The sequence below is a fragment of the Lemur catta genome, chromosome 12 (assembly GCF_020740605.2).
Source record: "Lemur catta isolate mLemCat1 chromosome 12, mLemCat1.pri, whole genome shotgun sequence".
In the NCBI taxonomy this organism is placed as follows: domain Eukaryota; kingdom Metazoa; phylum Chordata; class Mammalia; order Primates; family Lemuridae; genus Lemur; species Lemur catta.
This window is the reverse complement of record NC_059139.1, coordinates 51695423-51827453: the sequence shown is the minus strand read 5'-3', so window position 1 is coordinate 51827453 and position 132031 is coordinate 51695423. Positions and strand designations below refer to the sequence as shown.

General features: G+C 37.5%; 3 protein-coding genes and 2 non-coding genes across 7 annotated transcripts; 2 read left to right on the top strand and 3 right to left on the bottom strand.

The window, feature by feature from the left end:
• Positions 1-13560: 13560 nt before the first annotated feature.
• Positions 13561-15138, top strand: ANKRD34B (ankyrin repeat domain 34B). Its single transcript, XM_045566039.1, has one exon. It carries the CDS (start codon positions 13594-13596, stop codon positions 15136-15138), a length of 1545 nt encoding a protein of 514 aa, XP_045421995.1. The 5' UTR covers positions 13561-13593.
• Positions 15139-25730: 10592 nt separating this feature from the next.
• Positions 25731-49399, bottom strand: FAM151B (family with sequence similarity 151 member B). The gene is made up of 6 exons (XM_045565718.1): positions 49240-49399; positions 45198-45323; positions 38698-38863; positions 32878-33095; positions 30009-30144; positions 25731-26214 (listed from the first exon to the last, which is right to left on the bottom strand). The coding sequence occupies exons 1-6, from the start codon at positions 49262-49264 to the stop codon at positions 26055-26057; spliced, it is 831 nt and encodes a 276-aa protein (XP_045421674.1). The 5' UTR covers positions 49265-49399; the 3' UTR covers positions 25731-26054.
• LOC123648690 lies at positions 41949-42055 on the bottom strand. Its single transcript, XR_006738716.1, has one exon. It is a non-coding gene; the product is annotated as a U6 spliceosomal RNA (small nuclear RNA).
• An 8797-nt stretch (positions 49400-58196) lies between the features above and the next one.
• On the bottom strand, positions 58197-100536 carry ZFYVE16 (zinc finger FYVE-type containing 16). 3 transcript variants are annotated; one of them, XM_045566102.1, is made up of 18 exons: positions 100393-100536; positions 91390-91498; positions 88462-90728; positions 86661-86757; positions 83393-83554; positions 81010-81152; positions 79030-79408; positions 77666-77788; positions 76786-76941; positions 75719-75943; positions 71773-71855; positions 70520-70624; positions 70013-70160; positions 67077-67157; positions 65625-65787; positions 64581-64686; positions 62849-63016; positions 58197-60268 (listed from the first exon to the last, which is right to left on the bottom strand). In XM_045566102.1, the coding sequence occupies exons 2-18, from the start codon at positions 91457-91459 to the stop codon at positions 60110-60112; spliced, it is 4635 nt and encodes a 1544-aa protein (XP_045422058.1). In that variant the 5' UTR covers positions 91460-91498; positions 100393-100536; the 3' UTR covers positions 58197-60109. The 3 variants fall into 3 exon arrangements, with proteins under 3 accessions (XP_045422058.1, XP_045422059.1, XP_045422060.1); XM_045566103.1 differs by lacking the exon at positions 100393-100536 and adding an exon at positions 100120-100257; XM_045566104.1 differs by lacking the exon at positions 100393-100536 and having other exon boundaries at positions 91390-91500.
• LOC123648729 lies at positions 98052-98110 on the top strand. The gene has a single exon (XR_006738749.1). It is a non-coding gene; the product is annotated as a U7 small nuclear RNA (small nuclear RNA).
• Positions 100537-132031: the final 31495 nt, after the last annotated feature.

The following is a 132031-nucleotide window of genomic DNA, read 5'->3' as shown; positions in this document are numbered from 1 at the left end:
CGCCTTCGCCAAAGCGCGGTGGGCGCAGGAGGGGACGGGGGGTGGCGCTTGTGGTGACAGAAGGCGGAGCTTCGGGAAACAGCTTCTGGCCCCTGGAGTCCGGCCGGGCCCGCCGCCCTCACCTGCAGCGCAGCGGGGAGCCGGCGCGTCACTCCCAGCGGAAGCGCCTCGCGGCCGGGGCGGCCGGCGAGGTGGGTGCGCGCCTCCCGGCCCCGCTCCGGCGCTTCGCCGCCCGCCGCCCGCCTCTCTCCGCCGAGCAGGGCGGGGACAGGGCGGCATTTACCGAGATCTGCGACTCGAGCCACCGAGGCGCTGAAGATCACAACCCAGCTCGGACGGGGCCCTGGGGCCACCGCACGAAGAGTCGGGGCGGCCCCGGGGAGGCAATCGGTGCCGCCGCCAACTCGACAGCGCGTCCCAGGTCAGTGTGCGGCGCCGTCTTTGCCGGCTGCACTTGGGGAAACTTTGGTTTGCGGTGGCGGCCGCCGGGAGGAGGGCAGCGAGGGCGCAGCCCGGGGCCCCGCGGCCGCGCGACCTCCGTGCGCCCCGCCCGGTGGCGCACAGGCCCTGGGAGCCCGCACCTCCCGCGCACCCTGACACCGCAGTGCCCTGAGCGGGGTTCGAGACCCAGCGCCGACCGAGGACCACCGGGCTGCAGGGGCCTCTCCAGAGACTTTGTCCCACCACCCCGGGGCGCGCTCCACCCGAGTTCACCCTCGCGCCTCCCGCAGTCCCCGCCCGTGGTCGGCTCCAGCTTTGCGGCGGCTTGGGCTTGGACCCCGCCAGGGTGCGGGTTCCGCCTCCTTCTCGGCCCAGCCGCGCGGCGGGGACAAACTCGGGCTGCCTGGCCGCGGGATGTAGAGGATCCTGGGCAGGGTCTTCGGGGGCGCAGGTCGGCGCCGCAGCCGAAGCGGCGCGCGGGTCGGAGGGTCCGACCTGGGCGCGTCTCCGCAGATGCCACGGGCCGCGGGGCAGCGGGAGGTGCGGGCTGGGCGCGGAGGGCGGGCCGGGGGCTGCGGAGCCGTTTGCGGCGCTGGCTCGGGAAGCTGCAGCCACGCAGGGGTGGACAGCCGGGTCCCGGCGCCTCTCCAGTGCGCACAGCCTTGGCACCAGGATGCCGGACCCCTGTAGCGGAGAGCCAGGGTGCAGAGGTGCGCCTGCTCCGGGATGGGGGCCGTGGCTGCTCCCCTCGGACGCGCCATTGTCCAAGAGAGGGCCGCGTCCTCCGGACGGGTCGGCGGGCGGCACAGGGACCGCCCCGCAGCCGCTCTGGGCACAGCCCGTTTGCGCGGATGGCGATCGCCTCAGCCCGCCAGCTGCCCGCCCTGGCTTAGAGATGAGGCGACGAAACGCGCACCCCGCCCCCATCGGTGCCCTGGCGCTGTCGCCCCAGTCACCTTCCTTTGCCCTTCTCCGACAGCACCTTGGGCTCACTTCCTCCCGCTCTCGGGAAAAATTGAGGAACTGCGCTGGGTTCCAGGAGCCGGCGGTGACCGTGGAGACGCTGCCAGCATCCTCAACAGCTTGGACATCCTTGGTTCCCCAGTCTTCCCTGAGACTTGGAGGTGTAGGTTGGTCTCTCTCTCTCTCTCTCTCTCTCTCTCTCTCTCTCTCTCTCTGTGTGTGTGTGTGTGTGTGTGTTGGGGGGTAGGAAAATCTACTGTCAGAGGTTACTGACAGAGGTTGGGGTGTGGGTGCCCCAGGGCCCAGCCCTAGAGGCCTGGGAGAAGACAGCCAGTCCTTTGGGGGTATGTGAGGGAAACACAGCAGACCTGACCAGCTACTCCTCTCCTTGGGCAGTTTCTAAATATTTCTTATAAGACGGGGCCAGAGAAGAGCCCTTTTCCTGGTCAGTCCTTACACTTCCTGGGACAATCTCAGATGCAGTCTCTTTTATTCTGGCTCTGCCCCTCTCCTTGTGGGGAGCAGACATATTTTGCGTGTGGCAGGCAGGCTTGCCTCATTCCCAGTGCAGCTGGCCTCTGCATCCTGGCCTTGGGCTGCCCACTGGGACTCTGGATGTTTTCAGACCTGTCTGGGAAAGGCAGGGCAGCATACCTCCAGTCCCTGCCCGGTTCTAACTCAAGGCTGTCCTCTTCTCTGGGACCTGTGGGCTCCCTTTACCCCTGTCTCTGCTGTGGCAGCCATCCCTGCCCTTGGCTCCTGCAGGGAGCTGAGCTAGAACCACTGGGAAGTGATGGTGGAGACAGCCTGTGACTCTGAGGCAGAGGTGGATGGCACACAGGAAGGGGGCCTGGAATGAGAAATGAAGAGTTTGCCTCAGATTTTCTCCAAGTGTGCATGGGAAGCACCTCCGATTGAATATCTGGGAGTGGAGCCTGGAATTTTATTTTTAACAGGCTCTTCATGTGATTCTGTGCCTACAAAAGGCGGAGAACCCACTGGGTTAGTGAACTTGGCCTCCCATCTTTAGACCCCACCAGCCCGGAAGATGCACATATGCAGCACCTGTATTTGGTGATGCATGTTTAGAAACGGACATTTATTGAATGCCTAAGTGGCAAGTGCATTAGGAGCTTCAAAAATCCTCACAATCTACTGTAAAGGAGATATTATCCCCATTTTAGGGATGAGGTAACTAAGGCTCAAATGAGTGACTTTTCAGAGGCTGGTAACTTGGAGAGAGACAGACCCCATGTCCCTGATATACACCCTGCTGCCTCGTCCGAGCACGCTCCAGTCTGCTTGTGGGGGACTAGCACAAAGGCAGGGACTGGGGCCAGGGTGAGGGGCTGAATTTTGAGCTTCAAACCCATTTGTTAAGTTCTAACCCTTTTCTCCCACCCTGACAATGAACTTTATAGGAGGGAGTATGGATCCCATTTGGAGTAGAGTGAGAAGCGCAAAAGAAAGTAACTTTCTGGTCCTAATGAAAGGAAAACGGGGGAGGGGGTGGCATAGGGAGAAAAAGCCACAGGAAGGGCCCAGCCTGTCCTCCCCAAGATGGCTTGCCCCTGCGGTACTACCATGTGAGACGCCGCACAGATCAGGTACTCGGAACAGAACCCAGCTCCATGGAAAGCTCGTCGTCCCAGAGGCAGGGAGTAGTAAGATAAAGGACACACATGTGTAATTGAACCCTGGCAAGCAAATAAGTGAACTGAGTGACTTTGGGCGAGTTGCCTCCCCTTTCCTTCTCCAGCCGCCTCATCTGCGTGAAACGGGCCTGGCCAGGTGAGGCCTCTCCAGCCCCGGCAGGGCAGGCGCCATCTGGCAGACAGACGCGGACTGGCTTGCTGTACATAGGATCTACTCCAAACACTTGTACAGACTCATAATCAGTGAAATATGATGAACTGAGCAAACACTGTAGGGATTTCTTAACAAGGAATTAAAAAACTAGACACCAAATGGGAAAGATGCGTGTAACAAATTATCGGTGTTTATGTAACTCTGAATAGCTTTGATTTCCTTCAGTAGGCACTGACAGCTGGCTGGCAGAGAACTCATCCAGGGAGAGAAGAGACAAGAGTGAAGTATGAAATTCTGAATAATGTTTTCAGGTAACTTTCTATTTCCATGTAGAGTGGGTGTCTGGAAGGGTGAGTGAAGTCATGGTTTGAATTGCTTCATTTATCGCCATATATTTTTAATAGAGCTCAGAATTCTAAGATGCAGTGCTTTTTACCTCTTTTTCCTGGCTTCCAGTCCCCTGGTAGCAGGGCAGGGAGCTGGGGAAGCCACCATTCAGCCAGCAGACTCTCATTTCAACCCCCCGTTTTCAGCATGCTGCCTGTAAGTTTGGAGCTTTTCTGATCAATTTGTTCAGAGAAGAATCTTCATTTTCTTGCCTAGAAAAGTTATTGCCTGCTACTTGGGGTGACGTAAAATAGCTGGGGGCCCAGTTGTTCTGTCCACAGACTTTCAATCATCCTCTTGTTTTCGGCCGTATTACTCATTGCCACGTTCAGTGGTGCTTGGGACCTCCACGTCCTAAATTTCATGGTTCTCTTCCCACCAGGGCCCACCTCCCCTGGCTCTTTATATTGCAGACTCTTCTGCTATGCAAAGGCCATTTGCCACTTCACTATCCTCCTCTGTTCCCAAAGCTTGTTTGAAATCACTCATCTGATGATATTTCTCCATTTTTTTTCTTGAAAAAAAAATATATTAGAGATGGGGTCTCACTCTATTGCCCAGGCTAGAGTACAGTAGTGTGGTCATAGCTCACTGCAGCCTTAAACTTCTGGACTCAAATGACCCTCCTGCCTCCACTTCCCAAGTAGCTGGGACTACAGGCGTGCACCACCACACCCATTTAAAAAATTTTTTTTTTGGCTTAAACAATAGAAATTTATTTTCTCATAGTTCTGGAGGCCAAAAGTCCAGGATCCTTTAAATTTCTTTTGTAGAGATAAGGTCTTGCTATGTTCCCAGGCTGGTCTCAAACTCCTGGCCTCATGTGATCCTCCCACCTCAGCCTCCCAAGGTGCTGGGATTATAGGCATTCGCCACTGTGCCTGGCTGAAAATATATATTTTTAAAATCTTTTTTAAGATAACTAAATAACGGCCGGGCACGGTGGCTCACGCCTGTAATCTTAGGTCTGTGGGAGGATCATTTGAGCTCAGGAGTTCAAGACCAGCCTGAGCAAGAGCAAGACCCCCCATCTCTACTAAAAGTAGAAAGAAATTAGCCAGACAACTAAAAATATATATTAAAAAAAAAAGTTAGACGGGCATGGTGGGACATTCCTGTAGTCCCAGCCACTCAGGAGGCTGAGGCAGTAGGATGGCTTGAGCCCAGGAGTTTGAGGTTGCTGTGAGCTAGGCTGACACCATGGCACTGTAGCCTGGGCAACAGAGTGAGAGACTGTCTCAAAAAAAAAAAAAAGATAACTAAATAACTATAATTTTGGTGGGGTCTTGGGAGTACGGAGAGGCACTAAAGGAGCATGGTAAATACGCCATGATGAATTGCAAGTGGTATTAAAGACATTCTAATTTTAAAATAAAAAAGTTTATCCAGCTGCTTAATAATTAATATCTTATAATAATGTTGAAATTATGATATTTGGAAATAAGGAAAATATACTTAAAGGATATATTCTTTCTATATTTCATTTATTAGATTCCACTTATGTTTACAAAACATTATTTACAGATCCTAAAAAATACATTTTCAAGATTTTATCTGTTACTTAAATAGGCTGTGGATTAGAGACATGATAAAAATAAAAGAAGGCCAGGCGCAGTGACTCACATCTGTAATCCTAGCAATTTGGGAGGCCGGAGTGGAAGGATTGCTTGAGGCCAGGAGTTCAAGACCAGCCTATGCAACATAGCTAGACTCTGTCTCTACAAAAAAATTGAAAACCCAGGCAAGTCTGGTGGTGTGTGCCTATGGTCTCGGCTACTCAGGAGGCTGAGGCAGGAGGATTGCTTGAGCCCAGGCACTGGAGGTTACAGTGAGCTATGATGATGCCACTGCACTCTAGCCTGGGCAAAAGAGTGAGACCCTGTCTCAAAAAAATAAATAAATCCATAAATAAGTAAAGAAAGGCTGATCTTGAGATAAAATTTTTAAAAAGAAGAATGCAGTGAAGAGGAAGGCACAACAAAAACGTCTTTTTCTAGACATTGTCTGATTTAATTACCACAAACCTATGGAATGAATGTTATATGGTTGTCATTCCACAATGAGAAACCCAAGACTCTGAGAGGCCGAGAGACTTGACCAGGGCATACAGCTGATAAGTAGGAGAGCTGGAGAGTCAGGATCGAAACCTGGGTCTCTCTGATCCCTGAACTTTCTCCAGGTGAACTGTCATCTGCATAGAAGGTGTAACTGAATTTGGGGATTGCTTGTGAGCGGGCTAGAACAAAGGCTTTGACTGAATGTTAATGTGACAGATGTCAGCACCCGACCTTCAGTCAGGATGTTTCGCGGGAGGAAAGGACATTCTAGGCAAGAGAAATGTTCTTCATCAAAAGAGAGTTTAAGACTTAAATATTGGCATTTTTGATGTACAAATAGTTGGGCAAGATAAAAGAACCAACTGAAAAGGATGAAGGCCTAAAGACAGGGGATTATTCCATTAAGGTACTGATTGCAAAACAAGACCCCAAACATGTATTAGACATTTGGAGAAAAAAGTATTTCAAACTTTTTTCCCTGAAAAATGTAGTGTTTAAACAACTTCAAACTTGCTCTGCTAAATTGTAAAAAGCCAAGTGGCTTTAAAAGTCTTTATAATGAGGAAAGAGTAAACCTCATGGGGTCGTTTTCCTCTAGTCCTCAGGGGAGGGGTCCGCCTCCATCCACACACTGGGCAGATTAGGCAGCTCCTCAGAGATGCTGGAGCCCACAGCACCGTCCCTTCCCACAGGACCACCACGGGCCCACTGTCCTCCTCAGGCACGCCAGTCGCTAGGACATTGCCAGCTCCCCTCTCCTCCCAGAACTTCCTGATGCCAACCTTGGTGACAGAAAAGTTATGACAGAAAGTGCTCAGCTTTAGTGTTGTAGAGAAAGGCCTTTACTTGAGGTTGGGCAAAAAGTAGAAAGTCTTTCCCAAAAGATTCTTATAAGACTTTAAAAGAAAAAAAAAGATCGGTCCAAATACTAGACACTATATGGAGAGTATAATATTGAAATCTGGTATCTAGCAACTTGTTCTTCTTTGAATATGATTCTCAAATGCTAATTTTGGTCAAAGGTTTTTTTTTTTTTATGATTGATATTGTATAGTTTCTTGAATTGCCATTACAAGTGGTTTCTATATTTGATATTATGCTCTAGCTTGTTTCTCTAAGTTTCTTTGCTCTATTAAACTCATTTGTATATGAAAAATGCTAAAAAAGGGTTTCTTTTGTGATCACTGTCTCACATGAGCTCTTTTCAGATGCTTTGCATTCAGAATAGATCTCCAATTTGGGACCCAAGCTGTCAACTGATCCTACATTCCTAAATTCCTGAGTTGCAGGTATGTCTAGCTCTGGAATAGCTTTTATAGAATGTGGCACAGGGGACATAAAATCACAGCATTCACTTTCATTGTATTTATGTATATATATGTGGAGTAGCTGTTCTTGGCTTTGCATCATGAATAATACCAAAGTAGAGATGAACAAGTATGTTCTTTTGAATATTGCCTTTTGGAAGCTTACTACAGTTAGTTGAAACTCCAATTGAAAGTCTAGGCACAGGCCAGGTGCAGTGGCTCACACCTGTAATCCTAGCACTCTGGGAGGCCAAGGTGGGAGGATCACTCAAGGTCAGTAGTTCAAGACCAGCCTGAGCAAGAGTGAGACCCCCGTCTCTACTGAAAATAGAAAGAAATTAGGTGGACAACTAAAAATATATAGAAAAAATTAGCTGGGCATAGTGGCACATGGCTGTAGTCCCAGCTACTTGGGAGTCTGAGGCAGAAGGATTGCCTGAGCCCAGGAGTTTGAGGTTGCTATGAGCTAGGCTGACGCCACGGTACTCACTCTAGTCTGGGCAACAAAGCAAGACAAGACTCTGTCTCAAAAACAAAAAAAAGAAAGAAAGTCTAGGCACAAATATTATTGATAATACCATGAGAACAGAATTGTGTTGTAAAAAGTAAGACCTAATATGACTATTTGTAAATTTTAATATTGAAATGTATCTTACTTATACGCTCTGTGCTTTTCTGTGTACGTGTTCTGTTTTACAATAAATAGGTAAGAGTGGTATTATATAGAAGAGTGTGTGAAATTCAAACTGTTTAAAGAATAATAATAAAATGGACACCCCCCCCACACCATCAAGACTGAGAAATAGAGCATCACCTGAGCCTTAGAGACCTCTGCGTGTCCCTCCCAAATTGCATTATTCTCCTAGTCTCCACCAAGAGGGAGCTTTTTCTTGACTTTTGTATTAATCATTCCCTTTGCTCTTTTTTTTTTTTCAGTTTCTTGCTTATATATGATCCCTAAGTAGAATGCTTTTTTTTTTGTTTGTTTGTTTGTTTGTTTTTGAGACAGAGTCTCGCTCTGTTGCCCGGGCTAGAGTGAGTGCTGTGGCGTCAGCCTAGCTCACAGCAACCTCAAACTCCTGGGCTTAAGCGATCCTACTGCCTCAGCCTCCCGAGTAGCTGGGACTACAGGCATGAGCCACCATGCCCGGCTAATTTTTTCTATATATATTTTAGTTGGCCAGCTAATTTGTTTCTATTTTTAGTAGAGACGGGGGTCTCACTCTTGCTCAGGCTGGTCTCGAACTCCTGACCTCCAGTGATCCACCCGCCTCGGCCTCCCAGAGTGCTAGGATTACAGGCGTGAGCCACCGCGCCCAGCCTAGAATGCTTATTTTTAAAAAACTGGGTAGCAGGCACAAAATTAGATGAATAAAGAAAGGGCAGTAATGCCTGAACACAATGGAAGCTCTCAGGAGAAGACAAGCTGAGCTGTCTCCGGGTCTCAGTTGGCTCAAGGCTGTTCACACGAGCCCCTCCAGGCCAGGTCACGAGTGAGTCCTAGGACACGTGGCATCACCATTACAGGGCTTCAGTGTAGACCAGGGACTGGATATCCAAAGGGAATGTGCTGTTGAGTCTTTCTCCTCCTAAGCCCACCAGGTCTCCTCACCTGGTAGGCAGAGCAGAGCAATTCAACAGAGCTGATGTGAGTGCCTTTGGCTGCCTCAGGAAGCAGGACATGGAGGAGCGAGCAGAAATGTGACCAGGACAAAGCAAGTTAGAGACAAGAATTGAGGGCAGGCTCTGCTGGGCATTTGGTCCTCGGCTAACGAGGTAGTAAAATGGCAGCGTGATCTCAGAGAGGATGTCTGTGCACAGCCACCACCCCGGCATCTCCCTTCACATTTTCCCCGGGAGTTCGGAGCCTCTCCTCTAAGATGCTCTCCAGCATCTGGTATCTCGTGTTTTCTTTTTACTTATTCTACTATTTCATCTTTATAGATTACATCCTCCAGTAAATTCGTGAGCATATATCCCAATTCTTGCTTGATGATCTTGCTAAATATAGAATTCTAAGCTGAGAACAATTTTTCTTCAGATTTTTAAAGACATTCCTTCGATGTCTTTCATTGTTGTTGATTTATTGGAATCTATACTAATTCTGGATCCTTCAGTGCTGTGGTCCCCAACCCCTGGGCCTTGGACTGGTACTGGTCTGTGGCCTGGGAAGAACTGGGCTGCTGAGCTCTGTCTGTCTCCCTCCCTCCCCCTGACCCCTATCCCCGGAAAAATTGTCTTTCACGAAACTTAGGAACCGGGGGGCACACAACAGGAGGTGAGTGGCGGTGAGCGAGCAAAGCTTCATCTGTAGGTACAGCCGCTCCCCGTCACTGCTGACATCACCGCCTCAGCGCCACCTGCCCCGCCCCCCATCTGGGGAAAAATTGTCTTCCATGAAACCATCCCTGGTGCCAAAAAGGTTGGGGTCTCCTGGTTCAGTGTGTGACTTACTCCCCACCCCCCAGGCCACTACCCCTACCCCCAAGCCTGTGGAATGTTCTCTGTTCTCAGTGTTCTGGAAATTTACAAGCGTGCACCATGGTCAGGGGCTGTTCTCATTCATTTCGCTATGTTCTAATTGGTCCATTTCAGTTTGGCAACTCAAGTCCCTCAGGTGTAGAAATTTTTCTTGGTCTCATCGGTAATTTACTCTTCTGCTTGTCCCTTTCTCCTCCCACCCCCACTATTGTTGAAACTTCTATTATTTGGATGTTGGAGTTCCTGGTCTAGTCCTCTAATTGTCTTGGGTTTTTGTTGTTCTTGTTTTTACTATGATAGAGATTTTATTAACGTTATCATCCAACCCTTCTATTGAGTTTTCCAGGCTTGTATGATATTTTTACCTTTACCTTTTGGAAGCTCTCTTTATACTCCTTTATCATAAAATCTTATTCTTGTTTCACAGTTATGTCTTCTTATCCCTTTGAGGATAATGCATTTTTGAAGTTTTCATTTTCCTGGCTAATATCTGTTTCCTCCAAGTTGCTTTTTCCTATTTGTTCTAATCTTTAATGTAGGAGACATTTTTGTTGTTTTTTGATTTTTGTTTGGGCCATCCACTCATGATTAAAGGGTTGAGATTTTAAAAAATGATGAGCCCTCGACACAAGGGTTTGTAAAAAAAAAAAAAAAAAATGATGAGACGCCTTGAGCACACAGGTGAGGCTTGTCACCTGTAAGGATCACTGTGGGATGACGTGGGTGGCATGTAGGGGAATCCTGTGGTCAGTACTCTTGTTTTCTCTTAGGCAGGTCAGATTCTTGAGAGAAGGGGGCAGTGATTTTTGCCTGAGGGCTAAGTGTATAGCTGCCAGCCTTCTTGGAGCCGAGCTGGGGAAGTAGCCTGTCTCTACAGCAGTGGTCAATAAGCAAACAAACAAACAATCTCTTATTCCTCTATTTTCCTGTTCTCAAATATGCCTGGTGTCCCATCCATATACCCTCTGTTTCACAATTTCAGAGAATAAACCCCTGGACATCCTCTAGGGTGGGAGAGGGGTAGTCTCTATCTCTCAGTGGCTTGGAGTTGGAGGAATGACCTAAGACAGTGCTTCTCAAACTTTAATGTACAAACAAATCACCTGGCGTCTGGTCAAAATGTAAGCTCTGGGCCTGGCGCAGTGGCTCACACCTATAATCCTAGCACTCTGGGAGGCCGAGGCGGGAGGATTGCTTGAGGTCAGGAGTTCAAGACCAGCCTGAGCAAGAGCAAGACCCCGTCTCTACTAAAAATAGAAAGAAATTATATGGACAGCTAAAAATATATATAGAAAAATTAGCCGGGCAAGGTGGCACATGCCTGTAGTCCCAGCTACTCTGGAGGCTGAGGTAGGACGATTGTTTGAGCCCAGGAGTTTGAGGTTGCTGTGAGCTAGGCTGATGCCATGGCACTCTAGCCTGGGCAACAGAGTGAGAGACTGTCTCAAAAAAAAAAAAAAAAAAGTAGGCTCTGATTCAGCAGCTCTGGAATGGAGTCTGAGATTTTGCACATCTAATGACCTTTCTGATGATGGTGAGGCTCCCCTGGCTGCCGCTGCAGCTGCTGGTCCAGGGTAGGATCACACTTCTAGTAGCAAGGACGTAGGAATCTAACTGCTTCTCTAACAGCTTTTCACCTAGTCCTCCTTATTTTAGCTATATTCTTCACTCCTCGCTCCCGCCCCCAGTTCTAAAGGCTTTCTCACGTTGGCTGAGTCAGTTACTACTGGCCTATCTGCTTTCTGGTTTCCAAAATGTTGTTGCTGCCATCTTCCCTCCTTTTCCCTCTATTGGTATGAATTGATGTCAACATTTTTTTAGTTTTAGGGGGTTTCAAGAAGGAACAAGATTAAATATGTGTGTTCTGCCATATTAACCCTAACTCTAACCATCTGCTGAAATATTTTCCTGAAGTTTGGTTATATCTGTGTAAATAGAGCCTGTTTCATTCTATAAACAAACTGCTATTTTATGCCTCTAGGTCTTTGCACAAGGAGTGCTCTCACTTCTTCCTTCCTCCTTTGTCTGCCTGCCAAATTCTTATACAGTCTTCAAGACCCAGCTTTTGTGAAGTCCCTTTCAGTCTCTAGGTTGTTAAAGCTCTGTGTTCTCATGACTCTTACTGTAACCAGCTGCTTATACAATATCTCTTCGGAAAGACTGTGAGCGCCTCATGGGTAGGGCTTGTATCTTTGCAGCTCAGTGCCTAGCACATATCACGATCTTTTAAATGTCTAACAATGGAATTAATTCCTGCGTGCATGCCTACTTTTCTTTTTTTCTTCAATCTGCCCTCTCTTTCTGTTAAGAGGTTATTAGATTTGTTATCTATACTAGTACCAAATAGAAATTCATGTCCTATAATCTTAATTTAATAAGTTAATGGGTAGAATAAATATTTTTCAATTTCTAAAAACTACCAAATTAATTAAATAGATTTAAATATTTTAAATCTACATTTAAAATATTTGCATTTGTTTATCTGATTTTTCTCCTCCACTCTAAGGACTGTTAAAAGACAAAATTGTCCTTAGCCCTAGATAAAGACATAATTCTTACCACCTAATGGAATTATCCATTAAAGGACTTTGAATCTAAAATATTTAAATAAGTTAAACATAAATTTTTTCCATTCCAAAGATAAAAATTAAAATGTTTACAAAGTCTGCATGGCTCCTTTCTTGTTTCTTGCCTATAATACTCCTTTTGTAGAGCAAATGTACTGCTGTCAGAATTTAACCCAGTAGTTGTTGCTAACCCATAATCTAGTCAGTATATGATTTAAATAATGGAATCAAGAAAAATGCATAATCACATGCTCACCATTCCAATCTCAGTGTGAATTTCAGACATTGTGTCAGTCATTTTAACGTTTCATGGTCCAATTTTCCATCCTTTGAAAGAAACATAAAAATACCCCTCAAATTGAAAATCTAAATATCACTTGCTTTATCTAATTGAAGAGCATGTTTAAGTAATTTAATACTAAAATCTTTACATTAAGCTACCATGTTTGGTTTTTTGTTTGGTTGGTTTTTGAGACAGGGTCTCGCTCTGTCACCCAGGGCTAGATAGAGTGCAGTGGTATCATCATAGCTCACTAAAACTTCAAACTCCCGGGCTCAACGATCCTCCTTCCTTAGCCTTCTTAGTAGCTGAGATTACAGGTATGCACCACCACACTTGGCTAATTTTGGTAGAGTGGGGTCTCATTCCAGCTGGTCTCAAACTCCTGACCTCAAGAAATCCTCCTGCCTCGGCCTCCCAAAGTGCTAAGATTACAGGCATGAGCCACCTTGCCCAGCCAATATTAATTTTAAAAATATTTTTCACAATACGTAGAAAATAAGTGGGTTATTGTTTAATATGGGATTTAGGAAAGTACTATGTTGGTGGTGTTAAGGGCCAAAGCTTCAAGACTACTGACTGTTATAACTTTTGGCCATATAATGTTAAAAGCTGAAATTTTAACATTGTTAAAGCTATTTCTATAATGTCATAATGTGAGTTTTGTGCCCAAAAGTCATTAACCTGCTATCTCGCTTCTGTAAAACTGCTTGCTAAAGACAGTGCCCCAAGTGTGGGAATGCAGCACCCATGTTCTGCATGACCAAGCCCCAAACTCCCCAGATCCTGTTGCACCAGGACATGAGAGTGATGTAATGCTGCTTTTTGCCCCTGTAATCATGCTTGCTCTGCCCCAATGATTTTTCACTCATGATAAAAGCTTTCTGCTTCAAAAGTTCACTGCTGCTCTCTGTGCCACCGCCTTTGGGTGTGCCGCAGGGAGTAGTCGCTGGCCAGCTAATAAAGACTCCTAATTTGGCTCAATTCGGTCTTTAGGTGGTCATTTCTCACATCTCAGACCATAACAGTGTTACATCATAAATATTAAATGAAGATTTTGAACATAAATTTTAGTTTGTAACTCCCTAAAGGTCATTACTATGCTAAAGCTTCTTTTATTTTGCAATTCACTATTTTGTTCTGCATTTATCAATAGCATAATCCCATTTATGTCCTATTTGTACATATTTCAGAAATTAATTATGAGTAACAAAATGAATATAATTTGGGGTGTTGATTCTGGCTAATCATTTGGTCTTCATCTTCTCTGATAACTAGGTATTGATTTTTTATTTTTGAAAATGGATGAAGGCATAGAAGTTTCAAGTGATGGAAATTCCTTGATCAAAGCAGTCCATCAGAGCCGGCTCCGCCTCACAAGACTTTTGCTAGAAGGCGGTGCCTACATTAATGAGAGCAACGACCGTGGGGAAACACCTTTAATGATCGCTTGTAAGACCAAACATGTTGATCACCAGAGTGTCAGTAAAGCCAAAATGGTTAAATACCTGTTAGAGAACAATGCTGATCCCAACATACAGGACAAATCTGGGAAAACTGCTCTGATGCATGCTTGCTTAGAAAAAGCTGGTCCCGAAGTTGTTTCTTTGCTCCTCAAGAGCGGGGCTGACCTCAGCTTGCAAGACCATTCTAGTTACTCGGCTCTTGTTTATGCTATAAATTCAGAAGATAGAGAGACTCTGAAAGTTCTGCTTAGTGCTTGCAAAGCAAAAGGGAAAGAGGTCATCATCATCACGACAGCGAAATCACCCTCTGGGAAGCACACTACCAAACAGTACTTAAATATGCCGCCCGTGGACATAGATGGGAGTCATTCCCCAGCCTCCTGCACCACTCCTTCAGAAGTAGACATCAAAACAGCCTCACTGGCACGTTCACATTCTGCTGAAACTGAACTGACACTTTATGGCTTTAAGGATCGTGAGCTCTCTGGAAGCACTGATGATACCTGGGACCCAAGCTCCCCTGGGAGGAAGCCTGCTATGGCCCTTAATGGGTCCAAGCTACCCCAGGCTCCGTCCTGGCTCAAGAGTCCCCCATCATTAATGCACCAAAACAGAGTGGCCTCATTGCAAGAGGAGCTCCAGGATATTACTCCAGAAGAAGAATTATCCTATAAAACCAATGCACTGGCACTTTCCAAGCGATTCATCACTAGGCACCAAAGCATTGATGTAAAAGACACTGTACATTTGCTGAGAGCCTTTGATCAGGCCAGCTCAAGGAAGATGTCATATGATGAAATAAATTATCAGTCTCCTTTTTCAGAAGGAAATCAGCAATGCATTGAAATCCCTGTTGACCAGGACCCAGATTCTAACCAGACAGTATTTACTTCCACCTTAAGAAGTATAGTTCAAAAAAGAAACTCGGGGGCAAATCACTACAGCTCAGATTCCCAGCTCTCAGGGGGTCTTACCCCTCCAGCTTTAGAAGATGGCAAAGCACTTACAGGAAAGAAAAAGATCCTTTCGCCATCTCCTTCACAGGCGTCGGGCTCCAAAGAATTGCTGGAGAATATGCCTCCAGGTGTCCTGAGCAGGAGAAATCATGCAGTTCTAGAAAGGCGTGGTTCGGGAGCTTTCCCGTTAGATCACAATATTACTCAAACCAGACCAGGATTTCTGCCACCCTTAAATGTAAATCCTCACCCTCCTGTATCAGATATCAATGTCAACAACAAGATTTGCAGCCTTCTTTCTTGTGGTCAAAAAGTATTTGTTCCAACAGTTCCTATTTTCCCTAAAGAATTCAAAAGTAAAAAAATGTTGTTAAGGAGACAATCATTGCAAACAGAACAAATTAAGCAATTAGTAAATTTTTAAGAGATGGATAGAAAACACATTTTCTTCGAATGTCTCTATCAGAGAAATATAGAATTAGAGAAGAAATCATAAATATTCATCCCTTTAAATCTTGTAATTGGTTAGTCCATAATGGATAGGCAGTTCAAAATGTAATGTGTGTTGTACTAGTCACCATAAATACACAAATAATATATAGTTTCTGCTAAGGGAATTCTCTTAAACAAAATGAAAGCTATTTTTCTTAAAACCTCCAATATTTAACAACCTTCATGTGGTCCAAATTTGTCATTTAAACAAAAATCATGGTTGGGCAAGGTGGCTTATTCCTGTAATCCTAGCACTCTGGGAGCCCAAGGCAGGAGGATCACTTGAGTTCGGGAGTTTGAGACCAGCCTGAGCAAGAGCGAAAACCCTGCCTCTATTTAAAAAAAAAAATAAGTAAACAAAAATCAGCAAAGAAAGAAGGCCACATATGTTGGAGATAATTTTTCTTAAATTTCAGATTGGCTAAATATTCTATTAGGAACCAGTTTTCAAGTCAATAAATAAGATTGTGATTTATTATGATCCCAAAAGCATAACGGAAAACTCTAACAGCGATAAAATGTTCTAAGATCTATAAACCTAAGCTACAAAGAAAGAATGAACTAATTTTTTAAAAAATGTTGACTGCAGGTAGGTAAAAATCTAATTAAAATTTTTAAAGTTTAAACACTGTAGTAGAATGGGCAACTAAAATATTTGTGGTATCAGCTTAAACAGTGTCAAACTGGCAAGTCAGAGTTTTATAAGCTACTAAAAATCTATGCCTAGTCCTATTGTTTGTATGCTGTTTTTTGCTTTTTTTTTTGTTTCAAATAAGCTTACCTATAATGTTATCGTGTGCAATTATTATTATTTTTGGAAACCAATCCATAGGTTTCCAATAGCAAGGTAATATAATACAAAAGTTAAAAAGCATTCCTCTTTACTTATATCAAATTATTCTTGTCTTTCAAAAGAAACAACCAAACCAAAAAAAAGTTTGGGATTTATCACAAATAGAAACTAAGTGCTTGCTTTGCTTTTAAAAGTAAAACTGATTATTAGGTTAGCTAAAATTAAGAAAGCCAATAGAAACTTAATCACAAAATATTTTTTATTTTGGATATGTAGTTATTAGACATTTATATAATAAGAATATATAATGATAATTTCCTTAATGTGACATTCCAATCATCTAGTATTTTAGGACCTGCGAATAACTTCTAACAAAATAAATGAATACCATGCTATTATAAAATATAAAATAACTAAATTATCTATATAACTTAAAAGTATGGTGTTTATACAAAGAATCCTTATTCAACCGAGCAGTTTCTCAACAAAGAATAAATCAGACTATATAAATCCTGAGTGTATTAATTTGATGATTGTCATATATAATTTTTTTGCCTTCTGTGAGTAGAGGTGATCCTAATAATTGGTGTGATGCTTTTCCTGGTAATTTGATATAAGTAAGTTGTAATGTACATAGTAATTCTTTAATTATTTGTGGCTTTTATTTTAAAAAGTAACTGCAGTTTTTTTCCTTTTAATGTTTTGAGGAACATTAACATTAATTACATTGGAAATATTTTTTGATTCAGAACTTAGAATTGTACCTGATGTTTATATAGGTAGCTAAATGCTTTCTATATTTAATATTGAGAAAAATAGTTAATTTCAAGTTGTAAGGATGCAGTTTGGAAGAATATGTAAATAGATTAGTTCATAAACAAAATGGTACTAATAAAGACTTAAAATATCATTTTGATTATTGCTGATTTTTATTTATCTCTCAAATACTAAGAATATTTCAACATAATTTCAAGAGAAATTGTGCCAAAGGTTACTTTGAATAAATAGAAAGTGAGGAAAGAATAACTATCATTGCTGTTCTCACCCCAACATGAAAAAGATATTTTAACAGGATCAAAACTTTGGGGGCCATATTTGGAAGAATTTTTAACCTGCTAGCAATCCCAAGAACATTTTTGGTGTTGAGTATGGTTGTAAAGTCATCCCATGGGACTTTTCACTCCGTTAAGTAAAATGTATCATTGTGATCTCAATGATGAGTCACAGATGTTTGCAACAGGAATCAGATATGTATATATTTTAAAATGCATTTGGTTATACTTTAACTTCATGTAAGGGTATGACTTAACTTTTACTTAAAGGTATGATTAGACCATTTATTCATTTTACAGTTACTTGGGACTAGGATTTTCAGAGTGCAGCTAGTACTGATTCATGGCAGGAGTCATTTTGTGGACATAGGGCCACCCCAGTTACTGAGAGTGTGTTGACAGGGCCCATATAGGCGATGCCCCGGGGAAAGTGGTGAACACCTGCCTGGTATATTCTTTCGTAGAGACGCACCCATCAGGCATCTAATACTTGAATCTTTTAAAATTTCAAATGGTAAAACAACCCTTATTCTGATTAAATACTCATTGTGTAGCCTTTTAATAATTTGATTCCCATATAGTTTGCTTAAAGGAGAGAATACACATCAGGGTGATGAGAAATGAATTCATCATGTTTTTTGATTTTTATATTTGCAGATGCTTTGATACCCTGGGCCCTGGCTGACACTGGAGTGATAGCCCCTCCCAGGGTTAACTAATTTCTAGAGATAGAAAACAACTCCCCCAGGGAACACACCTTCCATATGCAAACAACCAATCCAGATCCCAGAGCCCAACCACCCCCTTTATGGGGCTCTCACCGGGCTCTCACACCCAGGGCCACTCTCTCCTGCCCTAATCTCCCCAGGCCAGGTAACAGGTAGAGACAGCTCCTACACCCCAGAGCCCACCTGCGTACCTGCCTGCCTACTTCTTCCCACGGACACCACAATAAAGGCTCTTGCCCACCTTTTCCCCTAGCTCTTTCTGCCTCCCAAAAGACCCTAGTCCTTCCCCATGTGGCGCTGCATAGTGTGGTGTGCCCCCCTCCCCTCCCCTTCCCCCCTACCCTCCCCTTCCCCCCACCCTCCCCTCCTCCTCTTCCCCCTACCCTCCTCTCCAGAGCTGAGAGTAACAAATGTCTTTTAAATATCAATTGTCTCCTGATCTGTTGGCCTCCCCATACCTGAATAATAATAAAACGTACATTTTAAAACAAGAAGACAGTCTAATTGGAAGTCATAATTCTTAGCAAATTAATATTGGAGTTTATATAGCCTTGTGCCAGTATTCCTTAGATCACATATCTAAGTCTCCAAAAGGCCCTGATCACAGACAATTATAAATCCACTAGATTTGTTGGAGCTGCCCACCGTCTCCAAGGTGACATCCTGTCTCTTTGTATACCATCTTTCAATGTCTACCATTCTTAAAGGGAAGGCCAGGAAAGGAAAAGCTGGAAAGAATAGTTAACATGAGTAACAAAAACAATTTAAAAGAATATAAACTAGCTGAAACAATGGATCAAAACCAATAACCTAAAGCTAAATGATCATGAATACTTATATTTAGGTTTTGAAATCTGTTGCATAACATTAGGATAATCAACAATTTATGTATATAGTGAATTATTATTTTATGTTGCCTTAGCATCCACTTTGAATATAGTAAGTTGGACTGTCTCCTACCAGAAGCAGGGCTCATCACCTCTGACACAGTTACCAGTTCTGCACCTCTCCCAGGTCCTCAGTGTGCTCAGTCCTGGTATCTGGCTTATACAGCTGCTTCCTGGTGACCACTTCCCTCTGGAACTGCCAGATGCAGCTCGCTTGACTGGCCCTGCTGACCCTCACACCCCAATTGGACTATGCATATGTGCCAAAGTGACCATCTCTCAGTCACTGTGTGACCTCCTGGAACTTGCACCTGCTTGCTTTAAACCCACAAATTAAAACTCCCTGTGGGAAACATGTTTAGATAATACCCTGGAGGCATCGGTCCAGGGGTCCCTTCCTCTCTCTCTCCATGCGCTCCATGACATTCTCGTGTGTCAGGCGTGCTGTGCACCCCCAGGACTTGTAAGTAATAAAATCTCTTTTTAAACATTTTATCTTTATTTTTCTCTTGTGCTCTCCATCCCCAAAGTCTCTATTTCCATCTTCTGTCTCTCATAATCACTGAAAGCATGCTCTCCATCTTAAAAATCCCAAATTACAACCATGTAGAGAAAAATGACAGTTAATTACTAACTTAATATAATCCAGGTTTATTGAGACTGTTAACAGGGCCAAGACCACATTATTAAAAGATTAATGAGCATCTACTACAGAATCTTAGCACTCATAGATCAGACCTGAAATAGTGTTCTTAATTCTAGATACCACATCTTAAACTGAAGAATATACAGAAGTTGAAAAAGATGATAGAGTCTGGAAAAAAATGTTTAAATAGGTGAGAGAATTGGTGTTGCTTAGCCTGGGGATAAAAAGACTCAATTGAGATTAGATGTCTGGCCTTAAATACTGAAAGGACTGATGCAATGACTCAGTCCAGAGTCCTCAAATAAAGATAAACTAGCACCGTAAAATTAAGTTACAGAAATATTTCATCACTCTTAGCTACTGGAGCTGTCTGTCTAAGAAAATGCCAGTCCCAGGAAGACGTGAATCACCATTTTTAGAAATAGGCAGAGAGGACTGATGTTGATCAGAGATTTAACAAAAGAGATTCTACTTATTGAATAACCTTTAAAAGTCTTTTCAACTGCAAAGTTCTTTGAGATATTTTTTACTTTTAAACAGCTCTAGATGTAGTGGGAAAAGCTGAAAACTGAGGATTGAAATTTGATTTTGGGGGCCTAATTATCCACATGACTTTTTAGCTTTGTTTCATGATAATGTTAATTAAGTGTTGGTTGTAGTGGCACAAATTTAAATTTTGATTGCCAGGCAAAACATTTCAAGAAGGATCTTCTTGTCAACTTCAAAAAACAAAATTGCCAGCTGGGCGAGGTGGCTCACACTTGTAATCCCAGCACTCTGGGAGGCCCAAGGCAAGAGGACTGCTTGAGGTCAGGAGTTCAAGACTAGCCTGAGCAAGAGCAAGACCTCATCTCTACTAAGAATAGAAAAATTAGCTGGGTGTTGTGGCACGTGCCTGTAGTCAGTCCTAGCTACTTGGGAGGCTGAGGCAGGAGAATGGCTTGAGTCTAGGAGTCTGAGATTGCAGTGAGCTATGATGACACCACTGCATTCTACCCAGGGTGACAGAGCAAGACTCTGTCTCCAAAAAAAAAAAAAAAAAAATGCCATCCTACTCCTGCAACTTTGGGTCCTATTGATATCAAGAATTTGGCATCCAAGGGAAGAACACTTCCACCAAGAGACACTATAGCATTCCCCCAAAGTAGGCGATGAGATGCTGAGATGACTACCTGGTCACTCCAGACTCCTTCACAGGAGAAAATGGAGTCATGATGTTGGCAAAAAACGATTCTCAGAACCACAAAACGGGAGCTAAAAGTAGCATGGGTAGAAACTGGGGAACTCACTGGGGCACCCCTGATATTATCATGGCAAGTAGTAAATGCAGATTATCACAGTTCCACACAGGCAGGACTATCAAGGCCTTAGAACTCCCAAGAATGAAGGGGTACACCACCAGCTACTCTTTTTTTTTTCTTTTAGTAATGGGGTCTTGCTATATTGGCCAGGCAGGTCTCAAACTACCAGGTTCAGCAATCCTCACACCTCAGCCTCCTATGTAGCTGGGACTACAGGCACACACCTGCACACCTGGGGTGATCTGATCCTGCCCACAGCCATCAGGAGAAAGCCCACAGGCCTGCCTTGAAGGAGCCCCAGCTTGGGGACGGAACTCAACAGGCTCTTTGAAGAGCTCACACGCTTCTATTCTAGTCCAGAGTTTTTCTATTAATGCTATCCCTTAGACTGACAAAATGGCAACAGTCTCACACCCAATATGTCAATTATTAATGAATTTTTCTACTTGATATTCACTCCAAGGAAGGGATAAAGAAGAAAGGGGTGATGACCAGCTCTAACGAAGATTCTCCAGCAGCGACCAAACCCAAACAGCGCAGTCTGCAGATTTAGTCAGACTGGTTCCTCCAGCCAGCAGCAGCACAGACACAAAAGGCAGGCTCCTTGAGAGGACAGGCGGCTGGGTGAGCCCCTTTCAAATTAAAACAGACTGCTGTCTCTTTGGGGCTCTCACCACAACCCACGCATATAGTTCCATCACAGGCATTTTGGCAAATATTCAGCTTGTCATTTGTCTCTCTCCCCCTACTAGACTGTAAGCTCCATTTCTGAACTCTACAGGAACAATGTCTGCGTCACTTGCATAGCCTCGGTGCAGCAGACACTGCTGGATGCCTGCGCCTTGCCCCAGAGTTCCCGCTGAGCCTTGCAGTCTTGTCATGAGATTCCCTCAGGAAAGACACAGGTGACTGGACACACTGTGGTCCCCAGGCCAAAGGCTGATGGGTATAAATAAGAGAGAAGAGGTTACGGTGCAGAGCAAGAGAGGCGCTGCTATGCAGCACTAGAACACTAGACCCTGGGCTCCTGCTGCTGAGGTCCGGGAGCTCCCTTGGACCCCACTCTCCATCTGCCAATACCTGTCAGTTCTTCTTGGGTTCATTTATTATACCCCAATTTTCTACAGAAAGAATTTCGTTAGCACTGCTGTCCTCATCTTTCCTTTTAACACTCAACTGTCTATCTTTCTTGCATTGATTCATGAATTTAAGATTGTAAGTAGTCTGTAGGTTCCTCCCAGGCAGGCTCATATCTTGAACAACAAAGTGAGAGACAGAGCATTTTTCTTTTCTTTTTTTTTTTTTTTTTAAGACAGAGTCTCACTCTGTTGCCCAAGCTAGAGTGCTATGGCGTCAGCCTAGCTCACAGCAACGTCAAACTCCTGGGCTCAAGCAATCCTTCTGCCTCAGCCTCCCGAGTAGCTGGGACTACAGGCATGTGCCACCATGCCCTGCTAATTTTTTTTCTATATATATTTTTAGCTGTCCAGATAATTTCTTTCCATTTTCTTTCCCAAGAGTGGGGTCTCACTGTTGCTCAGGCTGGTCTCGATCTCCTGACCTCGAGCAATCCTCCTACCTCGGCCTCTCAGAGTGCTAGGATTACAAGCGTGAGCCACCGTGACCGGCTCCAGTTTTTTTAATTACAGCAAAAAAAAAAAAAAAAAAAACCACAAAACACAAAACACCTCAAGACCCCAACTCCAACAAACAAGCAAACTATTACAAATTACTTTAAATAAATTTCCCACTGGATAAATGAGTACATATCTGTCTAATTAGCAATTATATCACTCTTACAGGATTATACGCTACTGTACTTATTAAAAGCCCTTGAATTTTTGAACAATCGGATCTCTAATAGAAGTCTCTTCTAGAGTTAGGATTGCTCTGCCAGTCTTGGGAACTGGCCTTCAGATGCTATAGCATATCCACATCCATATATTAGACCTGAATCTAGAGGGGACAAATAGGTGGTATTTAACCATTTACTTATTTTGTATGTTTGATCATCTTTCCAAAATTTTTCTATGCACATAAATGCATATAAAACATACAATTTTACATAAATATTACACTATTCATGCTTTTACAACCTGCAACAATATTCTGCAACATCTTTCCATGTCACTTTATCAGTGTCTGCATAGTACTCTATTGCATTTTTGTACAAGGCCTTTAAAAATATTATTGAAAATTGATGTATAATTTACATACAGTAAAATGCACAAATATTAAATGTACAACTCAATAATTTTTGCCTATGTACACATCAAAATAACTTCCTGCAGAACAAGATATAGAATATTTTCATCACCCAAAAAAGTTCCCACATGCTCCTTTCCAGAAAATACCCCACAGAACCTCACAGGTAATTATTATTCTGACTTCTAGCACCATATGTTAGTTTTGGCTACTCTTCAACTTCATATAAATGGATTCACATAATATCTGTGTCTGCTTCTTTTGCACAATGTTTTTAATATTCACCTATATTGTTATACGTATCAGTAGTTCAAACTGTTCTAAGTGCTGTGTAGTAATTTCATTGCATGAATCTACCATTATTTATCAGTTCTCTTATTGATGAAAATTTGGGTTGTTCTCAGTTTTCGGTTATTAAGAATAAAGTTGCTATGAACATTCTTGTATAAGTCTTTTTATGTGAACATATGAGCTCTTTTCTCTTGCCCTCTTTTCTCTTCTCTCTTCATTCTTCTATATGCCTATAGATAGAATGGCTGGGTCTTAAGGTAGAGATATACTTAACTTTATTAGAAACTGCCAGACTGCTTTCCCTTTTTCCCTAAAAGGTATCATCCATTTTTATAATATTAGCATTTCTGGTATTAATTATCATTTAAATTTTCCTTTCCTGGATGAATAATGCTGTTGAGTACCTTTTCTTATACTTTTGGCCATTTGAGTATCTTTTTTTTTTGTGAAGTATCTGTTCAAGTCTTTTGCCCATTTTAAATTAGGTGGGTTTTTTTTGGTTTTTTCTTTTCAGTTTAGAGTTCTTTACATATTGTGAATATAATATGTGTCAAGGGTTTCTTTTGATGAGAAGTTTTAAATTTAGATAAAGTCCATTTATCAACATTTTCTTTTATGGCTAGCGCTTTGTGGCTTATAAGAAAGCAATACCTACTCCAAAGTCATGAAAACATTCTCCTTATTCTCTTCTAAATGCTTTTAATTTTAGCATTCACATTTATGCCTAAGATCCATATCAAATTATTTGTGTATGGTGTGAGGTAGGTTATTTTTTCCATATGGATAGCCATTAAAAATTTACTTTTCAACAGAATACATTTTACAATTCTCTTATGTGTTTTTGTTCCTGGGAGCAGTTTAAAATATACCTTAAATCTTAATCTAAGTGACATTAGGCTTACAGATTTCTCAATATAAAATCATTTCACCATAATAACATTTAAAAAAATATTATCAAGGGTAAGATAAGCAGTAAAAATAATATTCTGGACAAATGAATTTTATTTCAAACTTCAACAAAAGGCAGGTCATTTATAAATTCAAATGTCTTTAGTAATGCATGTAATGCATGGTCATGTAGAAAATGTATAAGTTAAATATTTTTTACAATTAAAAAATTATTCTCTGTTGAAATTTTATAATAAAATTGCACCTTTTGCCTTTGGCAAGCCATAGGAAGTAAAGTTTTAGGTATTATTTGACAAATAGCACTCCATTCAACTAGAGCTGAAGCTTAAAGTGGAAATACTGTAACTGTTATCTTTAAGTATTTATATGTCTACAATGTTTCATGTTGCATCTCTTAGTGCTATCTGTCAATCTATAATGGACATGACCATATGGTAAGTCTAAAAGAAGAGAAACTAACCTTATCTGTTGACCATTTACTGTGTTATTGAGCTAGATGGTTTCTATCACATGAATTTCACATAATCCTCACACGTACCCTACAAGAGAATTATCATCTTTCTCTCATTTTACAGATGAGTAAGCCCAGAGTTAACAACATTAAAGACTTCCCAAAGTCTGTGGCTAGTAAGGGATAGAAGTGGGGCTGTGAGGGAAGTCTGTCTGAACTCAAAGTCCAAGCTCTTTTCTCTGTATAGAACTGCTTTCTTCTCTGGGAGAAAAACGGTTGATTAACAAAAGGCAAAATTACATATCTTATGGCATTCAGTGGTAAATTTCCTTTTAATAAATCAAGGAAGCAACATTTTTTTGTGAGTACTTTGCTCTGACTATGCCAGGCGCTGTAAAGGATACTTAAGTATGCACGTTTACCATGAAAGATTTACAATCTAGCTGAGGAGACATGCATGGCACAATTAGTGAACAGAATCAAATAGTCAAAATGAACTGTTAAGGTAAGATCTAAAGGCCACTGATGTTGAATGAATTTTTGAAATGAAGGGCTGTGCTAGAGCACATCAAATCAACTTTTAGGGTGGGACCACATTATCAAGGGTCTTGAAAGAGGAAAACTGAGTAAAATTGAATTTAAGCCTTTGAAGGTTTTTTATTTGCATAAAGAAAGAGGTATTCAAGAAAGTTTTGTTTTACAGAAAAACTTAGGAGTATCTCCGAATAGAGTGACAAACTTGGAAAACAAATGATATATTACAAGGCTTAAAACTGCTCTCCAACAGGATATTGTTCACTATAGATAAGATACTATAGAAACAAAAAATATACTTAGCTGCCAGTATGTTTCCCAATATGGAAATTCTAAATCCATCTAATTTAATCTATAGTTTCAGGATATGGATTAGTTCTTGGTATGAGACAGCTGCTCACCCCTGTGAAAGTCAAAAACATTTTTAAAGCCCTCCTACTTTTTTGTTATCTCCCAGTTTTCCAAGAAAAAGGCAAAGAGAGTGCCATATTTTTCGTAATCTCTATAATGTAAGTGGCAATAAAATGTGATTTATACCTGTTTTAGGACGTGTGGATTCTCCCATTAGTCTTCAGTATATCACACTTTTTTTTTTTGAGATAGGGTCTCCGTCTGTCACCTGGGTAGACTGCAGTGGCATCATCACAGATCACTGCAACCTCAAACTCCTGGGCTCAAGTGATCCTTTTGGCTCATCTCCCGAGTAGCTGGGATTACAGGCGCGTGCCACAACGCCTAGGTAATTTTTCTATTTTTAGTAGACGGGATCTTGCTCTCGCTCAGGCTCAAAGTTACTTTTTAAAGAGGTTCAGAGTATCATTTTCCTGAATTATTATTAGACTAGGCCACTGAAATCTCCTTTCCAAATCTTTTACATAAGTGCACTATTTTATAAGAACATATGCCCACAGAGTAAGCACACAGTAAACGTTTCCTGATTGGATGAATTGGAGCCTAAGCCTATAATCATAATATACATGATAATTAATTCAGACCAATGCAGAGAAGGGTTATGAAACTAAAGCACAGAAAATAATTTGGAAGACTCTTCTTAGAGATTAACTTTGATTCCAATGGCTTGTTTAAATTGAAGGTTTTGTGGTTCCAAGATGTCATAGAAAACTTGGTTTTTGCCAAAATGGTTTCTAATATAAAGTAAATCTTCAATGGAATAGTCATCATTTTTTCCAGTCCAAATAGTCAGGCTGTACCTGCATTAAAATAAAATAGAATTATACAGTTAAAAGTGAAAAGAAAGTGATGAGCAATTTCAATAAGCCTAAAAATACTCTCATTTGTCTCTAACCCAAATGCACACAGATGACAAAATTAATCAGCAGTGGTGTAACTGTACTTTCCTATTTAATCCTTCATCAACATCAGAGGGGCTAGAGACAAAAACAAATCCCACTGCTGTTGTCTAAATAACATAAATGCTCTGTCTGAATTACAGGAATGTTAAATGGACTTAGAAACCCAGACTGGTGGCAATGGAAATGGGTCTAATTTTGGAAAAAGGAAAAAAGAGACTATGTTGCTGATCAAGGAATCTGTTCCCCCACAAAAATTTCCAGCTGTAACCTGGGTTTGTTCAGTAGCCTGGTCAGAGCGAAAAGCACAGTGAGAGGAAAATGAGAAGAGACACAAATGTCACTGACATTCCCAACACTCATAGTCAGGTATGGTTATTTTCCTGTAAAGAATTGTCTAAGTAGTTTAAGTAGCTCTTTGCTATGGCCTATTACATGTGAAAAACCATAGATGAAAACAAATTATTTCTGTATAAACCAATATTTTTTAGTTTGAAAGACCTAACTCTAGATATTTAAGAAACACGTAATTTCTGCTCAGTGGAAAAAAATGTTCTAAAATTTCTTAGACTAACTTTGCTACATTGAACAGCCTAAAATATCCAGTTAGCAGTTGATAGTTTTCATCATGCCCACAACATAGTCTACATTAATTCAGTTTTCACAAGACCCATTTGGAGTATGTTTAAAAGACTTATTTCTGACTGAGGTCTCTTGGGTCACTAGGTGCCTCTGTGAGTTGAAAGTTCCAACAGAATTGAACATGACCATGTGAAAATCAATGTGACATCATTAAAAATAACTTAAAATAAATCCAAATGGAATTTAGCCTTGGGAGAATTTTCTCACAAATGTGGCCACAGGGCCGGGTACAGTGGCTCACACCTGTAATTCCAGCACTCTGGGAGGCCAAGGTGGGAGGATTGCTTGAGCTCAGGAGTTTGAGACCAGCCTGAGCAAGAGTGAGACCCATCTCTACTAAAAATGGAAAAAATTAGCTAGCATGGTGGCACATGCCTGTAGTCCTGCTACGTGGGAGGGTGAGGCAGGAAGATCCCTTGAGCCCAGGAGTTAGTTTGAGGTTGCTGTGAGCTACGCTGACGCCACAGCACTCTAGCTTGGGCAACAGAGTGAGACTCTGTCTCAAAAAAAAAAAAAAAACAAAACCAAATGTTGCCACAGTCTTACAGTACTTGTGCACATGATTATTTGAGTACTATGTCTCCAAGAAAATAGAGTCCATCTACATTGTAAATGTTTCTTAAATAGGGGTATGAGCATATACTCTCAAGGATTCTAGAGTTCTCCATGAGAATTTAAAATTTAATTAACTTAATTTAAAGCTTTAATTTCAATGATAATCTTTAAAAAATTAACACATTATGCTATTTGGTTTCAGTGCTCTTCTTTGATACTAAGGAAAACAAACAAAACTAGAAGAGTTAATAAATAAAGACATATTTGCAACAAGAGAATGGCAAATATTGCCACAGTATACTATAAGAATGAAGGTCTCCTCATAATTCAATAAATCTCTTTTCTGCTTAAGTTACTCCAAATTGGTTTCAGTTGGTTTAAACTAAGAAACTGACTGGTATAGTGCCTGGTACCATCTAATGTTTCTCTTTAAGCATAATGTTAGCAGCCACTGATTCAAATTACTCTAAGTTCAATACATCTATAAACATTTTTACACATCTATTTTTCCTCATGAAAATGAAATCATGCACCTATCATTCTGCATTTTAATTTACTTACTTAATGTATCTTAGAGATCATTCCATATTAACACATAAGGTCTACTGCATTATCTGTAACAGATATATAATATTCCATCATATGGGCATACCATAATTTATTCAACCAGTTCTGACTGGTAGATATTTAGAATGTTTCAAGTCTTTTTTTTTTTTTTTTTTGAGACAGAGTCTCACTCTGTTGCCCGGGCTAGATTGCAGTGGTGTCAGCCTAGCTCACAGCAACCTCAAACTCCTGAGCTCAAGCAATCCTTCTGCCTCAGGCTCCCGAGTAGCTGGGACTACAGGCATGTGCCACCATGCCTGGCTACATTTTTCTATATATTTTTAGTTGTCCACTAATTTCTTTCTATTTGACTAGAGACGGGGTCTTGCTCTTGCTCAGGCTGGTCTCGAACTCCTGAGTTCAAATGATCCTCCCGCCTCAGCCTCCCAGAGTGCTAGGATTACAGGCGTGAACCACTATGCCTGGCCTCAAGTCTTTTATTATTATAAACAATGCTTCAAGAATATCCTGTAGCTGTGTCTCTGTGCTTTTGTGAACTTCTGTAAGACAAGCTCTCATTAGTGAAATTATGAGTATATGCCAAATTTCTCTCCTAGGAAATTATTGGCCTGTTTACATTCCTGTCCATGTATTAGTGTCTGCTTCCTCTACTCTCTCCAACATAGTGAATTATCAAACTGGGCCTTTTTCTGGGTGATTTGTAAAAAATTATTTAATTGTTACAATTCTTTACATCTGTCTTACATATATACTGAATGTCTTTTTTTTTATTACCAGAATCTTTCTATTTTTATGTATCTGAATGTATCAAAATTTCCTTTTACAGTTTCTAGGTTTTGTGCCTTAGTACTAAGAAAAATCTCCATTCTGAAACTATATTAAAAAATCATCCCTTGTTTTTTTGTTTTTTTTTTTTTGAGACAGAGTCTCACTCTGTTGCCCGGGCTAGAGTGAGTGCCATGGCGTCAGCCTCGCTCACAGCAACCTCAAACTCCTGGGCTTAAGCGATCCTACTGCCTCAGCCTCCCGAGTAGCTAGGATTACAGGCATGTGCCACTATGCCCAGCTAATTTTTTCTATATATTTTTTTTTTAGCTGTCCATATAATTTCTTTCTATTTTTAGTAGAGACGGGGTCTCGCTCTTGCTCAGGCTGGTCTCGAACCCTGACCTCGAGCAATCCTCCCGCCTCGGCCTCCCAGAGTGCTAGGATTACAGGCGTGAGCCACCGCGCCCAGCCCCTTGTTTTTTCTTTATTCACTTACTGTTTCATGTTTAAGTCTTTACTTCATCTGGAAGTAAATTTATTTTGGAGGAAGGAATAAGAAAAGGTGTTAGCCTTGTTTTTCCTACATAGCCTGTTGTCCTAACACCAGTGATTTGAAATGTCAGCTTGTTTCTATACTAAACTACATGATAGATTTGGGTTTATTTTTTAGACTTTCTCTTTTGTTCTATTGATTAGTCTATTAAAAAAATAGTACCAAAATGGTTTTAATATCTATACTTTTATAATATATTTTAATAATCAATAGGTGGTCCAACTAATTCTTATTACATATTAAAATCATAAAATTTTTATATGGAAAAGAATTCTGAAATTTTGATGAAATTCAAAGAGAAACTATTTTATCTACTCATAACTTTGTGTCACTGTATAACATAATGAAAAAGACAACTAATATTTACTAGGCACCTACTATGTGCAAAAACTTTTGTGAGGAATAGGGATGAAAGACCCAACATCAAGTAAGTTAAACTTCATCAAGGAGCTTCAATGAAGTGAGGGAGTCTGTGCACATATATTATCAGTTTTAATTCTCTCTCTCTCTCACCCACACTGTCCTTACATAATTAATTTTCATGCCCTTCCTATCTCTGTCTTTCATACATGCTCCCATACATGCACCATATTGTTAAGCTAATACATACCTGTTTGATTTCTTCAACAGCCACAGTAACTGAGAACAAGACTGCCTGACTAATGCTGCTCTCACAGGGAATGTTACAGGCTGATTTAGTTCATTACATATATATTCCATCTCTTTCACCATTGTCCAACTGTATCCTTAAATGAAAACAAAGAAATTTAACTTTTCTGATTGAAATCCTCAAAGTCAATTAAATAAAAAACTAAATTACCTGTAAATAGGTAAATCCATGGATAATTCACAGGTGAATTCATAGGTAATTCATAATCCTTTCCCTTTAGATTCAGAGTGAATTAAAATACCATTTAATTCATGAAAATACTTTGAGTGGAAAAATGTAGATTAAAAAATCATGCCATAAGTGACCAAGAGCAAATTTAACAAAAAATTAAAATATTAAAAGGGTGTCACTAATCTCTCAAGTACAAAAAAAGCAAATCTGATGCTACTGTATTTTTATTTACTTTAAAAATTCTAAAGCTCTTCTCTTAGGTACATCTTCATCATTATTATTCTCTATAAACTGAGATTTTCTATTTGTGTTAAATTTTCTTTTTCAAGAAAAGATAGCTGCTAGGTATTTACTAGCTGTTTAAGTGATAATTAACTTCAAATCAATTTTCTTTTTGGCTAGTCCAAATTACTTACACATTTTACCTAAAGTGGAAATAGTGGTAAAATTGACTATATTTGTTTTGTTTGAGACAGAGTCTCGCTCTGTTGCCCAGGGTACAGTGCTGTGGCATCAGCCTAGCTCACAGCAACCTCAAACGCCTGGGCTCAAGGGATCCTCCTGCCTCAGCCTCCCAAGTAGCTAGGCCTGCAGGCTCACGCCACCATGCAAGGTTAATTTTTTCAATTTTTTGTAGAGACAAGGTCTCGCTCTTGCTCAGGCTGGTCTCGAACTCCTGACCTCAAGTAATCCTCCCTCCTCAGCCTCCCAGAGTGTTAGGATTATAGGCGTGAGCCACTACGCCCGGCCTATATATGTGTTTTAAATCATGTTAAGACATTGTTAAGACAGGAAAACACACTTGTCTGTTTATAAACAGCTTTGGACAAAAAATTTATATTTTTTAAATAACCCTAAACTCTATCAAAAGCAGGTTATAAAAGAAGTATTGGTCAGTAAAGGAAAATTTTATAGAAGTTCTAAGCTAAATTCCTGAGGAAACGAAGGGAAATTACCTACTTTCCTTTAAAATCTGGAAAATTATATTTTTTAATTAGAAAAAGGCATTGCTAATAGACGCTATACCTATATGACTATACCCTATGAACTTTCTTTTTTAAAATTGACAGCATAAGAAGTAAGGGAGGATAAAGCACATGTTGGTGGTGACAAGAGGATGCGGGGAGAGTGCTGGGGGTGGTGAACAGCCTGGATACATCCAACACCAGCATGACTTAAAGACCCAGACCTGGTTTGTCTCAGCTCATGCCTGAGGTTAAGGCCAAACTCATACTAAACATGACTAAATGGAGTTTAGAATCAGTAAGGAAGGTACTGGTTTCTGGTTTTCCTTCTTCAAACATTTCAAATTACATAGTATTTTCTTTAATGAAACTAATAAAATTTAAATGATTAGAAAATTAAAATAGACAAGTTAAAGCACATTATTTTTTTCTCTCAATTATATCAATTATTTGACCAGGGTGTCATAACCTAAATGTCACTTCACTATTCACTAGATGGCAGTTACTCTGACCTCAGGTTGGATGCTAAAACTTTATAGCTGAAAACAGTAAGAGCAAATGAGTAAAAAATGAATTCCCTGAACACAGTAGGATACAGGTTAACATCTTCAAAAGCTCTAAATACGTTTTTAGTTTATTATTTTTACCACGTGGTCAGATATCCCAGAGCCTTTCACTGTTTACTGGCTGGTTACCTGGAAATCACTAACTAAAGATACGTGAAAAAATAGAGGCAAATCCAGGCCAGGCGCGGTGGCTCACGCCTGTAATCCTAGCACTCTGGAAGGCCGAGGCGGGTGGATCGCTCAAGGTCAGGAGTTCGAGACCAGCCTGAGCAAGAGCGAGACTTCGTCTCTACTAAAAATAGAAAGAAATTATCTGGCCAACTAAAAATACATATATAGAAAAAATGAGCTGGGCATGGTGGTGCATGCCTGTAGTCCCAGCTACTGGGGAGGCTGAGGCAGTAGGATCGCTTAAGCCCAGGAGTTTGAGGTTGCTGTGAGCTAGGCTGACGCCACGGCACTCACTCTAGCCCGGGCAACAAAGCGAGACACTGTCTCCAAAAAAAAAAAGAAAACAAATAGAGGCAAATCCAGTAGTATAATAAGTTTCAACCAGGAAGAAGTTAAATGTCTGATTCATCTGTAGGAAAAGAAGGGATCCAGCCAAGAGGAGTGTCTCATGGCCTCCCACTCCCCTGTCCAGCCAAAGAGAGCATAACAGGGCACCAAGGTTTCAGCAACCTACATGTGGACCCCTACCAGTATCTAGAGAGCAGAACTGGTGTGCTTCAAGCATTTCTATTATTATCTTTCATTTGTTATAAGAAGCTTGCTCTAAGGTATGGCAAAAAGGAAAATAAAGGGAGTCTAGAATGTTTTACAAGTTCAAAGAGATCAACTAAGGATTTGTTCAAAGTATGTAAAGAGGCAGCTTGCAAATAACTCTTTCCCATGGAAGCTAGATGACAGATGTCATCAATGAACACAGTGTCTATCTGAAATAACAGAAAGAAGGGTCTACACATACCTGTAGGGTTAGGTGTTTCTCTCCATTAGGCTCTTAAGATTTTGTGGGATATGTTTTGGGCTTTGTATTAAACATGTTATTTTTGTATTTGTAGGATATTTTAATTTGACCAACAAGGAATACATTATTAGAATTATCACCTTCATTAACTTTCTCAGGATGCCATCCCGTTGTCCAGCCCAGGGATAATGTCACATCTGGAAAGAAGGATGTCACAGTATCTATAAATGGTTTTGCATCTATTACTTTGCTATTTCCATTTGGACCAGGAAGAATATCAGCATTAATCCATACGGGACACTTCAGATGCCTCTTCACATTTTCCAAGAGCACCATGGATGGTTCTACAGCTGCCAGACTAAAAACATAGTTTGTTGTCAATGAGACATATTCCTAAGTCAAAGTAAAAAGAAGTTCTTTTAACCTAGTGGTTTTAATGCTCTCAAATTCATAATAAAAATATAATATAACAATGTCTGAAATAAATAAAATCAAAGATAACATAGCACCATAGGGAAAAGCTAATAATATATGCCATATCTCAAAATGTTGATTTCTTATTATTCATGAAGGTACCTTAAAGATTCTATAAATATATGAATAATGTCACTACCTGTAGATAAAATAGAGGTTTCAAAACTCTATATTAGGAGGACTCAGTGTGAAAACAATTTCAGAAAAGACACAAATGTTCACTCATCACAGAAAGCATAAATAACAAAGGAAATTCACTTATAACCCGCAAAATCACATTTATGAAATACCCAAGTGCACCCAAGCACTGTATCTCTGATTCCAGCAAGCATATTTTAGTTTAAATTAAAAAGAAGCTTCACTCTTTTTACTTCCCTAGAGTTAGGTCCATCTTTAGAGCTTATTAATCCACTAAAACCTAGAGCCTTCATTTCAGGGGCAGAAGAGTGAAAAGAAAGAAATGTTCCACATGGGAGCACAGTGACACCAATAGACTTTGAAACACTAAGGTTTTAAGCAGCCTATATAATTTTTGCTTTTTAAAAATATATAGACAAACTTTGTTGGCAAACTATACTACTTATAACTGATTATCTTCTGAACCTTCAAAGCCTATGTTCATTTATAAGAAAATTAGCTTGTAGTGAATATTGTGATGAAAGGCTAAGAATTTTGGAGATGGATGGTGGGGGAGAGAACACTCAGTAACCCCTCCTCATGTTTCCATCTTTCTTCTTGAGGGATTGGAGTACTTCTATCTATGCTTTTACTTCTCTCTACTCCATTGGGCCTCCTACTTCAAGAGGAGAAATTAATAATGTTATTATTTATTGGGTTGTATTTACTAGTAAGCAAGGATACTATTCACGAAAACCATAGGAAACAGGCTCTAGCTCTCAGCCTCTAGCCTCTTTCATGCTGCTCCCATGTGGAACACCTCCTTCTTCTCACTCTTCTGCCCCTGAAATAAAGGCTCTAGATTTTAGTGGATTAAGAAACTCTAATGCTGGACCTTGCAAACTCTAATTTCAATGTTGTCACTTCTCTGTTTTAAATGCTTCCTGCCTCACACTGCATCAATGCCGTGTTATAATAAAACCACAATTCTGAGATCTGGCACTGTACTTCCTACAAAATTCCATTTTTGGTAGCAAGCAACTTGTACCTGCGACTCCAAAGCTTGCATCTCTTTAAGTCCTACAGCAGCAGCCAAGTCCCCATGGAGTTTTGCTCTTCATGGGTGGAGCAAGGGAAAACCTTGAACTAATCCACGCATGTCTGTTGCCAAGCTCCTCTCTTTTTCCAGAAAGGACTCTGATCTCTTAAGAAAACTGGCATCCGTGGAGGTAAGGTTAAACACTGATTTCCAGTTTACATTTCAGGAGGGAGCTTCGTAAGCATTCTCAATTTAATAAGTCGACATAGGGCTGTTTAACACTGATTTGCCATCTGAGAATATCCAGTCTCAAACAGCATATTCTCCCCAAAATAGAAATTCCACCAGTGCTTATTTAGTGCCTACTACATGCAGAGCACATAAAAAGCTATGACACAGAACGTAATGAAACAAGAATTTAATATACATATTCCATTTTATATATAAATATTTTAATTATCACTAATATAGATGAGGGTAATCACATTTTTCCTTACTAGAAGCTTAAATAAGAAAAACAAAATCTATATTTTTAAAAATTCTAAATGTTATTAAGAAACTTAAAACTTTTTGTTATTTTAGCTCTTATTTTCTGGAACTTGACAAAATAACATCTAAAATTCTTCTGGAAGAAAGCTGTAACATTTTTGATAAAAAAATTGAGCACAAACTTTTCCAAACAACAAAATACAACATACAGTGGTCCTCCCTTATCTGCAGGGAATATATTCCAAGACCCCCAGTGGATGACTGAAACCACAGATAGTATCAAACCCTATACATACTATGGTTTTTCCTATTAATGTATACCAATCATAAAGTTTAATTTATAAATTAGGCACAATAAAAGATTAACGATAACTAAAGAAGAACAATTGTAACAATATATTGTAATCAAAGTTAGGTGAACATCACGTGATCTCTCTTTCTCTCTCAAAGTAGCTTATTGTACTATACTCACCTTCTTTCTGTGATCTGTCAATCTGATGACCTACACGGCTACTAAGTGGTTAACAGGCAGGTAGCATAAACAGCGTGGATACACTGGATAAAGGGAAGGGATGATTCATGTCCCAGGCAGGATGGAGTGGGATGGTATAAGATTTCATTGTGCTATGCAGAATGGTGTGCAATTTAAAACTTATGAGTTGTTTATTTCTGGAATTTTTCATTTGATATTTTTAGACTGCAGGTAACAGAAACTGCAGATAACAGAGGACTACTGTATACTACAAAAAAAATAACATACCATGTTCCTAGCTGGAAGACTCAATATTGTACATGTCACAAAATGACATATCCTTCTAAATTAACCTACAAATTCCATGTAACTCTAATTTAAAATACTAAGGGCCAACACTGTCAACTCTTATATGTATTAGTATTAAGTTTCCCATAGGGAAGTGCCAAAAGGTCTTCCAGGATGATCGTTTGAAGAAGAAAGTACTGATTAGAAAACTACCTAAAATTGCTCTTTGGTAATATTTATTTAAATCCCTAGAAAATAATATAAACTTAGTTATTATAGATTTTTTTCCTAAAAAATTACTTGTAAATCAAGCTTGTGAATATTTTATCCTATTTTCCTATTAATTTCATTTAGAAACTAGAGATAACAAAATGAAAATCATACTTAAAATTGTAATAAACTATTTAAAATTACATTTTAAGGGGAAATAATTCTTTGCTAAAACACTGGAGAGTTTGCTAAAACTCTGGATAAAATTTTAAAATATATTACTTATTATTTGTGTACTAAACAGAATTACTTAGAAGCACAAGACAAGAACTAGTAAAATGTGACTCAGAGGTAACATTCAGCTACTCTTACAGAGGCAGTGCACACTCTGGTTAAGAGTGTGAACTCTCCGGCAAGGCTGGCAGCTCTCCCTCTCCATGACCCACTCTGCAACCACAAGCAGGCTACTTAGCTCTTTGCCTCCATTGCCTCATCTGGAAAATGAGAATGACAATAATAACCTACCTCTTGGGATTGTTATGAGAATTAAATGAAAAATACATGCGATGCTTTTAGAACAGTACCTGACATATAGTAGGTGTTCCTATAACTTAGTTTATATTTATTCCTCTCCAAGTATGTTATAATTTTAAAAACTTGCAAAATGTTTATTTTAGTGGCTCTGCCCTTTTGTGGTAGCTGCTAGCATTTAGGAATAAATGAGCTGATATGATTGGCGAGGAGCCAAAGAATACGTCACAAAGAACAATTCAGGCCGGGCGCGGTGGCTCACGCCTGTAATCCTAGCTCTGGGAGGCCGAGGCGGGTGGATCGCTCGAGGTCAGGAGTTCGAGACCAGCCTGAGCAAGAGTGAGACCCCGTCTCTACTAAAAATAGAAAGAAATTATCTGGCCAACTAAAAATATATATACAAAAAAAAAAAAATTAGCCGGGCATGGTGGCTCATGCCTGTAGTCCCAGCTACTCGGGAGGCTGAGGCAGTAGGATCGCTTAAGCCCAGGAGTCTGAGGTTGCTGTGAGCTAGGCTGATGCCACGGCACTCACTCTAGCCTGGGCAAGAAAGTGAGACTCTGTCTCAAAAAAAAAAAAAAAAAAAAAGAACAATTCAAGGGGCTACAATAAACAATGAAAAATTGAGCACATGACAAGGCAAGGAGATCTGAAAATTTAAGTCACTAGGTATTAAAGATCAAATGCTTTATTTCATGGTGCAGAAAACACTGGACTGGCTCCAGGAGACCTGGGATCTGGTTCTAGCTTGCCTGTCAAAGCTTAGCTGTTGTCCTTAAGTAAATCATTTAACCTCTCTGGGACTAAGTTTCTTTGTCAATAAAACAGAATTGAACTATTCATCACTTGAAAAGTTTATGATCTTAAGATAATTCTTTAATTACAAGTCCTTATCAACCCCAAACTCCTGTATATCAAGATTTTGTATATCCATTCATTTACCAACAGTTTAATGAGGTTTACTGGTACATTTTGCCCCACAACAAATGGTTAGAGTCATCTTAAAAATCCTACAATTAGGGAGGCTGAGGTGGGAGGATCGCTTGAGGCCGAGGAGTTCGACACCAGCCTGGGCAATATAACAAGACCTGGTCTCTACAAAAAAAAAAAAAATTAGCCAGGTGTGGTGGCATGCACCTGTAGTCCCAGCTACTCAGGAGGCTGAGGCAGGAGGATCGCTTTAGCCCAGGAGTTTGAGGTTGCAGTGAGCTATGATCATGTCACAGCATTCTAGCCTGGGCAATAGAGCAAGACCCTGTCTCAAAAAAAAAAAAAAATTCTACAAGATTCCAAATCCTTAATTCCTTGAGATAATTCAATTTTAAAATACTACTCAGAGAAGAGGTAGATTTACTGCCAATCCTAAATTTCAATAGCAGCTGCCTTCTATTAAGACCCATAATAGAGGCTTATGGTGTGCTTCTGTGGTGTCACAGTGTATTCCTGGCTTTATCTATAATACTTACAACTGTCAAAATGCTACAAAAGTAAAATTTACTGGGATGGCCACAGCAAAAGAAATGACACTTAATCTTTGCCGGGCGCGGTGGCTCACGCCTGTAATCCTAGCACTCTGGGAGGCTGAGGCGGGTGGATCGCTCGAGGTCAGGAGTTCGAGACCAGCCTGAGCAAGAGTGAGACCCCGTCTCTACTAAAAATAGAAAGAAATTATCTGGCCAACTAAAATATATATAGAAAAAATTAGCCGGGCATGGTGGCGCATGCCTGTAGTCCCAGCTACTCGGGAGGCTGAGGCAGTAGGATTGCTTAAGCCCAGGAGTTTGAGGTTGCTGTGAGCTAGGCTGACGCCACGGCACTCACTCTAGCCAGGGCAACAAAGTGACACTCTGTCTCAAAAAAAAAAAAAAAAAAAAAAAAATCTTGCTCTTCATTATTAATGCCTCCAAAATGTGGTTATTAAGGAACACTTTCATTATTAAAGACTTCTAAATAATCCCCTTTACAAACATAATACATAAATCAAATAGGATATGCATTAACAACCTTAAAAAATTTTTTCCAATTCTCATTCTCCATGACTACCTTTTAATAAAAGTAGCATTTTAAATTTACCTGTCACCACAATAGTCACTTATGATAAATTCCTTTATAAAAATTAACCTAACTTTAGCCTCTCAGGGTCCCCCAAAAATAATTTTAGTAAACAATTTATTGGATCTTAGATCCATTCCTGAAACATTAATTAGAGTGTACAAATCCATTTTCAGTTTGGATGAAGCACAAAAAGAGGTAGTCAGGCATGGACATATGCAGCTATTACTTTTTCTCTCTAAAGTTATTCTATAATAACCAGAAAATTGAACATGTTTGTATAAATACCTCTTGAAATCCAGCTTGATGCCTTTATTGCTTTTCATAACTTCAGCCAGCCACTCCTGTAGGGTATTATCACTGTTTGTTTCAGGAGGATGGGCCATAATTGGTTGGCCATGCTCTGATCCATCATTTGGCAGGAGGACATCAGCCTCTATCATGTGAGCAGTACCTGTCCAAATAAGTTAATGCTAATAAAAGGGGGGCAGAACTATAGGAAATGCCATGCTCAGTATCCTTTTGAGGAAGATAAAAGAAAGGAAAGAAAAGTAACACTTATTGAGTAACTACTACGTGCCAGGTACTATACTAGGCCCTTAGATATTGTCCTTATTTTTTAAAGATGAACAAACAGGTGCCAAGAAGTTAAATGACTTTCCCTGGGTCACTTAGAGCTTAAGCTGTTGTTATACTTGTGAATTTCCTCCCAGTACCTAGCAAAGGGAGTACATAATGAGAGGCTTAACAAGTATTTGTTGAAGTTTTCTGGGAATAAAAATAGTACTTTTATCTTCTCACTCCTCAAATTAGAAACTGTGGATATTTATTGCTTATATTTGAAACTCTACATTAAAAATTCATTTCTTTGACTTACAGCTTAGCTACTGTTTAAAAGCACATATCCTTTGAACAGATAAATGAGCCTGCTAACTTCTAACTGCCACAGTCACCCCCTAGTCCAAATTTTAGAATAGCCCCTTCAAAGCAATGTTCTGTCAAATACAAATACCCATCTGGGCTGCTTCTCACTGCCCAGGAGGAAGAGGAGAGAAGAACTTATTCTTTTGTATAGAACATTTGATAGATTAGCTCTACCCAGTGAAGAACTACATGCCAAAAGAAAAATCTCTTCACCCCTGTGAGAGGAATAAACAGTGAAGTAAGAGGCCAAAGCATCTGGGGAAAAATCTCTTCTCTTGGAAACTAGAGTGGTGGAACCAAATGGGTTTCCATCTAATGATTATGTTAAAAATTTTCAATGGAAAACCACTTGAGAAAAAAGAAGGACTGACTTATGTTTGAATATACCACTGTGGATGCTGGGTGGAAAAGGAACTAGGCAGGGACAAGGGTGGAAGCAGGGAAAATAATCTGTCAAAGTAGGGGTGACTCATAATCTATTGGATGCTTCCGGCTGCAAGTAAACAGAAATCAGATTCAAGCTAATAAAGAAATTTATCATCTTATATAACTAGAAGTCCAGAGGTCCAGTGAGCTCTTAGTGTGAGCCAATCAGCAACTCAGTGATCTTATCGGGGTCTTTATGGCTCTTTTCTTCACTCTCTTTGTTATATTCTTCATCTTAAGGCTAATTTCATCTCATGATTATAAGATAGCTATGAACAAACACTGGGGCCACATATATTCATAGCTACATTTTTAAGTTTTAAGATATAAAAGTTCTTCAATAATTATAATTACTTTACTTGGGTCTGATTGCACCTAGTTAGATGACTTGCCCACTATGGGAACAATATGAATCATCAGGAAAACTGCAGGTGCTAATTAACTTACTTATTTACTTTTACATTAATTCATTCATTCATTCATTTGACAGAGTCTCACTCTCTCACCCAGGCTAGACTGCAGTGGTGTCACCATAGCTCACCACAACCTCAACCTCCCAGGCTCAAGTGATCCTCCTGCCTCAGCCTCCCAAGTAGCTGGGACTATATGTGTGTGCCATGACACCAGGCTAACTTTTGTATTTTTAGTAGAGATGGCAGCTCACTCTTACTCAGGTTGGTCTTGAAGTCCTGAGCTCAAGCAATCCTCCCACCTCAGCCTCCCAGAATGCTAGGATTACAGGCGTGAGCCATCGTGCCTGGCCTATTTATTTTTTATTTCAAAATATTAAGAGGGTACAAATGTTTTTGGTTACATGGATTGCTTTTGTAATGCTTGAGTCATGGCAATAAGTGTGCCCATCACCCAAATTGTGTTCCTTGTACATGTTAGTTTCCTTCCCCCTCCCTCCTGCTTGATTTCCACTGAATTTTACTTCCCTCTGTACACATTTGTGCTCACTGGTGAGTTCCAGTTTAATAGCAAGTACATGTGGTGTTTGTTTTTCCATTCTTTAGATACTTCACTTAGGATAATGGTCTCTAGTTCTATCCAAATTTTTGCAAAAGGCATTAATTCATCCTTTTTTATGGCTGAGTAGAACTCCATGGTATACATATACCACATTTTGTTAATCCACTCATGAATTGATGGGCACTTAGGTTTATTCCACATCTTTGTGATTGTGCATTGTGCTGCAATAAACATTCGAGTGCAGGTGTCTTTTTGATAAAATGACTTCCTTTCCTTTGGGTAGATACCAGTAGTGGGACTGCTGGATTGAATGGTAGGTGTACTTTTAATTCTTTGAGGAATCTCCATACTGTTTTCCACAGAGGCTGTACTAACTTGCAGTCCCACCAACAATGTATAAGCGTTCCTTTCTCTCTGCATCCATGCCAGCATCTATTGTTTTGGGACTTTTTAATAAAATCCATTCTAACTGGGATAAGATGATATCTCATTATGGTTTTTTTTTTTTTTTTGAGACAGAGTCTCACTTTGTTGCCCAGGCTAGAGTGAGTGCCGTGGCGTCAGCCTAGCTCACAGCAACCTCACACTCCTGGGCTTAAGCGATCCTACTGCCTCAGCCTCCCGAGTAGCTGGGACTACAGGCATGTGCCACCATGCCCGGCTAATATTTTTTTTTGTTATATATATTTTTAGTTGGCCAGATAATTTCTTTCTATTTTTAGTAGAGACGGGGTCTCACTCAGGCTGGTCTCGAACTCCTGACCTCGAGCGATCCACCCGCCTCGGCCTCCCAGAGGGCTAGGATTACAGGCGTGAGCCACCACGCCCGGCCCCTCATTGTGGTTTTAACTTGTATTTCCCTGATGATTAGTGATGTTGAATATTTTTTCACATATTTACTGGCCATTTGTCTTTCTTTTGAAAAGCTTCTGTTCATGTTTTTTGCCCACGTTTTAATGGGGTTTGTTTTTTCTTGCTAATTTTCTTGAGTTCTTTGTAGATTCTGGATATTAGCCCTTTATTGGATGTATACTTTGTGAATATTTTCTCCCATTCTGTAGGTTGTCTATTTGCTCTGTTGATTGATTATTTCCTTAGTTGTGCAGAAGCTTTTTAATTTAATTAAATTCCATTTATTCATTTTTGTAGTTGCTGTAATTGCCCTTGGGGTCTTTGTCATAAATTCTTTGCCTAGGCTGCTATCTAGAACTGTTTTAAAAAATATGGAACACTTCATGAATTTGCGAGTCATCCTCGTGCAGGGGCCATGCTAATCTTCACTGTATCGTTCTAATTTTAGTATATGTGCTGCTGAAGCCGGCACTGATTAACTTATTTTAATCCACCCCTGGAGCTAGAAATGCAGTCAGCATCCATGTGCTTGTATGGAGCAGAAATGGATACCTTAATAAAAGTGAAGTTCTTTTAGGAAGGAAGAAAAGGGGAATAGTGATAAGGTAGGCAGCCAATGGGTATTTGCTATGTTTCTCTTCCCTAAGCTAGATCACATTTAGGTTCTTTTACAGTGGGGTAAAGTACAGAATAACAAAACATCAAGACCAATCAAAGAGTTTTAAACTCCCTTTATTCTCTATCAAATGCAATTCTAAGGACAGTCTAGGTACTATCCAAACCAGCTTCCAGCCCTTGGCCAAAGGTAGGATTCTTCAACCATGTATATAGGACCAAGCCCTGATGTTTGGGTGGCTCACCTGGCAATGGGGAGGGCAGATGCAGAGAATTCTGTGTTTTAGCCTATGGTCAAACTTCTATAAGAACAACAGGGCAGGCTGGGCATGGTGGCTCATCCCTGTAATCCTAGCACTGCAGGAGGATCACCTGAGCTTAGCAATTTGAGACCAGCCTGAGCAAGAGTGAGAGCCCCCCCCCCATCTTTATAAACAAAATAGAAAAATAAGCCAGGCATGGTGACATACTCCTATAAGTCCCAGGTATTTGGGAGGCTGAGGCAGGAGGCTCGTTTGAGTCCAGGAATTTGAGGTTGCAGTGAGCTATTATGATGCCACTGCACTCTCGCTGGGGCAACAGAGGAAGACTCTGTTTCCATACACACACAAAAAAGAAAAAGAGGGCAAATGGAATAACAAAAAGACAGATGATCTGATCTTTTATTGTTTTCCCAGGATGAGGTTGCAGAAGAGGGGTTGTGGGTCCACGGTATCATCCAACCCAATTTTCTACTGCCATATTTAAGATGTAATGGGTCAAGCTTCTAATTTTATTTTTTTAAAAAAAAGCAAGCATGATTTCTCGATAAAGTGGTGTTTAGCAAAAGATATGCAGGCATTCTATCTCCTACTCCATCAGTACAGTTATGAAGGGGCATGACAGCATGGACTCCTTTGTTTAAGAGCAGTAGTCATAGTCTATTAATTCCATTTGTTTCCCATAAATACAAAAAAAAATCAGTAAATAGCAAATTGAGGAGTCTTAGGCCCCATTTCAAGTATGTTCCTAAGGTCTCCTACAAGAAAAAGACTGGGAAACTATAGCAGTAAGGGCAAGAAATCCTGGTGGCTTCTAGGATAATGATGAGAAAGATGGAGAGATGAGGAATAATTCAAAATATATTTTGAAACAGAATCATAATGATTGGATGATAATCAGATATAAGAAATAAACAGATTGGATGACTCTTAGATTTCTGATTCAAACATCTAAGTAGATTGTGGTGCCATTTCCTGAGACAGGAAAGATTGTAGGAAGTGCAGGTTAGTAAATGTAATCAACAATTCCATATAGAATAACTTAAAGTTGAGATACATGTGAGATCTCTAAGCACAAACATCAATAAGCAGCGAGAGAGACTAACAGTAACAAGAGAGGTGGGCCTAGCCTGGAGACATATATATAGGAGTTGCCCAGCCTCTCTCCCAATTCTCCCATTCCTGGCCCTTGGGTAGAAGGCTTTTGAAGGTCAGGGAATACTTCTGTTTGTTAGACTGCCTAGTCACAATAGTCTCAAATAACAGGGAGAGCCAGAGGAGGAAGTGTGTACATCACGATAAATGTCAACCCAATCACAGGAGCTCCAGACTGTGTCCACAGCCAGACTTTGCTTTGCTTCACCTTGCCTCACCAGCTCCTGCTCACCAGAGCAAAAGCAACTTTTCACTATTCCTAACCTGCAATGTCAAAAGAGCTTTGTATATTCTACTAATATTATAAATTGTATAATTTTTGAAGTTCCATTTCTAAATTTTCAGTTGTTAGAGAGGCAATTGATTTTCTATTTTGACTTTGTATCCTGAGACTTTCTAAATTCACCTATTTATGACCATTTATCTACAGAATCTTAATTTGTTTTCTATATACACAATCATATTGTCTGTGAATAACAGTTATATTTCTTCCTTTCCTATTTTTTTATTTAAAAAATTGAGATATAATTCACATACTATAAAATTCACCATTTTAAAGTATACTAGTTAGTGGTTTTTAGTATATTCAGAAGGTTGTACTAATACAACAGTCACCACTATTAAATTCCAGAAAAGTTTTATAATCCAAAAAAGAAACCGTGTACCCCTTAGCATTTGCTCCCTCCAACTCCTAACAACCACTAATCAACTTTTTCCTGAAGCATAACTTTTGCTAAAATTCATTTATTAAATAATCACTATGTGGTTATTACATGCTAGGTACTGTTTTTAGGCATTAGAGATTCAATATTAAACAAAACAAAGTTCTTCCTTTTGAGGAGCAAAGAAAAACAAGTTAAAACAGTGTTTTTACAGTAAAAGAAGCCCAGATATATAATGGAGTGCAGAAAATGCATCAGGTTGTACAATAAAACATGAGACTTCAAGGCAGTTTCCTTGTTGGACCAGGATACTGTAAGCTGTGCCCCAGCCCTCTAGTGATATGCTTTCATTGCCCTTTCCTGCTGCAGCTAACATGTGCTTCACAGGAAAAGGCTGAGAAACACTGCTAAAGTGTTCATCTATATAATGAAGGGATATATATATTTGATTACAGGTTGAATTAGCAAACCAAAGGCTTGATTTCTAGCTTAGTCATAAATACTGCCCAAAGCAATTAATTATAAATTAGAATTCAATGGCTTCATCCATCCATTCTACAAATATTTATTGAGCCTCTCATTAGTATACTATGAAAGACACAAAAATATGTAAGATATAATGATCCTGATCTTAAAAGTTATATTCAAATCACTAGAATATGTAAGAAAGTGTAATAATATATGAGGGTTCCAGTAAGACATGTCAAGGCAAATCACTTCTAGAAAATAAGAAAATTCTTCAATTATGCAATTTGTTCCCATTTTGTAAACAAAATGAAACACTTCATAAAAACGTTTATGTTACCCTAGAACTTACATTTGGATCACCTAAGTCTCTTGTACCTATAAATAGGCCTAGATATCAAAAAAGTAGAATTAATCTATTATCCAAAGTAAATTCCAAGCAACTGTAGTGACTTACTTTTCACTGCTTCGTTCATTTGTGCCTTGTGGTTAGCTGCATGATACCAGACGATCTCAGCGCCATCTTCTGTTGTAATCTGGTTATTTCTCAGAAAATATTCCAGTATATTTTCACTCCAAGATCCTAAAATAACAGTATTTACATGAAAAAGGATATTGTTTTTTATGGGGTAAAATCTTTTAAAATAAATCTTATTGTACATATTTAAGGTATACACATGTTATGGGATAAATATAGATAGAAAAAAGGCTACTGCAGTAAAGCAAATCAACATATCCATCATCTCACACATGCTTTTTGTTTTTGTGTCAAGAGGAGCTAAAATCTATTAATTTAGCATGAATCTCATACACAGTACAATTTTATTACCTATGGTCCTCATGTTGCACATTAGATCTCTATAGACTTGTTTATCCTGTATATCTGCCACTTTGTATCTTCTGACTTACATATCCCCATTTCCAATACCTCCACCTACCCGCATCCCCACCCTTGACAACCACTGTTTTGTTCTTTATCTCTGCATATTTGAATTTTTTTTTCAGATTCTGCATAAAAGTGAGATCATGCAACAATATTTTTCTCTCAGGGTCTCGCATATTTCACTTAGCATAGTATCCTCCAGGCTTATGCGTATTGTGGCATATGGCAAGATCACTTTCTTTTTAGGGCTGAATAATATTCCATTGTATATATGTACCACAATTTCTTTGTCCATTTGTCCATCAACAAACACTTAGGTTGTTTCCGCACCTTGGCTACTGTGAATAATACTGCAATGAACATGGGAGAGCAGATATCTTTACAAAGCGGAGATTTTGTTTCCTTTGGGTATATGTCCAGAAAAGGGATTGCTGAGTTATGGTGTAAAAAAAATTTAACAAAAAAGGACAGAGGATATGTTGAGGGAGAATAACAAAATAATTAGACTGGGAAAAACACAAAATTTTAAAAATAGAGATCAAATATTATTATGTGGCAGGTATATGATATATATATAAAAGCATGTTAGATGTTATGTAAATAATAACTTGTAGACATATAGGCCAGCCTGAAAATCAGAAGCATAAGAAAGTATGCTTATGCTTCTGCATTTGCTTATGCAAATGATAAGTGTATGAAGTGATGGATATACTATAATAATTAGCCTGATTTATTCTACAATGTATACACATATTATAACACTGTGCCTCATAAATATATATATATAATTATTTATCAGTTAAAAATAAAATTAAATAGAAAGTTTGCTGACCCCTGGACTAGGCAAACATTAAGGTTCCTTCTGGTTTCCAAAAGTGACTACCAGCAGTAATTTATCATTAAAAATAATATATCATATGGCTACACAAAAACTTGTACACGAATGTTAACAGGAGCATTCCTCAGAACAGCCAAAGGATGAAAGAACTCAAATGTCCATCAACTAATGAATAAACAAGATATGGTATATGTATACAATGGAATATTATTCCGACATAAAAAGGAATGAAGAACCTTTAAAACACTATGCCAAGTGAAAGAAGAGGTCACACACTGTATGACTCCATTTACATGAAATGTCCAAAATAGGCAAATTGATAGACACAGAAAGTAGAATAGTGGTTGTGGGCTGATGATGTTAAAGGGTATATGTGGCAGGGGTGGTGTTTCTTTTTGTGAGATGAAAATGTTTTAAAATTGATTGTGGTAATGGTTGTACAAGTCTGTGAATAAGCTAAAACCCATGGAATTATATTATTTAAATGAGTGAATTGTATGGTATATAAATACACATCAATAAAGACTTTTTTAAAAGGGAAAAGTTTTAAAAAATACATCTATATATTTTCCACTTCTCTAAATTTACCCCAGAGGAAGATATGCTTACAAGTGGAAAACAACACATTTTATACAAGGATGTTTATTGCAGTATTACTTATAGTGGTAAAACAGTAAAAAGCTAAATGTCCATCAACAGTGGATTCAGTAAATTACTGTATATCCATACAATGGAACATCACCCAGCCATTAAAAGGAATAAAGAAAGAGGGAGGCAGGAGAGTCAGTGTCAGAGTTATACAGTGTGAGAAAGATTCAACCAGTCATTTCTGGCTTCGAAAACACAGGAAGAGAACATGAGCCAAAGAACACAAGCAGGCTCTAGAGGCTGGTAAAGGCAAGAACACTGATTCTCCCTTAGGCCTCCAGAAGGAAGGCAGCCCTGCTGACACTTTGCTTTTAGCCAAGTGAGATCTATCAGATTTCTGACCTTCAGAACTACAAGATAATAAATTTATGTTGCTCTACGCCTCTAAAAATTAATGTTATAAAAAAATAATTTATAGGTAAAAAAGTGGGAGAAAGACAAAAAAAGAAATACATAGTATATGGTGGCAGGTATACAAAAAAATCTCTGAATAGTAACAGTGGGGACCTATGTGGAGGGGAATTGATTGGTTGGGTCATGGGATGGAACTTTTCACTATAAATCCTACCGTGCCCTTTGAATCTTTTAATGTTGAGAATGTATTACTTATTTTTTAAAAAGTTAAGGGAAGAAAATCATTCATATAATGGAAGAATTAGCCTCACCAATAACTCAGTAATGAGAACATAACTTATTGTTTTAAAAATAGCATGTGTCAGGATCTGGAACATTTTTCATTTGAGTACACATTTTTTTCCAAGATTTTGTAAATGCTGCATCAATTTAGAAGAGAAACTGCATTTATACAGCCCGATAATGAGAACGGTGAAAGTCTAGAGTGTGAGCTTTGCCCCAGATTTGGATTTTTAGAAAAACTATGCATTAAAAGGATTTATACTGAAATGTAAAGAGCCCAAGGTTTAAAAAAGGAAAACCCTGGTCTGAATAAAATGTTCTGTAGAGGTTTCAGCACATGCCTTTGAAAAATGTTCAGATCCTTTGATTCAATAATTCCAGTTAAAAGAATCCTGTCCAGGGTAAAAAAAATCAGAATCAAGGAAGTCTAGAAAAATGTTCATTACAGAATTAGTTCTAACAATAACAACAACAACAACAACAACAACAAAACCCCACGACTTATTAATGCCCAACATTAGTAGATTGGGTAAGTAAATTAACAGTATAATTGAATGATAAAACAATTTTAGTCATTTAAATCTTTACAAAAAGCTAGTGTGACAGAGATATTATGAGAAGATACAAGATCTAAAAATTTCACGTTTACTATGATCTTAACCCTATTTTTAAAAGTCAAGATTGTTACAAAATACCAAAAAGTTACTAGTGGTGTCTCTAAGTATCAGTATTATGGGGATTTTTCCCCTTACTTCAGTATACTTTATAAATGTTCTATAATGAGCGTGTATTGTGTTTACAATTTTTAAAAACAACTAAATTTAATAAAAGAATGTTACTGAGGCTGTCTCATGCGACTACTTAAATGTATATAAAAGATACTGTTAGGCCGGGCGCGGTGGCTCACGCCTGTGGTCCCAGCTACTGGGGAGGCTGAGGCAGTAGGATTTCTTGAGCCCAGGAGTTTGAGGCTGCTGTGAGCTAGGCTGACGCCACGGCACTCACTCTAGCCCGGGCAACAAAGCGAGACTCTGTCTCAAAAGAAAAAAAAAGATACTGTAACCTTCTGGAGTGGAATTGTTCACCTGCAGTTTAAAACATCTCTAATTCTATGGGTCAAACAACCGAGACACACTTCCAGCTCTCTACGGCTGTGCGCTGCGCGGCTAGAATAACGCCCCGCCGCGTCCGTCCGCCTGATTCCCAAAGAGGAACCGGACTGACCACAAACTACTCTCCATGTGATCTGCTGAAATTAAGGATTATAAAGTGTCACACTCCTTTCTTTTCAACCAAGACCTTAAGAGGCAATAACCCTGCCATTCTTGGCTTTCCTAAACGCTTTTCCCTTAACGCCCACCCGAAAGCAAGGTTCTCGCCCGGTCATCTGGGCGCGCTGCGATAGAGCGGACCGGGTTCCACACTCGGGTCGCCGGGGCTGGCGGCCACCGCAGGGAAGCCGGGCCTGGCCGAAGCCGCGGGACCGGCGCTTACCCGGGCCCCCGGCGGGTGCTGTCATGGTGGCGGACGTCCGCCGTCTGCGCAGGCGCTGAGCGGCTGGCGCCCCGCAGGCCTCCCACCGGCGGCGTGGAAACCTGCCTCCACAGACCTCAGGGGCGAGGCCTCGGGAGCGGTCCCTGCGAAGTGGAGCCGAAACGAGGCTGGGGGGGTGGAGTCGGCGCGGCGCGCACGCGCAGAGGCGGGGATTCGCGGTTTCCGTGCGCGGTGTCCGCTGTGCCTGCGTCGCGCACTGCTCTGCTGAAAGGCGTTGGAGGACGCTGGTGGTGTGGTTCCTGGGAATGACGACGCTTTAGGGAGCGGATGACGTCCCGAGGTTGAAAGCAGTTGCTGGTGTGGTATACGGATTTCTTAAATTGGATATATCTTCTTTTTAATTTTAGTAACATCCTCAAAAGATGTGGAATCATTACTCCATGAAAATGAGTGCTTCCGCACAAGGACACTGAGCTGTTAACTTGGCAGTTTTCTCTCCCCGGCTTTGTCTGACAGTGCTCACTCAGAAAGTGCTCCCGACAACTCGGCTCTCCCACCCACCGCCTTTTGGCCTTAACTTTTTTTTTTTTTTTTGAAACAGAGTCTCGCTGTGTTGCCCGGGCTAGAGTGAGTGCTGTGGTGTCAGCCTAGCTCACAGCAACCTCAAACTCCTGGGCTTAAGCGATCCTCCTGCCTCAGCCTCCTATTTTTTTTTTTTTTTAGTAGAGACGGGGTCTCGCTCTTGCTCAGGCTGGTTTCGAACTCCTGAGCTCAAACAGTCCACCCGCCTCGGCCTCCTAGAGTGCTAGGATTACAGCGTGAGCCACCGCGCCCCGGCCTGGCCTTAACTTTTTTTTTTTCCCTCCTGCGGCCTTCCTTAACTCTTTACTTTCTGAATCCAACCTGGTGCAGGAAAGAGTTCCTTGGAATCAGACTGAAGCCATTTTTAGTTAGCTTCTGTGACTCTGACACAACTTCATTTGCCAGTTGTAAAATTAGGATAAGAATACATTACCTGACACATAACACATTATAATAGCTATTCTCGCCCAACATTTCAGATTTTATTTTTAAGTCTTTCTAGACTTCAGTTGTAATTATTTTAATCTGTTCTCAATCAGGCCACCATAGTCTCTGAATGTTCTCTAGCTCAGACTTCTTGAGTTTCAGAAATCACTAGTCTTAATGACGTCAGTTCTGAAGTCATTACATTTTTAATTTTAAAATTTTAAAAATTTCTAATTTGATTAAAACATTTTAATTAAAAATGGCTTTGAGATCTACAATTGATTTGCATTTGATTACATTCTCTAATGACTAATGTGAACTAAAATAAAATCTTAAGGCTCGGACCCCCCTCTTGGCCAAAGGAATATCCTAAAACTAAATTGCCTGCCAGGAGGAGGGTGGTCAGACATGCCTCATCATGCCCCCCTCCTTTCTTGGGGACATCCTTTGTAACCCATTAACAGGCCTAAGCGTATGCAAGACAAACCTGCAGCTCCTCAATTTAAACAACAAATATATGTCAGGTGGCTTATACTTTGATAAATACCTCCTTATGTTAAAACATGCCAAGCCTTTAGACAAAGCTTCATGTCTTTAGCCAATTACAAGTCAAAGAATCTTTAAACCCACCCATAACCTGTAACAACCCCCCCTTCAAAATGGCCCACCTTTTCTGCCCAAACCAATGTATGTTTCCCATGTATTAATTTATGACTTTACCTATAACCCCTGTTTCCCTGAAATGTATAAAACCAAACTGTAACCCAACCACAGTGAGTCCACTTGCTCAAGGCTTCTTGGGCCTGGCTCCAGGTCATGATCCTCAAATTTGGCTCAGAGTAAATCTCTTTAAAATTATTTTACAGTTTGGCTTTTTTTCCATTAACACTAATAATGTTGCATATTTAAAGTGTATAATTCAATATATTTATAGTGTATTCATAGAGTTGTGCAGCCATCACCACAATCCACCTTAGAACATTTTCATCACCCCAAAGCAATCACTCTCCATTTCCCTCCTCCTCAACCCTAGGCAACCACTAATCTTTCTGTTTCTATGAATTTGCCTATTCTGAAATTATACAATATATGATCTTTTGTGTCTGGCTGCTTTCTTTTCAAAGTTCATCCATGTTTTAACATGTATCAGTACTTCCTTCTTATGTTGGAATAAACTCTATTGTTTGCATATGCCACATTTTATTTGTCCATTTATCGGATGATGGACATTCAGGTTGTTTCTACTTTTTGGCTAATGTAAATAATGCTGCTATGAAGAATCGTGGACAAGTTTTGTGTGGACGTATATGGACATATTTCTCTTGTGTACATACCTAGGAGTGGAATTGCTTGTTCATAGGGCAACTCTATGTTTAACTTTCTGAGGAACCCCCAGTTTTGTAAAGCAGCTGTAACATTTTACATTCCACCAGTAGTGGATGAGGTTTCCAATTTCTCCACATCCCCACCAGTACCTGTTATATGTCTTTTTTAAATTATTGCCATCCCAGTGGATATGAAGTAGTACATCATTGTCTTGATGTGCATTTCTCTACTAATAATGTTGAGCATATTTTCAAGTGCTTATTGCCCATTTATATATTTTCTTTGGAGAAATGTCTATTCAAATCCTTTGCTTATTTTTTAATTGGATTCTGTTTTTATTGTTGAATTGTGAAAGTTCTTTATATAGTCTGAGTACAAGTCCCTTAACAGATACAAGATTTGCAAGTATTTTCTCCCATTTTGCTCAGAGTTGAGGTTGTAATTTCACTTTCATGATGGTATTCATTGCAATACAAAAGTTTTTATGACCTATTGGTCACAATATTGTCTCAATATTTTTATAGATTTTACAGTAACTAACTCGAAATTACTGTCCATTTTTTAGAGCTGCATACTGAAGTATATGGCATGAAATGATGATATCTGAGACTTGCTTTAAAATTCTCCAGCAAAGAAATTAAGGGATAGATGAAGCAAAAGAGGCAAATCTTGATGTGTTCATTCTCAGGATTGTTGTAGGATATGTATATAGAGTTTCATCGTATTATTTTACTTTTGAATGTTTGGAAATTTTATAGTAAATGGAAGTCTAATTACATTTTTTTCAGGGGGTGGGGCACGAAGGAAAGGTTTCATAGGCTAAGGGTATATGATGTGTTGGGGAAAGAACAGCAGATACACAGAGCTTTACCAGGACTAGAATGTGAAAGATGGGCATCAACCCGAGTCCGGGGCTGCTTTTTGTGACATTTATACAGGAATAGTGTAATATTATTCTGGTTGACTCAAACTGGGTAGAGGTGGTGAGATTATGTGTATTAGAGGAGTAGAATAAGAATAGGTAACCTTTGATTCAATGTATATAACTCACTCTTGAGTAAAGAAAGTAGCTGACCTTAGAATTTAGTTATTTTCCCTTCAGCATTTTACATATATATATTTTTTTCCCTCTCAATTATAGCACAATCATAGTTCACTACAGCCTTGAACTCCTGGGTACAAGCAATCTTTCCACCTCAGCCTTCTGAGTAGCTGGGACTATTCAGGTTTACACCACCATACCCAGCTTCTAATTATTTTAAAAAGTGCCTACATTGATGCTCAGCTTCCACTTATTTTGATCCTTGTCTCAGGTTAATTTTGCAGTTCAATGGACATTTTTCTATCAAAAGATGCTCAAAATTCATCTGCCAAATTTTTACTCATTGCAATATATTCTCTCCTGCACATAACCCTGGGCTAATCCCAGAGATCCTACTAATTATAAATTTCCTAAGTTGTGATTAAAAACAAAAACAAAACTAATGTAATTTAATGAATTTTAATGGCCTTCAGAGTAAAACTTAGTCAAAGAGTTTGGAAAATCTAAAGCTAAATACCTTTAGCTCCTTAAAATTTTTTTAAATTTGACATAAATCTGTCCATTATTGTTGCTACTGTGTCTTCTTACAATGTTGAGAGAAACATGAAAACATAGTATCATGTGGTTCAAAATGAATCTTAGACATCCTCTAGATTATGAGCAGTGGGTGTATCAAGAAGAGCATTGGTCAGGAGCTTTGGCTTCTAGTTTCAGCTATATGAACTCTACCTTTATAAATAGCCATTGTGACCTAGAACTAGGACTTCATTTTCTTTATTTGTAAAAGGAGGGACATTGGATTAGATGATCTTTTCCCTTCTTTCTGGCTCTGAAATTATAAGCAAAGCCATAAAAAATCTTCATAAGTATAGCTTATTTCATTTGTGAAGAGTCCTAATTGCTAGAAAGTTTCCTTTAAATTGCAATTCAGTTAGTTCCTAGCTGTTTGACTTTGAGCACATTACTCTCTCTGAGCTTATTATCCAGTCTATGAAATGCAATAATAAATCACAAGGGAGCCAGGTGTGACGGCACACACCTGTAGTCCCAGCTACTCAGGAGGCTGAGATGGAGAATCATTTGTGGCATAAGTTCCAGGCTGTGGTGCACTACGATTGTGCCTGTAAATAGCCACTGCACTCCAGCCTGGGCAACATAGCAAGACTCTGTCTCTAAAAAAAGAAAAAAAATTTAATTTAATTTTTGAATGAATAAATTACACGGTAATTTTCTTTGTTCTGAAGTTTGCCTTCTCTGATAGCAACATAGCCACTCCAGCTTTTTTTTTCTTTTTAGTGGTTGCATGGAATATCTCTTCCCATCTTTTTACTTTTTAACCTATATGTATCACTGTATTTTACAAGTGGTTCTTACAGATAGTGTATAATTTAGTTTTTTTAAAAAAATCTAATTTAAAAATAAGCACCACATGTACTCAACATCAAATTGGTTTCACTGATCATCACCTAAGAGCACATTTAGGAATAACATTAATCAGGTGTGATTACATACATAATGAGTGCGATGTGCACTGTCTAAGGGATGGACGCGCTTGAAGCTCTGATGGGGGAGAGGGGAGGCAAGGGCAATATGCGTAACCTAAACTTTTGTACCCCCATAATTGCTGAAATAAAAAAAAATTAAAAAATAAATAAAAAATGGAAAAAAAACAATCTATGTGTTTTAATTGTCATATTTAGACCATGTACACTTAATGTAATTTTTGATATGGCTGTATTTAGGTCTACCATTTTATCTTTAATTTTTTTTTGTCTCTTATTTTTTATTTTTTTCTTTGAATCAAAGTCTTGCTCTGTTGCCTTGGGTAGAGTGCAGTGGTGTCATCACAGCTCACTGCAACCTCAAACTTATGGGCTCCAGTGATCCTCTGCCTCAGCTTCCCGAGTAGCTGTTGATTACAGGCATGCACCACAATCCCTGGCTAATTTTTCTGTTTTTAGTAGTGATGGAGTCTCGTTCTTTCTCAGGCTGGTCTCAAACTCCTGAGCTTAAGCAATCCTCCCTCCTTGGCCTCTCAGAGTGCTAGGATTACAGGTGTGACCCACTGCACCTGGCCTATCCCTTATGTTTTTCACTCCTGTTTTCCTTTCTGATCTTATTTTGAATATTCTTCAAAATTCCATTTAAATTTATATATTGGCTTTTAAAACATATCTCCTTGCATAGTTTTAAAAAAGGTTGCTCTAGAGATTATTACATATAAAGCTTTCTGCAATCTACTTAGAATTTTTTTTTTTTACCGCTTCCAGTGAAATATAGAAATTTTTCCCACCACTTAGGTACCTTTACTGTCTCCCTGGTTGGAATTCAGTTCTCATATGTATTATGTCTATGCACATTGAAAATCCCACAGCTGATGTTTTAAATGTATTCCAGCAGTTATATGTATTTTAACAAACTTATAAGGTAAAAAACATAGTTTATATTTGCCATTGCTGTTGCTCTATCTTCTTTGCTATCATTTTCCTTACCCATAAACTTCTTTAGCATATCTTTTAAAGTAAGTGTGCTGGCAATGGATTCTGTTACTTTTCCTTCTCACAATGTCTTTATTTCACTTTTATCCCTGAAGGATATATTTGCTGGATAATAGATTCTGTGTTGACAGTTTTTGGGTTTTTTTATTTTTTTTTAAGTACTTGATAAATGTTGTTCCGCTGTCTCTGGCCTCCATGTTTTCTTGTGAGAAATCTGCCATCATTCATATCTTTGTTCTCCTATATGCAAAGTGTTATTTTCCTCTGGTGGCTTTCAAAATCTTTTCTTTATGCTTGGTTTCATCAACTTGCTTATTATGTGCCTGGGTGTGGTTTTCATTTTTTCCCTTCTGGGGTTTGCTGTGTCAGTAGACCTGCTTTAAATAGAATTGTCTGTAAATGTATGTAAATGTATCTTTGTCTTTCACCAAATGTTTGGAAAGTTTAAGCTATTATTTCTTCATATTTTTTTCTTCCAATCTTTTTCTTCTTCTTTTTGGGCTCTAAAACATGAATATTAGACTTTTTGATGTTGTCGCAAAGATCCCCAAAGGCAATTTTTTTTTTCACTTTTTTCTGTTTATTTAGAGTGGATAATTTCTGCTGATGTATCTTCAAGTTCACTGACTTTTCCCTCAGCCATCTCCATCCTGTTGTTGAGAGAGACCCTCCAGCAAATTCTCGTTATTGTATTTCCAGTTCTAAAATTTCCATTTGATTCTTTTTATAGCATCTATGCTGAGGACTTTTAGCTTTCCACTTTTTTTCAATAGTGTTTACCCTTACTTTGTGGAACATGATTAAAATAGCTAGTTTTAAGTCTTTTCCTGGTCAATTCTGACATTTGGATAACCTCAAAATTAGTTTTTGTTCATTGTCTTTTCCCTGAGAATTGTTTAGGTTTCACTAGTTCTTTGTATGTCAAGTAATTTTGGATTGTTTTCCTGGATATTTTGATTATGAGACTGTCTTGTTTAAATATTCCTAAGAATGTTTTTGTTTTGTTTTAGCAGACCATCAATCCAGTTAGTTTCAGACCACATATCCTGGCCAGTTTTCAGTGGGCTGTGGTTCCAATATTAATTTAATTTTCACTGCCTGTGTGAAGCTGTTCTAGGCTGCCCCAGTGGTGTACCATCAGACAGTAGTTTACACTGTAGTTCAGTGTTCAGAACCTTTGCTCAGCTGCTTCTGGTCAGTTTCACGTATACACAGCTTGGGGGTGATCCCAGGATTTTATACACAGCTTTGAAGGCTTTTTTTCTTCAGTTTCCTCCTATTTCTGATCTTACCTATACCCTCTGATTTCTAGATCCCCATTCTTGGTGTTATTACTTGAAAGTCAGGGCATTAGCCTCCTCTCACCATTGCCTGTGTTCTGCCCTGCAGTGTCTACCACCACTGCACCAGTGGGGCGAGAGAGGGGTGCTACCTCTTTACCTGTTGCTAGATTGATGTAGGGCAGTGGAAGTCCAGAAGGCTGCAGCTTGTTATACATGGTTCTGCTGGTAGGGAGGGAGGGGTACTGCTTCTTTTCTGAGGCTCTCCTGGTATAGTGCAAGTAAATTCAAAAGGCTTCTGTCCCATATCCTCCAAACCCTCTTCTGGTTCTCTGACTAGAGACAGCAAATTGTTCCTTGAACTCTTTTGCTCTCTGTCAGCTAGCAGTTCCAGTTTTACTGTTAAGTGTCTATTTGTGGATTTCATTATTCTGTTTAAGATTTGTCTGGCTTTTAGAATCTGTGGCATTATGTCTTTCATCAGTTTTTAAAATTCTGCATTATATCTAAAAATAATTGCTTTGTCCTATTCCTGCCTCTCCTTTGGCAACTAATTAAGCACATGCTGGAATTTCTCACTGTTTCCTCTGTAGGTCTTCTGTTTTTTCCATCTGGTTTTCCATGCTGCACTCTGGAAAATTTCTCCTGAGTTATCTTCCAGTTTATAAACTCCTCTCATTGGCTGTGTTCTATTCTGCCATGAAGCATATTTACTGAGTTTTAAAGTTCAGTTTTTATATTTTCTTGCAATGTTTGTGTTCACTTCTTTTCCAGATTGGCTCCATCACTTCTTATAGTTTCCCATTTTCTGCAGGTACCTTCACATCTGACTTTATTTCTTTAAGTACAGAAAACTAAATCTAACACCTAAGTCTACATGAGTTTATTTTCATTGTTTCAACTAATTCTTGATTCTGAAGTCTAGTTTCCTTATGTGTCTACTTATTTTTTACTATGCATTAGTGGACATTATATTTGGAAAGTAATTTGAGGCCTACAGTGAAATTACTTTTCTAATGGAAAGGATTTATGTTTTATTTTTCATGGAAGCATCACCAGTGTGTGAATACCTTAAAGCAAGTTCAATACTTAAGATTTTTTGGATTATTTAGGCAATTCTAAATGTGCCTATTATTTTGCATAGCTTCTTCCACTTCCGGTTCGTTGTCATCCTAAAGGTGAAACTATTTGGGGGTCTCAGCCTATTGTGGGGAGGGTGTCATGTTAGACTCACCACCTTATGTGGGACCTGAACTTTGATTCCCATCTCCCTCAGTCCATAAGGATGTCACAATAGGGCCCATGCTCACTTAACTTCTCTTTTTCGTTTTACTTTTCTACTGAAAATTCCTTATTGTCTTAAAATCTCTTTGATGTTTTAAGATGATTCTTGTATTTTAATCAGCTTTGGTTGTTCTCAACAGGAGCATGACGTCAATACCTTATAGCATGCAATTTTCAGACACAGGAAGTTTCCCAAAGTTTGCATCTGTATTCCTAAATGGCTAAATCCTACTCTTTTTTTTGGCATTCTCTGCACTTAGCACATACTACTTGTAGCATGGAATCCATAAATGCTGACAAGAACTATGTCTAATTTTGTCAGAACAATTAATCATTTTTAGAAACTTTTACTTAGAAATCTAATAAAGGATTCTGCACATAGCAAGTATATAGACACACACAGTTTGTTGGATAGCTGCACGAAACAAATAGTTCAGATTTTACTTTATATTTTGAAATTCAGAGAAAGAGAATAGTATTCGAAGGCATAAGACCAAAAATAGATCATTGCAGACTGAGTACAAAGAACCATTCTATTTCTTCACCCTTAAAAAACCAAAATTTCAAATTAAGTACCAATGTGAAGAACATGACCAAATAAATAACAAATGAATTTAAAAACATACATCGACAAGGAATACTTTAAAATGTGCCTCCAAACTGTAGGCACATAATTCCAATTTTTACTGAATACAGAGACATTTTGAAAACGAATCCTAAGCTATCCCATCAAGGAAGAGCCCTCCACCATTTGGTTATTTAAAGGAAGTTCAGCATTCACAGACTGTGCACCTACTTACACTACAAATACACGCACAATATAAAGAAAACAAATTGGATTGGATATGCAATTGTTTTCATCTCACTCCATTTCAACAAACTTCACAAGTTATCACATGTTGCTATTTTATTTAATATCTGCAACATTTTACGTTGTTCATAGAGTACTATTTCCAGAGGCTGATATTCTCCTCTAAACTGTGTCTTTGGCTAGTACTATGGATGTGATTCAGTCAGAACTATATGCTCAAACTTTTAAAGTTTTCAGTCTCTCCTAGCTTGAGACCTCAGGTCCTGAGTTATAACATTGACTTGATCTTCAAGTTGAGATGCTTCATAAATATTTTTCTTAAAACAGGGCTATTTAGTGTTGCTTCTTTTTCTTCAGATGTATGAGTGGTTTTTGATACAAAAACATATATATTTCACATAAGAATTTTAAAAATATCAAAATAATGATTAAATTTTATATAACTTAAATGACAGGACTAAAATATGCCCTTTACTTTTTTTTTTTTTGCTGTTTGAAGTTGAGGAGGAAAGCTCTGTAACAATTTCAAATACATAGAATTTAACGTATGTTAATATCCTGTTACAAAAAAATACCATATAAAGAATTTAAAATATGCAAAAGTAATTAGTTCATTAAAATTTACACTTAATACATTGGTGTCAATGAAAATATGCAGATTTGCCACGAAATTTCTAAGGATTAAAGTGGAAGTAAAAAAACCTGTTTCAGGCTTCATTTATTGCTACATAATGACTACTTCAAGGTCATCTGGACAGTCCTCAATCACTCTTAGAAGTGGTAAATACAGTGGTATAATTTGGAAGAAAAGGAGGAAAAATAATACACTATGATACAAAAATATTACTTATATATAAATTATTAAAGATTTATAAAACACATTCAGAATCATATGTTCTTGCTATAAAAACAATATACTTAAATATAGAAGCACAAAATCCTGAAGCACCCACAATTATTTTAAGAATATCCATTTAATCGGGAAAAACTATATATGTGTGTGTGTGTTTTATATATATATTATTAATAATTTGAGAAAAAAAAGGCAAAATTCTGATTTTAATCCAAATAATCAGTTTATCTAATCATAGAGATAGGTCTCTGATCCAATTATACAAATAAGTTATCAGCTTTATTCAAAGAATTATAAGTCTAAGATCTCAAAACTGGCCTGTGCCATCGAAATACATTTTTGACACTTTAGAAACCAGTATTCTAACCGGCATATACACAAAACAGATATTTCCTTCATAAGATTACATCTGAAAAGGGCCTTCATTAAAATCATTCTTGGCATAAAGAGGTATACCTAAGTGCAGATACTTTGGCTTAGCATTTAAATAACACAGTAAATGCTATAAATTTCTTAAAGATAGAAGAAATCTTTGTCTTTTTAGTACTTAAATTAATTGTAAAGCTTCAAAAACTGTGATCTCTTACATTTTTAGATATTTAAATATTGTGCTAATGATTTAAAAAGATCATTTCTGCCTAAAGAGCAAAGCTTATGTGTTTCAAACATCAGACGTATTTACTTTTAGTGTTTGTAGCATTTCAGCTTAAGGGCTAGAGTTAGTTTTAACAAATCAGTTTGCAGTATATAATATAGCACATTCTTTCACTAAAAAAGATTTTCTAGAATGAAAAATACCAATTCTATTTCTAATGGTAAACTAGAGTTGGAGGTCCCACCATGGATCACAGGTATCAGTGCACTGTCAAGATCATTTAGATAATGCTGAGGCAGAAGTTGGCCTTCAGATCCTGCCTGAAATTCAACCTGGAAAAAAAAAATCTTGATAAGACAACCCTAGAAAATGAGCAATCTTATTTAGCTAACAATATCAATATAAAATAATTAAAATATTTTAAAATATCAGTCTAAGCCTGTTAACAAAATACTTGATATATTATTTATAAAAAATATTCTATATTGTCTACTACATAAATTATAATTGTCCCTCCCATGGGTATCATAAAAATTAAATTGCCACTAAGTGAGACTTAGGTTTCCTCTCAGTGAATACATAAACACATTAGAGGGATTAGGCAATTTTAAAAACCTATGGTATTTAAAAACACTTAAAAATATTTCAAATTTAGGCCGGGTACGGTGGCTCATGCCTGTAATCCTAGCACTCTGGGAGGCCAAGGCAGGAGGATCACTCGAGGTCAGGAGTTCGAGACCAGCCTGAGCAAGAGCAAGACCCCGTCTCTACTAAAAATAGAAAGAAATTAGCTAGACAACTAAAAATATATTGAAAAAATTAGCTGGGCATGGTGGTGCATTCCTGTAGTCCCAGTTACCTGGGAGGCTGAGGCAGGAGGATCGCTTGAGCACAGGAGTTTGAGGTTGCCGTGAGCTAGGCTGATGTCACGGCACTCTATCCCGGGCAACAGAGCCAGACTCTGTCTCAAAAAAAAAAATTCAAATTTGCTACTGCAATGATATTTAATATTAGAATTTAATGTTGATGGTGGAAATTACATATTAATGCATTTGACTAAAGAAAACATTAACAATGCTTACTCAAATAACTATCAGGTGCTTCATTGAAAAGGGGACTTTTTTTTTTGAGACAGTGTCTCACTTTGTTGCCTGGGCTAGAGTGCCATGGCGTCAGCCTAGCTCACAGCAACCTCAAACTCCTGGGCTCAAGCAATCCTCCTGCCTCAGCCTCCCAGGTAGCTGGGACTACAGGCAAGCACCACCATGTCCGGCTAATTTTTTCTATTTTTAGTTGTTTGGCTAATTTCTTTCTATTTTTAGTAGAGACAGGGTCTCGCTCTTGCTCAGGCTGGTCTTGAACTCCTGAGCTCAAGTGATCCACTCACCTAGGCCTCCCAGAGTGCTAGGATTAAAGGCGTGAGCCACCACATCTGGCCGAAAAGGGGACTTTTAACAGTGAGATGAAAATAAAACTTCCTCTTTCCAACATGAGAACTATGAGTATAACACATCCTAGCTGAGAAAAACTTTCAGCATATGAACTTACCCATGTTTAGATTAACCATTCTAATAAAGAATCTGCTTTGATAATCTACTATATTGGTTGTTGGAAACAGTTACAAAATAAATACACATAATAGATATGAACTCAAAGTTCAAAGAAAAACAAATGTCTCTCACATGTGAGATGATCATCACTCATTGTTAAGAGAAATGCACATTAATACTTGGATATTATATTTCACCTATCAAATTGTCAAAGTTCAAAAATTAGATTACATACTTCTTTGATAAGGATGTGAGGGAAAGAGTTCTCTTACAAATGCTGGAAGGAAATATATATTGGCATAACTTCTATTGGGGATGATATAATATCTTTTGAGTACATACTCAAACCTGGCAATTCTACTTCTAGGAATTTTTCTTATGGATATTATACTCACACTTATGCAAAAGCAAAATACTGTGGACAACCTAAAAATGTCAATCAACATATACCAAATATGCAGAAAGGACTAGTTAAGTAAATTATGGTACATTTATATAATCAACTACTACTATGCAACTGTTAAAAAGGATAAATATTAATCCATAATATTTGTAAGATACATTAAGTTAAAGATAAATGGGAAAAATAGTGTAAAAGAGGGGGGACAAAAAGTACAAACACACCTATTTGCTTGTACATGCATATAATCACAAAGAATATGTAAGAAATAAGTAACAGTGATTGCTTGGCCGGGAGGGAGGACAAGGGAGGGTATGGAGGGAAACTGAGGGGTTGGGAGTTGAGGGTAGGAAAGAGATTATTTCCAGGGCTGTTGCCTTACACAACTCTACTGGGAACCATTTACATTGTAGCCTGGAATGAGTATCTTCAAGGTCTACCAATTACATAGAATACAGTGTGAATGCTGCTTTCTGGAATTTATATTTATATTTTTAAGATTTTGAATCAAGTACATATAGAATCTATTCAGAATAAGTAAATTTAAAACCCTACCTATCAGGCAGGATAGTCATGGAGCAGGTGGCAGCAAATTATGGCCTGTAGGCCACATCTGGCCCTGCTGGATAAACAAAGTTTCACTGCAACACAGCCACACTCCTCTTTACATATGTCAATGGCTGCTTTCCCACTATAGTGGCAGAGTTGAGTAGTTGTGAAAAAACCATACTGCCTACAATGTCTAAAATATTTACTGTCTGTCCTTTTACGAAAAAGTTTGCTGACCCCTATTGTGGAGATTAATAGATATAATATACGTGGAGTGTGTAGCACACATTTGATGCCCAACAAATTTTAACTTCCTTGTTTTATCCCAAAATAAAAGGTTAAAGAAAAAATGTTTCATTTTTTAAATATGCAAGACATTAATTTCAAAAATACATCACAAAAACATGCCTCACCGTATCAGTGTCAATGGAAACTCTGAGTCCAATTTTATTCATTCCATTACTCTTTAGAGTTTTCAGGTGAGGGCACAGTGCAGCACTACAAGCCATGGCTATTTCTTTTGCAAACTGATAACAAGTTGATAAAATAGATAAATCCTGGTCCTTTGGAAAGTAGAACACCTGAAATGTATTTAAATTAGGAAACAAGTCATGATTAAGGTTAAAAGTAACTTTTAAAATGCAACAATTGCTGCTTTCAATTCAACTTCAATAAAATTCTAATGTAAAGTACCATGAAAATCACTTGTTGAGAGAATTCTTTATCTATAGCTTGATTTATACTACAAATAAAAACTCACAACCAAAGGTTATGGAACATGGGAATGGCTCAGCTTTTTTTGCTGGAAATTAACTGCTTGTAGCAATGAAAGCCTTGTGAACTTAGTTTAGAATTCATCCTATAAGGACATCTATATGAAGTTAAGATAAACAAATACTATTCTATAGTTTCTATATTCTCTATCGTTTTATCTTGTACATGCATAAAATCACAAAGAATATATAAAAAATTAACATGAGGAGTAATAAAGAGACTAAGGCAGCTGTCTCCAATCCTCTTGGCACCAGGGACTGGTTTCATGGAAGACAATTTTTCCACAGACAGGGGGTGTGGCTGGGGAGGATGGTTCAAGCGCATGACATTTATTGTGTAGTCAAACCTGTCTGCTAATGATAATCTGTATTTGCAGCCGCTCCCCAGCGCTAGCATCACCACCTTAGCTCCACCTCAGATATCAGGCACTGGATTCTCGTAAGGAGCACGCAACCTAGATACCTTGCATGTATAGTTTACAGTACAGTTCATGGTCCTGTGAGAATCTAATGCTGGTGCTAATCTAATAGTAGGCGGAGCTCAGACAGTGATGCAAGTGAGGGGGAGTGGCTGTAAATACAGACAAAGCTTCACTCACTGCTTACTGGCTTGCTTGCTCACCTGCCACTTACCTCATGCTGTGCGGCCTGGTTCCTAACTGATCTGTGGCGAGGCGAGTGGTGGTTAGGGGGATAGGAGAGGTTGCAGACCTCAGGACTAAGGAACTGGGGAGTCTAGTTTCTATCCTCTTATTTTTCAAAAAAATTGGAACATGCAAAAATAATTTTCATATGTGAATACTGATTATAAATTAATTACAAAATATTCCATTTTTTGTAAAATAAGAGGAAAATGATGATAATATGGGCAAATGACATATTGTAGTAGAAATATGGCAATGCTGCCAAAACTTAACTGTTAGCTGGCAGGCAGTACCACCATACGACCCGCACTAAGCCTATGGAAATCCAAATCTGGTGCATAGAAGACAGTCTAGGGGGAAGTAAAACTCAGTGGAAATCAAGCAGGAGGAGGGAGAAGGAGGGAATGGGCGAAAACCTACCTAACAGGTACAATGAACACTGTTTGGGTGATGGGCACATTTATAGCTGTGACTCAAGCATTACAAAAGTGATCCATGTAACTGAAATCATTTGCACTCCCTTAATATTTCAAAATAAAAAAGATCTGAAGTTGCGCTGCAAAAAAAAAAAGTCTGGGGTGGAAACGTGTGTCTCAAAGTATAATGTAAACAGTGTAACAAGCTATGCTTAAATACTCAGAGGTTGAATATGTACAATCTCCAAGTTCAAAAAACAAAAACCATATCAAAACAGCATATACAGAGAAGGGACTTGCTTTCTCAGTTACCTCGGTGCACTTTACAATCTTCTCATCAGTTTCAAAATCCGCTTCCAGTTTTATTTTTTCACTTGGAAATCCTTGTAATGATATTCCATCCACTGAACTGATAACACTACCAAATAAACATAATCCAATATAATAGGATTATTAGTACCAAAGTATTTTTGTGAAATGAATTATTAGATTTAAACAAACAGAATGAGGAGAAAAATTTACGAAAGCTCTAAATTTAAAGCAGCTACAAGATATTTTAATTATAAACAAAATTATTAAATCTGTAGTTCATATTCATTTACCAAGATTTCTTGATTGTATAGTAATCTTTTCTGTTTATCAATAAATTATTTTTTTCAGAGCCTGTTAGGAGGCAACATCAATAAATTATATCTCCTTTTTCATATGCCCAATTCAGATCTGAGGTTTAAAATGCCTTAGATAGTCTCTTAACAGAAAAGCTGTCTCATGAACTCAAAAACTCTATTTTGGAATCCTTCAGCATTAGCCCTCTTCTTCCTTATTTGCTCCAGACCCCTTAGCCAATCTCCAAATAAGAAAAAAAATAGGTAACTGAAGAGAGGAAGGAGTGGCAGTAATAATCTCTAAGGCCTCTAATGTACATATATTATTAAATCCAGTTGTTCATATTTATAGTGAATCAAAACAATACAGTATATCATCCAAAAGGAATCCTTTAATTACTTGATAAAAAAAGGTACCATATAACAGAAAAAGTGTCTTGCATTTCTCAGCCCTGGCATCAAGCCCACACTGTTACATAATGGATGTTTCATCACCGGCCCCACTCCCAAATGGACAACCCTTTAATAATCTACAGTATCCTGGTCAAAAAAAAAAAAACCACTTATGAGGCTGGTTAGGTACATGTTTGGAAAAAAAGATTGCATTCCTTAATTGGGGTATAGGTATAAGCCTTTAAATTAATAATCTAAGTCTATATTCATTCATGAAATACCTAATTTTATTAACAGGATGTTTTTATCCTTCCCCCTCCATCAAATCAATTACATTTTAGTAATGAAAAATTCCTACCCATTGTTTCCTTTTTCTTCAGAATCTACCCAACAGATATCCACATATTCTCTCAGGTCCACTGCATCAACTTTTCCGCATGTAATTTTAAAGTCTTTTTGCTCTCGTAGAGCTAGCCGCAAGCCATCCATGGTCTCTGGAGTTATTTGTACCATTAAACCATCTAGAAATGAGAGTATGTTTCACATTTCTTTTGCCAAATATCAATTTTGTATGTCTAAGACATAAAATTTGCTATCAAGATATGTTCTGTGCAAGATACAAGTTTTAAATCATTTGTTAATTATCCTAATGATTGTTCTCCACTAGGAAATAAGAAAAATATTTCATAAAGTTAAGATTTTTTTTTTAGGTTATACAAATAAAGATGAGAATTTCTGCTCCTGGCTATGATGAAATAACTGGTACCAAACGAGCCCTTTTATGACAACCAACCATGAAACCAGACAATAAAAAATGAAGTAACTTTTCAGATACTGAGAAACAAGCAGTGCAATACTGAGATACCTAGAGGGAATCTCAAGAGATAAGCCTAAAATATCCCAGGCTCTCTGCCTAGTGACCCACTAAGTTTACAGTGGCCTCATTTGATTGAGAACTTAGAGATAAAGAGTTTGGTGAGGGCCGGGCGTGGTGGCTCACGCCTGTAATCCTAGCCCTCTGGGAGGCCGAGGCGGGTGGATCGCTCGAGGTCAGGAGTTCAAAACCAGCAAGAGCGAGACCCCGTCTCTACTAAAAATAGAAATAAAAATTATCTGGACAACTAAAAATATATATAGAAAAAATTAGCCAGGCATGGTGGCGCATGCCTGTAGTTCCAGCTACTCGGGAGGCTGAGGCAGGAGGATCGCTTCAGCCCAGGAGTTTGAGGTTGCTGTGAGCTAGGCTGATGCCACGGCACTCACTCTAGCCTGGGCAACACAGCGAGACTCTGTCTCAAAAAAAAAAAAAAAAGAGTTTGGTGAGGACTGGAGTCTGGGGTCAGAAAACGGAAGAGAGGGTCACCTAAAAGACTCTAAGACTTTCAGTCCTTACACCAGAACTGGGAACACATTAACAGAGTGAGACTAGATGAGGCTTAACATAGAACAGCTATTACAGAGTTAAGAATAGAACAGAGATAACAAAAATCAAACAATGTTGGGGGATATTGGTGGTCTAGACCAATCAAAGTGGAGAGACTTTATTAACACCTCATTAATAAGCCCTACAGCAAAGCCAAAACAAAGTCCTTACAAAATCTGCAGACAAAACAGATTTGGAGACTGAGTACTGCCAAATTAGAAGGGACTGGTAAATATTTTAGGATTTCCACAGATCTATCTTAATATAGTGAAAAGTTAAGACTACACAAGCTCAGGGTGTTCAACCATGAAATTGCCTGCTAAAACATAAATAAATCTTCTTCAGCAAAACCTAATAGAATCTAAAGTTATCTAAAGCATATCATACCTTCAACAATGCTGGACTTAGCAAGAAATCCTGAAGATGTTTTTAGAGCTCCATTGAATACTACAAAACTTGCACCTGTCACTGATAAAGAAATACAACAGTTATTTATGTTTTAACCTGCTCATTTTTATGTTATATGATATTCATTAAATGCAGAATGTGGAGCATGCACATTTTAAGTACTCAGTAAATGTTATACCCACACAACTTACATTAGAAGGCTAACAAAAAAACAAATCAAACAAAATTAAGATAAAATGCTATATAAAAATAATTTAATGCTTGTATCTAATAATTGATGGACTATTATACTATTTTAAATGTTTGTGCCTGTTAGTGACTGTATAGCAAATCAAACATTCACTACTGGTGAGTGCATAAATCAGAAGAGTCTTTATGGAAACCTAACTATCTTAAAATTATAAATAAATGTTTTCTCTGACACACCAATTCTACTCTTAGGAATTTATCCTATAGATAGGTTCAAATGTGTACAAAATTGCATGTGTACAAGGTTATTCACGTAGCATTTTCATAAAAACCCAAGAATTGGTAAAAACTTATGTCCATCAATAAATAATAGTTAAATGTTCACATATAAAATGGAAAGTTATATGGAACACAAAAGCTCTTTATATACTAACATAGAATAATATCCTAAGGTGTGTTAACAATAACAAAAAAGCAAGGTACAGAATGGGAAAAAATGTTATGACTTATGTAAAAAAGTGGAAGAAAGATTATAATATATGTGTGTGTACATGTGTGTGTATTAGCTTGAATATACATTAAAGCAAAAATGTCTCTGAAAGCATATACAAGAACTGATAACATTGATTTAGTCTTCTGCAGGGAGAGTAAGAGGATGGCTGGGTGGTCAAGGGAGGAAAGGAGATTTGGCACTATAAATATTTATACCTTTAGAATTTTCTCACATAATTATATACCTATTCAATAAATAAATATTAAAAAACTGTTAAATGTTAATGACAAAAAAGTCAATAACATTAAGTAAAAGAGCATAATATAAAGTGTAAATATCCAGTAAAAAATCATCTATTTAACATATATTAATATATGAAGGAAATACAATATAATGCAATAATGGCCATATCTTGGCATTTTTTTCTTTTACTACTTTTTAAAACACATTTTCCAATCTTGCTACAAATGTGTATACATTAGTTTTATAATCAGAGGAAGAAATTTTATTAGCAGATAGAACGTCAAACTATTTTAAACATGTTATCCTATAATAATGTATTAATTTTATGGAACACTTACTTTCTTTTTTTTTTTTTTTTTTGAGACAGTCTCTCACTTTGTTGCCCGGGCTAGAGTGCCATGGTGTCAGCCTAGCTCACAGCAACCTCAAACTCCTGGGCTCAAGCAATCCTCCTGCCTCAGCCTCCTGAGTGGCTGGGACTACAGGAATGTCCCACCATGCCCGTCTAACTTTTTTTTTTTTTTAATATATATTTTTAGCTGTCTGGCTAATTTCTTTCTATTTTTAGTAGAGATGGGGGGGTCTTGCTCTTGCTCAGGCTGGTCTCGAACTCCTGACCTTAAGTGATCCTCCCGCCTCAGCCTCCCAAAGTACTAGGATTACAGGCGTGAGCCACTGTGCCCAGCCACTTACTTCCATTTAACTTTCCATTTGTTAGGCCCTCTACTACTAGGGTTTGGTAATCACAGCAGTCATTAAGGCTATTCAGCCAGACCTGAGAGTAATGTTGCTCACAGATGCTGCTCACTCCACCATCTTTATCATTTTTATGTTCCCAGACACTTACAGTTTATAAATCATTCTTTGTCCTTATCCACCCTATGCTCCCCCAACTAAGAGGAGTTGGAGCAAATGTGAAAGAAACAGCTCATTCCAGAGAGAAATGACTCAAAGAAAGACACCCACCCTATGGGATGCACTAAACCTAAAGATATCAAAAATAGGCCGCCGGGTATGGTGGCTCACACCTGTAATCCTAGCACTCTGGGAGGCCAAGGCAGGAGGATTGCTCAAAGTGGGAGTTTGAGACCAGCCTGAGCAAGAGCGAGACCCTGTCTCTACTAAAAATAGAAAGAAATTAACCGGAGAACTAAAAATATATAGAAAAAATTAGCCGGGCATGGTAGCACATGCCTGTAGTCCCAGCTACTGGGGAGGCTGAGGCAGTAGGATTGCTCGAACCTAGGAGTTTGAGGTTGCTGTGAGCTAGGCTGACGCCATGGCATTCACTCTAGCCTGGGGAACAGAGTGAGACTCTGTCTCAAAAAAAAAAGGTCCCCATTAATACATGAGTGGATTAATAAAATGTGGTATATGTATACCATGGAGTACTACTCAGGTATAAGAAACAATGGTGATATAGCACCTCTTGTATTTTCCTGGAAAGAGTTGGAACCCATTCTACTAAGGGAAGTATCCCAAGAATGGAAAAATAAGCACCACATGTACTCACCATCAAATTGGTTTCACTGATCATTACCTAAGAGCACATTTAGGAATAACATTGATCGGGTGTCGGGCAGATGGGTGGGGGAGGGGATGGGTGTATACATACATAATGAGTGCAATGCGCACTGTCTAGGAGATGGACACATTTGAAGCTCTGACTTGGTGGGGGGGCAAGGGCAATATACGTAACCTAAACTTTTGTGCCCCCACAATATGCTGAAATAAGAATAAAAAAAAAAAAAGGGCAGGAAAAAAAAAAGGTATCAAAAACAGTCTTCCAAGTCTTTAAGCCTAATGTAGCTAGACAGAAAAACACAAATTAAAAATAATTTTTCAATCTGTTGTTTGTGTAGTTGAAATTTTAAACCATACTATTTTATCACTGTCAATTCAACAAATAAGTAAATATATATATTTTTCCTTTTGAATTATATTAATGGAAGTTGTTTTATAAATTAGCAGTAGGAACCATGATGCTCACCTTTTCTAGGATGGCCAGTGGCACTGTTGGCCTGTGTGTGATAAACTCCATCATTCTGTATACAGACTAGATGGGAATCTGCTTCTGTACTAAAACTAGCTCCAATGCTAATGACATGCTCATTTGAAGAATTTATTACTTTCATTACCTGGAAAATAACACCACTTGTTTAGAAACACTTTTAACATTATACGCCTATTCTAAGAGCCACATTCCTGATCAGCTTCATAATTATCAAGCTTTGGTTTGGACAATTCCCTGTGAATGTGATAGAAACAAATGTTTTAAAATAAAACCACCTCAATCAATAGATAGACAAAACAGTAAGAAAAAACATGAAAAAGTAAGATGAAATAAATTACTTATTAGTAAACAAATTCTATAATTTCAAAAACAATATTTATTATCATAATACACTAGATAGCCTAATTCAAAACAAAATTTGACACAATTCTACGGAACTCTAATGTTCAACAACTGAAATTTGAATAAAACAATTATACTTACATCACTGTATTTTTTCCGTGGTATTTTTATGCAGCTTTTTCCCATTTCCATATGAATCAATAGTTGATCTATATTATGCAAGGTATACTGGTAATTTCGAAGGTCCTGTATAAAATAATCATATTTCCATAAACCTTAAACTACTGTGTATAAGCATTTACCCATCCATTAAATCCTTTTTAAAGAGCATCCGTCATTTTAAGGTTTCTGATACATAACACCATCAAAATGCCACTCAGAAAGCCAATACCAACTTAAAAGAACAACTAATCCTTCTAGCTCCTCCACAACAGTAATAAAGAGTATTATTCCCAGGAAGAATTTTGTAGTATTTGGGGGTATTTCCATTTCCTAGTTACAGATCTTCCAAGATAGAAAAGATCTTCAAACCAGACATGGATAAATAAAAGTGAATCCACTGAAATATTATTCTATCCAAACTTCCTATTATCTAATCCAACCCTTCCTATTATAAATTAGGAAACTAAGGCTATGATTTGGGCCGGGCGCGGTGGCTCACGCCTGTAATCCTAGCTCTGGGAGGCCGAGGCGGGTGGATCGCTCGAGGTCAGGAGTTCGAGACCAGCCTGAGCAAGAGTGAGACCCCGTCTCTACTAAAAATAGAAAGAAATTATCTGGCCAACTAAAAATATATATACAAAAAAATTAGCCGGGCATGGTGGCTCATGCCTGTAGTCCCAGCTACTCGGGAGGCTGAGGCAGTAGGATCGCTTAAGCCCAGGAGTCTGAGGTTGCTGTGAGCTAGGCTGATGCCACGGCACTCACTCTAGCCCGGGCAACAAAGTGAGACTCTGTCTCAAAAAAAAAAAAAAAAAAAAAAAAAGGCTATGATTTGCTCAAAATCACAAGACTGACTGACTTTACTAACACTTTTACTAGAGCTTCAACAACACTAGAGGTCTGTTTAGAGGTCTTACATTACCTAAATATGTAAGAACTACAGCAGAATGAATCAAAAGCCAATGAGAATCAGGTATACATAAATGAGGATATATTATGTTTTAAAAGAGCAATTCATCAAAAACAGAGTCCATTTATGTTAAATGAATTAGGATTTGTTATAAATGAACTTTTCACGATACTAAATATGCCAAATTAAATTAAGAAAATATAAATGTGTAAAGCTTGCCAAATAAACTTTTAAAGTAACAGTATAAAGACACTTCATACTAAATATATAAATAATACTGACATAATAATAGACACTTTAATAAAATAGTTCAATTACTCACAACAAGTAAGTTCATAATGGTGTGTCCTATTTCTCCAAAAAGAGGTTTACGGCCTCTGATACTTGTTAGAGGAGCAGGATATGCTATACATAAGAAAGGAAAACTGGTTACTATCAACAAAAACCCCCCAAATTCTTGAATTTATCTGTAATTCTTATTTTTCAAAGAAATATTATATATAAATACCACCCAATCAGTTCTTAGGGGAAAGTGAGAGATAGTATTAACCCTTACTGTGTATCTCCTAGATGCTACATTGAACAGAAAACTTTACATAAATTATCTCATTTAAAGCCAACAACAACCTAATGAGTAAATGTGTCTACATCTATTTCATACATGAAGAACTTTCTCACTGAGATGCAAAAATTAATAAATTTTATCATAGTAACTAAGTTAATAACTGGTGAAACAGATTTGAAACTAGGCTCGCCTGATTCCAGAGCATTTAATCTTTTCATTATACATGGTGTTTTCACAAAATTATGGGGGGTGGAAAACTACAACAATGGGCTGGGCTCCTATAAAATTCTGATAATTTAAAGAGATATACAAAGATTTAAAAACTTTTAAGGCATTTATAATTACTATCCAATTGTGTTAATTTATGAATAGTAGTAAACTTTTATAGTTCTTGGTTCAGCATAATAAAAGGAACATAGAGAGTCACAGAAACCCACACAGAAAAAAGGAAGGAATGTGGGGTCTGTTACCTAATAACTCTTCTCTTTCTTTAGAGAAAAATATAAATACTGGACACCAAAAAGAAAGAGGTACCATGCTGGCAATGGAACAGGCATTCTGAAAGAAAAGGAAGGTGAAAAAAGGAAGGCAAGACTTTCTATAATGATAAAGAGCAGACACATTTTTAACCTTCAGTTCTCAGCTTAGGTCATAAGCAAACTAACCTCTCTAATATCTATTATAAAAATATACTTCCTTAAAATTCTAAGAAAACAACACATACCAAACATCTATTTTAAAGACTTAAGTCAAAGTAATCACATTAATAATATTTTGTAATTCTAAAATGAGCAACTAAGTTATTTGGGGGACAGAGGGTCTAGACTGGACATTAGTGTTAAAAGACATTATAATGATAAAGGACATGATTAAGGTAAATGCCAACTTTTTACCTTATTCTTCTATGGATGAGGGAACTTCCTTTGCAATCTGACAAAGGTAATTTTACTTAAAGCACTGTTCTCAATAGGTTATAGCTTAGAATGACATATTAGCAGAGTTACAAAGGGACCTCATAAATTATCTAATCCAGCATTTAATGATATTCAAAACAAGTGGTCTCAACATTAAAGGACAGAGATTTTCAAAAACATATGAAAATTACTAATTTGAGCCACTTATCTTCAGTTGTTAATCTTGGGATTTTTAACATTTGCCATTAGCTTTTCATATGTACATTATTACCTCTATAACAAAATACCCAGCCCCGCATCCCCCAGTTCATGTCTAAAGAGGCAGAGGTACCAATAATGTCAAGGTGCCAGCCTATCTAAAATAGAGCAGAACATAAAGAATTCAGAAAACAGCTGGGACTAATTAACTTCTATGTATAACTGATGATTTTCCCTTATGACTAACAAACAGCTATCACAGTTTTGCAGTTTCAACCCCTGCGATCTTTTGAGAAGTCCCTCATACTGTTCCCATGATTTTCCAACCTTTAGTGTGAGAAAACCAAACTTACTATCTAGACATGCTACTGGCCAAAATACTGGCCATACTTACAGATTATGTGTTCCATAATGATTTGATTAGCTAGTATATTGCCCTAATCTTCCATAAAAACAGCATTCAAATATTAACATCAGAGACAAAATACTGGACTGAATGGAGGAAACATGTAGCTTAGAATGAAACTTCTTAAGCTCTTTGGTTCACACAGTATAAAACCTGAGATGAAAATTAAATTTTGCTACTTTTTATACAAGTTAATAGCATCACATGTTTACATACTAAATGGTAAGGAACCACCTCACAAAATCACAGAGTTTAATAAAATTTGCCAAGTAGAGGGATTTAAAGGAATATATTTCACTGAATTTGCCCATTCTAAAATAGTGAACACTTTTACAATTTCCCTACATTTAATTTTCCTTCAAGAAAACACCTATTAAATTATATTAGAATCAAATGCCTAAAATGTCATTAAATGTGAGGTACTTCACCTGCAATAAATTATTTCTTTTAAAAAGTCAAAGATAGGCCGGGCGCGGTGGCTCACGCCTGTAATCCTAGCTCTGGGAGGCCGAGGCGGGTGGATCGCTCGAGGTCAGGAGTTCGAGACCAGCCTGAGCAAGAGTGAGACCCCCCCGTCTCTACTAAAAATAGAAAGAAATTATCTGGCCAACTAAAAAATATATATACAAAAAAATTAGCCGGGCATGGTGGCTCATGCCTGTAGTCCCAGCTACTAGGGAGGCTGAGGCAGTAGGATTGCTTAAGCCCAGGAGTCTGAGGTTGCTGTGAGCTAGGCTGATGCCACGGCACTCACTCTAGCCCGGGCAACAAAGTGACACTCTGTCTCAAAAAAAAAATAAATAAAAAAAAAAAAATAAAAAGTCAAAGATAAAAGACATGGGAGGAATTCAAAAGAATTTAACACTAGAAATGATTTTGACTTTGAAATAACAATATACATAAACCTAGACCATCACAACAGCTTTAAAATCTCCAGTTGTATCAAGGGTAGATACATAAACACACACACATATACACATATACATAAGCAATACAGTCTACATCACTTTTGAGTTGTAAAGTAAATATCAGGAATATAAAAATAAGAAAATCAAGCTTAGAAAAATAATAACCACTATTGTTAAGTACCTCATTACATAAAAATAGTTAACTCTTGATTATAATCGGTAACTGAATCAGCAGCATTGATAATCCAAAAATCCTTTATGCTTGGCTTTATGATGCAGAAAAATTGAAAGGGGCAGTAGTTTACCTTCCTAATACGTAGGCAACATAATAAACTCCCAATAGTACATGCTTTTAAGAAAATTTTAGCAAAATATAGGTTGAGCATCCCTATTCTGAAAATCTGAAATCTGAAATGCTCTAAAATCTCAAAATTTTTGAACGCCAGCATCATGCTCAAAGGAAATGTTCACTGGAGCATTTCAGATTTTGGATTTGGGATACTCAACTGATATGTACTCTGCAAATATTTCAAAATCTGAAAAAAGTCTAAATTCTGAAAAACTTTTGGTCCAAAGAATTTCAGATAAGGATTACTCAACTGGTTCTGTCAAAGTTTTCTATTTTGTTCTGACATAAAAAAAGGTTTAAGGTAAGGTAATATAATAATTTTTAAACATCTAGAAACTTCATGACATACCACAGTTATCTAGAGTAACTTGGTAGTAGAAGAGTGTTGTTTTGTAATTTTAAAAGTACACCAAAACAAAAGTAGTTCTATTAATCCACTAAAAATTGATTTTAGGCTGGGTGCAGTGGCTCATGCCTGTAATCCTAGCACTCTGGGAGGCCAAGGCGGGAGGATCGTTTGAGCTCAGGAGTTTGAGACCAGCCTGAGCAAGAGTGAGACCCTGTCTCTACTAAAAAAAAAAAAATAGAAAGAAATTAGCTGGACAACTAAAAATATATAGAAAAAATTAGCTGGGCATTGGTGGCGCATGCCTATGGTCACAGCTACTCGTGAGGCTGAGGCAGAAGGATTGCTTGAGCCCAGGAGTTTGCTATGAGCTAGGCTGATGCCATGGCACTCTAGCCTGGGCAACAGAGTGAGGCTCTGTCTCCAAAAAAAAAAAAAAATTTATTTTAATGATTTCCCTGAAATTCTTATTTTATATTCAATATATTTGAGAATATGTAATTTAACTTACTATTCTAAAACTTCCCTTTATATTAAGTATATAAATACCTTTATATTAACTTATTATATTCTAAAACTTACCTTTATATTCTGCACCCAATCTCAACATTAAACGCATAGGAAAAACCTTTGCCCATGGCATCTCCAGCTTCTGGATAAGAATTCCACAAAGAAAAGGATTATTCGGTAATGGGAGATCATCAAGTTTCTGAAAAGTAGGTGTAATAAATAGGAATCCTCCATGATCCTTGCTATTGAGAAAACTCTCAGTAAAGGTAATATTGTCCAAGTTTCCTAGGTATTTTCCTGGAAATAAAATCATTGATAAGAAGATGTTAAGTTATTTTGCTACTGTTTTGAAGAAACGTTCTGAGTTTGAATATTTCAATATAAACTTTCTTAAGTAAAGGCAATGTAGAATTGTAGAATTTTTGTTTCTTACTTCCACTCTTTTTTTTTAATTTCCACTCTTAAAGAAGCATCTATGAATATCTTCTGTGTACAAAACTCAGTTACTCCTAGAGATTTGCAGATGTAAGAAAATTATATAGACCCATTTAAAAAATCAAGGAGGCAGGGCCGGGCGCGGTGGCTCACACCTGTAATCCTAGCACTCTGGGAGGCCGAAGCAGGCAGATTGTTTGAGCTCAGGAGTTCGAGACCAGCCTGAGCAAGAGCGAGACCCCGTCTCTACTAAAAACAGAAAGAAATTATATGGATAGCTAAAAATATATATAGAAAAAATTAGCCGGGCATGGTGGCGCATGCCTGTAGTCCCAGCTACTCGGAAGGCTGAGGCAGGAGGATTGCTTGAGCCCAAGAGTTTGAGGTTGCTGTGAGCTAGGCTGACGCCACGGCACTCACTCTAGCCCGGGCAACAGAACAAGACTTTGTCTCAAAAAAAAAAAAAAAAAAATCAAGGAGGCAAATATATTTCCATTTTCTAAATTAAAAAAAAATATGTGTATAGACACTAATCATCTAAAATGCTAGATTTAAGAAGACTGAAAATGATTAAGATATTTTAAGAAATCAGCAATCTCTTCACAAAATAAATCTTTAGTATAGTCTGCATAATCAAAAGCATAAATGCCTTTAACTCATTTACCAATCTCCTAGTTTGAACAGTTCAAAATAAAATGCTTTACCTTTTAGAGCATCCTTATATATGGTGATAAATAGTCTGAAGATGTCCTTAGGAATAGTATCTTCATTTGGCAAACGTAACAACAGAATAACAATTTCTGCCTGTCCCAAGCCATGTAATCCATTGGTAGAGAAGTACCAATATTTGTCTGAGGAATCTTAAGTGATAAAAGCATACAACTATAAATGCCAACTTCTATTAACCAAAACAACTAAAAATAATTGTTTTTGCATGAAGCAAAACTTTTCAAATTCCTTATTTTCCCAAATTCTCCTCATAAAAACTTTAAAATGAATTGTATAAGATTCATATAAAAAAAAGAAAAAGGATTATCTTATGGAATTAATTAATAAATAACATTAAAATAAAAGGTGCGTTAAATGCTGAAATGTAGTGGGTAAGAATTAGGTTAGTTCCAAAGAGAATGAAAAACTGATAAATGCACTATTGAGTAGTAAGGATTATTAATTATTAAGGATTATTTACTCCTTTACTTTTAATTAGGTCACATGTCACTTATTTTAAAGCTGTCTTTATTGCTACTAAATCAGGATTCCTCATTTCAATTGCCAAATTTCAATTTATCAAAAAGCTTACATCATATATAGTCAATTTTATCATGAGCATCAAAATATAGCTTGGCTATAAGCCCATGACCTTAACCTAAGATTAATGAGGGATGCTAATAACAACCTGTAAACTCATATTTCAAGTCTTACTGAATATAAATCTGCAAAATTTATTTAGTCATATCCACCTGAAAAACCAATATCCAATGCTGCTTATTTTTTACCATTGTCAGTCAAAATCTAACCTGAAGATGTAATTGCTTCAGAAATTCTGCTTACCAATTAAGCAAAGAAAGATAAATCATTACTTACAAAATACTAATTTGACATTCACGAGCAGATTAGCATTTAGGACAAATGTAACAGGATGAAACCCTTCGCCTTCAAGAAGCAAAATGATCTGCTTATGAGACGGGTGTTCTTCTACTACAGGCACTAAATGATGAAAGTAATATATTAGGATAAATATCCTATTAAATGAGCTTACAATGAAAAAAATATAAATCCACAATGGCCTGATGGAATTTAAAAACAAAAGCAAACATGTTTCCTAAAATCAATCAACACCCTGAACAACTGTTAAAAACTTATTTTTACTCTTCTCTCCATGTAAAAAATAATACTATAACATATATAAATCCCAATATATATTACATATAGTATATATAATATATTGGTTAAATAGCATATTTATATAATTTTATCACTTTCAAAGGTTTTTTTCTCTATTTTTGAAGGTTTAAACCTTCAAAGTTTTAAAATAAATACTTCTATAAAGTGAATTCCAGTTTGCCAGGTACTCCAATTATAATCTCTGAAATTTACAAGTCTGTGAAAGTAGTCTAGTTATTTATGCTGCTTGCTACCATATCCCTATATCAGTGACAGGAAGCGAAAAAAAGATCTTGAAAATCAACAGAAAAACATGCATGCATGTAACAAACTGGGCTTAATGTATTTTTGCTACTATAGCTAGGTTTATGAAATGGCCCCTACTCACAGAAGAGAGATCCTAAGCTTTACTCCCCCCTACATTATCATGCAGAGAACCACCATTTCATGTTGTGGGATGCAACATAATGCCTGGGGTGACAAGTATCTATCCTGGGGAAGCACTCTGAAGTGGGAGCTAGCCATAGAATCAATGTCCAGCTTGAAAAGGACCTCAGAGATGATCTAGGTTCTCTTCTTTTCAAAGAAAACTAAGGCCCAAGGAGATTAAATAACATGCTGCAGGTCATATACATAATAAATAGCAGATAAGGAACTAAAATTTCTAGTTTTGCCATCCCATCTAATACTGTTTTCTTCAGGTACCATGTTCCTGAAAAAAAAAATGATATATCAAGCTTAATGCAAAACTTGAAAAAAAAATGATATAAAGTCAAAACTCTAATACAATGGAAACATTTCTTGGGGCTAAACATCTATGAGTTTCCCTGTTGTATCAGACTTTGCCATATTCTGAATCAGGGACACAGATGAAATAAATAAATCATAAAAGCTCCAATCTTTTTAGAATTTGTTTTTCAATAAGACTTTTTGTAAACTAAAATTACCAACGTATTATAACCAAACTAAGTTTTTAAAAAATGCATTTCATATATCACAGACAAAATTCATTAGTACATTCTTTTTAAAAAATTCTCTGGAAATTTAAATAACTGCTATCCTACCTGATCCCTTTTCTCCAGATGCAACCAGAAGTGGGGGCAAATTGTCCTCATCATTAGGTAGAAGACTAATCTTATTGCAAACATACTTGTCAATACCACACAGTAACCTATAATCTGAAATACCAGCAACAGGTAAATTGCTGTTAACTAAGACACCAGTAGGACTAGATGGTTCCTCAGTTTCTACAAAAACATCATCAACTAATGTACAAGAACCAGAAGTAGGTAATCCCTCATTTCCTGTGTTCACAGGCAATTTTTCCAGTGATGGAATCTGAGAAATAGGACTCTGAATTATCTCGTTTCTTGTAATATCTCCTCTCTCATTGTTTGGCTTTTCCAGTGTAATAGAATGAGAATGATCCACTGTGTTTACTGTCTGTAAAATACGGAATAAAAAAAGATCAGTTCATATTCTCTGTTCAGTTGTGAAATGTTGATCACTACAGCCAAACATATCTTTTTAATAAATAAAATAACTAAAAACCAAAATGGGTTCAGAAATTTTTCTGAAGTCAAATTTCCCAAGAAACTATACCATTTTGCTTTAAATTCTGGAGCATGAGGCTTTAGCTTTACTGCATGCTCAGGTAGGTATTAATGACTTTAATATTACAGACTGAAAAAATGAGGCAAAAAGAACTTCAGGATCCTATACCATACCACAGTGAGCAAGCTTAGTTCAACTCAAGTCTCTCCCCTTCTTATGACAGCCAAAATAGCCTTGGGTGGTTAGGGAGGAGGGAAAAGGGGGAATGAAAGAGAGGGAAGTCATTAGGAAGCAGAGTATTAGATATATTCCATAATAGTAACCACCTGGAATAAACTGCTCATCATGTCAGCTTCAATAAAGCCCCTTTCTTTTTAGACTGGCCAAAATCAATATTAAATGAGAACTATTTATGAACTCAAGTAATATTTATTAGCCTGTTTAGAACTTTCATTTTGTTAAAATATTGATTGACTAAGAAACACACCCTTGATAATTATGGCTATTTGTCAAACCTAGTTCATGAACTCTTACTGACAAACGGCATACATTTATACAGTATGTGAACTCCAACAGAGCTAGTAAGTATCCATCTTGTCTAATGTATGTACCTATGATCAGCTAGGTGACTGGCACAGAGCAGATGCTTAATAAATATCTATTTAATGAATAAAACATTCTTAATTCATGTAATAATTCTTGCTTTTATGAGTATTTTGCTACTTTACAATGACAGTGCATACTGGTCTGGGATTCTATATTACGTAGCTTCTATTTAACACCTAGCATGTTTGTGTAAAAGCAAACATAAATATCATTATCAGATACTTTCCTGAATGTTTAAAAATTGTTAAATAGGTGGACGCCTTTTTTGGCCTCCACCCATCTGCACCCACATGTTCAAAATAAACAGAAAAAAAAAGAAAAAGGAAAAAAAAATCATTAAATATTAGCCTAAATTAAATTACTAAATGTCAGTTACATTTTCCTACACCAGTGCTTTTCAAAATGTGATCCAGAGACTTGTTTCATATAATTCAATGAAAATAACATATCACAATATACTGAATGTAGAAGCAGATGTGAGAATGTCTTCTATTAAGTCAGACATTAATTGTATTTGCAAAAATGTAAAACAATGCCACTATTCTCACTAAATTCCTTTATGTTTTGAAAAAATTATTTCTCATAAAAATATTTGTGTTAATGTAAAGTATTTATTATTTTGCAATAAATATTTTTTAAATTTCTCAATTTTAACCCCATATAACCTACAGCTCTTTGGGATTCTTAATAACCATTTTAAGAGCAAAAAGCAGTCCAAGACCTACAGTTTGAGAACCATTCCCTTAAACTGACATTAAGGGTAAACATCAATACATTTCTTATTTTAGGAAGCCAAAAACATTAAAAAGAGTACTCTAACAATAACATAAGGAATTACCTACAAAACAAAATTTTATTAATAAGTTATTTTTTAGATTCCTTACCATAGGCATATCAGGCAAGAGAGGGCTAAAGTCTTCAGAACATCTTTTACTTCCAGATGATAATTTTGTTGTATCTGCAACTTCACCATTGGGCAATATACCATCTGCAAACCATACTCTCTTTTGTTCTTTGGAGCATGGTCCTAGAATCAGTTGAAAAAGTAAAGCATTTTAATTTGGCAATACTACAATGAATTAATATCAAATAGGTCAGGAAATCTTTACAAAGCTTTTTGCTATCCATTGGTAAGCCTTGAATTCCCAGGGCTGCAAAGGCGTAGAAAAATGGTTTTTTTGTGATTCATCTACTTTGAGTGGAGTCTGTTTCTATCTAATTCATATACAGGAAGCATTTTAGACCAGAGGTGGCCCTGGGAATCACAAACTCTGAAAAGGAGTAGACCTGAGAGATTACACCTTAAACCCTGGGGGAAACCTTAAGGCCTACATTATTGAGGCTAAGTTTTTGAGGGTGGAGACCGAATAAAATTTAGGGACTCAGGCACAGGGGCAAAAAGTAGAGCAGATCAGAGTATAGCAGATACGCAAAAAAAAAAAAAAAGAGAGAGAGAGAGAAATAAAAAATCTAAAAAAAGGAAACAGGATCACTTGTACATCATCATAGGTCATTTCTTACTTCTATTGAACAAGAGAAGCATAACACTTTTTGTTCTGATAATATGAATACTGAGCTTTATTGATATTTCCTTCCAAATTTGGAGGAAATAATTAGATACCAGCATAAATATTTTTCTTTTTCTTATAAAACATTCACAGAGGAAGGTTATGAAAATCTCTGCCAGATGAGTGTAGAAAAATGTAAAAAAAAAAAAAAATCAAAGCTTTGATGTCTACTTTCAAAAACATAATAGAGATAACACTGAAAAAATTGGAATTATATGTATAGCTTTGCAATATAGGTAGACATATGAAATATCTTTCCCATATTTGCAATATTTTTGTAATTTAATCATTTATGTTGTCAATATAAAAATACATAAATAGGCCGGGCTCAGTGGCTCACGCCTATAATCCTAACACTCTGGGAGGCTGAGGCAGGAGGATTGTTTGAGCTCAGGAGTTCAAGACCAGCCTGAGCAAGAGCGAGACCCCGTCTCTACTAAAAAAAAATAGAAAGAAATTAGCTGGACAACTAAAAATATATAGAAAACATTAGCCGGGCATGGTGGCGCATGTCTGTAGTCCCAGCTACTCAGGAGGCTGAGGAAGAAGGATAGCTTGAGCCCAGGAGTTTGAGGTTGCTGTGAGCTAGGCTGACACCACAGCACTCTAGCCCAGCCAACAGAGTGAGACTCTGTCTCAAAAAAAAAAAAAAAACACATAAATATTTTTAAACATAAATTTATTCATCTTTGGAGCCATAGTATATAGCCATACATGCTGACTCTCCTTATTTTCATTATCATAAATGGAAAATAGTTCCTGAATGATAAACTGAAATCCAAAATAATTGTCAGAAAGATCCAAATTTGCTTTTAACTGACATTTACAGTTATTTTCTAGTATGCTACAGACTTAATAGTTTATGTTTAAAAAATGTACATGAGCTTTACTCAAGATCCTAAATGACAACAGATTGTAAAAAAGAACAGATAACTCAAAGATTTAAAAACATTTTATTATTGTGGTAAAAAATACAACTGAAATAGATTTTTAAGGAAAAGGAGATAGGTCAGTTATTTATTCTCTCTCAAACCCAAGTTCACCCTCTACACTGTGCTCTTTGATGCCAGGTTAGAAGTCTGCAAAATGCAATTCCCAGATTCCCTTGCTAGCTGGCTTTGTTCAGGTTCTGCCAATGGTAGGCGTTGTGGAAGACCAGAAGTTGGTCTTAAGATAACAGAAGTTTCTAGTTCCTGCCAGGATCCTTGCAGCAGCACCACCATCAGATATAACTGCTTGTCCCATGATTTTCAGTAATCCTGACATCAAACCTGAAGTCTCCTTTAGTCATCTGAGTACCAACTCTGAAGCCCCTTGATGGTTCTAGCATTTGCCGCTTTGTGCTCCTCCATAGGTCACAGCACCAGCCATATGATGCTCCAACATTTGACTCAAGTCTGAGAACCAAGCCCTGCCTGGTGCCCCTACACGAAGCCCTAGTAATACTGCCTCTCCCCTTTTGTTCCCCCAACCCCAGCTGTGGTGGTTGCTCCATGCAGTTAGTAATCTCTGAGACACTTGGGCATGCCCTTTTTGCTCTTTCAGCCTTCCAATGTACCTGTGTAACCAATTTTCTGTATTAAATCCCTCCTGATATCCAGTCTGGTTTCTCTTTCCTGACTAGATCCTGGCTACACTAGATAACTTCTATTTCAATAATTTATCTTTAGTCTACAACACAGCATTTTCTTCTAGTTACCTTCAGCATTTGGTTGTTTAAGTGCTGAGACTGGCAAAGTTGTAGGTGAAGGTATACTGGATGTTTGGGTCTCCTGAGGAAGCTGGACAGCAGCACACTCATCAGAATGATTAGACTTAAGATTAGAACCAGTTGGACTCATCATCCTTTCAAATGCCTGAGCTATAAAGGGGAAAACAATAGTATTAAAATCTCAGATGTTTCTGAACTTCAAAGTAAATTACAACAAATACTCTATTTTTTGAGTTATAAGGAGAAAGAAATAAATGGCTAAATAAGAAAAAGAAGTGGCACTTGTCAAAGATACTGTCTAAGTAGTTAGCACCAGCTCCTTACTTTATTTGGCAGCACTCCACTTTGATAAGCTACCAATGAGTTATTTCAATATTATATTTAGTGTATGTATATGTCTATTATAGAAAATAATCCTTATTTTATAACTCTGTTTTTGTCCTTGTACTCCTAGAGGCTACTCCTGACATAGTTCAGAGTGATTCTTTCAGACATCAATCATATCTCATCATTCCTCTGTTTAAAATCCTTTAACAGCTTCCTAACTGGAGTGAAAATTTAAGTTGTTACAATGGCTCACAAGACCCTACATAATCTGCATCCCTACCTCCTCCACTTCCCCAGTTACCTTTTTGATCTCATCTCTCACTACAATCCCACTCACTCTCTATGATCCAGCCACCCAGGCCTCCTTAATCTTTACCAAATTAGGCAAGCACTCCTCTAGTTTAGGGTCTTTGCTCCTATTATTCCCTCAGCCTAGAATGTTCTTCCCTTAGGTACTCACATAGCTTTATTCTCATACTTCCTTCAAGTTCCTGCTCACATGTCATATTATCATAAAGCCTTACTCTGACCACCTTATAAAACTTACTACCTCTTGCCACTAATCTGTTACTATCTCCTTTATACTTTTAAATTTTCATTTAGGGTATTATCACCATCTGATATTTTCTTTGCTTACTATCCATTCATAAACTCCATGAGAATAGGGCATCTATTTTGTTCTCAGCTTGAGCCCCGACACAGAATAGTGCCTGAATATTGCTGAGTGATTTTTCTTCTTTTTTTTTTTTTTTTGAGACAGAGTCTCACTCTGTTGCCTGGGCTAGAATGAGTGCCGTGGCATCAGCCTAGCTCACAGCAACCTCAAACTCCTGGGCTCGAGCAATCCTCCTGCCTCAGCCTCCCGAGTAGCTGGGACTACAGGCATGTACCACCATGCCCAGCTAATTTTTTCTATATATATGTTTTTAGCTGTCCGTATAATTTCTTTTCTATTTTTAGTAGAGACGGGGTCTCGCTCTTGCTCAGGCTGGTCTCGAACTCCTGAGCTCAAACAATCTGCCCGCCTCGGCCTCCCAGAGTGCTAGGATTACAGGCATGAGCCACCGCACCAGGCCTGATTTTTCATCCAAAAAAACAAGGAACACTGGTAACTCTCCCTTTTGCATTTCTCCAAACTGATCTGTTGCTACTGCTAAAATAATCTTCCTCAAGTGCCACTGAATGATGGCACTATTATAAAATGACTTTCACTAACCAAGTGAAATCCAAACATCTTAGTCTGGGTTTCAAAATAGTTTTCAATTTGCCCCAAATCTACCTATTGGCATTCACATGCATGTTTCTTTGAAACTCATATAATCTCAGCACAAATTTTCATCCACAATCTCTATTCAAACTATCTTTTTCTTCCATTCCTTCATGGATTGGTGTCTCACAACCCCTGAACCAACTTTTTCCTTTTATTTGACAACATTATTTTAAATGATCATTTCTATCATTTTCAACCCTAAAGTTGATGTTAAAATAACTTTTATTTATGTTTTCTTGTGGTGTACAAATTAATGATAAATAGCACCAAAAATGAAACTATGTGCCATGAAATATCAAAACAAAATAAATTAAAAGATAAATTCATTCCACAATATCTCCTTTGACAAACCAAAGCTTGATTTCAGTATCCTAATGAGCCTCTTTAATGACTGTATCTTCTCCCCTCCTGAACACATACGGTCAAAATATGTCTGAATGCTCACCCAAATATATGATCTGTCAACTTAAATAATGTTTCAAATCATGTCTGTTTCATTTTTTTTCAAGTGGGGGAGATAATTATGTGGGAGCTTGCTCTAAAATTGCTGAATTCTAGCAGATTGCCTTGGCTAACAGCATCAGGAGTCATCTAGGCTACTGAAACAACTTAGGAAAAAACAAAACGACCATAAGCACTTAAACTAACCTCTTCATAAACAACGTGGAAATATAAAAAGATTTACACTCTATTATCTTCCAGAGCAGAGGTCAACAGCGTGGAGTAAAAGCAGCTTACCTCAGGCTAACAGACTCACATCAGAGCTTTTTGGAGAATTGCTGAAAAAATTTATCTTCATTCAAAAGAGAAAAACAAATTATTATCAGGTATTTATCCTCCTGTCTAATAGGAAGCAGTGCCTGAGCTAGTGCACAGGTCTGGTCAAAAAAGGCCCAAATAATATTTGTTGGGAATTAAACTGTCAATAAATCTTTGAAAATGCCAATAAGTACTCAAAAGAACAAACATGGATTTGGGGGGAAAAACATAATATAACACACACACATACACACACACACATACACACAAAACCTGTGAGAACCCAAAGATGACCACCAAGACTATTGCTAATAATTAGAGCTAGCTAGAGAGCCAGAGAAAAACGATGGGAAGTACATACACACAAAATTTGAAAGTTGAGAAGGGGAAAAAACATGAGACAAAAATGTGGAACTAGGGTGGCAGTCCCATGAATTTATAAAATCATAAATATTACTACCTTATCTTTTATTCCCATTTTATGTTGTTATTCTCTAAAGGGTAGGAACTATTATCTTGCCTTATGCTATTAATGGAAAATATTGAGTACTATTTACTGGTAGATAACTTATAAATGTTTAGATTAAGATGATGAAGATGACAATGATGATGACAAAAACAAATAGGCAGATGAAATGCAGCATTTAGGGACTTGGTACCTGTTAAAAGTTAATGAACTGCCACTCCAGAAATTGAATGCTTCCTTTCCAGACTGGTAGTATTAATTGTGAGAGTGGAACAAAAAGAAGAGAAACCAAGCCTTGGGATGTCCCACCTAAGCCAGATAAGTCAACACTAGGTCCTTGCCTTAAGAAAATAAAGAAGTTTATCTTTGTCACAATCCAATTGTTTTTAAGATATATGTAATTACTGGAAAAAATATGTCAGGTCAATACTCACCTTTACTAATAGTCTCATAGCAGACTACACATACTCTTGCTTCCTTTTCTAGATATTGTAGTTTACACTTCCTATTACAACAGCCACCACAAAATACCTATAGAGAATAAAATACCAAATTTGTTTTTGTTTCAAGTACACTTATACCTACTACAGGAATGGAGAGGGGAGGTCCTAAACATAATTAACCAAAACTTGCTTTTCTTATTACATAAACATTTTCCTAATCACCATAATATAGGTAGAGTTCATAAATGATTTTTTTTTTACTTAAATAAGGTTTCTACAATTTAAAATCGAATCTCTGATAAGGAGAATTTCTTTTTTTTTTTTTTTTTTTTTTTTTGAGACAGAGTCTCACTCTGTTGGCTGGGCTAGAGTGAGTGCCATGGCATCAGCCCAGCTCACAGCATCCTCACACTCCTGGGCTTAAGTGATCCTACTGCCTCAGCCTCCCCAGTAGCTAGGACTACAGGCATGCGCCACCATGCCCGGCTAATTATATATATATATATATATATTTAGTTGGCCAGATAATCTCTTTCTATTTTTAGTAGAGACAGGGTCTCGCTCTTGCTCAGGCTAGTCTCGAACTCCTGACCTCGAGCCATCTTCCCGTCTCAGCCTCTCAGAGTGCTAGGATTACAGGCGTGAGCCACCATGCCCGGCCAGGAGAATTTCTTTAAATCAATTCTGTTAATTGGAAAGGGAACAAAAACTTTCTTTAATGGAATAAATTTGCAATTTAGAAAGCTTTCTGTAGTTCTTTATTTAAAGCTTTCTAGGCCGGTCGCGGTGGCTCACACCTGTAATCCTAACACTCTGGGAGGCCGAGGCGGGTGGATCGCTCGAGGTCAGGAGTTCAAGATCAGCCTGAGCAAGAGCGAGACCCTGTCTCTACTAAAAACACAAAGAAATTATCTGGCCAACTAAAAATATATATAGAAAAAATTTAGCCAGGTATGGTGGCACATGCCTGTAGTCCCAGCTACTCGGGAGGCTGAGGCAGTAGGATCACTTAAGCCCAGGAGTCTGAGGTTGCTGTGAGCTAGGCTGATGAAACGGCACTCACTGTAGCCTGGGCAACAGAGTGAGACTCTGTCTCAAAAAAAATAAAATAAAAACTAAAATAAATAAATAAAGCTTTCTAAAGCAGAATACTATTTTCCTAAATTAGAATTGATCTGAAACCAATATATTACTGAAAAATTCTAAATAAAAAATGCAATAGTATTTCTATAGGTAACCCTTAGAGTTTACAATTTTTTTCCTTTTTTTTTTAGTATCAAGCAATAGACAATCTTTTTATCTTCACTGTTATAAGAATGCAAAATACCAAATTTGAACACAAATGAGGTCAGCTTCAGTATTCTGAACCTTGTGCAAGCCAATTTGCTTTTCAGTGTTTCCCTGGATGTTCATTACAACACTAGCTGCACTGTGGTCTTGGAATTAAATATTCAAGGACAAAGGGAGATGCAACTGAATTTGGAACACGTGATATGTCAATATTAGAGAGATAAGAACACATAGTCTTCAATTTCACAAAAATAAGTATTAAGTAATTGTTTCTCATTTCCCAGCATGCAATTAATACCCACGATAATGTAACTTTTATTTAACCATCAAGAAATCTGTAAAATGACAGTGCTTTATATATTTTTATGATGGGTAGGTGAAAAGCATTGATTTTAAACTAACTCAATCTTGTAATCATCTGTTAATCAGCCTTTTCTGTCACATTAGATTTTGTTTAGAGTATCTCAAAAGAATAAAAAACTTAAAGATCTTTATAACTTACTTTCCCACATGCTCGGCAGTGGTGTCGCCGTTTTGTAAAAGTAAATTTGACTTGGCAGTTCATACAGTTTGGAGCTTCTGAATCAGGAACCCAAGTAGGTTGTTTCTGGCCCAAAACCAAGCCTTCTTTGCAAGTGTTTTCAGGTAGGGAATCTTCATTTGCAGTTACGAAACTGGATCCACCTTCAAAATTACTTTCTATATCAATGTAATTAGAGTCGAAGCTAACCTGAGGATCAGTTGTAGAATTTGTATTACAAGTAGTTGAAACAATGGCATTTGCTATGCTGGATTCACTTTCTGGCATATTTGAGACATCCATCTTATTCAGGTCCTTTGAACTCCTTGCTCTGGATGGAAGGCTAAACAATTGCTTAGGTCTTGCCCCTCCAACATGAATAGATTGACTATTAATATCAGAGACTGATAATTCATTTTTAATCTCAGACTTACTAGTACGTAACCCTTGTTCAACTGGAATTGTGCCTTTTTCCCCTAAAGAAAGGCCACCATTTTCTATTGTATTTCGTTTATCAACTGCTTCACAAATCATAGCAATACCATGACTTTCCCCAGTAGCTCCTACTTCTGCATTGAAATATATATTATTGGTGTTTCCATCATCTAAGCCTTTTATATCTGCTTGATTCATTGGCAATTTTGAGTCATTTACATTGTCTTCTAAAGACTTTATGTTAGTGGTGTGAAGATACTGTTCTGTCAGAAAGGCATCAAGTTCAGCATCACTAATTAGTGTGCCACTTTTCGTGCCTTCATCAATATTAAAGTAACCTAAGTCTTGTCCATCCATATCATTGCTTGAGAAAGTGAAACCTTCACAACCACCAGAAGACTCTGGGACATTAGTGTCAGAAAGCTCCACTTGAGATTCTGTAGCTGTAGAAGAACTGGTGTTATCAGGGTAATCCAAAGATTCAACTCTGACTACTGTCTGGTCAGGATCTACCTTTCTATCTTCCATCTTTTCAGTTAATGGCTGAAGAAATATGTTTTTACATTTTTCCTGTTTCAAAAAATCAGTCCCCTTGCATGGTTCCCCACCTAGAATAATATGCTTCTGTATTTCTTCATGCATGATCACTGCATCTTTTACATTATCTTTAGGTTCATTCTGAGGTAAAAAATCACCAGGTGCTTTACTTTCAATTAATGATTCACACAAAGACTCAGATACTGGAAGACAGGACAATGAGGACTGTACATCTTCACTTGAAACATGTGAAGTTGAAGAGGAACCTTGGATTGTATCATTATTATCTTTAGGGTCTAAATTTCTTGAGTCTTCTTTTGCAGATTGTTTTATAAATGCAGCAGCCTTATCTTCCTGAAAGGAAAAGTCAGGTAATTTGAAATTTTCATCTCTTGAATTTAAATCATTTAAGCATAAACCTTCATTCTTTGGAAGACTGCAAGACAAAGCACTTGAGTTGTCTCCTTCTTTTAAACATTCTACAGCAGTTACAATTGCCATATCGACTTCCTCTTTTACCAAACAGCCATCATCTTTTAATAATTCAAATGGTTGGCTCTTGTGTTGTAGGTTGTTTTTGGCATCAAACATTTTGGAATTTTGTTGAGTCAAAGCAGATGGCATGTTAGTATCAACAATTGGTTCTAACTTATTAGAGATCTTTTTATCCTTTAAATTTTCTGTTTCACTGTAATTACAAGAATCTGAAATTGTTGTATCTACTTTTATAACTAATTCTTTGGTTCCACTGATTTCTCTGTTTTGTAATTCAGAGTTGACATCATTCTGTTGTTCTCTGACAATATCATTATCATGGTCTGTTAAAGAAACACAAAGAGTATCTGACACTGAAGATAAATCTAATCCAATCAAAGAATCTGACTTAAAATCATCTGGCAATAATTTTTTAATATCTTCTTCACTATTAGTTGCATGAACTAAGTTACCCATGTCACTTATGAGATCACAGACAGGTTTACTACATCGTCCCATATACAAAGGCTGGATTTCATCTGAAGTACCACCATCCACAGAAGAAAGGAGATCAAGTCCTGTTACATTTTTTTCATTTTGTATAGAAGTTAGTCCCCCAAGTGTTTTATCATTTAGGGAACTCTCATTTGTTTCACAGAATGTATCTGATGAGGCACAGCTATTAATGCATTGTTGGTCCTTTGGTAGCAATGAAGTTAGTGGTGAGAAAGTCAGCTCTGAAGAAACTGAGCAGTAGTTAGAATCATATGCATTTTTTGCATCTTGGAGATAATCTTGTTCATCTAATTAAAAACAGAGATACACCGTTATTCAGGAGATCTAAGTCAAACAAAAGTTATTATAAAGATATCACATTTCCTAAGACTTATAAACTAAATAAAATTTTTTTAAAGACCATAGATTACTCTTTTGCAAAATGGAAATAACCTCCAAAACTATTTTTATTTGGCTTTAAAATACTTTTTGTTTTTCACTTTTGAATGTAGATGTCATAAAGTGATAGACATTCCACTTGAAATAACTCAGTTGTGCTATAAAAACCAGACTAAGGAAGAGCTGAAAAACAATCTAGCTTCTTTGTTCTGCCCTCCAGTTTCCTAGCCTTCATTCTGAGGAAAATACCATCTCTCATAGTAATGAAATACCAATTTATGTAAAGCTTTCGAGTTGCTTTTAGCTTGCTTATATACTGGTTTCAAAGATCTTTCTTACACCTAATTTGTATCTAGAAAAAACCTTCTAGTTTTCTTCTATCTCTGACTATTGGTACCATTCAATATAAGAATAAATTAATGTTATTATTAAATAAGTGAACTTTTTACAGAAGATAACAATGTGACCAAAATTGAAATCAAATTTTGCTAATATTACTCTATACTTGTAATAAGTGAATTACAGACATTTTAAAATTCCATTAATGGTAAAAATGAGAAACCAACAAACCTGGGTTCTGTTCAAAATCATCAAGGAGTTTGTCCAAGTCACTGACAGCTGCTTTAAAATAACTATCCATCCTACCTGTAGACTTACTCAGAATTTAATTCTTGTATGCCTAGAAAATAAAAAGTATGATATTTCATTTAATTCTATAACATAAATATTATGCCATTTATTTCACACCAGGAAACATGGTCAAGGAAGTTTGAGGCTGCAGTGATCACACCACTACACTCCAGCCTGGGCTACTGAGTAAGACCTCGTCTCTTGAAAAAAAAGAGAAAAAGAATGAATGAACTTAGATGTGAATGCATATAAAGCACTTTATTCTTAACTACCAAAAGATGGAAGCAACCAACATGTCCTAAAACTGTGGAATATTCATACAATGGAATATTATTCAGTAATATAATGAGCTATCAAGCCACAAAAAGACACTGGTGGATCTTAAATATATACAAGTGAAAGAGTCTACATACTTTATGATTCCAATTATGTGACAGTCTAGAAAAGGTAAAACTACAGAGACAGTAAACAAATCAGTGATTGCTAGTGGTTTGGAGTGGCGGAGGGTTGAATAGGTGAAACACAGATTTTTTTAGGTTAATAACACTATTCTGTATGATACTATAATCGTGAATATAAGACAATAATCACTTGTCAATACCTGTAGAACTTTACACCATAAAGAACAAACCTCAATGTGCGCAAATTTTAAAAAGCTATTTAGGAGGTCGGGGGATCCCAGGACGGAATAAAAGAATGTGACAGGCCGGGCGCGGTGGCTCACGCCTGTAATCCTAGCTCTGGGAGGCCGAGGCGGGTGGATCGCTCGAGGTCAGGAGTTCGAGACCAGCCTGAGCAAGAGTGAGACCCCGTCTCTACCAAAAATAGAAAGAAATTATCTGGCCAACTAAAAATATATATACAAAAAAAAAAAATTAGCCGGGCATGGTGGCTCATGCCTGTAGTCCCAGCTACTCGGGAGGCTGAGGCAGTAGGATCGCTTAAGCCCAGGAGTCTGAGGTTGCTGTGAGCTAGGCTGATGCCACGGCACTCACTCTAGCCTGGGCAACAAAGTGAGACTCTGTCTCAAAAAAAAAAAAAAAAAAAAAAAAAAGAATGTGACAAAAGAGGCTAACTTTATTCCAAATGTATGAAATACCTCACTGCAGGAATAAGGTGCTGACCTTTGGAAATGAGTAAACTAAGAGCAAAGGGAAGCAGGCACCGTACTCTAGTTGATAAAGGTGTTTTCCATGGTGAAGTTAACAATTCTGAAACCACTATACCTGTATACTGGAATTGAACAATTAAGTACATGCATGGCAGATGGTGGAAGCTGGAGTTCTCACTGTTGAAGGAGGAGATTATAGATAAACAAGGGGAGGTGGCTAAAATGATCTATGTCGTAATTGAATTGAGTTGCAGACATCAATATAAATTCATGTTTAGCTTAATATGGATACCAATGGTTATACATAGAAATATTTATAGGTATGTGTAATACAAGTTAGTATAAATACATATATCTCCTTGTTCTGTCAGCTGAGAAGGCCTAGAAGCAATGGCATCCCAGTGAAAACAAGCATACTTAGCACCCACATCTTGGCTTCTAATACCATTCTCCAACAAAAGTAATCAGGGCTCCTTGCAGAAATGGCTGATTCTAGGACTGGAGCAGGAAATAAACAAGATGAGCATGGAGCATCTCGCAATGCCAGAAAGTAAAAGTTTATGCACACACACACACGTATGTGCACACACATGATGGTAATATGTCAGAGGGATACAGGAGCCAAGTGAAAGAGCTCCCAATGGCCAAGGCTGAAACAAAATAAAATAGTAGCACCAGATTATAACCCAAAGTATAAAAAAATCTATGAGTTCATCCTGACACAAATAAATGACTGAATAAGTAAATGGGGAGGACAACAAATCTCCCATGCAAAAATAATTCCAAATAATTTACGATGATTCTTTGCTCTCAAGTAAGCAGAACTTCCCACTCCTTAAGTGTGCACTATACATAGTGACTTTCTTCTAAAAAGTACAGAAGGGAGGAAAAAAGAAAATAACTTTACAGTGGAGAAACCTAACAAACACTACCTCAAGCCAGGTGATCAAAGTTAACATCAAAAGTGATAAATCATGTTGATAGCATGGATGCTTGACATGACATGATGAGAATGGCACTTTATCTCTGTTGTCTTCCTCCCCAAAACATATTACCCCAATCTAATCATGAGGAAAACATGAGACAAATCCCAACTGACATTCTACAAAATACCTGACCAGTAATCCTCAAAACTGTCAAGGGCATCAAAAACAAGGAATGTCTGAGAAACTGTCACAACTAAGAGGTACCTAAGGAGACATGACTACTCAATATAATATGGTATCCTGGATGGGATCCTGCAATAGAAAAGGCATTTTAGGGAAAAGTGACAAAGTGTGAATAGAGTATGGACTTCAGTTAATAATCATGTATCAATATTGGTTCACTAATCATTAACAAATGTACCATATTAATCTGTTAATAATAAATTGGGTGTGAGGTATGTAGAAACTCTATTATCTACAATAATTCTGTAAATCTAAAACTGTTCTAAAATAAAAAGTTTATTTTTAAAAATGCAATCAAGGTGTGAGAAAATAAAGTTGAGAAAATATCCTAGAAAGTAGAACAAAAAGAAAGGGATGGAAAATAGGAGAGAAAGGATAATAACATTAGAGAATCAATCTAATGAGGTTCGATATTCAAATAAGAGGTCTAGAAAGAAAGAAAAGAGGGAAAATGAAGGAATTGTCAAATAAAATACCCTAGAACTGAAGGATTCAGTTCTCCAGGTGGGACGGGTCCATTTAGGTCCCCAAACATAAATGAAAAACTCTTACAACTCACACGATTGTGAAATTTCAGAATACCTGATTGGTTTAAGGGAAGATCACCCCATTTAATACTATCCCACCTTTCCTATCTCCAATACTACTGACCTCCCCACCCCATTCTGCTCTGCTTTCTCTTTTCTAAAGCACTTATTTACTTTATAACCTTCTCACATTTTGTATAATTTAGTTATTACATTTGTTGTTTATCATCTGTAACAATTCCCCCTTCTCTGAATTTAAGCTCCATAAGGGTAGGGATCTTATATTTTTGTTCAATCATATGTTCAAAGTGTCTTGACCAGTGCCTGGCACATAAAATGTGCTCAACACATACTTGTTGAATAAATATAAGTGCTTCCAGAGAAAAATAATAGGTCACAATCAAAGGACCGGTTATTGTATCTACATTAGGCTTCTCAATAGCAACAGAAGCTTTAATACAAAACAATGGAGTCATGCCTCCAAAATTCTAAAAGTAAACGATTTACAACCTAGAATTCTATACTTAGCTAAGCTATCGATGAAGTGTGAGGGTTGAATAAAAAAAGTTTAGACATGCAAGAACCCAAAAAATTTGCCTCCCATTCAGTCTTTCTCAAGAAGCTACTGAAAGATATGCTCTACCAACATGAGGGAGACATCAAGAAAACGGAAAACCTGAAATCCAGGAAATAGGATATCCAACACAGGAGAGAGACGAATGGAATTCACAGTGACTATAAAAGGACAGTTGAGGAAAAGAGCTGTGCAACAGGCCCAGAGAGCAACCCATCAAGATGGAATCAGGGTGACAGACCATCATAGGAAGATGTTGCAAAACAAACAGATTATCAGATGTAATTGAATTTACTAAGAGGAGATTGCTGTATCTTGTCTGAAGGGTTAATAGATCAAATAAATACAAAAGATACATTAAAAACATATAAAATGTATTTATAAAGATACATAAATGGTAATTTCCTACAGTTATTAACTGTAGGAAAAACAAAAAATTATAAAAGAAAGGGAATAATACCACACTTACCTCGCTCAGGTGCATATAATATTTATACAGTTAAAATGATGATATAAATACTAAATAACTAAAAGTTAACATATAACTAATTTGAGAATACAGAATGGAGAGGTGGAGAAAGGCAGTGCAGCATTTAAAGGTAGGAGTTGGTGCAACAAACCAAAATTCCCATCTTCTATAATAGAAAACTGGTAAATGATACCTAAAATTGGGGTAGGGTGGGAATGGAGATATAGCTGTGTATCTAAACATGTTATTTAAAAAACTGAAGGTGAAAAAGAGTTGAAGTCACTGACTCTGGAGCAGCCTTTCTCAATAAGGGTTTAGTAAGAGATTTAATCCTCAATGCCCTAAGCCATCCAATTTATGAAATAAATTAACTTCTCTCTTATGCATCTGTTACTATTAATAAGTTATGTACCATCCATCCTTGAAAAACTTCAGAAAATAGTCGCCCAAATTATTTCCTTATTCAGTGATTCAGACAGGAAGTGGTGATTAAGGGTGGTTGATTCTGGAGAGTGTGATTCAAGGGTGAGAAGAATTGGGGTAGAAGACTATTGTTTTTCATTATAAACCTTGAAGTAAAATTTGACTCGTTATGTGCAGATATTCCTTTGATAAACACAGACAGTAAATTAAAGGAACTCTGAATATAGCATGTACTTAAAAAATAAAGCACAGGAACTGAAAAGTCTAAAACACTTAGTTTCTCATTAACAAAAGCCAGAGAATTTTTAAAAAATAAACTATGAAATTCATTAAATAACATCTATTTACAAAACATAACTGTATAGCAATGCCCCACTAAGCATTATGTTATTTGAGGTGCTTAGAAAGACACAAATAAGGTAGGATAATAATAATATAATCCAATAATTGGTAAAAGGTATGACAATGTAAATACTGTATATTGAAACCTTTTAACATGAAACCTTATTAAGCTGCATACATTTCCCATTTCAGTTGGTCAAGATGTACTTATTGTGCCAGCAATCTACCACATTCAGTAGAAGACATAATAGAAATGTAAGATAAAGTACCTGTTCTAAAGTTTATTCATGTGCACATAGGATAACTTGTTGTAGGTAACATTTTCGCTCACTTGGCTATTTATGTACTCTCAGATTTACATACAAATCTTTACAATATTTGCTTTACAATATAAGTTTTTAAAAATCTCTTCATGATTAAAAAAAAAAACTGGCAGCAACATGGAAGATTAATCAGAAAACCAACAAAACCAATAGTAAGGAGAGTCCTAAAATGGTTAAGGTGAGAGATGATGAGGGCCCGAGCTGAGACAATACAGTGGAGATGAAAAGGAAATACAGGCCAGGCGCGGTGGCTCACGCCTGTAATCCTAACCCTCTGGGAGGCTGAGACGGGTGGATCGCTCAAGGTCAGGAATTCGAGACCACCCTGAGCGAGACCCCCTGTCTCTACTAAAAATAGAAATAAAAATTATCTGGACAACTAAAATATATATATAGAAAAAAGAAAAAATTAGCCGGGCATGGTAGCACATGCCTGTAGTCCCAGCTACTTGGGAGGCTGAGGCAGTAGGATCCCTTTAAGCCCAGGAGTTTGAGGTTACTGTGAGCTAGGCTGATGCCATGGCACTCACTCTAGCCCGGGCAACAAAGCGAGACTCTGTCTCAAAAAAAAAAGGAAATACATATAAAAATGGCTAAAGAATGAGAACTTTTGGAGAGTGAAAAAGCAAGGGAGAAAGCTAGGATTACTAACAGGTTTCCATTATGGGTAACTTGGTAGACGGTGGTATCACTGACCATGACAAGCAATACAAAGAGGGGCAGGTTTAAGGAAAGACATGAATTCACTTTTGGACTATCTGAAGTACCTTGAGAACATCCTGGGAGAGATATCCAATAGGCAGTTGAATATAAGAATCTGGAATGCAGGAGAGAAGTCTGAGATAGACAAAGATTTGGGAATTGGCAACACACAGCTGTTAATGGATGGGATCACCTAGGAAGGGAATATAGAAGAGGACAAGAGCTTGCCATCAGATAACTAAAGATCACAATTCATGTTCCTAAAATCACACTGGATAAAACTTTGCCCAGAGTTTTACATACTTCTATAGAAAAACAACCAATATATAATGTTAAATTAAAGAAAATCAAATTGCAAAACTTTATACGCAGTATAAACCTATTTTTACAAATAAAATGTAAAAAAAAAATAGTATTAGCTAAGGCCCAGTTTCAAAAAAAAATATGGAGGAACAAACATCATCAAACTGTTAGGAATGGGTTTACATAAGCCTTTCAGTACTACCTTATGTCTTTATACTATTTTACTATTTTTTCTAACAAGCATATACTTTTGTAAACAGAAAAAAAAATTTTGTTCTTTTCCTAAAAAAAAAATTATAGCAGTATCCTTACAATATAAAAAGATGAAAATTTGTTACAAAAACACTTGGGCTATAAATGGGCAAATGTTGACAGACAACTGGTAAGATTATGAAAAATATTCAGTGCACTATACAGGCAATGAGAGTAAGAACACATACCATTTATTGCCTATTAAATTTAAACAAAAATTTTTAATAATAAAAGTACTCAATATTGGTAAGGGTGTGACTTTAAATAAAGCATCTCAGACACTGCTGACAGAAAGCAAACTGGTACAATCTCTCAAGAAAACAATGTGACAAAGTATCAGTACTCTCAAAAAGAGTCATAATATTTGACCTAACAATTCTCTTTTTAGAAATTTAAGAAAATAATCCCAGTGTTACAGCTCTTTTAGAATTAGTCTAGCAGGTGTCCAGTTTTTGCCTGAACCTTCTCCCTCCAAAAAAAACAAAAAAACAAAAACAAAGCAGATAATTCAAAACAACTAAAAACACGCAAAGACATTTCACCAAATGATTAGTCAAAACAATCCTAATACCAACATTAGTGCTCAATAGAAAATTACATAGGCATCAAAAGTAATGTTTATCAAACTTAAAAAAAAAAGTACTTTACGCCATAGCAATCCTCCTTATAGAAAAACACTAGCACTTATACAAAAGAACACAAAAAACTTTCAATGTTCCAATGGTTGTAATAGCGTAAAACTGTAAACAACCTAACAGCCCATCAGTCCAAGAATGGTTAAATCAGCTTTGTCAAACTGTGGTCTGAGGACCCCTGGATAGCCCTAAGAACCTTTTAGGAGGCCTGAAGGACCCTCCCTTTTCAAACAACATACCTGTGCAAAGCTGGAGTTTCTTCATATGCTTCAACCTAAATAAGATAGCACACCAAACTGACTAGAGGAGCAAATACGAAAATCCAGCTCCGTCTTTATAAAACCAGACATTAAAGTGATTCGCAAAAACATAAAACAATGCCACCCTTCTTAAGTTTTATTTTAGAGAACAGTTTCACTCAAAAATTATTTTACTTAATATATAATGGTTTTACTGTCATTTTTCAACAAATAAATAAAACATTTAAAATTTTCTGAGTTTAAATTTCCAAAATGGTAAGTAGACTGCATTAGAAAACAAAAACTGTTTTGGTCTTTAATAATTTTAAGTATGATTATCCCCAATCATAATGTTAGATGAACTGTGGTACTATTATATCATATAAAATTATCATTGGGGATAATAAATGGGAATTTAGCTTTATCTGTAATATAACTGTTTCAAAAAATACTTTGCTCATGTATTACTTGTATAATCAAAAATTCATAAAGTTATGTTTATGAAGCTTTTTTAAAACATGGGGAAATGCTTAAAATATGATTTTAGCCAAGGAAAGCAGACAATCCAACTGCGTATAAAATCTCCTCATCTCAAGAAAATGCACAGAAGAAAAAAAGACTTGAAGGAAAACTGTGAAAATATTAACAGTGGTTGATTACTTTCACATGGTGGAATTATGGTTGATTATTTTTCCTCGTTCTTTATTATATTTTTCAGATTTTTGCTAACTAAGCATGAAGTTTAACATCCGGGGAGGAAAAGGGGAAGAAATCAAGCGAAAAATTAAATACAGTTCTACTGTATCAAACCACTAATCTTCTGCCCACTCAAGAGATGACAAACTCAAATGAATAAATGGAGGAACCTGATTCAATCAACAAATTGCCTATTTTTTAATAAAAAAGATTAACTTAGTATCAAATGTATGGGCTAGTTTTTATACAAGTCAAATTAACAAAAACATCCTTAGTCTGGAACATAAGATTTGCAATCACTTTAGTACAAGTAAGTTAAGAGTTAAAAGCAAGGTCATCTTTTAGAGTTTCTCAAAGGTACCAAAGACAAGGTAGTGCGAAAAAACGCCATCGCATCCTTTTGGTCCCTAATGATAAGTGCATTGGTGCGGGAATGGACATTGCGAGAGCACCGCCAGCGAGAACAGATTCGTGGGCGGGGACCGAGTCCTTTCCTCGTAGAGGCTATCGCCCGGGGGAACTCCAGTCCCCTTCTGCCGTCACAGCCCCTCCTCAGGCGACACCGGCGGCGCCGGGCTTCGCCCTCCGCCCTCCGCCCTCCGCGGCCCGGGGTTGCTCCCCTACCAGCGCCGGCCACTCCGGCGGCCCGGGTGGGTGGAACCGGGTAAACAGCCGCCGTGATTGCCCTCCCGACTCGGTCTGGTCCGGTCCGGTCCGGTGGGGACAAGAGGTTTGAGGGCCAGGGCTCCACGGCCAGCTCCGGGGCCTCGGAAAAGGAGCGGGCAGGGGATCCAGGCTCGGTCCCCGGAGGAAGAGGGCCAGACCCGGAGCGGCCACCCGGCCCCCTCTGCGAGGGCAGCAGGGGTGAGGAGAAGCCAAGACGGCCTGTCATCGGGGGCTCTTACCTCCCCACACCCCTGCAGAGCTCTCTGGGGATCGACGCTGCGCCACGCTGAGGAGGGAAGAGCGACCCCGGGCGGGAGCCCCGGGGGTGCGAGACACCGGCTCAGCGATTGTTTCCCCGTCCCTCCCCTCTCCGGGCACGGCCGACAGCGCAGGCGCAGAGGCGGCTTCCCTTCGGCTTACAGACCCCCTCCCTCGGCGTCCGCGGCCTCCGCCAGTAGCCGGGCGCTTTTGCGCTGCGACGCGACGTCCGAACCGGGTCGCCGGCTTCTTACCGGAAGTGCCTGAGGAGGTTCCAGGGTGACGGGGACGCCAGAAGGTTCGGCCTTAGATCGGGACTCAGTTTCCCACTAGATGCCGGGATCGGTTGGCGACTGGCGTCAGCGTCTGGCGTCCTTTGCCCTTCGCTGACCTAGACGCCACTTCCCCGCCCCCGGCCCGCTCGTCCGCGGAGCTGGCGGCGCTCTGGTCTGTGCTGGGCAAGCCCGTCTGCCTGGCGGCGCACCTGGCCTGTTCTCCGCACTGTTGGCCTCCCGAAAACCGAACTTTTTACTTCAAACAGGTTTTGCAACACCACCCCCGATTTCCCACACACACCCCCTTTCCCCCGCCCGGCAGCGATACAAAGCTCCCATCGCAATCCTGAGCTCCGAGCCCTCCGGCCGACTGGCCGTTCCCTGCGGCCCTTCCCTTCCTGATTTAGTTCTGCTTTTCTAACAGTGACCACTAGAGCAGCTGCCTCCCCTGCCCAAAAACAAAAGCTAACTTCTCTGATGGAGGAATAACGTGTCACGTGACGTACATCTGTGCTTGTTAGCTTTGCTGTTTTACCACAGGTTTCCCATAAATTTAATTAGGGAGGAGATCCGTGTAGGATCCGGGTATCATTACAGACTGGGGGGAAAAAATCAGTTCCTAAAAGGTTTTTAACAGCTCAAAGTTCATACTGATCTTTCAAAACTTGCAAGAATTATAATATTGAAGAATACTCCAGTCACATGGGATTTGTGGTGAAAGATTTGAGAATCAGGGATCACATCCTAAATCTGGAATTTACAACTATAATTCCTGATCTTTCAGAGATATTTAATCTCTAATCTTGGTTTTCCTAAGCTGCGTTGTGGAATTGTGTGCTTTTAGTTCACTAGCGAAACTTCTGATTGCCTAAAATAATTTATTGAGCATGTGCTGTGTGACAGACAATGCATTAGATGCTTTGCTTACATCATGTCATTTAATCCTGAGAATAATTCTACAAAATACAGTATGCATTTTTCCTATTATGTGTTAGGTATTGTTCCCAGATAAAATGGGGCCACTGCCCTATGGAACCACAGTCTAGTGACAGAGACTCATATATACAAATGCATATTAGGGACAGAAGTATCTATATAATACAGTGTGAGGACAAAGAGAATAGAAAAAGAAAAAGAAAACAGATAAATGGAAAAAATATACACATGAATGGTCAATTCACAAAATATGAAATTTAAATGCCTACTACACATTTTACTAATGCTCAAACTCAATAATAACACAAAGACTAAAGAGATATTATTTCCCATGGATCTAATTAGCCAATTTGTTTAAAATGTGAATAAACTCCATTGGTGACAGGAGAGTGGACGCTCATATACTAGTGGGGATATAAATTAGGACAAAGATTTTGCAAAAGTGTTTGTCAGATCATATCAAGAACCTTATAAATGTTCACATGATCTCATTCAATAATTTCTCTTTCAGAAATTATAAGGAGATATTCCAGAAGACAAAGATTTATATGGAAAGATACTTACTATGGCAATATTTATATTTTTTAAATGTACAAAAGTCTAAAACTCAACATTAAGAGAATAGTTAGTGGCTGGGCGCGGTGGCTCATGCCTATAATCCAAGCACTCTGGGAGACCGAGGTGGAAGGATTGCTTGAGCTCAGGAGTTTGAGACCTGTCTGAGCAAGAGCAAGACCCTGTCTCTACTAAAAATAGAAAGAAATTAGGCAAACAACCAAAAATAGAAAAAATTAACGGGGCGTGGTGACACGTGCCTGTAGTCCCAGCTATCCGGGAGGCTGAGGCAGAAGGATTGCTTGAGCCCAGGAATTTGAGGTTGCTGTGAGCTAGGCTGACCCCACAGCACTCTAGCCCAGGCAAGAGAGTGAGACTCTGTCTCAAAAAAAAAAATAATAATAATAATAAGATAATAGTATTATTGCACATGTGTGATTAAAACTATTAAAATTATGTTTACAAAGAATTTTTAATGACAGGAAAATTACCTCATGAAAAACATTTTAAATATTTATAGTAAAAATATTTAACATTGCTTATGTAGTATAAGGCCAGCTACAGTTATACAATATGTGTAAAAGAGTGAAGAAAGTATATTAAAGTGTTGACAGTGGTCATGTGTATCTGATTAGAATATAGATGTTTTTATCCTGGATATTCTAAATTTTCTACAATGTATATATATTACCTTTTTACTCTAGAAAAAAATTCTAATGTAACAGATGTAGTAAGTTGATCAGTGAACCTAAGAAAGAATCCAATACCCCTGCTGTTAAGAGTATGGTCTTTGGAGTCAGACTACCTGAATTTGCATTCTAGTTCCATCACTTATTAGCAGTGTGTCCTAGATTTGCTAAGCTTAGATGCTCGTGTAGTGTGATGTGATAGAACTAATACATTGCATGAGATAATCCATATAAAGTGCTCAAATGGGACATTCAATATAAATGAATATTGTTATTCTTAATAGTTGTATTTCTTTTGGTAAATTGATCAATTATATTCATGTTTTTATGTCAGTATCCTCTGAATTTGGCTAATGCACATCAGTTCCCTGGAGCACAATTACCTTCAAATATATTTTAAAACTGAATTTCTTAGTCTGCTAAACCAAGAATAGGACATAGGGCACTCCACATGATTGCCACCTTAAGAAGACCTGTAATTTTTTTTTAAAGGAGAAGCATTATATTTCTCCATATAAAATTTACAGCCCTTGTTTATCTTTTAATGCCAAATACTTAATGATGAGAATCTAATTCTGAAGCTAACAAAAGCAAATTGCAAGAGTTTAGTAGATTTTTATAAGTATAGCAACCTTTCCTAATTATGCCTTAGGAGAGTATTTAATTTGGATTCCATAAAACTTGTCATCCATGGAGTAGTCAAAAGGAGATGAAATCAACCAACTAACCAAACTTTAAATTAATGACTACTAATTTAACCCAGTAGCTCTCAATGCTGGTAGTGGTGGGATGATTTTGCCTCCCAGAGGACATTTGACAATGTCTGGAGACATTTTTGGTTCTCACAACTGAAGGAATGCTGGCAATGTCTAGTAGGTAGAGGCCAGGGATGCTGCTAAATGTTCTACAATGCACAGGACAGCCCCTAACACAAAGAATTTTTCAGCCTAGAATATCAATAGTGCCAAGGTTGAGAAAACTTGATTTAGTCAATGAGTGATTTAAAGCTATCGACAATGTATTTCTTCCAATTCCTAGTAAGTAGTTCCCTTTTTCTTTCATGACCACAAGCACAAATGTGAGTTCAGAAACTCAGGGCTAGATTTTGAACTCCTACATAAGGGAAGCAATACACAAAGCTGTTAACTAGAGAGAGGAAATCTACAATGACCATTTTTGTGGAGCAGACATCTGGTCAATTGTACTCTGACAGAGAGCAGTGCCTCATTACTATGGCTTAGTTCCACCAGACACACACATAATGACTTATTACTAAGATACACTTTACACTTTGTCATTTAGTGATCACCTGCTTTTCAACCCTTATCTAGTAAGTAAACCAGATGTTCCTACAGTGTGGATATTTTTGCTCATCTATGAACAAAACCTGAAGTTCAGGAATTCTCCTTTCTGTTATAACTACTTTGTTAAGTACAGCAGCACTTACTGATGGAGGCCTTTGTCATAACAGCAAACTTGAAGAACACTCTATCAACAGCCTATTCTCCTTTTGTACCAAGTGCTATAATTTAGAATTGGTTTTTGTGAGAGCTGCTTTTCCATTCTTTAAGGAAAGTTATAACTGTAGTACCCAAAAGACAATCATTATAGATCCTTGGGTGTAACACAGTAGCTATATTTACTTAAAATTCTAAAACCAAAAAGCTCGCATAACTAAATTTTTTTTCTGAGTACATTTTAAAATCTATGACAAAGAAACAAATAATACGTTAATTCCTAGCAAGATTTGTTGATAAATCTTATAAACTTTCTACATCAACAACTTTAAAAAAAGAAATAACTGATGTTCATTTCAACAAATATTTGTTTATGGAACATAATTGCATTGTTTTTACTATTGATCATTCATCTCAAGATCTTCTATTAAATGAAAGTTAATTCAGTTAACCTGGTCTAACCCCTCTCTACATATATACTCAATAAACAAAAAGAAATGTTTGGTAAGGCATGCATCTCAAATTATTTTAAAAAATCAATTGTTATTTTCTAACAGATTTTGTTATTTTGTTAACATATTAGATTTAAGAACTATAGCTGTGTTAGGTCAGGCTTCCTGTTATTTTGTAACATGTAGCTATGTTTGTGAATTCATGTTATTTTGTTAATATTGAATTCAAGAAATGTAGCAGGATGCTTAGACTCCAGTACCATTTCAAAGTACAAACAACTGCCTCTTTCAAGGAGAACCATTGCTGACCGGCAGCATGAATCACACTTCAACTTAACAGAATAACTTCATGCAATACTTCAAATGGAAAATACACATTATTCAATCACTTTGGAGGAATCAACTGATACTACTGACTCAGTGTAGGTTTTATACTTCATTCAGGTCATAACAGAAGATTTTCTTAGCTACAAAGAGTTACTTGCTTTCGGCACTCTTGTGAACAGAATATGGGGAAAAGATATCTTCAACAACTTTCAAGGTAAATGTCATGAAGTTGGACTGAATTTCGTAAATTTAGTGAGTGTATGTACAGACAGTGCACCTTCCGTGACGGGAAAACATGAAGGGTTTATTGCACAGGTTTAAAAAAAGTATTAACAGATCCAGATGGTCTCATTTCTTTTTATTGTATCTTGCATCAGCAAAATCTCTGTGCTAAAGCTACTATTTTAAGTGACTCTTTGCAATACATTATAAGTGTTGTTAATTATATTCATGCCAATGCAACAAGGCATTGTCAGTTTCGTAACATGCTAAAGTTGAAAGATGACATATTCAGTGTGTGGATTTGCCATATAATTCTAAAGTGTGTTGGCTACCTTAGGGACAGATGTTAGCCAAAATTGTACTTCTGTGAGAACAGATAGTTAAATTTTATGAATAACAGAATCAGCAATGTGAATTATTGAAAGAAGATTTCTATAGGAATACAGGATTTCTGTGTGATATCGTGTCAAATCAAAACGACTTGAATATTTCTTTGCAAGGTAAAACTAAGTCTATATACGATATGTGGCAAAAAATCCAAACATTTCAAAAAAAGTTATCTTTTTTCAAAACAATTCTTTAAAAGAATATTTTGGATGAACACTTTCTCCAGTTAGCAAAGGTCATTGATGAGCAGGATGACATACGTGAATCATTTGAAGAATACGCAGCTGTTATAGACCTATTAATTGGAGAATGCCATGAAAGGTTGGCTGACTTTGAGAATCATGATATCACATTCAAATTAGCATTTCAGCCTTACCTAGTTGATATCACCAAGACACCTAAAGAACTACAGATGGAATTGAATGAGCTCTCAGTAGATGACATTTTAAAGTCATTGTTTGATGCTAAGAAAGATCCAATTGAAATATGGAAAAATGTAGTAGAATACCCATGCCTTTGGCAACATGCCTGAAAAAAATGCTTTCTTGCTTCAACCACTTATTGCTGTGAATCTACATTCTTCTACATAATCCAAATCAAGATGCCCTTAAGGTCACAAATGACTGATCAACTGAAACTGTGGACCTCCATGCTGCAAACCACATGTTCAAATGCTTTTCAACAAAAAGCAGACACAACAAAGTCATTACAAGGTTAGTTAACTTTAAAATTAACAAATAGTTTTCATTTTTTGAAATTATTAAGTACAGAGTAGTTAGATTTTTACAAAACAATGTACATTTTTAAGTATAACTAATTGAAGTTTCTTGAATGTGGCCTTATTTGATTACAGCTAAATTAATGTGGCCTTCCAGCATGAAAAGCTTCCCCACCCCTGAATTAAGGTACTGCAAGAGTATCTACTGTGGTTAACCAGTGATATGTAAGGGGACTGGATAATATGGAACCACATTTCACATTTCATCATATGGCATTTTCTCTTTATTATGAATTATTTTCCTGACCATTTCCTTCCTAACATCAAGGACTCCTGGACAGGATCCCTGGGCTTGAATTAACACTATTATTTTTACCTATATCAATTTCCTTCAGTGCTTTTTAATTTGTTTTCATTTCAATGATGGCTTATCATATCTATTAAAATCTGGGCTTTTCTTGCTATCCTTTTATATATTTGTTAGGTTTAGATTTGGCAAAGGACATCCGTAGATCCCAAAGCATCAGAGTCTTAAACTACATGTTTATTTTTCCTTTGCATTAACATCCAGATATAGATAATCTAAGGCTGCCATAGAACTTTTTTGTCTGAAGTCAAGAGAAACTTTGGGTCCTTCTAGTTTTTTGCTTTATCATCTGTGGTGTCTATTCTAAAGGTCACTTCGTGGTCCAAGATGGCTATGTCGGCTCCAGCAATCGCGTCCATACTTCCACAGCAGGAAGGAGGAAAGAGGCATGGTGAGTCAAAGGGTACACATAAGCTTTTCCTTAAGGAAGAGTCGCTAAAGCTGTTACAGGACACTCTTGCTTAAATCCTTTGGTCAGAACTCATTCTCATGACCGCATGCAATTGCAAGGAAGATAGGGGGATTGTCTTTATTTTAAGAGGCCCTGTGCCAAGCTCAGATTTCTAATGGGAGAATGGATATTGGGAGGAAATAGTGGTTTCTGCCACACTCTTTCTGAACCTTTATTTAAGGCTAGAGAAACAAGTTATAGTTTAAAGGGTTAATGAGTAAGACCCAGTGAAGAGGAAGAGGTTTAAGGTTTAGGAAACAAAGTATATAATTGATAAAATAAGGTCATGGAGACAAGAGAAGGCAAAATACATTGAATTTTACAGCAAGTGAAGTGTTTTCTCTTAGAGAATTATCCCACTATACTATGAAGTGTTTGAGATCAGAGACTATGTCTTATTAATCTTTGTTATCTAGGGTCTATCATAGAGTCTAAGACATTGTTGGTGTGCAGCAAATAGTCTGAAGTATTTTGTTATAGCAGCAGGAACAGATTAAGACACGGTGACTCAGAAACAGTGGGCTGAAAGGGCTTTCGGGGGAAAAAGACTGATCATTAGGGGCCCGGAAGTTCTAAGAGATGGTCACACGGTTTGGTGAAGAAGAGAGTCGTGATCTCCTCCAAAGAAGCGATTTTAGTGGAAGAGAAAAGGAACTGAAACCAGATTGCACTAAGTTAGCAAAAGGCTACTGCAGTTTACTGAATTGCTACAATAATGGGAGATCTTTAGCTGAAGCAAGTGATTTAATATACCCAAATTAAGCATTTAGTGGCGTGGGTAATCCTCCTAAACAAAATGTCTAACATAATAAAATGAAATGGAGGCACCAAACTGAAAAGTTCAGTTTCCCTGACAACCGTATCCCAATGTGGAACTGTGGATGGTAAAACTCAAGCTGGACAGGAAAAATGTAAGCAATTGCTAGGACTTATCATGTAAGTAGTGAAAGCACATGCTCTGGAGTCAAACCGATTTGTTTTCACACTAGTTGTGATATATGACCTTGACTCTTAACTTCTCAGAGCCTCAGTTCTAATCTGTTCCCATATGTTGTTCTCTCATATGTAAGGAATGTAGGAATTACACTTAGCAGAGAGCAGACACAAAGTAAATATCAGATATTGCTATTATCAACAAATGATTTCTCTTCCCAAAATGTGAACCAAGAAATAAATGTTTTAATCTCAGTATAAAAAGGTAAGGTACCCTGAGTAGACTAAAGGAAGCTTTTGCTATGAAGCTGCAGTGTCCTATAAGGATATGTACAGTCCAAAATGCTTTTAAATATCTGAATTTCTATGAGTGAAAGTAAAAATTCAGGATTAGAAAAATTATGGGAATGCTGTTCCCACTTGCACACCCTAAAAACATCTCAAATTCAATATGTACAAGACCAAATTCTTGATTTCCTCTTGTTCCCCTTGTTCAACTCCTCCAGGTCTTCTCATATTTTAAACCAGACACTTGGAAATCAGCCTTGAGTACACTTTGCCTCACTCCCCACATCCAATCTATTGTTAAGTCTTTTCCACACCTTTCCATTTCTCCTGCTATTTTAATATATGCTTGTACAATATCTATTTTTAATCCATTGATTTATCTATATATGCTGCTGAAATTAATAAAAACTTAAAGATTTTTACACTTTAATATCTAGTTGAGCTTATTTTCCATAATTTAGTGGAGAATTTTTATGTAGCCGATTTTATTTGCTAGGCTTTCAGTTTTTATTAATGCCAATTAAATATCTGTCTATTTAGCACCACCACAAAATAAGTGGTTTACATCACTTAGTGTTATATGGGGCCGGGTGTAGTGGCTCATGCCTGTAATCCCAGCACTTAAGGAGGCCTAGGCAGGAGGATCAATTGAGGCCAGGAGTTTGAGACCTGAGCAACATAGCAAGACCCTGTCTCTACAAAAGACAGAAAAATCAACCGAGTGTGGTGACATACGTCTGTAGTCCCAGCTACTCTGGAGGCTGAGGCAGGAAGATGGCTTGAGCCCAGGAGTTCGAGGTTGCAGTGAGCTCCGATGACGCAACTACATCTAGCCAGGGCGACAGAGCAAGACACTGTCTCAAAAAAAAAAAAAAATTACTATAATACAGAAATGTAATCTCATCTAAATAACTTCTATTAATAGTATAACTGATAATAATATATAATTAGTATAATTATAGTGCTGTGTATATAGATATATTCCCACAATATGTCAAAAGAAAGAATGTTACCTCATTTTCTATAAATCTGGAACAGAATTAAAATTATGTAGCCTAATATTTGGCATCAAAATCATGAAGATGACTAAAGAGTGCCTGATTGCTCTTAGTATTCTGCATAAGTTGTAGGCTCTGTAATATTAATCATTTTGACAAGAAAAAGAGCTACAAAGTAATATATTTCTCATATACTTCTCACAAGATAAACTCTAGGCAAAGTCCCACTATCACAGAGTTTTGGGTTGAAGTTCAAAAAAAAAAAGACTGTAATGCCTAAATTTTATAGCACAGAAAAAAAATCAGAACACAGAAAAACGAAAAGGAAATGAAAGAAATACATTTCAAATGTCAATTGCTTCTACTCAACAACTGGTTATTGTCATTTCTTAAAGGACACACTTATAGATTCTATTTTCCCCCTAGCCAGTCTAAGGTTTTCTTTATTTAATATTTAAATTATTAAGTAGATTTTCATGATTCTTTCTAAATCATGTAACATCCAGCATTTTAGAATGTTGGCCAATAAACACTTCATATAACTTTAAATATAATTTGCAAAGAAAACACACAATACCAACATACCTGTTGTAGAGTGTTTTTCCATAAAGTCTGATTATGTAAGTCATCCTGAAAATCAGAAAGACCCAGGAAACACGCAACTTCTCAAGTTATGATGACATTCAGTCTTTTTTTTCAAGGGCTTTTGATATAGACATCTTTAATTCTGATATGAACTGGATTTTTGTCATAATAGCCAACTCCTGATGGCAAAAAGTGGCATTTTAATAAGTGGTTTTGTGCAATATGACATGATAAGTGGTTCTAGGTTGAACCAATGCAGCCCTTGGGCTTAAAAATTTGGGAATTTGAATAAATAGGAACATGTAGAACATAGCATTTTGAAGTTTTATGAAAGTGGTTTTTGAATGAAAAACTTTTCCTTGTACAGTTTTTTTTTTTTTTTTTTTGGAAACAGGTTTTCGTTTTGTTACCTGGGCTAGAGTACAGTGGCATCATCATAGCTCACTGCAACCTCAAACTCCTGGACTCAAATGATCCTCCTGCCTCAGACTCCCGAGTAGCTGGGACTACAGGAGCATGCTACCACGCTGGGCTAATTTTTCTATTTTTGTAGAGATGGGGGTCTCACTATGTTGTCCAGGCTGGCCTCAGAACTCTTGATCTCAAGAAATCCTCCCACCTCAGCCTCCCAAAGTGTTAGGATTATAAGCATGAGACACTGTACGCAGCCCCAATTTGAGCTTTATTCTATTTTTCAGTATCTTCTTTTTCTTTTAGTGCCTGAGCAAATGACTAACTTACTTTGATTAACCAAAGCCACTTCTTTATTACCCATCAGAATGCACAGAAAATTTTAAAATGTATGAGCCTATCAGTAAACCATAAACTCTACAACCATTTTAAGAGAAAAAATATTGTATAGCCTACCATCATAATTTTTAGTTTTTTATTCCTTAAGCTGTCAATCAATATAAATAATGAGGTGTCTACTATTTCCCAGGCATATCCCTACATATTATTAAGGATTTAAGAAAAGGAAGTAAAGACAATATCTCTTTTATTAAGTGAATCTTAAATATAGTTCAGGAGAATGAATACATGAATTATATACATAAATCTACACATGTATCTGAAATATATACATAATTATATGTGCACAAATAGCAACTTTAAATCCTTCTAGGGATAAGTATAAGTTGATATAATGAGTCTTTCTGTGCCTAAGTTTAGTCATTTACTAAGTAAGGATAATGATACCTACTTAACAGGATTGCTGTAAAGATTAAATGACCAGTGTACATGGAAGTGTCTCAAAAGCTTTAAGAAGCTAGACAAACAAGGTGGCATAATTATGAGTTGAGTATAAAAATAATGACTTCATAAAGAATAAAAGAATAAACAAGCAAGCTGGTACAGTGGTTCATGCCTGTAAGCACTTTGGGAGGCCAGGGTGGGAGGATCATTTGAGGCCAGGAGTTCGAGACCAGCCTGGGCAACATAGTGAGACTCTGTCTCTCCAAAAATATTAAAAATTAGCTGGGTGTGGTGGTGCACGCCTATAGTCCCAGTTACTTGGGAGGCTGAGGCAGGAGGATCTCCTGAACCCAGGAGTTCAAGACTTCAGTGAGCTATGATCGTGCCACTATACTTCAGCCTGGGCTACAGAGAGCCTGTCTCTGAAAATAAATAAATGAATAAGTTAATAATAATAATAATGAAGAGACGAGCAGCTGGCATTCGTTAAGGAAGATCTCTTGTCATGCCTGGAGCTTTCAATCTGGTCTTGCAGAACTTTGGCTGGAAAACAGAGAAAGCACTCAAGCATTTTGAGGAGATAAATTTGGTGGAAGGTATCTCCACAGGGATAAGGCCATTATAAAGGCATGAATAAGTTGAGTTACAGGACAGCAAATAGAGCTGGAGCAGATGTTCTACCAAGGCTGAAAATATTTGCCATAATCTCTAACAGGAAGAAAGGAAAGATATTAATTAAATCTATTAGCATCTTAAAGATATCTTGGAGGGTATCTTGGTTTTTAGTTTGCTTAGAATATTTTTCAGAATAAAGCATACCCAAAAGTCTTTCTCCTAGATTATTCTCTTTCTTTGTGACAAAAGTCCTAAAAGTAAACATGTAAATCCAACTGAAATATGAAGACAGAAATATTAATCTTCCTCCTAGAGGCAGATTTTGCCATGAAGCTAATAAAACTGAAGGTCCTGAAAGAGGCTTTATTAATAGTACCAAGTTCACGTGGTCATACAATTTCATAAAGTTTGCAAAAGTCATGATCTCTTTTCTTATTTTAAATAAATATGTACTTTTGTACCTAAGGTCTTTTGGTAATTTTATTTATTTTTAAAAGAAAGCCTTTCAAATTATATAAGCTTCAGGCCCCATAAAATATGGATCATCCCTGACAAATAGATAGGAATGAGCTAATATATTAATTCATTACTAAACTAGTGAGGAAACTTTAAGCAAAGGCAAGACAAACAGCACAAGGTAAACAAAAAAAGCAGGAATTTTAGGGCAAAGCTTATTAATGCAAATGCCTATTAGTAGGACCAGCTATATAGTTTGCAGGGTTTAATGCAAAATAAAAATGTAAGACTCCTTGATCAAAGATTATAATGAATTTCAAGATGGTGATAGTAGAACATTAAACAGAGCACAGGGCTCTTCCAAGCATGAGGCCCAGTAGGACAGTACAGTTCCTACATGCATGAAGCAGCCGTGCTTATAGGCAGCATTAGGTAATATGGGCCCAGGACAGGAAAACCTCCAACTAAAAAGCCTTGGACACTACTTAAGGGACCCTCTGTTACTTAGCTTGAGTGACAGTCGCCAGGCTGGGCCCAGAGGTGCCACCTCTGTTGATGTTTTAGGAGAAGTCAGAAATTTGGATTTCTGTGTGCAGTTAGTTTTTTAATGTCTCCCATTCAAGTTATCTGAAAAACACTGTACAGATCATACCATACCATATGCATGGGGTGGGTTAATGGTGGTGTTAAATATAATCTAGAATATATCTAGAATCTTTGCTTCAGAACCAGAGAGATCTGGATTTGAATCCTGATTTGTCCACAGGGTAAAAGTCCTTTTCTGAGATGCATTCTCCTTATCTAGCTCAGAGCCTGGCATATGGAAAGTACACCATAGATGTTAATTCAATATCTCACATTCTCAAAGACACACTGGTTACTCTTTCAATTATTTATTTGTCATAGAAGGTATGACTTGTTGTAGTAGTAGATATTTTTATTTAATAGTAAGAAATATTCAGGAATATTTTTCCTTTTGATGCTTTGTAAGTGGCAGACTATGGAAATGCCCTCTCTCCAGTTCAACTAATCTTGAAATAATACAATGGTTTAGGTTCACATGCTTATTTCATTTCTTGCATAAGAAACTACTATGCGGAAAAAAAAAATCAGACAACCCGGTACTCAAATTAACAGTGAATGTTCATCTATGTGCCAGTGTCCTCTATCTAAAAAATGAAATCTATGCACATATTTCTACCACTTAAAAAAGAAACATTTTTAACCTACTTCATAGCATTTCTCTAAACTGTCATAACCAACGTCTTACCCCTAAGAAATTTGCTAAGAGATGGTGAAAACTATTTGAAATGGAACAAGTTGTATAAAGATGAATTGTTTTAAGATGACTATATGGATATTGTATTAGTCAGCTATTGCAATAATAATGTTCCATACAAACCAATGCAAAACTCAGTGACATAACATAAGCATTTGTTTAATGCTCATGCATCTTTGGGCCTGTTGTGGTTCAAGCTGACCTAGGCTGGACGCAGCTAAGCTTGGCTCCAATCCACAGCTAAGCTTGGCTCCAGGCCACAGGTTCATGTCTGCTCCATGGGTTTCTTTCTTTTTTTAAAATTTGAGATGAGGTCTCACTATGCTGCAGTGGCTATTCACAGGCATGATCATAGCCTGCTACAGCCTCAATCTCCTGGGCTCAAGTGATCCTCCTACCTCAGCCTCCTGAGTAGCTGCGAATACCAGTGCACACCACCACACCCAGCAAATTAAAAAAAAATTTTTCTTAGAGATGGGGTCTTGCTATGATGCCCAGGCTGGTCTTAGACTCCTGCCCTCAATCATTCTGCCCACTTCAGCCTCCCAAGTCGCTGGGATTACAGAGCTGAGCCACATCACTGGGCTATATTGATAACTTGAGGAATTACCTAAGTAGTGGTCCCCAACCTTTTTGGCACCAGGGACCATTTTCATGGAAGACAATTTTTCCACAGACTGGGGAGTGGGAGGATGGTTTGGGGATGATTCAAGTGTGTTACATTTATTGTGCACTTTATTTCTACTATTATTACATTGTAATATATAATGAAATAATTACACAACTCACCATCGGTTGGGGACCCCTGATCTAAGGTAATGGTTTCCATAGCCTTCCTAGGTATTTTAAGTATTTTCCTTGGATCAAATTGGATTCCAAGAAGCCTCTATACTTGAACTAGTCCCTTGCAAAATCACCAATACTGAGTTGAGTCTTAATGTTATCAAAGTTATTATAAGAGAAATTCATATAAAATTTGATCTTGTTTTTGTTATTAAATGGTCACTACGGTCATCTTATTGCTCAATGGCCTCTTTGAGTCTCTCATCAGAAATTGCTATTAGAATTTAATGCCAGAAAGGATGATGTGTGTCTTGAGGAATAAGTATGCTTCTTCCTTTCTGAAAGTTGTGAAATCTACCCTGATTTGGTTTAGTCTTGGCTGCCAGGAAGTTAAGAGGAGAATGGAACGATCAACCACACTGAGGACACAGTCTTTATGATCTCTTTTACTCTCTTTCATGGTTGGTTCTCTGTTTCTATTTCATTGTATATAAACATTTAAATGATAGATAGATACATCTCCTTTAAGATAAGCTACAAAAAATCTTTTAAGGAAACAGATATTTTCCAATGTGCTATGTATTTTTTTTTAATGTTAAAGAAAATGTATCATTCCGGACAATCATTGTAAATAAATAAGAAATATTGGAATTAGAGTTCAAGGCTTAAGAAATTTAGTAAGATATTTAGAATTATCTTCTCAAAATTTGAATATTGTAATAACAAACATTTAAATATATTCTAAACTTCAATTTAATTTTTCTTGAAAATGAATGAATAGATTTAGATTGTGATTTCGTTGGCATTACTAATTTACACATCCTGAATTCTATTGAATAAAATAAATTAGGTCCAGGCATGTGCCTCACACCTGTAATCTTTACACTTTGGGAGGCCAAGGTGGGAGAATCGCTTGAGGCCAGGAGTTCAAGACCAGCCTGAGAAACATAGGGCAAAACTATCTCTACAAAAAAATAAAAAAATTAGCCAGGCTTGGTGGCACGTGCTTGTAGTCCCAGCTACTCAGGAGGCTGAATCAGGAGGATCGCTTGAGCCCAGCAGTTTGAGGTTGCAGTGAGCTGTGATGACGCCACTGAACTCCAGCCTGGGCAACACAGTGAGACCTTGTCTTTAAAAAGAAAAAAATTAGAATTGCTTTTGTGTATTGAAGACTTAGCAAAAACACAATCTGTAAAGAATATGACTTGCTTTATTTAAATTGCAAGACCTCTTCAATTGTAATTTTATTCTCCCATGCTGTTTTTATATTTTACTTAGGACATGCAATGCAAAAAAATCTCAAATTGCCATAAAATTTTTGTGGGCTTATAAAGCTAAAAGTATTCAAAAGGGCTATTTCATTAAATAAATTTTTAAAAATTAATAGATTATGCTTTAAAGCAGTTTTATATTTACAGAAGAATTGAGCAAAGAGTACAGAGAGTTCCCATATACTCTCTCTCCCCCTACCCACAGTACTGTTTCTTTTTTTTTTAATTATTTATTTATTTATTTATTTTGAGGCAGAGTCTCACTCTGTTGCCCGGGCTAGAGTGCCGTGGCGTCAGCCTAGCTCACAGCAACCTCAAACTCCTGGGCTTAACCAATCCTCCTGCCTCAGCCTTCCAAGTAGCTAGGACTACAGGCATGTGCCACTATGCCCGGCTAATTTTTTCCATATATTATTAGTTGTCCAGCTAATTTCTTTCTTTTTTTTTTTTTTAGTAGAGACAGGGTCTCACTCTTGCTCAGGCTGGTCTCGAACTCCTGAGCTCAAGTGATCCGCCTGCCTCGGCCTCCCAAGTGCTAGAATTACAGGCGTGAGCCACCGCGCCTGGCCTATTTCATTTTTAATGGGAATAATTTGTTAAATTATTTAAGTCAGTGTTACTTTATCTCACCCTTAAATGTTCCCTCCAGATTTACACACATTCAGTATTAGCTAAGTAAATTAGATAGACAATTTCAATGGTGTGTTTCATCAACACTAATAATATTATTTCTTTCTGGGGAGTTCTCCTTTAAGCATTAACAGCTTTCATTACCTTTCCCTGCCCCCTCAAAAGCTGGTAGTGTTTACATGAGACAGTAGAGTATAAAGAAGTGATTATTCTCTTATTTGAAAAGACGATTTCATTATTACAATAGACCATTGGCAGCTGTGACCTCCAATGACCTCTTTTATTATTCTACTCAGAAATGCTAAACGGTTTAATGGATCACAATTGTAAGTGAAACAGATTATAATGCTTAAACTGAGCATGACTGAAAGAAATATGTTTAACGTCAAAAAATATAAAAATTATACTTAATTATTATTATAGAATAATACTTAAACATCCCCTATAAGGTGCCTCTGATTTATCTGTTCTGATTTTCTTTTTAAATATTTCATACATTTGTATCAATTTTAGTGCCTCATTCTTTTTCTTTGTCAAGTCTTGCTCAAAGGCAATTTGGAGAACATCTTCAATTATATCAACTCCTTCTTTACTCTTCTCCAGAAGACCCAACTGTTTTTGTTTTTGTTTTTGTTTTTGTTTTTGTGAGACCGAGTCTCACTTTGTTGCCTGGGCTAGAGTGCCGTTGCGTCAGCCTAGCTCACAGCAACCTCAAACTCCTGGGCTCAAGCGATCCTCCTGCCTCAGCCTCCCGAGTAGCTGGGACTACAGGCATGCGCCACTATGCCCAGCTAATTTTTTTTCTATATATATTTTTAGTTGGCCAGATAATTTCTTTCTATTTTTAGTAGAGACGGGGTCTCGCTCTTACTCAGGCTGGTCTCCAACTCCTGATCTCGAGCTATCCTCCCGCCTTGGCCTCCTAGAGTGCTAGGATTACAGGCGTGAGCCACTGCACCCTGCCACCCAACTGTTTTTGAAAGAACATTTACCAAGTATCAGAGACAAACCCAGAACAATTCCTGAGTGTATTCTGAGGATGATGAGTGGATGTGGGCTCCTGGCCCCTCGTCTCTCCCAGGGCTGAACATTGAGCCAACCGTAAGTCTGGTGATTTTTGACTGCCCATTCATATGTAGAGTGTGGAATTAGAAGTATGGTTGGAAGTGTGCATGGGCAGAGCTTATGCATTTGTGGGGAATTACCGTGAAGCAATTGTGGACTCAAATATTCCCATGGGATATCTCTAATTATTGGTATCTGCAGGAATTTTCTCTTAAGCATATCAATTTCCCCAAAGAGTAATATATACACCAATCTCTTGTGGTTGGGGCAAGGGTTGGGGTACAGGGAATGGGTAAATCTTGGCTGCTGGCTTTCTCAGAATCAAAGGAAGAAAGAAAGATGGGGTTCCACAATTAGATGTGCAGACTTTCACTTAATAATTTCCCTGGTTTTAGCATTGTACCTTCTGCATTATGTAAAAAGTAAACAAAAATGGCAGTTTTGAAAAGGATCATTTGAAAACAAAAAGTTCTAAAATTCAGCATATTAAAAACCAAGTTCTTGTGATTATTCCCAAACCTTCTCTCTTGCAATTTGCTCATCTCAATAAATGATAACTTTGTCCTTCCAATTGCTCAGAATAAACTTAGGGATCATCGTTCACTGTTCTTTTTCCCCTTACACTTGCACTTGATCAATCAGTACATTCTCTTGGCTCCACCTTCAAAATACGCCTGATTTTCACCACCTAGGGATGGTGCAAGCCACCATCATCTCTAGTCCACTGCAGATTGTCCCGCTAACATGGGTAGTTGATCTGTTTCCAGTGAAGACTCTATTTTGTCTGCTTGGAATAATAAGGCATTTCTTGCCTCTGCATTTTCCTGCCATAGTTTTCTGCTCTGGACCTGACCAGATACTTTAACTTAGGGTACCTGTGAGCCTCTTTGCTCTCTAATCACAGTTTTGGATCTCACTACCTTAGACCTGTCCTATACACGATCCTGGGTGGGCAGGCACTGACGGTGAGGAAAGGAAAAAAGCAAAAGCAATAAGCCATCAGCCTTGCAGTTCTGTCCCCAGCCATGCAAACGATTCCTCAGAAAATGACTATGAATGCCACTGTGCTGGTCATTTGCCAGTTTGTTCTCAGACCCATTCTCTGCCCTTCCTTTGCTCTTTTCTGGATTATAAAGCTCTGACCTCCACAAACTGCATTTTCCAAGCCTTTGACAACTGGTTTCTAGTTGGGATTGACCAGTGGGGAGGCAATGACTGGAAAGTGAGAAGTGGGAAAGCCAGGGTATGTCTTCTCCTTTCTCTCTCTCAGCTTTCTTTGTGTGGCATCTCAGGCAGAGGTTAAGCCTCCACGGTGGCTCCGTCTCTCTCCAGGCTCCCTAAACTCTGGTTCTACCACCTCCTCTCTTTGTTCCTCTGGCCAAGGAAGCAGTAGCAGTTTCCCACCATTAGTAAACCCTGTGTTGCCTCCCTGACCTCTGATTGCCCTCTCAGCTCTCCCATCACTTTTGTGACCAGGTCCCCACACTGAATTTCTTCTATTAAAATACCTTGGTTCCGTTTTCCTGCATGGAACCTGACTGATACTGCTGCCTTTCAAATTATGTCTGCTAATAACTAGACTTTCCCCTCTAATGCATTGCTAATATTTGTTTGCTTTCATATCTACTCTGAAGCTTTGAAATAAAATTCTCCACCTTCTATAAAAGTGAAATATTTGTAGAATCATAGTGTAAGTATTTATCTCTCAAGACCAGAAATAGCAGCTCCTATTTGGTGAATCTCAGTCCAGTGTTGGTTACAGAGCTAGACATTCCAAAAATATTTTCTGGAATCTTCTCTATAACCTGCAAGGTAGTTACTACTCCCTATTGATACAAGGAGAAAACTAATGCACCAACAAGTTAAGTAACAAGATTGCATAGTAGGTGGTGAGACAGTGCTCTCCACTGCCTACTCCACTTTCCTAACAGGCACCATGCCTATCATTATGTTAATGAGTTTGTTTATCCTTCCGATTTTAATAAGCACAGATAGGTTTTATTATGTCCTTACATAACAATTGCAAGGCCACATGAAAGATACATGAATTTAGGAAATATTAAGTGCAAGCATAGGGAACCAATTGTTTCTCAGGTCAATGATTATACATGGCTTTACACGCCATTCCAACTACTATTTGTACACTTGAACCATGGAAACTAAATCTATTTAATGAGCTAATTCTATCATCTAAAACTAACCTTACATTGCAATATCCCTTGAGCACCACAATGAAGTTAATACAGAAGAGGTACTTCCATTTATTCTACAAAAAAATGGAGAACCAAAGCAGTTGTTGCTTTACTTAATTACTTAACCTTTGTTTCCAAAGGAGAAAGCTGCTTCTTAATAGAAGCTCCCACTTTTAGCAAAGGAATAGAAGTTTAAATGGATGCAAGTCCCAACCACTGCAAGCTTTAAATCCAGAAAGCATCCTAATGCCTTATTTGCCCACAAACTCAAAGGCATGCACACACAAAAGTTTGTACATTATTTTCAAGCACCATGTCCAAAGAAACTAAAAAGGAAAGTATGAACCCAAGAAGTGCTGAGGCCAGAATATCAAATGGGAATTAACAACAAAGGAGGAAAGAATCAATTTTGTATGAAATAGAAAATAAAATATAAACCTACCTTCCTCCTTTTTATTGTCAAACCCTTGAACACTGGCATTTGTCTTCAATAGTTATAGATTCTCAGAAGGAATTTGGCCTAATTTCACAGATAACACTTGCATATATACACATGTGGATTTGTACTTTGTGGATTTTTTTTATAACAAATTAACATTCCACATTGGTTTCTCTCTGCTGCCTGGCATACAATGCTGCCAGTTCCTTCCAGTATTGGCTGCTATGTGTTAAGAAATGACAAATAAATTATAGTAGACTGTCGACTAAAACACAAGCACCCCATAAACCCCAACCCCAACAACAACAACAAAAATCTCACGATCCATAATCTTATCATACATCTTTAAGGCAAAGAGAAAAGATTTCTTGGATGATCTACTTTTGTAAAAACACCTGTCCCATGACTCCTTATATTAACAAAGATGATCAGAAGTTAATTATAATTACCCTGATATGATCATTATACAATGTATACATGTATTAAAACATCACACTGTACCCCATAATATGTATAATTATTATGTGTCAATTGTAAATTAAAAAACGTATTACATAAAATTTTTTAAAAGTTAATTATATGCTATTACTTATCCCAATGCAAAGTAAAGGTACGTGGAGTTTAGTTCTGATTTACTTACCAAAAACATGTTAAAAATAAAGAATCCTTCTTTAATACTCACTTTAACAATCAACAATAAATTTTTACTTCCCCAACAAGTTCTAATCTTTACCATTTAATGGGAACATTCTGTTTACCATATTAGGCCATAACTTTTGAAGTTTGAAATGCTTTCATGTGGAACTTATTATGGAATTATTTTCTAGACTTCCCATAGGCTGTAAATTATATTCATTACAAAACAGATGGGCTTATTTCTCTAGTATCCTATTTTTAGATAATTCTAGACAAGACTTTCTCATAACCTTTCATGATTGAGTGCTGCTTCCAAGAGAATAGCCAATCCTGTCTTGTTTACCCCAGGACCCTTTTTGCTGGCTGTTATGAATAATACTGCTTGAACTTGGGAGTACAGATATTTTTTCCAGATACTTGTTTCAATTCCTTTGGATATATACTCAGAAATGGGATTGCTAGATCATATGGTAGTTCTAGTTTTAATTTTTTGAGAAACCTCCATCCTGTTATACTTCTTTTTTTGCAGTTGTATAGCACTCCATTCTATGGATTTATAACCCATAATTTATTTAACCAATTTCCTGCTGTTGAATAGTTGTATTTCTCCCAGTATTTTTCTCCTAAAAGAATTTTGCAATAAACAACTTCATATTGCTTCATTTCTTATGTGTATGGATATATCTATAGAATGAATTCTCAGAAGTGGAATTACTGGATCAGAAGGTAAAATCGATTGAAAGTTTTGCCCTCCATAAAGGTTACATTGATTTGCACTCCTGTCAATAATTTCTGAGAGAGCCTCCTCCCCACAGACTTGCCAATAGAGTATATCCACTGTATATTCTGTAAACAGAAAATGATTGAATAAGGATAGTTTTACTTCCATCATTAGAACACAAAGTATAACTTTTCATATTTCAAACAATTCTTAGAAAGAATAGGGCACTAATTTTTTCAATTTGAGTGTTTAAATACACCCCTATACCATCATACTTACTTGCTTGGAGAAAAAAAAATTAGTACCAGAAATGATGCAATATTTTGTCTATTCTCTTTATTTCAGCTTTAATTTTATTTAATAATTATTGATCTTTACTAGTCCATGCTAGAAAAGCATACATAAATAGCCATATTCTGCTCTACTGTAAGAACCATTATTTTGAATAAAAATCAGTATAAATCCTTAAACTTCTCAAGTTATTTAGTACCAGTGGCTTAAAAAAATATGTAAAAATAGAAACAGAGAAGAGAACAGCAATCACTAGCTCACGACATAAATGTCCTACTTAAAATAGAAGTGCCTAAGCAATTCTATGATGCATCCTTGTGGAAAGCGTTGCATTCACCAATCAAGATTGGCCCTGGATCATCAAAACAGTGGTTGTTATCATCATTTATTAGCTTGAGGCTGTCAATTCAAGCTGCTACGTAAATTTAAGGCATTAATTTTCTACCAAAAATACATGACCATAGGTATCCGTATCAGACAGTTTGGGTTGAATTCTGGCTCTGCCACTTACTTGCTGGTTGTGTCACCTTGAGCAAATTAACCTCTCTAAGACTCAGTATTTTCACCTATAGAATGGGGCTGCCAGGCGTGGTGTTTTGTGCCTGTAGTCCTAGCTACTCAGAAGGCTGAGGCAGGAGGATTCCTTCAGCCCAGGAGTTCAAGGCTGTTGTGCACTATGATCGTGCCTGTAAATAACCACTGCACTCCAGCCTGGGTGACATAGCAAGATCCTGTCTCCAAAAAAAAAGAAGGAAAAAAAGCCGGGCATGGTGGCACATGCCTGTAGTCCCAGCTACTCAGGAGGCTGAGCCAGAAGGATTGCTTAAGGCCAGGAGTTTGAGGTTGCTGTGAGCTAGGCTGACACCATGGCACTCACTCTAGCCCAGGCAACAAAGGGAGACCCTGTCTAAAAAAAAAAAAAAAAAAAGAAGGAAAAAAAAAGAAGGGGGAGGATTCCTGTAATGACTGCTTCCTGAAAGACTGTGTCACAGGAAACTTCTTAGCCTTAGCATCCCCAATCTCCAGGGAGGGAAAATTTCCAGTCAGATAGAATTATATATATACCCTTTCTTTGGAATCTTCAGCCCTCAAGATCCCAACATCATGACCTCAGTGTCAACACAATTGCTCCTAGTCCTCATTTTACTGCCTTTTGTGTTGCCTGTTGTTGAAGCAGTAAAAACCAAAGGTGCAGTCACTCTATTTTTAGGTGTAATTCTCAGCATTAGGCATCTGTGCTTGCTTGCGGGTATATGGACGGAAGAGAAAGTGACTTTGAAGGACCGCCTGAATCAAACTTTGCCCTGAAAGCCTTTGTGCTATTGAGGCTAAACCTGAGCTTTGGTGTCTAAAAGTTTGCAAGAAACAGTAAATAGGGGAGTTTCATGTTCTTAGTTGTTTCGCTTAAAATGGGAACATAAATGGGAAAATATGTTTTTATTACAAGTAATGCATTGAAAAATGCAGCCTATAATTTTCATTTGCTAGTTAGAAAGGGAGCCAAAGAAATAAGATGCCTCAATTTAAGATAAATAATATTTTATAGTTTTAGCATTTTCAAAGCACATGAAATAGGAAGAAGGAAGCTCGTGCCCAAAATTCTGGGAAATTGCCACTGTTCAGTTATAATCACTGCCTCCTGAATTGTTGAGGAGACTTCTCTCCATATTTTTATTAGATTTTTGTTTTATTTCCCAAGTTAACATTGTGTTTAGATATCAAATAATCAGCCGAAAATTGAAACATTTATCTCTGGGGAAAAAAAAATTTAGAAAAATGTATTCAGTGTATCTACTATTGAAATTGAGAAAAGAGTTAATGTAAAAAAAACTTGACATTGACGTTGAAATGGAGAAGAGACATAATGTAAAAAAAACACCCCACTTTATATTAATTAACTGAGTAACATCCCCATGGGGAGAAGTACTATATTAAATATAAACCCATTGTGTTGTAGGTCAAAAAAAATAAGAGTAAATGTAATAGCTACTCCATAGACTAGCTCTTCACTGAGAAAATTAAATTGGATAATGCTTTAACCCCTGATTAAAACAGCCTCTTTGTTCTTGCTGATTGATTTGCTAAAGATAAATACTATTATTTAACATTATAAATTAAATTCACACTATAAAACAGTTCGTCCGTCATAAGATTTTGTCTGGGAAAAGACAAACAGTCCCAAGACTAAGAGTGTATGTAAAGTGCTTCTCATAGACAAACCGTAGAATTGTGTTTTAGATAGCAAAAAAAAAAAAAAAAAAGAAAGAAAAGAAAGGAAAGTTCAGTTCATTCTATAGGTAGAAATTTCTCATTGAGGAAAGCAAGCATGAAATGAATACTAACAGGAAAATATGAGCTGATAAGATAAAAAAATAATAATTTAATAAAGCTTGCAGTTAGATCATATAGGACAAATGTACAGTTGAATATAAATATTATAGAGCTACAAATAAAAAATGTAGAATGTTAACATCCAATTCTCTCATATATAAGGTATAAGATTCCTCTGTTTTTAAATCTATTCTGTTCAAATTCTATTTCCGCCTGCAAAACATTTATTTACTATAGGGAGGAAATGTAGCCTCACAGAAAATAACTATTGACAAGTTAATCCAATACATGTGACTAGCTGAGGAAAAAAATTTAACTACCAGAAAGAAATGATTTGGAACAAAAAGTATTATATTTGCTAATATATATTTTTCTATCACTTTAAAGATAAAATATATGAAACATCTATTGAAGCCTCAATAAAGACATTTGTCAATGTCTTTGATTTAATATCAAACTAAAATTTAAATTGTTCAGTTATAAATCTTGCAGAATTGGATCAAGAAAATATAACATTGTATACTCGTTCCTCACTCCTACAATATCCTTTTTAAAGTCTATGGACAGGCAGAGTGGCTCACGCCTATAATCCCAGCACTTTGGGAGGTGAAGGTGGGAGGATCGCTTGAGATCAGGAATTCAAGAACAGCCCGGGCATCATAGCAAGACTCTGTCTCTGAAACAATAGAAAAACTAGCTGGGCATGGTGGCATGGTCCTATAGTCCCAGCTACTTGGGAGGCTGAGGCAGGAGAATTGCTTGAGCCCAGGAGTTGGAGGTTGCAGTGAGCTATGATGACACTACTGCACTCTAGCCTGGGCAATGGAGCAAGACTCTGTTTTTTTAAAAAAAAAAAAAAAAAATAGGAAAGTAAAAGTTTAAGATTATCCCTGACTACGTTTGTGGTACTAAGGATTTTAGAAGTAGGTATTGTTCTTAAGAGCTAGTCAAGCAGAAGGGGCAGGGAAATAAAAGGAACCAGAATTCCCAGGCAATGAAGCAAAGCAGGTTTATGATGTGGGTTTAGCACACTAAGACTTGCCTGTTATACTTCTAAGAATAGAAATGGACTGCACAGTCAGAATAGTGAAAGAGGAAGCACATAGCTTCAAATATGAATTGTAACTTCTTTCACTTACCTACAGAAAGGAATCGAGATTGATTTGGGCACCAAGCCTTATGATTTGAAGTAAAACATCAAATAGCAATCAGAAAAAGAGTCAGCATACTATAATTTTCCTCCCATAAATATAAAAATATCATGTTCTTTGAGAAAAATTCTACATTGGATTGGCAGCAAATCATATACTACCAACATTTACATATCCTGTTAAGTCACAAGTCACTGGGAATTCCCAGACTCTTTCTCACCCTCCTAAAGTTGGACTGGTTAAAGCCATTCAGGCAAATGTTGCCTGGGCTGTCAGAGCACAGAAATCATACATGTGATAAGCTTCTGGGCCCAGAAGCCAGGGATTGCATTAAATTGAAAAGTACCTAGAAGAAAGATATGCACAACAAAATATTAATTAACACTACAAAGGAGATTTTAGAAGAAAAAAAATATTTAAGCCTTCTTAGTTGCATTAAGAAGACTACATACAAAAATCTGTCTTAAAATGTTTACTCATACTATAGGAAAGTGTCCAAAATATATTGCTCATGATAAGGGCAGGATACAAAATGGATTGTTCATTTTTACAAAATATACAATTAAAATAATACCTAGAACTCAACTAACAACTTTAATTTGTTCCTGAAGATCCTGCCATTAAATGAAAAAGTATTTCTATTAATTCTAATGGAGAAAAATGATGATACAGTGTATTCCATCCCAAGACACCCAAACAATTCTCACAAATAGAAAAATCTATCAGTGGAACAATAAAAACAAGATGACATAAGTAATAAAGTGTTTGAAAACAAATAAATATAGTCTGTACACAAAGTGTAGTAAATGAAAGTGTATTATATTCACCAAAGAAGGAAGCTTCCTGTTTTGATGGAAAAGAACACAAAGGAGTTTTTCTTTGGAAGGTGGTGGAGAATCAGATGATTGATTTTCAGGCAGGCAACTCTTTGGCGGCTAATGGTTATCTTGCACTCCAACTGCCGTTGCCATGATTGCAGGAAGTAGTTTAAAATTTGGAGAAATATACATAATAAACACAAAACTTAACTGTGGTTATTGTCAGACATGAGACTATTAGCCACTTTTACTTTCTGTACTATATATGTCATAGTATTTAAAACTTACAATGAGCATGTATTTTTGTTCAAAGAAAATAAAAGCTGAAGAAAAAAATTGTTTATTGCAACATAACCAAAGATTGATACCCTTGTCATATATAAAACTAATATATATAAATTGATAGGACTGGCTACGTAATTTGTGTAGCTCCATAATTTGTGGAACCCAGTGCAAAATGAAATATGGAGACTTTTGTCCAAAATTGTTAGCAATTTCGAGATGGCAATAGCAGAGCATTAAACCAAATGGAAGGCCCTTCTAAGATGCAGGCCCATGAAGCTGGCTCCGCAAATTGATAAAATGCTAAGGCTTTAGTATAACATGGACAAAGGACATGAAAAGATAATTTACAAAATGGGAAGTTCAAATCACTAGTAAGCATATAAAATGTTCCATCTCACTAGTTATCATAGAAATGCAACTTAAAATACCATGTCATTTTTCCCCAACAAACTGAAAACAATATATTTTAAATGGTAACACCTAATGTTGGATTGGATGGTAAAATGGGTATCTCATACATTTTTACAGGGTTCTAATCTGAAATAATCCTTCTGGAAAACAATTTGATGCTATGTTTCAGGAGATCTGAAAAATTTTGATATCCTTTGAATGAGTGCTCCTTTTAGAAGTTTAAGGAAATAGCATAAAATAAACATAAAAATATATAAAGATATTTCAACATAGCATTTGAAGCATAACATTAAAAGCATACAATAGACTTTTTATTCAAGCATTAAAAATGTCTATTATGACTCAATAATGTTCATCTTATAAACCAGAAATTCCATTTCTATTATACTTATCTATAAACATATATCAAATAGTGTTTGAATAGAAAAACAGTGGAAATAAACTCAAGACAATGACTAAATAAACAGTAGTATTATCATACTGAGGAATCTTCTAAATGAGAGTGGTGTTCAAAATTCAATTGATATATATCCTTTCACCTGAATATTTTAATATTTGAAAAGATTTTATTTATATATTATAATATATGCATAATTAAATTAAATTGTGTGCTTACATTTTTAAAGATGGAGAAAATGCGTATAATATGCTGTGTGGAAAAAAACAGAAAATTTAATTGTGCATATGTTATAATGCCAAATATGTAAAGAAACACCTAGAAGGATGCAACCTTGAATGTTATCAGTAACTGATTATTTCTAGATAGGAGAATTATGGCTTATTTTTCTTCTTTATTCTTTGTGCTTTATTTTGTGCTTTCCAATTTTATTTTTTTTTACCACAAGCATGTATTAGAAAAAAACACCCTTTCCTACCCTCCACTCCTCCACCCCAAATACTAGGCTATAACATACAGGAATCTTCTGGATCAAGTCATTAAACCTGATCTTGAGGCACTAGAGATGCATGACTGAGCAAATAAAAGATAAAACAAATTAAGCTAGCGCATGCTATTTTTTAATAAAAAAGGGATTACCATAGGATTATTATATTTGTGAGCCTAGTTTCAAGTCCCACAAACATAAAACATCAACACATTTAATATCTAATCTGTAATAACTATAGAATTCATGATTATATAAATAAAAATAAGTCATATAACATTCTGGACATCTTTTAAATTTTTTCCAAAGAAAGGGAAGTAGAAAAGAACCTCTCAGGTTTTAACACTACCACATTATGTCTGTCTAAATGATGAGAAAATATACCAGTGGGGAAATGGGTGTTTCAAGAGACTGGACAGAGGCAGCAGTAGATGCAAAAACTCTTGGGAAGGAGAGAGAGAGAGAGAAGTTAGGAGAGTTGAGAGGCTTCTGGTGGAAGAGAACGTACAGAAAAAGGTTGGCTAGTTCAGTGTTTTCCAAATGACACAGTGAGTACCGTATAAGTCTGTTGTGAAGGTTTTATGGACTAATTCATGTCACATGCTTGCCAGAGTAGGCACTCAGTAAGAGATAACTATTATTACCATTGTTGGTTATATTTCTTATTGTAAATTAATACATTAGCATTCTTGCAGATATATTTAGTCTCCTGCAATTTTGGCTAATGTGTTTATGTGCCCTGGAGCCCAATCTCATCTGGAGAGTCTAATCTATTGAATTTCTGAGTCTATAAAACTAAGGACAAGACACTGAGACATATCAATGTTCCACTAGATTGTCATCTTATGCAGATCAACATTTTGTAAAATGAAGAAGAAAAAATTAGAGAATATAAAATGTGTACTCCTTGATTCTTAAATTTAGTGCCAAAGAACTTCATCATAAGGATTTAATTCTGAAGATAAACAAAAAAATTACAATAGTTTAGTAGACTTTTAGAAATGCAATGATGTCTGTTTCATATTTTGAATAGGAATTATATTTGAATTTCATAAAACACGTAGAATATCGGAAGCAATCTTTGAAATCAATGATTACTGCTATAGCCAATTAATGACCTAGTGGTTCAGAAAGCAAAAAGCAGCCGTTGACATCAGGAGCTGGCCTGGCACTCACAGTTCGGTGTTTTCCTGTTGAACACAAACAATTTCACAGAACTTCTACATCAGGTAAAGTCACTCTGTGACTATGATGGATAAAGACAAAAATAAGACCTTCCCATAATTATGTCTGAACACAGACAAAACACGAACATTGCCCAAGTTGCAAAATACCAAACATCTCCTTCTCCTGGCTAATGTAAGTGCCTGTGGCTTCTTAACCAATTACAGCTTTACCAATTACAGACCAGCGTGGGTCTGGTCTTCCCTTCCCTTCCCTGAGATAAGATGTGGAAAGAGTTCAAGAGCAGCCTGGGCGACATAGTGAGACCCTGTCTCTACAAAAAATAAGAAAAATTTACTGGGCATTGCTGGCACATGCCTGTAGTCCCAGCTACTTGGGACTGAGGCAAGAGGATCACTTGTGCCCAGGAGTTTGAGGCTGCAGTGAACTATGATCACACCACTGCACTCCAGCCTGGGCAACAAAGCAAGACCCTTGCTTTGTCTCTTTAAAAAAATTTTTTTTTAAATATGAATTTAATTGTTGCAGAAACACAATTTTATTACACAAATAAGCATTTAAAGCCATTGCCAAATCTGTAGGCTCTGAATTTTTAAGTATTTCCAGATGTCGGCTGATGTGTAGGAGAGATTGCCTATTTTATTAGAAATTTAATTGAATAATAGCTTGTGTTTTTTTTTGAGACAGAGTCTCGCTCTATTGCCCGGGGCTAGAGTGCCATGGCATCAGCCTAGCTCACAGCAACCTCAAACTCCTGGGCTCAAGCGATCCTCCTGCCTCAGCCTCCCGAGTAGCTGGGACTACAGGCATGTGCCACCATGCCCGGCTAATTTTTTCTATATATATTTTTAGTTGTCCATATAATTTCTTTCTATTTTTAGTACAGATGGAGTCTTGCTCTTGCTCAGGCTGGTCTCAAACTCCTGACCTTGAGTGATCCTCCCACCTCGGCCTCCCAGAGTGCTAGGATTATAGGCATGAGCCACTGCACCGGCCTGGTTGGGGATTTTAATAAGCCACTGCACCCGGCCTATAATAGTTTCTTAGTAATAATTTATCTTTGTGTATTGAAGCATTCATCTTATAAAGTATAGAACTGAAAAATTTTATAGATATAAAAATTTATAGATTTTAAATAGAATAGTTTTTAAATAGAATAATATGGTTATGGCTGGTTTTAGCAGGAGATAAATAGAAAAAGACATAGACATATGATTTTTTTTGATAACACTCTTCATGTTTAGTTGTGGAATAATAAGAATTTCTTTTCCTTTACTAAGGAAATATCAATGACACTTAAAATATTAGATTGTTTGCTCTGATGATTTTATAACCCCAAATGAAAACAGATTTTAGTCTGGGAATTGCATGGGATAAGGATAAACATCTTGGGTAATATTTTCAATGCTATGGCAATTTTAGAGATGTTTTTCCATGCACTATGCACAGAACAGAATGAATATGAATCTCATTTTAACACTTTAGAATCTGCTTTGTGTAAATGGATAAAGAAAAATGTAAGTCTAACACTTAGCACACTTTTAAAACTCTATCAAATTAAAATGCAAACAGCTCTTACAATACAATATGAAAATAAACAATTCAATTTTTTAAATGGGCAAAAGACTTGAAATATCACTTCACAAAAGAGATAAATGAAAGGCTAAAAGGCACATACAAAAATGTTCAGCATGCTGGCCACAGTGCCACATGCCTGTAGTTCCAGCAACTCAGGCGGCTGAAGCAGGAGAATCACTTGAGTCCAGGAGTTCAAGACCAGCCTGGACAACATAGTGAGAGGCTGTCTCAAAACAAACAAACAAACAAAAACAAAAAAGTAAATAAAGTTCCATTTTAAAAAATATTCAGGGTCAGGCATGGTGGCTTAGGTGTATAATCCTAGCACTTTGGGAGGCTGAGGAAGAAGGATGACTTTAACCCAGGACTTCAAGACCAGCCTTGCCAACATAGTGAGACCTCCTTTCTACAAAAACAAAAAAAATTAGCTGGGCATGGTGGTGTGCACCTGTAGTCCCAGCTACTCGGGAGGCTGAAGCAGGAGGATCCCTTGAGCCCAGGAGTTTGAGGTTGCTGTGAGCTATGATGTTGCCACGGCACTCACTCTAGCCCATGCAACAGAGTGAGGCACAAAAATAAAAATAAATAAATAAATAACTCAGTAAGGTTGATAAAAACAAAGACACAAGAAATATCACAAGGGCCTATGTGTCTTTACAATATTTGAAAAGTTCAAATAAGGAACTTGAAATATTTGAAATTAAGTGGAAAAAAATATTGAAAAATCACTGGCAAGTAATTTCATTTGTTAACCAGAGTGTACAACTGGATTCAGCCTTATAACAAGGTAAAGCTCCTATGCTGATAACAAATGCATGAACTCAGAAGATTTTAAAGCAGACAATAGAAGTAATGAGGTTAGCTAAGAAAATTAGATTGTTGAATAGTTGCTTTTCATAAATAAGAATTGTACAAGGTAAACAGAAAATACCATTATATCTACAATGCTTCCATAGAAAACACTCACATCCTAATATAAAGAAAGTCATAAGCACATTTGAATATATGTCTATGCTACAGGTACCAATGTATCCTTTTAAAAATTAATTTTCACCACACACAATTCTCTAAAAAAGACATAAAAAAATTCACAAGTATATGAAAAAATGCTCAATATCACTAATCATAAGAGAAATGGGGATCAAAACCATAGTGACATATCACATTATACCCGTTAGGATGGCCACTATCAGAAAAACAGAAAATAATAAGTGTTGGCCAAGGAAGCAGAGAAATTTCTCCATTTATGGGAATGTAAAACAGTGTAGCTATTATGGAAAATTGTATAGAGGTTTCTCAAAAAATTTAAAGTAGAATTGCCATATGATGCAACAATCTCACTTCTGGGTATATATCCAAAATAATTCAAAGTTGGATCTTTAAAACATATTTGCACACCATGTTCATTGCAGCATTACATAATAGCTAAGAGGTGGAAGCAACCCAAATGTCCCTCGATGGATGAATGAATAAAGAAAATGTGGTATATACATACAATGAAATATTATTCAGCCTTAAAAGGGAAGGAAATTCAGACACATGCTACAACACGGATGAACCTAAAGGACATTATGCTAAGTGAAATAAGCCAGTCACAACAGGACAAATACTGTGTGTTTCCACTCATATGAAGTATCTAAAGTAGTCAAAATCAAAAAACAGAGTAAAAAGGTGATTACCAAGAGGTAGGGAGAAGAATTAGTGTTTAATGGTCATAGAGTATGAGTTTTGCAGGATATAAAAGTTCTAGAGATCTGTTGCATAGCAATATGAATATACTTAACACTACTGAACTGTACATTTAAAAATAGTTAAGATGGTCTGGGTGTGGTGGCTTATGCCTATAATCCCAGCACTTTGGGAGGGCAAGGTGGGACGATTGCTTGAGGCCAGGAATTTAAAACCAACCTGGGCAATATAGCAAGATTTCATCTCTACAAAAAATTAAAAAAAAAAATTAACCAGCTGTGGTGGTGCACACCTGTAGCCCTAGCTATGTGGGAGGCTAATGCAGGAGGATTGCTCGAGCCCAGAGGCT

Coding starts and splice junctions, on each gene's coding strand:
- ANKRD34B (XM_045566039.1), top strand. CDS start 13,594: ATGGATGAAGGCATAGAAGTTTCAAGTGATGGAAATTCCTTGATCAAA.
- FAM151B (XM_045565718.1), bottom strand. CDS start 49,264: ATGACAGCACCCGCCGGGGGCCCGG. Junction 45,324..49,239: donor AGCACCCGCCGGGGGCCCGG/GTAAGCGCCGGT, acceptor CTGTTATTTTAG/GATCTTGGAGTGAAAATATA. Junction 30,145..32,877: donor TCCTGAGAAAGTTAATGAAG/GTGATAATTCTA, acceptor TTTTCATTTAAG/GATACAGTTGGACAATGGTG.
- ZFYVE16 (XM_045566102.1), bottom strand. CDS start 91,459: ATGGATAGTTATTTTAAAGCAGCTGTCAGTGACTTGGACAAACTCCTT. Junction 77,789..79,029: donor ATCTGGAGAAAAGGGATCAG/GTAGGATAGCAG, acceptor TTCATCATTTAG/TGCCTGTAGTAGAAGAACAC. Junction 64,687..65,624: donor GAAGAAAAAGGAAACAATGG/GTAGGAATTTTT, acceptor TTTATTTGGTAG/TGTTATCAGTTCAGTGGATG.